Source organism: Arabidopsis lyrata (genome assembly GCF_000004255.2).
Source record: "Arabidopsis lyrata subsp. lyrata unplaced genomic scaffold ARALYscaffold_5, whole genome shotgun sequence".
Lineage (NCBI taxonomy): Eukaryota > Viridiplantae > Streptophyta > Magnoliopsida > Brassicales > Brassicaceae > Arabidopsis > Arabidopsis lyrata.
This window is the reverse complement of record NW_003302551.1, coordinates 9783597-9923474: the sequence shown is the minus strand read 5'-3', so window position 1 is coordinate 9923474 and position 139878 is coordinate 9783597. Positions and strand designations below refer to the sequence as shown.

The 139878-nt window shown below is 35.2% G+C and overlaps 7 protein-coding genes and 4 long non-coding RNA genes across 60 annotated transcripts; 7 read left to right on the top strand and 4 right to left on the bottom strand.

Moving 5' to 3' along the window:
• The first annotated feature begins 26 nt into the window (after positions 1–26).
• Positions 27–982, top strand: LOC9313335. Its single transcript, XM_002877221.2, has one exon. The coding sequence runs from the start codon at positions 240–242 to the stop codon at positions 807–809; it is 570 nt and encodes a 189-aa protein (XP_002877267.1). The 5' UTR covers positions 27–239; the 3' UTR covers positions 810–982.
• A 21589-nt stretch (positions 983–22571) lies between these two features.
• Positions 22572–49371, top strand: LOC9313332 (protein BIG GRAIN 1-like C). Of its 2 annotated transcripts, none has more exons than XM_021024753.1 (33): positions 22572–22809; positions 22906–22989; positions 23069–23116; positions 23440–23574; positions 23648–24343; positions 24417–24485; positions 24552–24670; positions 24766–24858; positions 24939–25029; positions 26364–26463; positions 27233–28501; positions 28635–28754; positions 28875–28950; positions 29030–29262; positions 29391–29631; positions 29985–30095; positions 30187–30228; positions 30298–30449; positions 30546–30617; positions 30704–31130; positions 31253–31440; positions 31515–31645; positions 31764–32182; positions 32278–33481; positions 33574–33841; positions 34119–34339; positions 40288–40396; positions 40493–40566; positions 40651–40779; positions 40935–41032; positions 41120–41173; positions 41295–41335; positions 48211–49371. In XM_021024753.1, the coding sequence occupies exon 33, from the start codon at positions 48220–48222 to the stop codon at positions 49246–49248; it is 1029 nt and encodes a 342-aa protein (XP_020880412.1). In that variant the 5' UTR covers positions 22572–22809; positions 22906–22989; positions 23069–23116; positions 23440–23574; positions 23648–24343; positions 24417–24485; positions 24552–24670; positions 24766–24858; positions 24939–25029; positions 26364–26463; positions 27233–28501; positions 28635–28754; positions 28875–28950; positions 29030–29262; positions 29391–29631; positions 29985–30095; positions 30187–30228; positions 30298–30449; positions 30546–30617; positions 30704–31130; positions 31253–31440; positions 31515–31645; positions 31764–32182; positions 32278–33481; positions 33574–33841; positions 34119–34339; positions 40288–40396; positions 40493–40566; positions 40651–40779; positions 40935–41032; positions 41120–41173; positions 41295–41335; positions 48211–48219; the 3' UTR covers positions 49249–49371. The 2 variants fall into 2 exon arrangements, with proteins under 2 accessions (XP_020880412.1, XP_020880411.1); XM_021024752.1 differs by having other exon boundaries at positions 41271–41335.
• A 2022-nt stretch (positions 49372–51393) lies between these two features.
• Positions 51394–52385, bottom strand: LOC110228648. The gene is made up of 2 exons (XR_002332120.1): positions 51709–52385; positions 51394–51622 (listed from the first exon to the last, which is right to left on the bottom strand). It is a non-coding gene; the product is annotated as an uncharacterized LOC110228648 (long non-coding RNA).
• Positions 52386–54412: 2027 nt separating this feature from the next.
• Positions 54413–60332, bottom strand: LOC9311664 (L-arabinokinase). 2 transcript variants are annotated; one of them, XM_021025350.1, is made up of 29 exons: positions 59948–60332; positions 59682–59834; positions 59499–59606; positions 59335–59403; positions 59175–59258; positions 59006–59082; positions 58856–58922; positions 58732–58789; positions 58584–58651; positions 58418–58480; positions 58279–58332; positions 58089–58191; positions 57904–58013; positions 57701–57820; positions 57531–57587; positions 57246–57397; positions 57020–57170; positions 56834–56917; positions 56633–56749; positions 56437–56570; positions 56273–56354; positions 56101–56188; positions 55897–56036; positions 55744–55820; positions 55469–55645; positions 55223–55388; positions 55063–55134; positions 54770–54973; positions 54413–54682 (listed from the first exon to the last, which is right to left on the bottom strand). In XM_021025350.1, exons 2-29 carry the CDS (start codon positions 59778–59780, stop codon positions 54569–54571), a joined length of 2895 nt encoding a protein of 964 aa, XP_020881009.1. In that variant the 5' UTR covers positions 59781–59834; positions 59948–60332; the 3' UTR covers positions 54413–54568. The 2 variants fall into 2 exon arrangements, with proteins under 2 accessions (XP_020881009.1, XP_002875596.1); XM_002875550.2 differs by having other exon boundaries at positions 59682–60332.
• A 91-nt stretch (positions 60333–60423) lies between these two features.
• On the bottom strand, positions 60424–62287 carry LOC9313331 (DNA topoisomerase 3-alpha). Its single transcript, XM_002875549.2, has 3 exons — positions 61851–62287; positions 61569–61766; positions 60424–61106 (listed from the first exon to the last, which is right to left on the bottom strand). The coding sequence occupies exons 1-3, from the start codon at positions 62220–62222 to the stop codon at positions 60663–60665; spliced, it is 1014 nt and encodes a 337-aa protein (XP_002875595.1). The 5' UTR covers positions 62223–62287; the 3' UTR covers positions 60424–60662.
• Positions 62288–62363: 76 nt separating this feature from the next.
• LOC9313330 lies at positions 62364–63921 on the top strand. Of its 2 annotated transcripts, XR_002331613.1 has the most exons (3): positions 62364–62759; positions 63333–63382; positions 63530–63921. It is a non-coding gene; the product is annotated as an uncharacterized LOC9313330 (long non-coding RNA). The 2 variants fall into 2 exon arrangements; XR_002331612.1 differs by having other exon boundaries at positions 63333–63921.
• A 1094-nt stretch (positions 63922–65015) lies between these two features.
• Positions 65016–68050, top strand: LOC9311663 (pollen receptor-like kinase 3). 2 transcript variants are annotated; one of them, XR_002331647.1, is made up of 3 exons: positions 65016–66978; positions 67075–67730; positions 67843–68050. XR_002331647.1 is itself a non-coding variant. In XM_002877215.2 (2 exons), the coding sequence occupies exons 1-2, from the start codon at positions 65646–65648 to the stop codon at positions 67641–67643; spliced, it is 1902 nt and encodes a 633-aa protein (XP_002877261.1). In that variant the 5' UTR covers positions 65016–65645; the 3' UTR covers positions 67644–68050. The 2 variants fall into 2 exon arrangements, 1 of the variants encoding a protein (XP_002877261.1); XM_002877215.2 differs by having other exon boundaries at positions 67075–68050.
• An 11212-nt stretch (positions 68051–79262) lies between these two features.
• On the top strand, positions 79263–97841 carry LOC9311662. Of its 41 annotated transcripts, none has more exons than XR_002332208.1 (34): positions 79263–79853; positions 79973–80046; positions 80160–80600; positions 80677–80727; positions 81070–81231; positions 81309–82163; positions 82230–82357; positions 82528–83559; positions 83645–83830; positions 84014–84137; positions 84315–84990; positions 85147–85208; positions 85320–85405; positions 85500–86676; positions 87758–87991; positions 88343–88389; positions 88525–88890; positions 89172–89315; positions 89393–89452; positions 89656–90200; positions 90303–90495; positions 90571–90640; positions 92900–92998; positions 93130–93202; positions 94410–94527; positions 94648–94678; positions 94771–94917; positions 95006–95210; positions 95334–95384; positions 95479–95506; positions 95682–95791; positions 95933–97021; positions 97111–97250; positions 97500–97841. It is a non-coding gene; the product is annotated as an uncharacterized LOC9311662 (long non-coding RNA). The 41 variants fall into 41 exon arrangements; XR_002332206.1 differs by having other exon boundaries at positions 95654–95791; XR_002332204.1 differs by having other exon boundaries at positions 95479–95554.
• Positions 97842–116477: 18636 nt separating this feature from the next.
• LOC110228676 lies at positions 116478–119313 on the top strand. 5 transcript variants are annotated; one of them, XR_002332144.1, is made up of 4 exons: positions 116478–116693; positions 117267–117307; positions 117401–117730; positions 118763–119313. It is a non-coding gene; the product is annotated as an uncharacterized LOC110228676 (long non-coding RNA). The 5 variants fall into 5 exon arrangements; XR_002332143.1 differs by having other exon boundaries at positions 116478–116697; XR_002332142.1 differs by having other exon boundaries at positions 116479–116633.
• A 4789-nt stretch (positions 119314–124102) lies between these two features.
• LOC9311661 (probable polygalacturonase) lies at positions 124103–127800 on the top strand. Of its 2 annotated transcripts, none has more exons than XM_021025753.1 (5): positions 124103–124737; positions 125000–125120; positions 125581–125829; positions 126269–126422; positions 127534–127800. In XM_021025753.1, the coding sequence occupies exons 1-5, from the start codon at positions 124324–124326 to the stop codon at positions 127553–127555; spliced, it is 960 nt and encodes a 319-aa protein (XP_020881412.1). In that variant the 5' UTR covers positions 124103–124323; the 3' UTR covers positions 127556–127800. The 2 variants fall into 2 exon arrangements, with proteins under 2 accessions (XP_020881412.1, XP_002877258.1); XM_002877212.2 differs by lacking the exon at positions 127534–127800 and adding an exon at positions 126499–127325.
• A 391-nt stretch (positions 127801–128191) lies between these two features.
• Positions 128192–129622, bottom strand: LOC9311660 (short-chain dehydrogenase reductase ATA1). The gene is made up of 2 exons (XM_002875546.2): positions 129083–129622; positions 128192–128735 (listed from the first exon to the last, which is right to left on the bottom strand). Exons 1-2 carry the CDS (start codon positions 129474–129476, stop codon positions 128311–128313), a joined length of 819 nt encoding a protein of 272 aa, XP_002875592.1. The 5' UTR covers positions 129477–129622; the 3' UTR covers positions 128192–128310.
• Positions 129623–139878: the final 10256 nt, after the last annotated feature.

Genomic DNA, 139878 nt, shown 5'->3' with positions numbered 1-139878 from the left:
AAAAGTCCTGGGTCCATTTTGGGCCTTGGCATCTTTCTTCACTACAAGCATCTTCGGTCTTGATCCTTAGCATCTATGAAAGATCCACCGTTCAACTTGCAAGATCCAATGGCTCACCATCTATCTCTCTTCAGATCAATCCAACGGCTCAGATTCAATCTCTCCCCATACTAATCCGCTATATAACCAACCACTGACTCAATCTTCTTCCTTAAAATATAACAAAAACATTTTCAGAAATGGCGACTTTGGATTCTCCGTTGGAGGTTTTGGCTTTCGACTACGTTAACTTCGTCTTTAACAATCTTTGGACATGGATTGCCGTCGTGACGGCCGCCGTTAGTTTCTGGCGTATCCGAGCTACCACCACCAGCGGGGGCGGCGGTAGGGACGACGGTTTCATAGATGAATCTCCTCGTGAGCCACCAAAACCACAAGCCACGAAGGCTGCTCTTGTTGTGGAGACGAAACCTCCTAGTGTTAAGGTAACGGAGACGGAAGATTGGAGTTTGTTGTTGTGTAATGACGGAGTAACGAAGGGGAAGCTAACCGTGTACTACGAGGAAATGATTGACGGAGAGAGAGAAGAAGATGACGGAGAGACAACGGTCGTTAAGTATGGAGGAGGTGCGAGTGGAGAGTGGTGGGAGAGATGGGAGAGAGTGGTGAAGATGAGAAATGGAGATGAAGGTTGGTACCGTTACGTGGATTTAACGGTGATTAACGGAAATGTTGTGAGGTTGTGGGATGCTAACGGAGTCCGTAACGGTGGTTGGGTTAGTGTGCAGCGTAAGGAGTGTTATGGTTGAGTCGTTGAGACATGTTGGGGAAAATTATAATTTTCTAATTTGAGCATGATTATTCATTGAACCTTTTTGGTTTAAAGACTATTTTTTGTTGAATTAAAAATGTAATTTGTATATATAGTTTAGAGACATAACTACGATTGTTGAATAAAGAAGAACAAATTCACACTTTCATAGTTCTCAATTGAAGAATAATCGAATTGGCATGCCATGCACTTTCATGTAATGAACTTACATATGTCAAATCAACATTTTTTTTTTTTGTATTTTCATAGTCTTAACATTACAAAGCATATAAGGGGAAAAAAAGAGAGAATGAAATCATTAAACAAGAATCTCTAAGAGTGCATAATCAACCAATCCAATTCAGAGGATGAAAAGTGCACAAGTTTGCTATGGGCTATGCAATCGGAGACTCGAGTATCGTGAAGTCATATTCGAAGAAGATTTTTTCTATCATTAATTCAAACCAGTCATCAAATACTTGTAAATCTTAGACTAAGAAGGTACTAGGATTAAATATATCATCGGATTCCGGTGACTTTGCCGGTTTTCTTCTCTTTTTGTGACCGTATTTCCCCTGTTATTGGTTTTCCGATTTACCCTTTTACGGAATTTAGTTAATATAATCTATACTATATAAAAGTCGAGGCTATAAGCTCCTTAGACCGTCCACATGGGATTTTAAACGACCAATCGCGAATAGCCACTTCGTCGGTTAACATTTTTATATAGCATGTTAATTAACATTTTTAAATTCTTATATTTTCTATACTTAAATATTAATAAAAAGAAAAAAAAAACAATATATGGAAAGAAGAAAAATGTAAATTTTGAAATAACAAAATATAGAAATAAGAACAATGTAAAGTATAGACTTCAATAATATTATGCAGCAAATATACTTTTATATGGAAATTTTCTAATTAAAAAATGTAAAATTACAGAAGGTAATTATGACGGTTTGCCCTGGACATTAAACTATAAATATTGAACCTCGACCACACAATTAATATTCAGTTTCAAACGAATTTACTATTATGCGGTTGGTTTTGATTTTTTTTTCTCGTGCTACATATTTTATTTATTTATTTCTCTATGAACTATAAACAAATATTTTTTAATTTTGCTGATTTTAGCCGGTTTGATCTTGTACTAACAGGTAAAGAAGAAAAATGTGAATTTTTGAAATAAAAAATATAGGAATAAGAAAAATGTAAAGTATAGATTTCAATATTATTATGCAGCGAATATATTTCTTTGGAAATTTTCTAAATAAAAAATGTAAAATTACAGAAGGTAATTATGAGGGTTCACCCTAGACATTAAACTATAAATATTGAACCTCGACCACACAATTGGTTTTCAGATTCAAACGAATTTACTATTATGCGGCTTCGATTTTACTCTCGTGCTACATATTTTTTGATTTATTTCTCTATGAACTATAAACAAATATTGTTTAATTTTCTGATTTTAGACTGTTTGATTTGCATTTCAGGTTACACTACTGAATCGAGTCTAGGTTCATTCAATTGTGACTTTTAAAGCAATTACAAGGTATTATCGATCCTAAAATTTATGTAGCTTTCAAATTGTTTTCTTGTGTGGATATTGTTCATTTCTTTATGTTAATATATGCATGAAAAATGGTTCGCATGTGGAAAGCAAAGAAATCAAATTAAAAAAAAAGTGAAAAGAATTATATATTGAAGAAGAAGAACAAGAGAAGCAAAAAGGGTAATTCTTAAAAGAAAAAGAAAAAAAAGTAATTATATATAGAGTTCTATATATTATAATCGTTTGATTAATTTGAGTTCTCTAATTATCTTTTTAACCGTTTCTTCAGAAACCAAAATTTGGCGTGTTTATTTGCCAAATCTAACTGATTATGATGACACTTAAATTAAATATGGCAGGTGACTCTTTTTTTGTATTTGTCCGTATTATTTTCGAGTATTTTTTTATCATCAATAAGAGGACAAGTATGAAGGAATAGATTTAAATATTATGAAGATTTTATTGTAATTCAATTTAAGATTTTTCAAAACTCTATCAAAGTTTGATGTTATTTTTTAAATGTATTTGTAAATAGTAATAATCTTCATAAATATGGAGTTATTAGAGACCATAATCTTAGAAATTTGAAGTTCTAAAAGCTATAAAAATTTCATAGCTTAAGTAGAAACTACTAGCTTCTATACTACAAAAAAGTCGAAGCTATAAGCTTCAGAAACTGTCCACAAAATTTTGAAAGACTATTCACGATTAGCCATCTAGGTAATTAGCAATTTTGGATTCCAATAATTTTCTATATTAAGATACTTATAAAAAAAGAATATATATATATATATATATAGAAACAAGAAAAATGTAAACTTTTTTAAAAAAATATATGGGAAAACAAAAAATGTAAAATTTTGTTATTAGAATATATAAAATAATATCAATAGAAAATTAAGATACTTAGAAAAAAGTAAAGAAAATAATATATATGGAAACGAGAAAAATGTAAACTTAAAAAAAACATATGCAAAAAAAAAACTGTAAAATTTTTGTTATTAGAATATTTAAAACAATCTTATTATTTGTCTCACCAAATTTTCCAATATCCCTTCTTAATTACAATTAAGGGTCGATATTTTATTTTGATGTCGAGTTAAATTTGATTCAGTTATTTCAATTTAATAAAACATCAAGTCTCTAATCAAACTCATTTTTGTTCATTTTAATTCGGTTAGGATTAATTTGGTTTGGTTTAATTCGCTTTGTTATTCAAAATAAATTATTTATAAAATTGAAAGAATGACAATAAATTGAAGCAAGAAAAACAGAAATTTTATAATTGGGATAAATAAATAAAAAATTTGAATAGAATAATCAATCAAGAGGTATGTGAAAAAATAAAATAGAAAAGGTATACAATATATACATGTAACACTTTATTCATTTAAATATTGATTGGTAATTTTTAATGTTTTAAGTTTGATGTTCGAATATTAGATCATTTTAATTACTAAAATTTTGAAATCCATTTTATATACTTGAGTAAAATATGACACATAATATTTGTAAACATTTTATATACTTGAAGCCTTCCACATAGGATTTTAAACATTCAATCGCGATTAGCCACCTCACTAATTAACATTTTTTCTATTATGTTAATTAAAATTTTTAAATTCATATATTTTCTATACTAAAACATTAATTAAAATGAAAAAAAATATATATGGAAAAAAAAGAAAAATGTGAATTTTTGAAACAACAACATATAGAAATAAGAAAAATATAAAGTATAGATTACAATATTATTTTTCTATGCTATATAAAAGTCGAAACTATAAGCTCATGAGGCTGTCCACGTAGGATGTTGAACGACCAATCGCATGTAGTCATCTCGCCAATTAACAATTTTTGTCATTCCGTTAGTTAACAATTTTAAATTCAGATATTTTCTATACAAAAATAATAACTAAAGGAAACAAAAAAATATATAAATAAGACATATGTAAGGTATTTACAATATTATTTTTGGTTATATTTTACCAAAATTAATTTTTTAATAAATGGTGATACAATATTTTCCAAATTAAAAGTTCATATAAAAAATCGATTAATATCTTTTAAGAAATTTTTCTTAAAAGTTTACGAAGATAGTGATTAAAAATATTAAAAATGTTTATTTATTTATTTTTACTTAAATTTCGTCGAAAATATTAATCCCTAAATCTTTGACGCCCTATTTGTTTTCTAGCTATATCTTTCACAAAATTTAGGAAATGTTTTATAAAAACTAAGCTGATAGTGAAGTATGTATATAGAAAAAAAAATTATTATTCTTCTATAGATGTTGTTGAGTTAAAATATAAATCCTAAAATTTTCATCGCCTCTTAGTTCCCTATAATTACCTTGATGAGGTTTTCATTTAGCCCATATCATGCGGTAAGTTTGTAAAACCATGCATGTGTTGCCTGGGCAAAAGAACCACGCACAACTTTTAAGTAGAAGTTGTAAATAAGAAAAGAGACGACATTTATTTTATTAGAGCAGAGAAATAGTTCTTTCGTAGGTTGGATGAGAAGAGAATGTGCATAACAGTGTTTTTTGTGGCAATTGCATCCGCCTTTTTTATTCTTCTTAAAAGTGATGAAGATCACAACATATAAAATCGGATCAAAAGTTGTGAATTTTGATGATTCATGATTGTAATGTGCATGATGACGTTTGTATAAATTTTCAAGAGCGACGGAGATGTTGTGTTAGTGGGAAGGGGGAGAGACAGATAAATGCTTTTGTCGCTCATAATTCATAACCATCATCAATTGTTACGATTGCTTTTCTTGTGTGTGGCTCATTCGGCATTACACCCACACCTAATGGATCTAACTTTTCTCCATCCCAGATGTTACTTGGAGGTCTACACCACCACTTATTATATTATGGTTCTGTTTATTAGATTGTTTTTCATGTGAAACTGAAAGTAGTTTTTATTGTTTTGGTGAGAGTAGTTTTTATATTACACTTCTAAAAGAGTCTGGTTGAGTTTGTGAGTGGTAGATGTGCTAATTAGAATCGAGAATGTAACAAAGACATTGATTGCTTGCAAAATAATAGAGAGAGTGATACCTAACGAAAAAAATTGTAAAGACGGAAATTCATATAAAAAGAATGTGAAAACAATACGAGTTGTTTTAAAGAAAGTATAGATAAGCTTATGAGTATATTTTTGTATAGGATCTTATATTTAGAAGAGCTATACTAACTAATGCAATGAATATAGACAAAAAACAATAGTGAATTTGTATATACAAAAATGAGAAATTCGTCGAAGTTAAACCCTATAAAACAGTTTATTTATTCCCTGAGAAAATCTAGTCATCCAAAATATCTAAAACTAAAGAGAGAGCTATTAAACAAAAAAAGATATACTTTTGATAATTTTTGTAAAAACCTATAAGTTTTATTAGAGTTTTTTAAAGTTGTATATTTTAATTGAACTATTTGTCATGGTAATTTTAAAATTCAAAGAATTTAAACTATTAAAAATAACAATAAGTAGAAATATAAAAACATATATTTCAAAAATTTTAATAAACATTGCCCATCACACAAAAATTTATTAAAAATTCTAAAAAATAGACCCACGAGTAGCGTGGGTTCAGAACTACAATAAGTCCCCTTCTCCACGACCACGACATAAAAATGTTGTTATTAGAATATTTAAAACAATATCATTATTAGTCTCACCAAATTTGCCAATATCCCTTCTTAATCACAATTTGGGGTCGACATTTTATTTTGATGTCAAGTTAAATTTGATTCAGTTATTTCGATTTAATAAAACATCGAGTCTCTAATAAAACTCATTTTTGTTCATTTTAATTCGGTTGGATTAATTTGGTTTGGTTTGATTCGTTTGTTATTTAAAATAAATTATTTATAAAATTGAAAAAAGGGCAATAAATTGAAGCAAGAACAATATAAATTTTATAATTGAAATAAATAAATAAAAATTTGAATAGAATAATCAATCAAGAGGTATGTGAAAAAATATGTACATGTGATGTAACATGTGTAAGTTTATTCATTTGTTTCTTTTCATTTAAATGTTGATTGGTAATTTTTAATGTTTCAAGTTTGATGTTCGGATATTAGATCATTTTAATTACTAAAATTTTGAAGGCTTTTTTATATACTTGAGTAAAATTTGACACATAATTTTTTTAATATGTTTTATACCAACTTTTATCCTATAACTTTTCCTTTACTAAAACAAATTTAACCAACACAAATTATACTAAAATATAAATAAAACAACATTTATGCTAAAAAGAATTTTAAAAATAAAATATTATTGTAATTAATTGATTAATAAATCCAAAAATATATTAAAACAATCAATAAAAGTAAACCCCCGCGTAGCGGGGGTTTATAACCTAGTATAATTAAAAGAAAAGGGTTATCAATTTTAATTTTACGGTTTACCTAAAGAGAAAAATGAATGTGTTAACTTGCAAATAAACAAAGAAGACGCCCACCTCGTGTTAAAAAAGATAAGGTTCGCCTTTGAAAAAAGAGGTCAACCTAAAACATAATTAAATAAACCTAATCGCCTTGATGACAACTAACTTGAAACGCACAAGAGTGAAACAATATATAGCAAGGTTAATTATTTTTACTAACATAATGGATAGAAGTCCTCCTAGACAACTCATTTACATATTCATCTATGTATATTTTTACGCCAAACGCTAAATAATATTTTTATAATTCTAATAATTTATAAATAAATTTAGACTCAATATTAGTTGATAAAAAAGACTCAATTTTAAAAATTGAATATTGGAAAAAATTGAAAACTACTAAATAATTTTAAAAACATTATACATATTGGAGACCTAGTTTTAATTTTGTTTAAATTTTTTTTTTATATATTTTTCATTATTCATATATTTGTTATGCATTTTATCTCACATTTTTACCACGCTGAGCATATCACCCGGTTAATCCATATATTGCTTGCTTAACAAGAGTAAAATATATGAAATTACGAACACATCATTGATCCAACCATGGTGTGTACTATTTGAACTTTCATAACTTCATCGATCCGAAACTTTAGAGTTTTGTAAATCTTTCTCCAGGATTAGGATTCACTTAACCGACCTTCTTATCAGTTGCGCTTTTAGAAAACAAAAATTTAACTTTTCATTCTACCTTTTAATTGGTCTATGCTAAATGAGAAATTTTATTTAGTTTTTATCTTAACGAGAAAGAATATGATGTGCATATAAAATATGCTTCATCATATTTTTTAGTCTACATGCAGTAGAACCTTCATAAATTAACTCGATAAATTAATAAATACTATAAATTAATAAAATTGTCCGGTTCCAAGTCGGACTAATGTTAAATTTGACAAAATTCGATAAGATAATAAGATAATAATTTTTTTAGAATCTCTATGTAAATATATGCACTACAAAAAAAAGGTCATTTTGCATCATATAAATTATATCACAAAACTAAATGATGCTATTTTAAATCAATTATTGATAAGTGAAACAAATAGATATGGTTTTGCATCAATTGTAATAATTGATGTTGTAATTAACTAGTTTGGCATCAATTCTATAAAACTGATACAGTTTTCAGAAGTTTGTATCACTTTTACAAAATTGATATTAAAGTATAAATTTACATCGATTACCAAATTGATGTATTTATTATTTTTTGTTGACATTACTTATAAAAGCGTTGCAAAATTTACATCAGTAAAAACTGATGCTAATAAAAATTATATTAACAATATAAATATAATTATGCAAATTAGCTTCACTTATTAAAACCGATGTAACAATGTTCGTCTTCAACATCAATTTAATAAAATGATATTGTTGTTTTTTAGTTTGCATCAGTTAATACATTTGACACTAAACAATAAACAAACATATTTGCTGTAGAAAAAAAAAAGAAACCTAATTCCTAAAAACAAACGTACGGCACTCGTGAAGAGCCGAACGTCGTCTACACAGTTCCTCCTTCTTCTTCTTTTTTATGAGCTTTTGATCAATCTTAGCTCTCCCATAGACCTCTCTCCTCTTTACCTAAAAGCTTAAATAGTTTTTATAGATTTGGTGAGGCAAATTACATTTGAAGATTGATTTGACAAATCAAATACTCTCGGATCCAAAAGTAAGGTGACATGATTCTCTATTGTTCTCTGTATTACTTTATTGTTGAAACTTTATACTATTTTGTAAATTTTTAAATCTTTCAAATTGTGAAAATCTTTTTTTAGGTTTTGAAAATGGATAAATCATGGATTGACAAACCACGTTCATCTCAAGAGTATATATTAGGAGTGAAAAATTTCTTGGATTTTGCATTTGGTAAATCAAATGCACAAATGATGAAATGTCCATGTAATCGTTGTTCTGTAACAAAATTGAAGTCAAGAGAAGATATTGAAGGTGACTTGATGTGCTATGGTTTTTTAAGCTCTTACGCAACTTGGGTACTACACGGAGAGGATATATGTGTCACAGAAAATGCAAGAGTACCTTCTAATATTGATCGAGCTGATTTAGACTCAACTTTGAAATTAGTTTAGTATACTGATATTAACGTATACTATTTATGCATTTATCTCTTATGAAGAAAATCAAGACCGAAAAAAATCCATGCCGAGCAGAACTTTTCATTGAGACTCGCATGAAATCTGATGGAAACTTTGTATGTGAGGAGGCTAAAACACGCGCGGTTAGTTTTATATAAACTCACCTATAATTTTTATTATTCTTAAAACTGAAGAAAGTTGTGATTTTCCGTCAATAGATATTAAGACGAATATTTATTTATATTTTTCTTGCTTTTTATAGGAAGCACTTAGAACTTTGATGAGTCAAAATCCACACAGCACAAACAATGTTACAGCTAGCTTGGATGATGAATTTGCTCAAGTGTTTGGTCCAGAGCGTCTGGGACGAGTACGTTGTGTTGGTCATGGACCCACACCTTCAAAACTAGTGAAACGCTCAACTACATCTAGCGCAGAGATAGAAAATTCTGAAATGGTCGTTGAGCTGAAAACACAAGTGAAGCAATTATCAGATCAAGTTAACGGATTGACTACCTTCGTCCAACAAATAATTGGTACTTCAACCGCTGATCAGGTATTAATATATTGATAGTTTCTAAGTTAAATTGCATAATTATACTTTGATATATATAACTAATATGTAGGCAAGAGCATGGGCTACAAGTTTTGCTGCGCCTTTTGCAAACATACCAAATCCAACTTTCTCAAACACCGTTAATCCGACTAATGCTAATCAGGTCAGTGGTTCTTATATATTAATTTCATAGACAATAAAAAAATCGTATAAGCCAAATGAGACTATGTTCGACACTGTGTCATTAGCTTGGCTTTTGTAGCAAATTCTATTGGTTCTTAATAAACTAATCAGTTTTTTTTTTCTTTTCTCAGACAATAAATGTTGATGCCAATACAAATTCAAACGCTGGAAACAGTTCTGGTGATCATGATCAACATTAGTTTAGCAATATTTCTTAGCAACTTTGCTTTATTTAAATTTTATGAATTTGCACTATGGATGTAATTTATTTTCTAATTTATGTATTGGATATGGTTTCTATTATTTAATTAGTTTTGTTTTAGTTTCTAAAAAAATCAACAAAATATCTCTTTTTAAAATTGAAATTCAATTAAAAATATGTGAATAAAAATAACATTCTCATAAGTTTTTATAACTGAAACAATTATTAGAATCACTTAAGTACAAGTGATAAGAAAATATTAAATCGGTAGCTTAAATGATATAATTACTCCCTCCGTTTCATAAAGAGTGTCGTTTTAAGGTTTTATTTTTGTTTTACAAAGAGTGTCGTTTTAGGTTTTCAATGTAAAATTTAATAATTTTTTATGTTTTATGACTATTAGTATTCTGCATATTGTTTTACTATTGGGCAGATTATGTTTAGGTATATAGTTAATGATGTTTTTGTTTAGAAAAATCAAAAAATTTAATGTTTTCTTAATCTGTGTGCAAAACTCTAAAATGACACTCTTTGTGAAACAGAGGAAGTATTATAATCACATGAAAATTGACACTAATTTTACATTAGTAATATACAAATGATGATAATACTTTCAATCGGTTATTGTAAATGATATAATAGTTTAAATCACTTCTAAAGATTGACACTAATATAACATCAATTATGTACAAGTGATAGTAATTTGTTAAATCGGTACTTGTAAATGATACAATTATTAAAATCACTTCTGAAAATAGACACTAATTTTACATCAATTACGTACAAGTGATAGTAATATGTTATATTGGTACTTGTAAATGATACAATTATTAAAGTCACTTATAAAAATTGACACTAATTTTACATCAGTTTAAGTGAGTGATATAAAAACTAACATCAGTTAAATTAATTGATGAAAATGTTAGCATCATTGTTTTACAAATGATACATGTTGCAATCGATTACAATAATCGATGTAAATATTATAGAAATTAGCATCGGTTAATAATAAATCGATGCGAATTATTTACATCACCACTTTCGGAGTCACTTTTTTAAGTGATGCAAAAGTAGTTTACATCATTTATAAATAATACAAATATTAAAAATAAATGATGTAAAATGACCCTTTTTTGTAATGATGGTCCCATAATATCCTAAATTAATAATCATGTAAATTTATATATATATATATACTAGATAAGGCCCGCCTAAATAGGTGGGTGTATAAAATAAATGTAAATTTTAAATAATAATCAACAAAATTTTCAAATATTTTATTTAGTAATTTTTTTTTATTTTTTGTGAATTTCAAACTTACACATTCAATTTTACGATACATTTCAACTATCTATGTCATCATACTAAACTAAATTTTCATTTTACACACTCTTCATAATAATAGATACGTGCTTAAAAATTTATATCAAAATAATATGTATATCATTTCAAATTTATCTTAGTTAATATCAGAAATAAATAATAATAAAAAACCATAACTAATACTAAAAAAAATTGCACAAATTATTTTGGAAACAAACATTGTTAAAATATATTTTTTTTTATGTTTTAATCTCATAAGTTAATTTTACCTCATGTCAAACTAATTTTACATGAATTAAAAAAAAAACAAAATATATAATAATTAGCATCTCATCAAATATCGAAAATTCATTCCTATAGGCCATTTTTACCCAAATTTGATGTTTTCACTAATAACTGCTTGCGTTAAAATTCTTAGAATAAAACATAAGTATAACTATACTAACATTCTTATCAAGCATTCAAATTTTCATTCTTATTAGCTCATTACTTTTTTTTCAATTTTTTTTTATTTAGCGAATAAAAACACTATATTATAGTGATAAATACTGTCCAACTAAATTAATTTTAAATAACTTATATTTTATTGAACTTCCACAGTCATTGTTTATTATCTAATATTCATGTTAAATTATTATTTCTAAATAATGTATGCCAAATTTCCATGTTAATTTATTATTTCTAAATAATCTATGCCAAATTTAATTGACCAAAAAAATTGTTAATTTTATTTTTTGGTTCAGGAAAATAAAAGTTAATTTTTAGATATAGACATATATAATTAAGTATATGTAAATATGCTTCTTTTATTAGTTTTCTTATTTCTTTAAGGAAAAAAAAAAAGTAAAATATTTTTTGACACATTTCAACATCTGATCGATAGAATTGACACATGTCGCGATCACGTGCGTTACTAGCTTTGAAAACTATACTTTATATAAGTTGTTATACTAAGGTATGCTTTTGGTTGTTTTTTTTTATTAAATTGAATTTTTGTTAGAACATATGTCTAACTTTTATTGAATAAAACAATTGGTGTAATGTGGTTTTAAATTACAGTGGTGTAGTATACTCTATAACTGTATAATATAATAGTCAAGATTTCTATAAGTTTTTCATTTTTGAATATGCATCATTTTCATTACGATAATCTTATAGCTGTTAAAATACGACAATTGAGGTCATTAATCATAAATTTGAATTTACATATATCGTTTGTACAAATAAATTCATCTATAGTCTTTGTAATTTTATTTTCTAATTTATTTTCGAAATTTTTGTTTTCAAACTATTAAAATTTCAAGTTCAAAACTACAAAATTTATAAATTCATTTCTTTCTAAAATTTTAAGAATTAAAGTATCTATTTATTAATTTATAGTCTAAATTAATAAATATTAATTTATAGATAAATTACTATTACTATAAATTAATAAAATATTATAGTCCCAATAATATTAATTTATAGAGGTTTCACTGTATGCTTCATCATATGGTCCGTAGCGATAAACATATATCCTAGCTAATTTAGGAGTCTACTTTCTTATATATAGATTATTTTCTTTCCATATGTTTGGAAAAAAGAATTAATAATAAAAATAACTCGTATAATATATTGAATATATTACTTATATTCTTATTTTTATTTTGTTAGTCTTCTTATTTTCCAACAAAAAGAAAATAATATTAACAAAAAAAACTAAGTAATTCACTACTAAAAAGATTATTAAGCCCAAAAATATATTAAAACAATCGATAACAACAAACCTCCGTTTAGCGGGGATAATAACCTAGTATATTCTAAAAAAATGAAAGGAAAAAAAATAGGAAGCAGTTATTTATTAATTAAATGATAATCTATACTATTAATTAGGAAGCATTCTCTGAAAAATAACCTTAAAAAGTGTAAAAAATTACAAAGATTGCCATTAGGATAATTACATTATAAGAGAACACATCAAAAATCGTTAAAGGGTAAACTGGATAATTTGCATGTAAAAAGACGCGGATCTTGGGTATTTGGGTCGGACCTTCACCAATACAATTCAAAAAAACACGCGGACCTTGGTAAGCATAGAGTAAGAGGATCTGATGGCCTTAGCGGATCTATTCTTATTGGGCTTCGTGGATCCTGGTCCATTGTGTTTACTTGCCGTTTCCTCGCAAATGTAAGAACAATTGGGCTTCGCTGATTTTGATTCAGCCTAAGCTTCTCGAAGGTTTTATGCTTCTGAAATTAATGCTATAACCAAATCTGTTAGTTATCATTTAAACAGATTTCTATAACAAAAAAAAATCCAAAGAATTTCGCTAACTAAATAGAGATAAATCTCTTTAAACACGATCAAAGTTATTCTATTTACTAAATATAACAATAACTAGATATTGATATACTAACAAATCGAGCATATACCTTTAAAATCCATATTCGTAAATATCTGGATGTTGATATGATTCTTAAAACCCTAAAATAATATAACCGACCTCTTTTCATATAAATACCTAATGTCTAATGCCATTTAAGATACACACTAACCTTTCATACGATCACTTTGCAATTGCTACTCCTTTGAAACAATGGCTGCAAATCTTGGTATCACCGCTGCATACAGATGTAAGTATACAATCAATTTTCACTAGATCTTAAACTCTTTATAGTCTTAAAATTATCATTAACAGATATGCTTATTAACACGAGTTTTATTGTCTTCTATATAGGGTACTTTGATTCATGCTACTATAAAGAAACAACAATTTTCAAAGGTTCATCAAATCTTGAGTGAAGAATTGTGTAAAATTTTACACTCTCCAAATCTATGGGGAAGTACAGAGCGACCAAGCATGGCTTCAAAACGTCCCTCATGAACACGACTATTATAAGTCGTATTCCAGCTATTATTCTCTCAGAATTGATTGTTATATCTCTGCAATACTATGAAAACAATCAAATTTTTTTTTTGTGTGCTTACAGGTACAAGCTGGTTTAAAAACTTGCACTTGGCAAGCAATGGTGTTACTGAAGAGCGGAGCAGAGAACACATGATGTTGTTTAGAATCGCAGATCTGTTATTTTCAATTTTCATTTTTTAAGAATCTCAAATAATCAAATCAAAATACCTAAACTTTGTTTTCAAAAGTTTACAGTGTTTGTAACTTCTTATTAGGCTATATGAAGGTATCGTTTACATGTGCATAATCAGTAAGGGTGATTAAGTATTATCAAACAATAGCAGAAATCGGTGTATTGCTAATAGCTATTATAGTTAACTCATTTTAACATAGAATGCCAAAAATAAAATGACTATAACAATACTACTAATTCTAAATGTATAAGAGCAGCTTTCTATTCATAACAATTAAAAATAAATAGTCAATCTTTATCATCTCACTAACCTTTTGACATTATATAGGGCTGTCCTATCTTCTCCAAAGACGACATCAAATGAAGCCACTCCATAAGAATGATTATGCTTAGCCTGTATACATTTAACATTTAGAAACTCTAATTTAGTAAAATCATTTAACATACAATGAAAAAATTGTATTCTAAAAGTTTGTATAATTCAGATTTTCCGATTAAGAGATGATAAACGGAGACGTAGTATCTTCATTATCATACATCTTTGCAATCGGTTCCTTTTAAGAACAATCGTCAGACAATTTTAGGGTGTGTTGTAGAGACGATAAAACAAGAGTTCTTCTAAAACAATTATCTGTCAGAAAAACAAAAAAGACATATATTTAATACAAAAGCCCAATCGAATATATGTAACGATCTGGGTTCTTGACAATCATTGTTAAAGAACTGTTCAAACAGAGAATTTCAAAGAGTGGGAATCGAATTAATTTTTTTTTAAAATTAGTAGTTGCCTAAATCTGAATCAATAAAAAGCTTACCTCTTTGTAGTAATCCGAATTTGAGATGAAAAGATGATAAACGGAGACGTAATAGCTTGATTAGCAGACAATTTTGGAATTGATTCGTAGATCAAACAATTAAATTGTGATAAAGTTATGGGCCACTTTATTTAAATTTGGGTCAACAGTTTTTTTTTTTGACGTCTAGATTTATTATTTATTGCAAATTTGGGTCAACAGTTTTTATTAATTACCATTGCATATAAAGTTATAAACAATAATTTTGGATTACTAAAGAAATCGTTTTACGTTTTATTAAAATCTAATACTCTATAAAAAATCATAAACAATATTATAACTAAAAAACACCAAATCTGAAACTTTCCAAATTATGTATAGATTATTTACCAAAACCATGCAAACATATCCAATCATTCACCAAAAAAAATTTACTAATTTTTTACTTTTATTTCTATTCAAACATTATAACTAATCAAATAGAAAAAAAAATTGTGTACCAAATTTTATTTAAACACACAGAATATAAATATCCATTTAATTTCTAATATTATGGTATCTATTCTATCATCTAATTCCCAAAACAGAAACAAAAAACAATTTCTTAAATACTTCTGAAAAAACAAATAAATTGATTAAATATTTTATACAACACATATCTTAAAATATGAAACCCGCACGTACGTGCGGATCCGGATCTAGTAACCTACTTAAATGATACTCCTAATTGGGCAACCAATCAAGGAGTTATTTATTAATTAATGTGTGGTTGAAAAAAAAAATAGGAAGCAGAGATATGACCTTGTAAAACAAAACGCAAACAAAATGGAAACAAAAATGCTTGTGATCAAATTTATCTTAGAGAAGAAAGCCAATAAAGAGACAAAATAAAAGCAAATTGGGTAAACGTGAAATGCCAGAACTTTTAATTGTAATTGTTTCAAATGTCTGCACTGTTTACAATGTTAAGATAAAGCATTTAGTCAAAAATTAACAGGAAAAATGTCGAAAAATGCGCCAACTTTCAAATTTGAGACGATTAAAGCATGAACTCTCGAAATATCACTTTAATCACAAACTTCTGAAAATAACTAAGTTTTCGTTAACCTGGCCAAATTAGGCATCACGTTAAATCCCCGTTAGAACGATGCTTACGTTGTTAACTTGCCGTTTACAGTCTCCGTTTAACCAAAACGACATCGTCTCTCTAAAACGAAAACGTCGTCGTTTTAGTTAGAGAATGAATGTCAAACCCCCAAATTGATTTCATTCTATCCCTAACCCTATAAACAAAAAAAAATCAAATTATCTCGATCTCTTGCTTATTGATCCCAATGGCGAAGACGCGTGGAGGAAATTTGAATCCTCGTCGGTCGCGGAGGCTGCTGGCTATAGTAGAGGAAGAAGGCAAAGCAAACGATCGAGAACCTGAGAAGATTGAGATCCCAGAATAATCGAAGACAATTCCAGTTCCGTCGGAGAGTGAGGCAGTGTGGATACCCTCGGAGAAGAGCACAACAAAAGCAGAGAATGAGACGGTTCCCCAACGTCGTCGTTTTGGTTAAACGGAGAGTGTAAACGGCAAGTTAACAGCGTCAGCTTCGTTCTAACGGAGACTTAACGCGATGCCTTCTTTGGCCAGGTCAACGAAAACTTAGCTATTTTCAGAAAAGTCAACAAAAATTTTGTGATTAAAGTGACATTTCGAGAGTTCATGCTTTAATCGTACCAAATTTGAAAGTTGGCGCATTTTTCGATATTTTTCCCAAAAATTAACCAAGAAAGTAGGTTCAATTCAGTAGCAATTTACTCAAGTGCGTACCGCACCAAACTTGTAGCGTGTCTTCACAACGGCTCTGATACATCAAAGGCCCACCAGCCCATTACCCTGACCGGTTATACCGTGTCATTCATATCTAAACCAATAATAGATCCAGTTTCATCAATTCTACATCAAGTTAGGGTTTGAACCTATAAAACCGTATTCCCTAAATGAGACTGTCAGTTAGGGTTCACAAGATGGAACTTATAAGGATCGTACATACTCAACTTGATATGAGCATCTTTCTCAGTCTTGGCTACATATTTCTTGACCTTCAAGTAACTTGTTCTCCTTGATTTTCCAGGCGGAAGGCTCTGCTTCTCTAGATGAACCTTAACGAAGGAGTTGTTAGCTAGCCCGTCAATATCCATGTCTAGATGAAACGATAAGAAATGATCATGGACAACTCCTATAACGGTTTCTGAGATCAAAGGTCCAGAATCAGCTTCTTTCTCCCTCAAGTCTTGTACGTTTGTGTATGATGTTCCTTTCACCATCAACATCCACGAGGTTGCGACCTAATTTATAACGTTTTTCATGATGAGAACTTTTATGAGAAAGTTTAAAAGGATAAACATATATATTGTATGCAATCATACTATAACGCGATTCAAACCATCCATTTGAAACTCCCAATCAAACGTATAATCATAGTTCCCAATCGAACACGCCATTCTAGCCACCAATTTCACCTTTGCCCTTGACTCTCTAATCTGTCGATATCCAAATTACATTTTCATATGCACCGCTTCTCGTATCATATTATATATAAGAACTAATAATCGTGTTGTGTTATGGAAATTGACGGTGAAACATTGGATCTTTGTGACTCTTAGCCCTTCTTCGTCCGATCTAAACCATCCAGAGGAATGAGTTAGACTATGTACAATGGTTGATTTATTCAACACCCTCTTTTCAAATTTTAACACTCCACATTATATTTTTTGCTACACCTGATAATTTAACATTCATTTCAATTTTAACCTCTACAATAGTTTTGTTTAATGTTATTATTGTTATATTTACAAAATCTTGGAATTAGTTAATTTTAGGTTCATATTAAATTTAATGAAAACATATGTTAGTTTTTTTCAAATCGCACAATATGGGTGTTTAAGATAGGAATATATTTAAATTTTATGAAATATGTTAGTTTGTTTTTCAAATAACTATTTTTAAATCATATTTTTAAGATATAATTTGTATGTTTAAATTTTAAATTAATATAAAATTGGAAATTAATAGATGCTATCAAAATTTAAAATTTAAATTAGTTGGAGCTATCAAAATTTCAAATCAATTAATTTATAATTTAAATAAATATCAAACCAAAAAGGTGATTTTATTTTTAAATGTTTAAACAATTTGTATTTAAACATGATTTTTTATATTTTAATTATCGAATAATATTTATTATTTAAATATACAAAAATATTTAATAGATAAATTTAGTTCAAAAAATATAATGCTCATATATTATAGGGAATAATATGTAAACTTGATATCTTTTCTTAATTACATATATTAAATTACGGTGTATTTAATTTCCTTAAATCTTGTTTCGAATTGATTTGGAAATAACGATAGATGAATGGCCAAAAATAGAAGTTAAGATCCGAATTTAAAGAAACGGGTTATAAAACCCTCGTCCTTTTAAAAGGGTCTTTTTTTATTTCAACGAATTTTTTAATCCAAGGGCATTATGTCGTAAATACTTTGAAAAACTAAGGAATTTCAAGTACTTCTCAATTAATAGTAGGGAATATTGCTCTATGAGACACTTTATTGAAACTCAATCTCCTGCTGGAGCACATTAGGGGTAGTGGACACATTTTTAAGTTTTTTTACCATAACACCCTCAACTCATCCTAACTAATCATGGTCCCAATATTTACTTTCTCTTTATCCAAATATATCATTCATCTTTCTCTCTCCTTCGTCTCATCTCTATCTCTCTTCTTCATTCATCTCTCTTTCTCTCTCTTTTTTTTTTCGAATGAATGTTAAATTTATTCACACCAAAAAAATACCATTGTTTACATTAAATGCATCCTTGTTTTGAAATAAATTGAAAGATTTTAAAGTTGAAAAATTGAAAACTAAAAGGGTGCCAGGGAGTTGGGTTGTATCCCAAACCAAACCCGGAGTGTGTCCTCGAACTGTGAGTTACCACGAAGCTTGAGAGTGCTTAATCTGTTTAGGACGAGGCGGTCAATGAATTTGAACAGCTGGTCAGGAGAAGACGGATGCTCACCATGCCTATGTTGGTTCCGTTCTCTCCATATAGTGTGAATAGACGCTTGAAAGACATATCGTAGAATAAAACGAGTGGAAGCAGTGAGTGTTGAGTCCATAGCAAGCTGCAACAGAGCAGGAAAGCTAGATGTGTAGTGTTGGAGCAGGAGACCCTTAGTTAACACAGCCCATATTTTTGAAGAATACGAACATGTGAACAAGAGGTGATCCCACGACTCCGCTGAGCAACAACATAGCACACAAGCAGAGGAGATGCCTTTGTTCCAAGAGACCATTCTATCACCAGTGGATAAACAGTTGTGAGCTGCAAGCCAAGCCATGAAAGCATATTTTGGAGTGGCACCTGAGAACCAAACTCCCTTATGCCATTCTTTTTCTAAGCCTCTTTGGCGAATCTGATGCCAAGTCTCGCGAGAGGAGAACTTTGCCTTGATTTTACCCCCCTTCCCTTTCCAAAGAGCCTTGTCTTCCTCAAAACAAGCGCCCCTACTCCTTATTTTATTCAGCTCCTCCTCTACTTTATTCAAAAATTCTGTTCTAATCATGTCGTATCCTTCGATGAATAGATAGAGCTACAACAACTGTGGAGTTAGACGATATGCCCATATCAATAACCCCCCCCCCCCGATCACCAAGAGCAGCATGGAGTTGTCCCAAAGAACACCATTTATCATACCAAAAAGATGTTTGAAGACCACTCCGAATCTCAATTGTATAGAACTCCATTGCTTAAGCCCGATATTTGAGAAGCTTCTTCCACATCCATGAGCCTTTAGTGGAACTTTCGTGCAGCGACCAAAAGGACGGAGCTCGTATTATCTCCCTCTTCACCCAACTGACCCATAGGGAGTGTTTCGACGATATAATTCTTCATATCAACTTGAAACAGCTAACTTTATTAGCTTCAACCACTGACATCAATCCTAAGCCTCCTTCTCTTTTCGGCTTACATACATCTCTCCAAGCCAACTTAGCTTTTTTTCAATTTAGTTCTGCTCCCGACCAAAGAAAAGCAGCACTTATCTTTTCTATTTCCCGAAATGCAAGCACTTGGTAGGCGAAAGGCGGAGATCCAGAAGTTAGTGAGACTTGCAATTACTGAACTCAGGAGTTGTAACCTTCGAGCATATGATAGAAACCGATTCTTCCAGGAACTTATACGAGATCGAATTTTCTCTAGAAGGGGTGAGCAATCAGCCAGAGTCATCATCTTTCTCTCTTTCTCTTCATCTCACCCAAACATCATTTATCTCTCTCTACCCAAACATCCTTTATCCCTCTCTCTTCTTCGTTATCTCTATCTCTCTTATTCCTTTTTTTTTTCCTTTCATCTCTCTTCTTCGTCTTTTTCCCTCACCTTGTACCAAGGATAGTAGTAGTGATCTGTGATAAATTAATTTGCCGCTGGAATTCGAGAGAGATGACTCCTCAATGAATTTCAATTTTCATGGTCTTTCATAATCGTATCTTTTACTTTTCGCTTTGATTTGTCTGCACTACGTTTTAGATTCGTATCCATCAGATCTGTGATTTGAATTTCAGAAACCCAATTTTCTTCTCTTTAAGAACCTCAAGAAGCTTCCCAAATCCCAGAGCAACTTCGTCTTACTCATCTAAATCTCCATGGACGACATAAACGAATGCTCAAAGTCTCTTCTTGTTTGAGTCTTACCCAAACAGATCCGGGTATTTTATCTTCTTCTTGTAATTTTAGATTTTACTGCATAATTAATAAAGATATATTTAGAAACTCAATTTCTATGACATCTTGGGGTTTCATTTATTAATGATATAAGGAAATAGGTTTTTTTGAAAGCATGAATCCTAGATTGAATCGTACAAGAAGAAGAAGCTTCATGAGAAGGAAAAGATGAAGAGAACATTGAGCCATTTAAGGAAATATTAGGTTTGAATGTTGTGTGATTAATATATTAAAAACTCGAAGAATCAGTCATCTAAGACTTGTAAGTCGTTTCAACTTTGAACCAAATCAAGCATGAACAACGTGGAGTCACCAACGTTGGATTTCCTTATGAAATATTAAATAAACTAAGCCATGTTATATGATTTGCGATGATCTTTGCGTGACTCTTGAAACAAAAAAAAATCATTATAGCAGATAAGTGGCCAATTTGCCCTATTTTGTCTCAAGTTTCGCTAGGGAAGAAAATATGTTTTTGGAGAGTGAGAAATAAATTAGACCTAGATTGAAATGACCACGTGGTCAGAGTTTGGTGGATGTGCATAGATGGTCGATAATTTGAAATGATTGCGTAAATTTTGATGTAAAATTAAAAACAAGTATCATGTGTCAAGCATCTATGGATAGTTTATATTTTGTTCTTTAAAAATATTTTTGTGTCAATGACTTCCTACACTTATCTCTACCAATCACCACTATTATGTATAGAAAAAGCATTATGGAAGCCAATATTTTGTTATGTTACGAATCTGACGTGATTTTTGTGTAATGTTGTCCACAAAATAGAGATAAGATCCTGTGATTAATTTTCATTTTGTTGGCGATTTGGCACATGTAATTGTAGTTTACGTACACAAAATAAAATATATATATTGGATGAAAAGAAAGCATTATGGACCAAATACGGGCCGAGATATTGGTGTGTGGTATCTGAAGGTGGGGTCAAAAATATATTACTCACAATTATATGGTTTGTCATGCAAGTAATCAGGATTGTGTCTATAGAATAACTTGATGAACATTTCATATGATCTATTTTCATCTTTTAAAAGGTATATTTAATGTTTTTTGGTATTGTAACTTTGATGATCCATTTTTCACAAAATTTTTAAAAGATGTTTTTCTTTTTATTTCCAAAATTTAAATAATCTCACAAAAGTGTAAGTCCAAAAGAATTTTTAAGCCCAATTAAGTCAAGTTGACGGGGATTTGACTTAATGGAAGTGTAATCGCATGGTTGAGATCATTCTAATCAAGTTTGACGAGTAATCGGACGGCTCAGATTATTTGAATTCATACACATTTAGTGAAAAGTTTATGACCGTTTTTTTTTTTGATAATAAAGTTTATGACCGTTAATCTAGACATATCCTTTTTGTCTTGCGATCTTTCATTTTTTTTCAAAATTTGAAATGTCTATATAACTGAACCAAATATTACCGTTTGAAGAAAGAATAACGTTACGTCTTTCTAATTTTTCTCATTAATTTTGAAACCCTAAATTCTTTAGTTTTGCAAAACCTCTGAAGAAGTTTGATCACCGGCGATTGTTCTCTCCGGCGACCACCGCCGATCATGATCTAGGAAGGTTATCGAGTCTAAGGTCAAGTTAGATGAGATACCAGACTCTCGAATCCCTAATTCATAGGGATTTGTTCCGATTTTGTGTTTTTTTTCCTCTTATTTGATTCGATTACTATTACGATGTCTCTCTCTCGTTCTGAGTCTGGAGGTTGATCGATTTTGTATTTCATCTGATGGATAGTTCTGATTTGTGATTTTTTTTTTCAATTTGGTTTTGATAGATCATTAACGATCGCGAGACTGTACGATTAAAGGGATTTTGTTTTGATGGTCGTATCATCACCTACAGTGGTGATTGGCGGTGATGATGGTGGCTTGCCGTGAGTGATGAAGTTACGCCGGAGGAAGCGGTGGTCGTGGCTGGTAATTGAAATAAAGTGGGTTTTGTGGCTCTGTTCTCTAGTGACTTGTTGTTGTTGGAGGATACTCTTGTTACATGAACTCTCTCTTGTATGTTCATGTGTTTCGTTCAGTTTTGGGAACCTCAGTTGTTACATGAACTCTCTCTTGTATGCTCAAGTGATCCAGGATCATATGATACCTTCGGAGCAGCTCCGGTATGTAATATGAGTTGTGGATCATCTTACTATTGAGGTAGTATCAAGTATGTCCCTGACTAACTTGTTTTTGTAGCAGCTGAGGAGGATAAGTCATCTAACTATCTGAGCCTAGTCTTGAGTATTGGTACTCGTCTCTTCCCTTCTTCTCTTCCGCCATTTTGTCCTTTCGCTGCTTAGCTCACAATATCTCACTCTAAATCTATAGTTCACAGTATGTCACTCTAAACATTTTGTCTTGATGAAACAATAATGTCTACCAGAGATTTTGAATTCACTATCCATTATTTCATGAACATAGAATACATAGTGATCTGTTGCTCGTTTCCATTCATCATATGATATGATGGCTCACTGGTATGCTCATCTATCTCCCATGGATGTTAAACACATCATCTTGGCAGCTTTGTGTTTTTTTCCCCTTGATATTGATTTAAACCACGTTTGCAGGTTCAAGTCCATATATAGACCTAGCTGGAGATCACTCTGAACGGAATGCAGCTTTTTTCACTCTTTGAAGATATCCTTTGTCAAATATTCGACATGATTAAACCAGTGGCAAGACTTCTTTCAAATCATACCATGGTATTTTCATATCCTTGGCTCTTCTGTTTTTTTTTCTTATTCGAAACATCAATTTGTTGAATGACTCTTTCAGAAGGAGCACTGCATCTTTTTTCTTTCTTTATGCTGGATATGTTTTCAATATACTCTTCAACCTGAACAAATTCATGGCGTCTCAAACTCATGACCCTTTCCGCATTCGACAGGTAAGTCTAGCTTTTCTATAGAGTTTCCCTCCCTTTGGTTATTCAATACTTGGTTTAATAGCTGTTGAAACTTATTACTAGTGTATATTTATTTGGTTGCAACATGAGCTGAATTCATTTGACAACAGGAAGCAGTATTTTGACATGGGTCACTTGGTTAACGCATTCAAATAAGTTCCTTTTGAACCCTTTTTGTTGAATTAGTTTTTGTTCCTTTCACCTTTATCCCGTCGCTGCAATTGTTCATTATTGTTTCTTTTTAACAGGTTCTCTAAATACTTGATTGATCAATACTTCTTTATAATGTGTGCCTTGGAGTTGCCGAATTAATATCCTTTTGTAATGTTACATTTTCTGAGTATACCTGATTGATCAATTCTTCTTAATTGGCTTTTGTTTTCTCATTTTCTCACAACCATTTTTAGTCGGTTGTGTAAGTGGTTTGGCTACTTCTTTCTTAAGGATTATGTCATTGATTTTGTTAGCAGGCTCTGTTTTTTTTCTCCCAAGTTTAGGAGGATCAAGAAACAGCAGTTCGTCTAGCGAAAACAATGAAATATTCGTTGAAGGGAAGACCAGTGCAGGTACCTTGTTTTGTTATTGTGAGTAATAGCCACTAGCACTGAAAGATTGTTGAATAACTTGATCTTCTTGCAGGCTCCTATATTTGAGGGTAAAGAACCTCCACAATTTGTTGCAGTTTTTCAACATATGGTGGTCCTTAAGGTATTTCTTTTGATTGTTGCTGCAAGAAAATCTATTCCTAATTGATATAGTTACATTAACTTATAGGGTGGTTTGAGTTCTGGTTACAAAAATAGAATGACAGAGTTCATCAGACGGAATCAGTTGCACTTATTCAAGTATCTGGAACTGGAGTTCACAATAGTAAGGCACTACAAGTTGAAGCGGTACTGTTCTACCCTACTTTTCTCTCTTGCTAAGTACATTTTCTAATTTAGAATGTTCAAAACTTGGCTACCTATTTGTGATCGTGTAATGTTAGTATCTGAAAAAGATGCCTGGATGCCTGGATCTTCTTTTTTCTTGCAAAAGAGGGAATATAGAGCTCATCCTTTTGGTTTGCACCAGCAAGAAGGTGTTCCTCCGAGACTGTCAGGGATTCCCACTTGTTCTCAATTTTGCACCAGGAATATGATATCAATTTTGTTCTGGCAGCAAGCTGGTGTTGGTACATTAACATTGCTCAAAACTGGGGTTCCAGCAATAGCCAACAGATGATCCTTTTGAATAATGTTTGTGGTTACAGGTTTGTCATTTTTTATTTGGATAACTCCAGTGTTGCATCTAAATTGTTATTATTTTGTTGTAGAAAGAAAGAAGCTAGTGCGTATAGTGTTAAGGATCTTGCTTCAAATAAATCTTTCTATGTGCAATCACCTTGCCAGATTTTGCTCTGCATATTGGCCATCTCTCTAGTGAAGCTGGAAAGTTTTTTTTTGTTTGGGTGTGCTATTGGTCTTAGCACTGCCTCAAAGAGACGTGGTTTTTTTCATGTTCTTGGTAAATGTAAATCAGGGTATATATATACAAATCAGTTTTCGAAAAGGTTTAAAAATGAGAGAGTAATTAGTATATGGTCGGAATCAATATTGTGATTTGATAGCATGTAGGGTGCGCTAGTAATTGTTTTGGTATCATGTTACATCTGCTAACAATCTTGTAGTAATTCTTTCACTAGTTTTTAAGCGACTGTCTTTGGATCAGTTTCTTTGTTTGATATCGAAGCTGCTTTAATTGGTTAATTTATGTGTTACATCTCTAGGTAATAGGTTGTCGATGATTCTAGATACGTATAGATTTTGATGTTCCAAGATATGGATTTTCAGGTTCCTTCTGTTCTTCAGAGAGATAATATTTTTTTAATTAGTTGGCCAAAGTGATTGTATTCTTTGGCTCTTGTTTATGTGGGTTCACTTCTTTGTGTTAGGTTCTCTTTATTATAGAGCGTTCATGTTTTGGCTCTTGCTTTAGTCGCTTAGGAGGATGGTTTTCTATCAGTAGTTTCCTGAATCTCTAGGGTTGTTTATGTCATTTGACTAAACGTTTTCTTAGAGTCTAAATCATAGTCACATATTCTTGTTGGAGGCTTAACTTTTTATTGAACTTACTTATTATTATCAAAACTATGTGGAAGACGCAAAGAAGTTTCTTTTAGATCGTTCCCCATTATTCCTTAGTGCTAACAGTCTTTCTGTTTATTCAAAACTCTTAAGTTCTTGCTAGAGATCACATTGGGGTTCCTGGCTTAGGCTCGTGAGTTGGCTTTATCATCTCAGCCTTGGTTTTTTGGACCAAAGTTAACATGCTTTTTCTGCAAGTTTGTGTGGGTTTAACTTAGAATCAATTCATGATGGAGGTGAGACCTGTATGATACTTTTTGATTCCTAATTGGTTGAGTCGAGAGGCGGCTTTCTTTAGATGGTCTTCAGGTTTTGTCTGTTTTTTATTCAATGGTGGTCTTCAGATTTAATTGCTTGGGCTTACTGCTTTTCAGCTATTACTAGCTCTTTTTACTATGACAGCTACTAGTGTCCCATGTTCTTGATCTGTTGACTTACACGCTCTTTGCTTTAACTGCAGAGCCGAGACAGTTCAAGGGGAGGTCTAGGTGCTGAAGCTTTATGTCATCAAAATCACCCGCGCGAACACCAGAATTAACAAGTTAGGCATCACAAAGAGGGTAAGTTCTTTACCAGTACTGGTCTATTGCAGCATATGGGATGAACGACCTGTGTCCCCCCACGAAATTTCATATAGTACCATAACAACACAGATTTCGGGTCTCGTCTCCAGTTCACACAAAACGAAAGTTAAACTCCAGTTTCCCCCTAAATTGAAAGTTCGAGACCTCAGTCTCCATAAATTTAATTTTCGTGGTTTATCATTGGTTTACTGTGCCGAACTCGATGCCAAACCAAAACCCAGAATAATAAACCGATTTGAAACCCAATTTGAGTTATCCCAACCCGAAATAAATAAACCACTCTTAAATCATCTCTCTCGCCGAAATAAATACTTGGTCGGTTCAGTCACCGGCGGCGACCGACGAAGCTGTCGGGTTTGGGTTCGTCGTCGCCTTCAACCCAACGAGATTAAACCAACGAATCATCAAAATTTCCTAGTAATGAAGAAAATTTATGCGAATCATGTAAGACTAACAAGAAAAAAGGAAGACTTTGTTAAACTCAAATCTGTTTACAAGAGAAAAAATACTATCTTTTTGAAGACGAGATGATTAATAAACCTTAGCACAGCTCTCAATCTTAAACTCAATCGTTTGTCTCACAATGTAATAGTTTGGTTGATTTTGGTCAACGATGTTATCAATCTCGTTTAGAAAAGCAAATCGGCTTCTTGGCGTTGACCATATTCCTTTCTCTTTCTTTAGCTATGGTTGCTCTGCGTTTCTTCTTCTCCTCGTCTCTTCTTATTCTTCTTCTTCTTATCAGGCTTACCTCGACGTTTGCTATCCAAGAAGCCACCATTGAAGACATCAGACTTGCTTTTAAGGAGAAACGACTAACATCAAAGCAGCTTGTTGAGTTGTATCTCGAAGCAATCTCCAAACTTAATCCAATACTCCACGCAGTCATCGAGACGAATCCTGATGCGTTGATTCTAAATACTTATTTCAAGAATCCCCAAATTGAGAACTCACTGATAATTTCTTCTCCGGTGAACTTCCGACAACGATCCGTCGATGTTCTCGATCAGATTTACCTCTCAAACAACTGGTTTTCTGGCGAGATTCCACCTGCGATCGGTAATTTCCCCAATTTACAGACTCTGTTCTTAGATCGGAACCGATTTCGCGGGAATTTACCGAGGGAAATCTTCGAATTGAAGCATTTATCGAAGATCAACACAAGTGCGAACAATATCACCGGTTCAATCCCTACCAGAATCGGAAACATGACGAGTTTAACAACTCTCGATCTCTCTTTCAAAGATCTCTCCGGAAGAGTACCACTCGGTGGTCAATTCATGGTTTCACGATTTGTGGGAATATCGGGGTTAATGGGTCAACTAATTGGGTTGGTTTCTGGGTAAATCCGGTTTACTTTCGATGTGAAGCGGTTAATTGGGTTTTCGGCACAGTAAACCGAAGATAAACCACGAAATTTGAAATTATGGAGACTGAGGTCTCAAACTTTCAATTTAGGGGGAAACTGGAGTTTAACTTTCGTTTTGTGTGGACCGGAGACGAGACCCGAAATCTGTGTTGTTATGGTACTATATGAAACTTCGTAGGGGGACACAGGTCGTTCACCCCAGCATATGAGTGAAAAGGTGTATATCCGTAAGTACAAACAAGGGTAAGAATCATAGTGTAATTGTGATTATTACAAAGACGGGCCTTTTCAAAAATCCTTTTCAACATACTGTTTGAGTTCACTTCAAGTGCCTCAATGCATAGATAAACTTGCCCAAGCTGGTCTCAAGATATGGGGTTTGACAGGAGATAACTTGGAGACAGCGATAAACATAGGGTTTCTTGCCCTTGTAGTTGACTGTGCATCAGTGATCTGTTGTCGTGTCTCTCCCAAACAGAAAGCACTTGTATGAATAACTCCACAACTCTAAAAATATACTTTTATAGGTAACACGGCTAGCCAAAGAAGGAACAGGAAAAACGACTTTGGCAATCGGTGATGGTGAAAATGATGTTGGAATGATTCAAGAAGCTGCTATTGGTGTTGGCATAAGTGGCGTTGAAGGTATGCAAGTGCTTGAAAAAGTATTCTTCAGCACAATGAGATATGGTCAAGTTTTGGAGAAACAAAAGTAAAAATGTAGAATTGCAATTTTACATGTTCTTACTGATGCGTGTGAGACTTTTTTGTGTGCAAGATATCTAACAATTACAAAATCAGAGAATTGGAGTTTTGGCTTGTGTCTTGTTGTGAGTTTCAGATCACTCACTTCACTTGGTCTCTTGGATCAGGATCGAAGAAATACCGGTATTGTAAGGTAAGAAGTCTCAGATTGCTTGTTTTTTTAAGCTTTAAAGTTAATATTATCAAATTTTCTTTGTTGTCTCTTTTTTTTTTCAAAAAATATAGTGTATTGTTCTGTCTGAGCTCTGAACAGGGTTTTCGGTTTTCCAAGTGAACTGATGAGTAAAGGAAAGCATTTCATATTGATACAAAATCCTCTTAAAAAACTGGTCAGACTTTCTAATCAAACACTGGTTCTCAACTTTAGCCAATGTTTCATCTAATGGTCTTCTCTGTTTCTCGAATTAGGCTTGGGAGGAATTAGTGTCGATATACAGTGATCTCTGTCACATGGGAACACCACCATCAGTCATCAATGCGGATGAGCTTCAGCGAGATCCCGAGGTTTTGTTTATGTAATAGGTAAATTTTAACTAAGATGTCTTTTTCTATTACATGTTATGCCATCCATATATACATGCAGACTACACTACACGGTCTTTGTGATGATTTGAAACTCGTGAACTTTTTTCATTCGCCAAGTAAGTCGAGCTTTTCTATAGAGTTTCCTCCATTTTGTTATTCAATCCTTGGATTAATAGCTGTTGAAACTTATTACTACTGGATATTTATTTGGTTGCAACATGAGCTGAAATTCTTTTGAAAACAGGAAGGAGTACTATGACATGAGTCACTTGGTTAACTCATTCAAATAAGTTCCTTGAACCTTTCTTACTCAATTAGTTTGTGTTCCTTTCACCTTTATCACGTCTCTGATGTTCACTATTGTTTCTTTTACCAGGTTTTATTATTTTTTCATCTCTCTAAAAATGGTTCAGTTAAGGACTTAAACATTTTGGAGATGGATGCAGTAGACAAGCTAAATACTGACCAATGTTCTCCATGATCAGGTAACTAATATATGATATTGTGTTAAGATTTTACAGGACACGATAAGCAGTTGTCCTTTTGTCTGTTTAGAAATGGTTTTGTCTGATGGTCTTCCAGTTTCGTCTGTTTTTTGCTGATAATTCTTTAGACTTTAGAGTAACTTTAACTTGATTTAGATTTTAGATAGTTTCTCAGTGTGAAAAATACTGTAAAGAGGTACTATATTATATTTTTTCTTCTTCTTATCACAATTTTCTTACATAGTAGATGGTTGACTTCATTATTTCAACCAAATATAATTTCTCCTCATGTCTTGTTGCGTGTTTTTCCTATTTTTTATATCAGTCACTTCACTTTGATTCTCTTGTTTCAGTTGATGGCTGGAGAGATTGGATTGGTGGTTCGTTTATTGTTTCAGCAAAGCCGAGAGAGAAACAGAGTAAAGATCATAGAGTGCCATGTGCCAAGCCAAATTTGTTCCAACGTTTCTCTCTCCCTTTACTTTGTTTTTTTACACTAAACATAAATTACAGTTATCTATGTACAAATATTTTGACACCATTTTTGTTTCGCAGAAAGGTGGTGTTACTACATCAAAACGGGCGTGTCAGCAACATGTGATTTCTTTGTCCTATTTATCTTGATAACTCAGATGTTGAATCTAAACCGTTATTCTTTTGTTGTAGAAAGAAAGAAGCTAGTGCCTAATAGTGTTAATGATCTTGCTTCAAAACAAGTCTTTTTATGAGCAAGCACCTTGCCGGATTTTGCTCTGCATATTCACCATCTCTCTAGTGAAACTGGAGATGTATCAACGGGGGATAAAGTGACCTGCAAGGTAAACATTTTACCTTATATAGGGGTTTCTCTCTTTTGGATTTTACTTATATAACTTTTTTTCTTTTTTTTTTTTTATCTTGTCTAATGTGTGCAGCTTAACTATGAGAGACGTAAACTCATCGCTAACAATCAGACATGCACACATATGTCGAATTTTTCCCTGAAGGTATGTATCTTTTATGTTTGCTTTCATTTATACTACGAAACCTTAAAATTATGTCTTTCTAAAGGCTTAGGTATCATATTTAGCAGAACATATCAATTTGATTTTCCCATGGCAAGCTGGTTGATCCTGAATATTAGAGAAATATCGATTAGGACGATCTGGATGTGTTTTTCAAGAGTGAAGGGTCTAAGAGAAAGGCTTGCTGAATCCAAACGCTAAGAGAATCATAAGGGGAAGTAAACTGTTAAATTCATTCTCTTATTAGCCATTATTAGCTTGATTTCTACTAAATTATACATGTTTTCTGTTTAATGCTTATTACTTATGTTTTTTTTGTAATAGATTATTGATATTTGCAAAGAGGAAGAACCAAAGAAGTGAGTTCTAGCCTCTGTCCTGCAGGTGTCTGTGTGATCAGTTGTATAATTCAGCGAGATGAAGGATGAACACCAGTGAGACACTATTTCCGTCGGTCAATGGAGAAACATTATAATGGAGAAGAGCCGTTGCAGGGTAATCTTGAACCTCCTATGTCCATATACCTTTAGTTGGTTTGATTTTGATGATGACAGGTAAATTATAGTTTTATAAAATCTCATATTTTTTAATGATTCTTTATTATTTGTGTTATGAAGGATAGGTTGAAAGGATGAGTTTATGTTGCAGCAAAGTGTGTTTTTGTGATTATCCTTCTCACACCAGTTTTTCTTGTCTTCATAACTATGTCTTTGGAATGGTATGCTCATTATATTCGTCTTTTCCGGGCATAAAAACAAAAACAAACTTGTTCTCCGACTTATGGAGCAGCTTGTTTACCGTTGAGGTAGGTTTGGTTATTTTTTGTTTTATGATATTCTTGTTGACATTTGGCAGCTGATGATCAATATGTGCTTGTAGTTGACGCTCAAGGCAAGTCCCAAGAGGAAGAGTGTCATTAATAAAAGGATTAGATCTTGTGAGCTCGTCTTTAGCTGTTGAAGATGATCATGGTTATATTTGACCACAGTGATCACACACTTCAAATACGGGTTGGTGAAACTTATATTCACAGATTACACACTTCAAGTACTTGTAAGAGTTCATTCTCTTGCAATTTATTCAACACTGAAAAAGTTGACTTTATTTTGAATTGACTCATGCCTTTAGCGTCAATAAGAAAAAACCCATGAGGATGCATTGACACTGTTCTGGTCTTATTTCTTCTTGGAAGTTCCTAGAGGATGACAGAATGTAAAAACATTGGCTAAGACAAGCACGAGACGAGATCTGAAAAAGGAGGGGTTGAGAAGCATAGTAAGAGAAATCACAAAAACTATGAATATGATAGAGATCTTGTATTTGGCAATATGATGAACATTGCTATTGTGGGAATCAACAATTAAATGACTCCGTTTCAAGAAAGGTTCTTGACAATTGACACAACATGACTGTTTAAAACAGGTTATCTAAGATGTTGTCACGTCTACTTAATCCGTTTTCATTTCTAGCTTGTTTGTTTATGTGGGGATGAGGACCAAGCTCAGGAAAGAGTAAACAAGCTGGCCAAAATTCTGTAAAGGGATAAAGTGAGATTATAAACAAACATTCACTATCATTTTATAACCAGCAACAATTTCTTACGCATAAATGAGCATTCTCTTACTTTCATCTTATATGACAGGTTTAACATATTTGTATATGGAGATGGAGTTTTCAAGTACTACAATGTTAATGACACTAGAATATCTTGATATTTGCAAAGTGATCGTCTGATACAAGGATCTTCCTGGAGGTATAATCTCCTTGAGGGATTTGGAGATTGGTTTAGCTCAAGCAAAGGATAAAGAGAATGACTAAGTCAGATAGTGTTTGACCTCCCTACATTTGCTTTGGGTAATAACGAAAATGCTGTTATAGGATGTGAAAGACGAATGCAGGGGACTAAATTGGATGCTTGTGTTACATACTCGAGTTTATCATTTAAATGGAGAATTTTCTTTATAGGTTGCTTTCACTATGGATGTCCTATCGTTAGAGGAAACCGATGAACCTGATCTAAAAAAGTACATTAGTGCCTGGAAAGTTGCATCAGGTTACACATTTTCATTAGTACCCTCATTTTTCTGGTGGCCAAGTCCTGGTACGAACGACATTCTCAGGGAAAGATATGGGTGATGTCATTCTTGCAATTCATATCTACAACAAGTAGACGATGCATGTTAAATACTGCTATAGCGGGTTCCAAAAAAGGGTGCTATGAAGATCTTCAGTAGCCTTTTACCTCTAAGAATGGGTAGGGAGTGAAGTATATCTGGAGGAAAGCTTGCATGGTCTGATTTGGTGGCCCATTTCTTAGTGAAAGTGTCAGAAAAAAGTGGTGTAAGCATGTCGAGGAAACCTCAACTTGCAAAGTCCTAAAACCATGCATACTTCAAGTAAGTAGTTCTGCTTTATAACAATCTTCTTGGAGGAAACACTATTACATTTTCCATGTCTTATGTACTCTTCTTTTTGTCTCTTAAAACACTTAAAACAGTGAACACTCTAGATGAAAAACTTGACAGTCTACACTAACATTTGATTTATATCTTGTTCACAACTCTACCTTGTGGTTTGTTTATTATGGTTGCAGCTTGAGGAAAATATCTACAGTATTGCTTTATAAGCGATTGGTTTAAACTGATGGATGATTGATTAATAGAACATTATGTTTTCCAAAGTGGTTCAGTTATTGTTGGGGTTACACAGAAACGTGGACCACGCTGAAGTTATAGTTGAAGGTTTCGGCGATGATAGGTTTACTTGGTGGCGAGGGGTGACGTTATATCAAAGTTATACTATTGAAAGCAGTTTTGTCACAACCAGCGATAAGGAAAGAAAACTTGGTAATATGTGGTGCATTTATTTTGGTTTTCTGATCCATATGAAAAATTAGTTTTGTAGAAATTTATTAACCCATCTATTTTTTTCTTGACAGGCTGGTGAACTTATATCCAAGCTTGACCTTGTTTATCTTTCTGTTGTAAGAAAGGAAGCTTCCAAAGATAATTGCCGGCTATGAACATAACTTAGATGAGATAAATGCAATTTTTGTTTTTATAATTAGAAATTTTGACTTTGAAACATATCTTCCGGGTTGTTCAAGATAGACGTAATCACCTTGATGCCCTAAACCCCCATTTTTCAGTGGCAAGAGTACTTTGAAAGTTCTGGTGGCCCGACTCCCTAATGATCTCAGGAACATGGTAAACACTCGTATATTATTTATAATCCCTTTTCCTTTTCTGCGTTATTTGTTTCGATTTTCAAGTTTTTAAAGCCTTTTTTTATAAAATTCTTTATCAGCTAGAATATCTTTACAAAATTTAAGATACAAATAACAAATTTTGATAATTAGATGTTTGAGCTCTAGAAAAGTTGGTAGAGCTTCAATAAACCTAGACAGAACAGAGACTGCTCCACAACCAGAATATGCTTTTGCCAATCAACTAACTTCATGTCATTTAACTGTCATATGGACAGATGGAGGAAATGGTACAGAAGTTTTTGGATTTCATTTCGACAAAGAGTTTTAAAGACGCAGCGATGAACCCGATATAAGACTACTCAAAGTTAGACACACCCTTGAAATGGCCAGTGGAGTTCAACAGGCAAAAGAGGGAGATGATAGAGCTTTTGCATATGTAACGTCCCTATGAATATGGCTCATAGCAAGCATCGACCGCCCTGACGCTATTCTCCAGGTAAAGTTCACATAGTAAACTTAAGTACATTATGATGTATGCGCTCTTAATTTCACATTAGTATAATTTCAAAATATTTGATTTGAAGTTTTACGCGGACTACAACTCATGATCAAAGCTTCTTGAATCAAGTAATTATATAACTACACGGCATGCTATTAATATTTGTTGTTGCTGCTACTTTTAAGGTACCAAAATACTGCAAAAAAAACAAAAAAAATTTGCATTTTATTTGCTTTAGATCTTATCTGCTTTGACACTATTTAGTGTCAAACATGCAATCATACTTGCAACCCTGTAATTTATTTTTACAGGAACTGTTGCCAAGTTTCTCACCAATGATTAAGACTGCGTAAGTTTTGTTATAAAATAAGGGATTCATAAGTCATAACCAAAGTTTGTTAACGTTGGAAGTTGGAACTGTGATACATAAGCTAAGGTAATGTAGGCACTTAGCTTGCACAAATATTTTCGGTTTTGGGCCACCTTAGTTTAATAATGTTGTTGAGCACCCAATTTTTGTACTTGAAAGTCGAGTTCTCTGGCTTAATTATCATAGGGCTTACACATGCTATCATTTTTTTACCATGGTTATGTTCGTTTGTTGTATTGTTCTTCATTTACCTCTAGTTAGTTTCTATGAACAAGACTCGTTTTTTCTATTACTAGTTTATGTGGTTTACTTCATGTAGTTAAGGAAACAATGGGTGTTAGAGTAAAATTCTTTTAGAGGTAATGGAGAAAGTGTTTAAGTGTTTGAGAGAGAGTTTTAGGAAATAGAACTTTTATTACTTTGATTTTAACTTGAAGACAACTTCATAATCTTACAACAAAATGAGAGAGGGAGAAGGTATTTATAGCCTCCAAACTACAAAATATCTAAAATATTTTAATCCTAAATCTAGAGAGTTCTTAACATAATATCTAGATTACAATATTCTAATTATCTAGATTATTCTATAAGAATATCTAGATTTTTATGTTTAAGGAGGTGGAAGATGATTCTAGAAAATTTCTAGAACATTTTAAGGAGGTGGTAATTATGATATTTCTAGAGAAAACTCTAGAACTTGGATTTGGCCCATCAAATGATTATTGGGTAATTGACCCAATAATTAAACTTGATTCAAAATCAAGTTTAACTTTCAACACCCCCTCTTAAACTTGATTTTGCTACTCCAAGCAAACTCCTCATCTTGATAAAATCTTCGCGCTTGAGAGGCTTGGTGAAAATATCGGCTACTTGATCATGTGTTTTCACATACTCCAATTGCACGTCCTTCTTGTTAACACACTCTCTAATGTAGTGATAACGTGTGTCAATGTGTTTACTTCGATCATGGAAGACCGGGTTCTTCGCCAATGCTATTGCCGACTTGTTATCCACAAATATCTTCGTTGGTTCATCTTGTGGCAAGCTTAACTCCTTTAAAAGATTTCTTAACCAAATAGCATGGCACACACATGAAGTAGCCGCTACATACTCCGCTTCACAAGTGGATAGAGTGACAATCGGTTGCTTCTTCGACATCCATGTGAAAGCCGTATCTCCAATATAAAACACGAAACCACTTGTGCTTTTTCGGTCATCTATGTCTCCACCCCAATCGCTATCGCTATATCCAACAAGCTTGTAATCATTAGAAGTAGAATAGTGTAAGCCAAAGTTTATGGTACCTTTGATATAGCGAAGAATCCTCTTGGCCACCTTGAAATGAGTTGTTGTTGGATGCTCCATGTAACGACTAACAACTCCGACCGCATATAAAATATCGGGCCTTGTGCATGTTAAGTATCTCAAGCTTCCAACCAAGCTCTTAAAGGTTGTTGGATCCACTCCTTCTCCTTCTTCATTCTTTGATAATTTGATTCCGCATTCCATTGGTGTGGTCACCGGGTTTGAGTCATCCATCTTAAACTTTTTAAGTACCTCCTTAGCATAGCCTTCTTGAGTAATGAAGATTCCATTGTCTTCTTGTTTTACTTCAATTCCGAGGTAGTAAGACATCAATCCAATATCCGTCATCTCGAACTCCTGCGTCATCTCTTTCTTGAATTCTTCGAACATGCTTGGATTGTTACCCGTGAATATCAAGTCATCTACATATAAGCATGCAATCAATATATCGTCTTTTTGAATTTTGATATAGAGTGCATGCTCATATGGACACTTGATGAAGTCTTTCTCCTTGAAGTACTTGTCAATTCGAGTATTCCAAGCTCTTGGGGCTTGTTTTAATCCGTAAAGCGCCTTCTTTAGCCTCAAGACTTTGTTTTCTTCTCCTTTGACTATGTAGCCTTGTGGTTGCTCAATGTAAACTTCTTCTTCAAGGTCACCATTTAAGAAGGCCGACTTGACATCCATTTGATGTATCTTCCACTTGTTTTGAGCCGCTAGTGAAATGATTAGTCTAACCGTTTCTAGACGAGCAACGGGAGCAAATACTTCGTCATAGTCGATTCTGGCTCTTTGACTATAACCTTTGGCCACTAATCTTGCTTTGTATCTTTCCACTTCTCCTTTAGAATTTTTCTTTGCTTTATACACCCACTTCACACCTATCGCCTTGTGTCCATTTGGAAGTGAAGCTAGCTCCCATGTATCATTCTTTTTAATCGCCTTTATCTCTTCATCCATGGCATTTCTCCAAGTCTTCCTTTCAATGGCTTCTTGGAAGTCCATGGGTTCGCACTCCGCAAATAGACAAAATAAAGTAAGATTGTCTTGATTTTCCGTTACCTCGTAGAGCTCTTGTAAACTTCGAAAATGAGGAGTCCTCTCACTTGAGCTTTCTTCTGCTTGAGAACTTGTTGGTGTAGTAGGTTCTTCTCTTGGTGGCTCTTCTCTTGTTAGCTCCGAGTCATCTTCTTCAAAGTGTGGAAAGAAGTTATAATCTTCTTCAATTGATTTCCAATCCCATTCTCCTTCTTCATCGAAAACGACATTTCGACTAATTATTGTTTTCTTCGTATCGGGATTATAGAGCTTGTAGCCTTTGGAGTTGTTATCATAACCAATAAAGATATACTTCTCACATTTGTCATCTAGTTTACTCCGCTTCTCATCCGGTACATGAGCATGAGCAATGCTTCCAAAGACTCTTAAATGAGAAACACCGGGCTTCCTTCCGCTCCATGCTTCTTGTGGTGTTTTTCCCGAAACACTTTTTGTTGGAGATCGGTTTAATAGATAAACCGCACACGCGACCGCTTCCGCCCACAACTCTTTTGGTAGTCTCTTACTTTTAAGCATGCTCCTTGCCATCTCAAGAATTGTTCTATTCTTTCTTTCCGCTACACCGTTTTGTTGAGGGGATCTTGGCACCGTTAGTTGTCTTCGAATGTCGTTATCTTCACAATACTTTAAAAACTCCTTCGATGTAAACTCTCCTCCACGGTCGGATCTCATGGCTTTGATTGCAAGACCACTTTCCTTCTCAACATGGGCCTTAAACTTTTTGAAGTTCTCAAACACCTCGGATTTTTCTTTCAAAAAGTAAACCCATGTTTTTCTTGAAAAATCATCAATAAAGAGAAGGAAGTAGTTACTTTTACCAAGTGATTTGGGCTTGATTGGACCACACACATCCGTGTGTATTAGCTCCAACGGTTTTTGAGCTCTTGTACTTGACTCTTTCGGAAAGCTCATTTTGAATTGCTTTCCAAGTAGACATCCTTCACACACTTGATTTGGATGATTGATGCAAGGTAGTCCTCTCACCATTTCTTTCTTCGAAAGCAACTCCAATCCTCCAAAATTTAGATGCCCAAATCGAAGATGCCAAAGCCAAGACTCCTCCTTGTAGCACATCTTGAGACATTGTGCGATGTCATTTCGAATGTTAAGGACAAACATTCTATTTTTCGACATTGGCACCTTGGTAATGAGATTGCTTTCTTGGTCTCTTATAGAAAGGTTATTATCTTTTAGTCGAATATCATAACCTTTCTCTAAGAGTTGTCCAAGACTCAAGATGTTCGTCTTCATGCTCGAAATATAGTAAACGTTGGAAATAAATTGATGATCTCCATTCTTCAATCGGATGAGAATGTTTCCTTTGCCTTTTACCTCCATCTTCGATTCATCTCCTAAAGCCACATTTCCTCTCACCGATTCATCAAGCTCCGCGAACATACTTTTGCTCCCACACATGTGATTACTTGCACCACTATCAAGGTACCACTTATGATTCTCTTCATGTTCACCTTTCTTGTAACTAGCCATTAATAACATGTCTTCTTGGACTTGTTCTTCAACGTAGTTGGCCTTCTCCTCGACTTTTTTGTTGCTAGGAGCTTTACATTCGGAAGCATAATGTCCAAACTTCCCACAATTGTAGCATTTGACACTTGACTTATCATATCTTGATTTTGGACTTCCTCTCCCACGACCTCTTGATGAGTTTTCTCCTCTTTGGTTTGTGTTGTCTTCATATGGCCTCCAACCTCGTCCGTTTCCATATCCACGACCTCGTCCTCGTACTTGACCGCCGCCTCGTCTTTGGTAATTTTGGCCATTTTCTTCTTTAGTAATCCGCATCTTGAGGACTTGTTCGACGATATCTTCTTTCTTCTTCTTCTTTTCTTCATAAGCTTGTAATGACCCAAGAAGTTGCTCTATTGACATAGCCTCTAAATCTTTTGTTTCTTCAATGACGGTGACAATATGCTCAAATTTTGGATCCAACGATCTCAGAACTTTCTCCATGATTCTCACATCATCTAGCTTCTCTCCGTTTCTTTTAAGGTTATTAGTAACCGTCAACACTCTGGAGAAGTAATCCGAGACGAGTTCACCTTCCTTCATTTGCAATGCTTCAAATTCTCCTCTTAGAGTTTGAAGACGTACCTTCTTGACTTGATCGGCACCTTTGTAAGAGGTTCGAAGCTTCTCCCATGCTTCTTTGGCCGACGTAGCTTCAACGACCTTTTCGAACGTATCTTCATCTAATCCTTGATAGATTAGACAGAGAGCTTTCTTGTCTCTCTTTCTTGAGTCTCTCAAACCATCCTTTTGAGTTTGAGAAAGACTACCTTCATTCTCCGGTTCAATGAAACCTTTCTCGACTATCTCCCACACGTCATGTGCTCCTAGGATAGCCCTCATTCGTAGACTCCAATCATCGTAGTTGCTCTTTGTGAGCATTGGAACTTGGAAGGGAACATTGTTACTCGCCATCTTTAGGATCTTCAAGCTCTGATACCACTTTGTTAGAGTAAAATTCTTTTAGAGGTAATGGAGAAAGTGTTTAAGTGTTTGAGAGAGAGTTTTAGGAAATAGAACTTTTATTACTTTGATTTTAACTTGAAGACAACTTCATAATCTTACAACAAAATGAGAGAGGGAGAAGGTATTTATAGCCTCCAAACTACAAAATATCTAAAATATTTTAATCCTAAATCTAGAGAGTTCTTAACATAATATCTAGATTACAATATTCTAATTATCTAGATTATTCTATAAGAATATCTAGATTTTTATGTTTAAGGAGGTGGAAGATGATTCTAGAAAATTTCTAGAACATTTTAAGGAGGTGGTAATTATGATATTTCTAGAGAAAACTCTAGAACTTGGATTTGGCCCATCAAATGATTATTGGGTAATTGACCCAATAATTAAACTTGATTCAAAATCAAGTTTAACTTTCAACAATGGGCACATTCCATTCAGAGATCTCTTGCATTACTCAGTCTTCCATGAGAGGAAATGAAAGAATTGATTGTGAGTCCTGTACGAATCCATGTTGAGCAATCAAGAACCACAGATGCACAAATTAAATGTTTTTGTGGCTGATAAAGCACTTTAGTGAAACACTTTCATTATTTGCACTTTGTTTAGGAAGCTGAACAGGACAACATCTAAAATTAAACTACTTCCTAGTATTTCACTTGAGAACTGTTTTGATAGTAATAATAAACAAGAAAAGTGACTGCATTCTCGTTTGTAGGAAGCTAAAAGATCTCTTGAAGCGTAAACAACCCTCATCATATCTGCCTACTTAATATGCAAATGAGAGGAGAGCTGCTTTATGAGAAGATAACAAGAGCTTTTTGGAGGTAAGAAAATTCAAATTCAATTTCTATATATATAGTCTATTTTCTTCTGTTATTTGAACTCTTGAAGCTCATTTTGCGGAAGAATGGTAAGTATAGGTTACGAAGAATCGAAGATAACCGCAGAGGAGTGGAAGAACTTTTGTGCGGAACAGCAGGCTCCCCAGAAATAGGTCTGGTCCCATATAAATTGTATTAAGCAAGAGAAGTTAAGAAATAGTTTCTAATTTGAATGCATATTCTTGAAATTTTAATAGATGTCAAAGAAGAAGGATATATATACATGAAATGGAAGGATATAAAGGATGAGGATAGAGGAAGCCATGAGCCAAACGAAAGCAATTTCTCTGTAGATCTGACGAAGACTTTGCTGATTTTATAACGAGGTAACACATGATTCCATGTGAAAGTATGTGGCTATATGCACACCAATATAATGTATATGGTTTCGGATAATTAAGGAAAACATAATATATGAACAAGAGTAACTTGATGATCAATTAAGATTCTAATAAAAATGAAAGATTTTTGTGTTTTCTAGATTCTTCACTAAGGAGAGTAGGAGACTGAAAGGAATATGACTTTGTGAAGTCAAGTCTTTCAGCAGAATTGGCTTCAAAGTTGTTTATGATATCAAAAGTAACAAATAGTCTCTTTACTCTGCGTGTAAATTCAAGAATATACAGTATTTTTGCCTTGACATCTTCTCTGATATTTTTTCTCAAGGAAAAAGGCCGAAGAAGTTGACACCATAATAGACGCATTGCCTAAACTGGAGCAGTAAGTTATACAGAACATCTACCTAGGCGTAGCTAGTTCATTTGGTTTATAGCTCTCCAGAAATAGTCAAAATTGTAATCTTTTGTTAATGTTATAGGTAAATCGACTGTTTCTTTTTCAGCTGGCATTTATCGGAAATCTGATATCATGTAACATTGTGAGGTATGTAATACTTACTCTTATTCTTGGAAACTTTGAAATCGTAGAGACGTGAATGCAGTTCTATTTAATGGAAGCATACAAAAAAAAAAAAGAAATGGAAGCCATAGAAGTTTTTTGAAGGTGGTCAAAAGCAGAATACTATAAGAAGTGAAGACTCAACAAATGGGCCTAAAGTCGAAGCCCATCAGAGAACAGAGGCTGCAATGCTGATTCAAAAGAAGCCCAGCAACATGGTCTCTGCTTCAGTCAAAAGCAGAGTATCACGCCATTGTCGTGAAGCGAGTACGAACGAGCAACGTCACAAAATCAACCTGAGAAACAGTTTTGGCGTTCTCGGATCGTGTGCTGTCATGTGCAACTAGCCTGACACGCGTCATCTTTTCTATGATTACTTTCTTCTTTATATATCAAAACCCTTGTATGAGATAATTAAGTTGAATAAGAAAGTTTATCTTCTTCCATCTTCTTCAAGCTTTCCTTAGGGTTTTGTGAAAGCGTTCATGGTATCAGAGCCATGGATGGCTCTATTACTCCTTTTTCTCATTCCGCTATGAACATCTCTCATTGTGTCACTCTTAAGCTCTCTGAAACAAACTACTTGCTATGGAAAACGCAGTTCGAGTCTTTTCTCTCAAGTCAGATGCTTTTGGGCTATGTAACCGGAGCTACTCCTCGACCTTCTCCTACAACGGCGGTGAGGGACGGTGAAACGGTGACAGAGTCTCCAAATCCTGAGTTTCTCAAGTGGGTAAGAAACGACCAAAATGTTCTTACCTGGCTCTTTGGATCTCTCTCAGAGGAAGCTCTCCGCTCTGTTTACGGTCTTCACACGTCTCAGGAGGTATGGCTTACCCTTGGTAAGAAGTTTAATCGTGTGTCTGCAACTAGAAAGTTAGATCTGCAACGTCGTTTGAACAATCTGTCTAAGCAAGGGAAAACAATGACTCAATACTTGTCTGATGCTAAAGTTATTTGTGACCAACTTGATTCAATCGGGTGTCCTCTCACTGATCAAGAGAAAATTTATGGGGTCTTACACGGGTTAGGTCAGGAATATGAAACTATATCTACCTATCTTGAAAACTCCATGGATCAGTTTCCTGGACCAAATTTTGAAGAGGCTGGTTACCGCTTGATTAACTTTGATGATAAGATCCAAGGCTATAACTCTGCTGCTGTAACTCCTCATCTTGCGTTTGCTACTGAAAGCCACTCTTACAACCAAGGAAGAGGTCAGGGTTATGGTCGCTCTGGCTCTCGAGGGAAAGGTCGTGGTTACTCTACTAGGGGCAGAGGGTTTCATCAGCAGATCAACCAGTCCTCTGATTCAAGTTCTGAAAGACCAACTTGTCAAATATGTGGTAAATACGGTCATTCAGCCTTCAAATGTTACAAGAGATTTGATCATGCTTACCAGATGGATGACTTTCATCAAGCCATGGCTACAATGAAGATCTCTGATCAGTCTTCAGGGCATGAATGGGTGCCAGACTCTGCTGCAACAGCTCATATTACCAATTCAACTGCTCAACTTCAGAACACCCAACATTACAGAGGAGATGATGCTGTTGTTGTTGGTAATGGTGACTTCCTTCCGATTACACACATTGGTTCTATAGCTCTTCCCACCATGCAAGGTACTACCTTACCTTTAAACGATGTCCTAGTTTGTCCTGAAATAACAAAGTCCCTGCTGTCTGTCTCAAAACTCACGGCTGACTATCCTTGTTCTTTCACCTTTGATTCTGATGGTGTCATTGTCAAGGACAAACGGATCAAACAGCTCCTCACGCGAGGAAGCAGAACTAAGGACCTATATGTGTTAGAGAATCCTCAGTTTGCTGCATACTACTCATCAAGACAACAATCAACAACAGATGGGATTTGGCATCAGCGGCTGGGGCATCCTCACCAGAATGTTTTGCAGCAACTAGCTATCAATAAAGCTATAATAATGAATAAGACAAGTTCTTCTCTTTGTGATGCTTGTCAGTTGGGAAAAACTTGTAAACTTCCTTTTTCTGCATCAGACTTTGTCTCCAGTAGGCCTTTAGAACGCATCCACTGTGATTTATGGGGGCCAGCTCCTGTTGTTTCTTCACAGGGTTTTCGATACTATGTCATTTTTATTGACAATTTTTCAAGGTTTACTTGGTTTTATCCATTAAAGCTCAAGTCTGATTTCTACTCTACTTTCATTTTGTTTCAACAAATGGTGGAGAACCTTTTTATGCAGAAAATTGCTAACTTTCAGTGTGATGGAGGAGGTGAATTCATTAGCACAAAGTTTCAGAGTCATCTCTCACAATGTGGCATCAAACAGCTCATCTCCTGTCCTCATACTCCACAGCAGAACGGTCTTGCTGAAAGAAAGCATCGCCATATCACTGAACTTGGTCTTTCAATGATGTTTCAGAGTAAAGTTCCTCAATACTTGTGGGTAGAGGCTTTCTTTACTGCATCATTCTTGGGAAATCTCTTACCTTCCTCAGTCTTACCAAACAACAAGAGTCCTTATGAACTTCTAATGGGTAAAGCTCCTACTTATACCTCTTTAAGAGTTTTTGGCTCAGCTTGCTATCCTTACTTAAGGCCATACTCAGCTAACAAATTTGATCCAAGATCTCTGTTATGTGTCTTCTTGGGATACAATGAGAAATATAAGGGGTATAGGTGTCTCTATCCTCCAACTGGCAGGGTCTATATATGCAGACATGCTCTCTTTGATGAACTTCACTTCCCTTTTCAAAAAGAGTATGCTTCCTTTATTTCACCAACAACTTCTTCTCCTCTCTTGACTGCTTGGCAACAAAGTTTTCTGCAGTCTTCTCAACACAGTACTATCACTCCTCCTCAAAACTCAAATGTAAGTGCTCCGGTGACTGCAGTGGTACAGGAATGTCCTGAGCGTACGACAGCCTTTGATGCTGCTTCTATTGGCGACAGCGTTTCTATACCTACTGCTAGTTCTCCTCAGCACATACCATCAGAGACTCCTAGCTCTCCGACTACACCTCACTCAACATCATCCTCAGCTACACCTGCAATAACTCCATCATCAATATTTTTAGAAGAAGACTTCCCTCCTCTGGTTAGTTCTCCAAGTGTTCAAGCTTCTCCTAATGTTCAAGTTTCTGCATCAGAAAACAGTCACTCTATGGTTACTAGAGCTAAGGATGGGATTCGCAAACCTAATCCTAGATATGCTCTACATACTGTCAAGAGTAATTATCCAGAACCAAAGACAGTAAAAACTGCTCTCAAGGATCCCGGATGGAAAGGTGCTATGACAGAAGAAGTAGACACTATGCATGAGACAGAAACATGGGATCTTGTTCCACCAGAAGAAGAAATTCAACCATTGGGTTGTAAATGGGTCTTTAAGACTAAGTTGTGTGCAGATGGTGCCCTGGATAAACTCAAGGCTCGCTTAGTAGCAAAGGGATATGAACAAGAAGAGGGTGTTGATTTCATTGAGACTTATAGCCCTGTGGTTAGAACAGCTACAATCAGAACAATTCTACACAGAGCAACAATAAATAAGTGGGACATTAAGCAACTTGATGTCAAGAATGCTTTTTTACATGGGGATTTAAAAGAAACAGTTTACATGGTGCAGCCTCCAGGCTTTGAGGATCCAAGCAAGCCTGATTACATATGCAAGCTAAAGAAAGCTATTTACGGTCTTAAGCAAGCTCCACGCGCCTGGTTTGACAAGTTTAGCTCTTTTCTTATAGAGTTTGGCTTCACCTGCAGTTATCCAGATCCCTCCTTATTCGTGTATATCAAAGGAAGTGATGTGATGTACTTACTCCTCTATGTTGACGATATGCTACTCACTGGAAACAACACAAAGCTTATCAGTCAACTTTTGGCCAGTCTAAGTACCATCTTCAGAATGAAGGATATGGGTCCCTTACACTACTTTCTGGGAGTCCAGGCTCATTTTCATGACAAAGGTCTGTTTCTCAACCAAGAAAAATATGCTACAGATCTTCTTATATCAGCAGGAATGGCGGATTGTGCTCCTATGCCAACTCCCTTACCTCTGCAACCCGGGAAATTCTCAGAACAGTCTAAACCCTTCTCAGACCCGACTTACTTTAGAAGTTTGGCAGGTAAACTTCAATACCTTACTCTGACAAGGCCTGACATTCAATTCTCTGTCAATTTCGTGTGTCAAAAGATGCATGCTCCATCAGAGGATGATTTCAACTTGCTCAAGCGGATACTTCGCTATGTTAAAGGGACTCTGCAAATGGGAATAAATCTCTCCAATTCCACGGATTCAGTTCTCCGTGTGTATAGTGATAGTGACTGGTCGGGATGCAAGGATACTAGTCGCAGCACAGGAGGATTCTGTACCTTTCTCGGAGAAAATATCATCTCTTGGTCATCAAAACGCCACTCCACAGTATCTCACTCATCAACAGAAGCAGAATACCGCACCATGTCGCTTGCTTCTCGAGAAATCATGTGGCTCAACTCTCTTCTTCGGGAAACTGGAGTTGCACAACCTGTTACTCCAGAGATGTATTGTGACAACCTGTCTGCAGTCCATCTTACCGCAAACCCTGCTCTCCACTCAAAATCAAAACATTTTGCAAGAGATTTTCATCATGTGCGAGAACAGGTTGCTCTAGGTGCTCTTATTGTGAAGCACATTCCGGCGCCTCTCCAGCTTGCTGATATTTTCACCAAATCCCTACCACAACAGGCATTCTTCGACCTTCGTTTCAAACTTGGACTTTGCTTACCACCGACGCCAAGTTTGCGGGGGAGTATAAGAAGTGAAGACTCAACAAATGGGCCTAAAGTCGAAGCCCATCAGAGAACAGAGGCTGCAATGCTGATTCAAAAGAAGCCCAGCAACATGGTCTCTGCTTCAGTCAAAAGCAGAGTATCACGCCATTGTCGTGAAGCGAGTACGAACGAGCAACGTCACAAAATCAACCTGAGAAACAGTTTTGGCGTTCTCGGATCGTGTGCTGTCATGTGCAACTAGCCTGACACGCGTCATCTTTTCTATGATTACTTTCTTCTTTATATATCAAAACCCTTGTATGAGATAATTAAGTTGAATAAGAAAGTTTATCTTCTTCCATCTTCTTCAAGCTTTCCTTAGGGTTTTGTGAAAGCGTTCAAATACCGCAATGGAACTAGCTAAAGCTAAGTAATTAATATATTTCTAAACAATTAAAGGGAAAGATGACTACACTTTTTAATCAACAACTAATTTTATAGGAATGTATTATGGCTGGATAGTAATAATCAGCAAGAAAAGTGACTGCATTCACGTTTTGTAGTCAACTCAGGATCGTGTGAAGCCGGAACAGCTCATTTCTCTCTTTATTTTTACCATTCCCTCGTGATAATATATATATATATATATATATATATAAAATTTTTTTAACTAATTTCATTCTCTCTTTATTTATATATATATACTAGATCATGACACGTACTATAGTACGGGTTAATTTTGTTTAGTACAATATTTTATATATTATATATTTTACAATAAAGTTTTGATATATTATAGTAGTAAGTGAAAAAGATATTTCTTTTTTTAAGTACATATATATAATTTTTATAATAAATATATTTTCCTTTTTATATAATACTCAATTATGGATAATTTTTCTTAAGATATGAAAACGGAAAGTAATATTCTTTTAAGAAATTAATATTATTTGAAAATGAGTTAATTTATATTAACAACCACAAAATGAGATTGCATATAATTCAGTTAGATCAAAAATCAAAATATCATAAATGAGTCGCATCTAAAACGTAGATTATTTTGAGTTAATTAAGGAAGTTAACTATGATTTTGAATTAATTTAGGAAGTTCATTTTTCTATTTGTAATTTTTTGATTGTTGAAATAGAGTTTTTTTTTTTTAGCTAATTACGGAATTTAGCAATTATTCGCATAATCGAATATATTATGAACATGTTTTTAGTATATAATAATATCAAATTCAACCCGAGCGTGAAGTATATTTTCATTTTAGAATCTCAATGAAAAAATTGCGTCCACAATCCATCATTCGTTATTTTCAAAATTATTTGCAGAATCAAATTTCAAATATTTAGAAGTATCAAACCTTATTTAACCATCTCATCATATAATCTTAACATGTCGTCTGTTATAAGGATCATAACACTTTTTATCATATAATACATTATATTTAACCCATTGCCTGCTATAAATATTTTAAATAACGTAAATTCGTAATTTGTCCGCCAAAAAATATTCATAATTTTTAACCAAAAAAAATCTCCAATTTTATTTAGTTATGAAATAATATTTAAGATTACAAAATAAAATAAGATTACACTTTTCAGTGGATTTAATAAACAAATGGTTTGAACTAAAACAAGAAATATGAGATCTATAAAAGAAAAACTGGAAGTAGTCATAGAGCATAGTTTACAAGATATTATTGATTTACAAAAGTCATTGCACTATTTTTTACAAGTAATTTTGGCAAATTAAAAATATAAAAAAGAGTGTAAAGATAGTAGCACCACACTTCCAGATGCATCTAATAATTACCCGCACGCATTAGCATATCTCTCACAGGTGTCTAATGAGGAAGTCTATTAGAAACAAAACACCCAAAGCATGTCTCATCACTTGACCAGCTTTTGTCTTCTTCCCACAGACATCTCCACTCTCCTTTGTCTTCTCTCCACAAACCCTAATCACTCTTAGCACATAAATCACATCTTTTTCAAAACTATATTAATTTATTCTTTTACTAATTCTAATCAATATGTCTTGGCAGCTTTTGATATTTTCTTAGCAGACAAACACACTTGAGCTGTTTTCTTTCTATAAATACTCTGTTTTCTATTGATACCTTGTAGATCTCTCTCATGGCATTTCCTCAGAAAAAACGAACACCTTCTTTCTCTTCCTCTGTTCTTGACTCTGTTTACCGTTCTATCGACGAATCCGACGGTCTCCAAAGTGACCTAAGAGGATCCATCAACGAAAATGTATCTTCATCATCATCTTCACCTTCACCAAACAAGAAAGACGACAAGCTTACAACTCTCCGGCGAGCAATCATTGACGAAGAACACTGGCTTTACGCCCGAAGCAGCACCACTACCACTAATTCCTCGGATTCCTCTGCTTTTTCCTCTTCCGAGGCAGAGTCATATCGAACAAAGAGAAGGTTGAGAAAGCTTGCGGAACAAGGTAATAGATCAGGTGATGAGAGACAGAGAACAAAGAGAACGTCGGTACTAGATAATGATAGATTCATCTCCAAGTCGGATAATGATAAAAAGCTTAAAGCCATGACGATGATCGAGGAGATAAAGAGACCGAAGCAGCCAGTGTCTCCTGGAGCGCGTCTCACCAGCTTCCTCAACTCCATCTTTCAATCTAACGCCAAGAAAGTGAAGCTTTGTTCTGTCGGTAAGACCACAGACGTCAAGTCCTCTTCCTCATCAAAGTCTTGCTTCAGTCGAACAAGATATAAAACCGACAACAACAACAACAACTGCCAGAAGTTGGAAAGATCTATCAGATTCTATCCCGTTAGAGTAACTATCGATGGAGACTACAGAGACTCTGTTCACAAAAGCATTACTCGCGAGAGAAAACCAATTCCAGAATTTACTGCCAAGAAGAGTATCAAAGAGGAGATTAAAACCAAAGATCATCACACTGAGTTTACTTGCATCACAAGAAAGATCGGTTTGAAGGATTTTGTGAGAAGTAACAAATATGAAGGTAAAGAAGATGAGGATGATGTTTGGAGTTACTCGAGTTCTGATCTGTTCGAGCTCGATAGTTACCGGATCGATATGGGGCGGTACTTAAAAGAACTTCCGGTCTATGAAACTACTGATTTCAAGATAAATCAAGCTATCGCTAAAGGCTTGGTTTTGTAGTCTTTTTATTACTTTTTTTTTCGTTATCACTGAAACCAGTTTACTAATTACCCCAAAAGAAGAGATCAATTTACTAATTCTATATTTTGTTGCATCAATGTCACGTGCCCGGTTTTGCGATTACTAGCAGCAGGTCTGGCTCATTAAAACATTGGACCCTGCAAAAATCTGTTTAAAAAAAAAAAAAAATCTAATTCTCAAAATTGTAGCAAAATGTGGACCCTTAAATATAAAAATATTTCATCCTGCCAAAAATATATATATATTAAAATATTTGGTTAAAATATTGTAGATCTTGTGCATTTCCTCTTAGGTACATTCCAAGAAAATGTGCTTAACTAGGAGTACCAAACGAAACGAATTTATAATTTGTATCATCCACATTCGTACGTGGTCATCTAAATTGTTATCACTTATCACCTAGCTACGAATTGCGAAATATTAAAAAAAGATATGGTCATGTATGCTTATTATGTGGCTATATAACAATTTTTTGAACAATTTCTAACCAATCTTTATAAACTGCGATACATCCACGTTGTGCTTGTATAATTGAGAATCCAAAGTCTTAATATTGTCTTGTTTGCGATATATTCTAATGGTGATTCCATTGTCGATCGGTTGCGTCTGATGAAACTATATATATTCAAGAGTGGCTTACGGCTGAGGTCATCTTATTCATCGGAAGAAAACTGATTAGAAATTTTGATTAGATATTTTAGAAAAAAAAACAAGAAGAAAAATTATGTTTTTGAAAAGAAAAATTAGCTAGGTAACCTTTTGATTTTCTCTTATTATATCACCATGATGTGTTTGATGAGAGATAATATATATATATCATCAATAAAATCTTACAAGCCAACGATGCATTTTAAATTTGTGGTACGTATTGTACAAGAACAGATACATGTAATTCTTTTTTTTTATTAATTTATGTAATCAATGACCCATAAGTATTATTACATGGACAGATGCATGTGCATTAAAACAAGTTCTCTTATCCCCCAAAGAGAACTCTTCACAATACAGCTTATTTTGGTTGTGTTATTGGTTACATCCACTTTCTATTTCTTTCTTGTTTCTGTAAGTTATATGTTTTGTCTTTGTCTTAAAAAAAGTCCACGATTCCATGTAGTCTAATCTGACTCCTACAAACGACATTACTTTAATGATGCACAAATTGTTATATTAAGTTTTTCATTCAAAAAATAAAGTTAAATTAAATTTTTCTTGCAGCGAAAAAAAAAAAAAAACACAAAATTTGCGGAAAGATGATATACAAAATAAGATCAACTGGGAAATTAAACTGCGCCATGCATGATGAATAATTGAATATCATCTTTTTGTTAACCGTGAGAATTTTATACCTAAGTCCAAAACTTATATTTTGATTCTCCAAGGTCCATAGAAATTTTTTGTGAATGAAAGCGTCTACGAGTGGCCAAAGATGATTGAATCACAGTGGAAGGACTCGAACTCTTCAACAATTGGACCACCACAATTTGGTTATAATATAGTATCATATAGTATAATATATGTATGAATTTAAATTATTTATCTATTATAACTCATGATATATATATCAAATTCATATAATCTCTTTTAAATTTATTTTAAAATTTCATGAACATCTAACTCAATATAATTGGCAATGGATAGATTGATTCATATCTCTTATAATTTTTTTTAGAACACATCAAATTTTTGATATGAAATTCCAAACTTTTGTACTCGATATTATTCGTTCATTATAATAAAGTCATGTATTTGTCATCAATAGTTTTCATATGTTTCAAACAACTACTACCTGCAAACAATAACTACAACTATTTTTTGCTTTTGCAGAACCATGGTGAATTATGCAAAATCAGTAGCAAGAAAATGTATTATTCAGGCTTAAAAGTTTTTAGCTCGGTCCTACGCCCAAGCCACTGGCCCAAAAACATGGATATTGTTCAAGAGAAGACGTTTTACTTCCTCAAGAAATCTACACGCTTCGTTTTGTTAACAAAGTAATAAGCTAAGTCAATCTGGATTTGTAGGCATATTCTCTGTTATTGTATGTCGCATTAACCGAGAATCACGAAATGTCGATAAGGAGATCATGCTTGGAGGCAAACGAATAGGGTTTCATGCATTTAATAATTGAAACTTATGTTCGGGTCAGAGATGGTCTTATAACAACAAAGGTTTTGATTAAGCACACAATTGTTTAATCTGCGGTCAAAGACATCCTAAGAGAAGAGCCACAACAGGTCAGATGAATTTAAGAGAAAACTGCGAGTCTTAGAATCATTTACGGTAATCGAAGGAACCCAATGATGCGGTGTGTAGCTTTAGTGACCATATTTCTGGAATTCCCACTCCCTGCTATCTGTTGAAAACGGAACAAGAAGCAAAAACAATGAGAAGAGAAAACGGAAAAGAAGAAAGAAGCTAGTTGATCAGAAGAAAACATACCAAGTGGACACTTTTGTTGATTCTTGAGCCATCTGCTGATACAGTGGAAGTGAAAAGCGTGGTTGCAAATCCCTACAATTCAACAATGGCATGTTTCTTTAGCAGTCTCGGATATTAAACATTAAACCTAGAGATGTTGACTTTTCTAGTGTATCAATTACACAAAAGATACATATATATTTGCTCTATTATTGGCAAACGAGGATTCATCCTAAGAGGCTACAAATATTTGAAGTTTGACTGATGATTGATATCTAAAGACAATACATGAATCCAGAGTCATAAGACACATCAAATATAGTCACAATCTGAGTTATGGTCCCAATGCAAAACTTAAAAAATATGCAAAAATATTTCTAGAGATTTATCTACTACATGTATTTGAAACTCAGCAATGGCCTAGAAGTGTCCTATTATAAAGATGTGATACAGAGGTAAAAAGGGTAAAAAAAAACTATATCTATCTCAATTTCAGGCTTGTAATCGAGACATAGGCTACGAATGATCAAAAACTGTTACCATAAAAGAACACAGCAAGCACAAATGTTCTCATCTGCTAATCTTTCCTTTGTTGGCCAAAACAATAACTAAGTTTGCACAAGTAGACTCTCTTACAAGCAGCCACAAACCAAAACACAAAGGGACAAATACTAGTATCTTATAAACACCAACTGATAAATATTCATGACGAGTTCCACATGGTTCAAGTAAATACATATCATACACATTACACACATTCTCATAGCATTGAAAATAAACAAGGACTCCAAACTAGATGATGAATCAGTGCATTCTTAAGATAAGAGAACATTCAATCAGCAGATTACATAGCTCAATGGAGAAAGAGAACTACAAACAAGGATATGCGACACCAAGAAGCAAAGAAGCTAACCTAACTCTAGCCAGAAAAACGTTTTGCCACTCTTCTTGATTTACTCAACTTGTTATTGTAATCTCAAAGACAAGTAACTCAATAAATGTCCAGAATCAACAAATCAACACAAAGAAACAGAGGAAGTTGCGTGTTATACAAGTTTGCAAACAGAGCCAATATTGAAATTTTTGTTTCAATTGTGAAAACTTATTTTTTAAAATACGAGATAAAGCAATGAGATCTAAATAAAATTAATGTTCTGGATGTTATAAATTTTATAGTTTTAGCCTTAAACACTTGATATTTCGAAGAGAAAATAATTTATTTTGACAATAAATAACAACGATTATAGAATTCACATATACCAACGATATACAGAAATTAAAATTCACAAATAGTGACATCTATTGTTGTATTTTAAAAACCTATACGACTATTAAAACCAAAATTATGCATATTCAAAATTTGAAAACTTACAAAACTTTTGACTATTTTTATGAAAAACACTAAAATTATTATTATATATATATATATATATATGTGTGTGTGCAAATTTATATGATTATTAATTTATGATATTATTGGGACTATATTTTTATATAGGGATTTCAAAAAACTTATTATCTTATTATCTTATCGAATTTGGTTAATTTTTACACTGGCCCGACTCGGGACCGGCCAAATTTATTAATTTATCGTGTTTATTAATTTATCGAGTATTAATTTATAGAGGTTCTACTGTACTATGATATATATTTAAAATATTCTATGTAAAACATTTAATAAAATATGACTCTATTATTCGAAAAAAGTTTGTGTTGTTTTTTTAAACTTAATAATTGCTTCTCTACTTGTAATAAGTTCTAAAAGATATTACTTATAAAGAAAAAAATTATTAGATAGAAATATTTTTAAGAAATTACATAATTAGTAAAATCTCTCTATAAATTAATAATTATTAATTTATCGATAAATTAATAACTCTCTAAATTAATATAATTTGCTAGTCCCAACAATATTAATTTATAGAGGTTTTACTGTATTAATTTGCCTCAATTGCCATATATTCATTAGATATGAATATCACATGCTATTTTTAGAAAAACATCGTGATTCGAAATATTTTTTTTATAATTGATATGATATAACATCGTTAAGAAATTAGTTTGCTTGATGAGAAAATATGAGACGATCTATTTGTTTATTTAAAGGTGACTATTTACAATCTTTTTTGTTATAGGATTATTAATTGATTGTATAATTTTCTTAATTTTTTTCTATTTTTAAATCTCTCAATTTTTTTTCCAATTAGAAATATGTGATGATTTAATTAAACTAATCCTCATATTATTTATTTGAGTTTATTTTTCAATTAGTAATATGTGAGATCAATTTTTTTTTACTTAACTGTTTTTTTTGTTTGTCTCAATTATGATTGTAGTATAGTTAGATTATTTATTTCAATTTCTTTTTTCATATTTAAATTATCAAAGATTCATATATCATCGTGTCTATAATTTTATTGCTAGATGGAAAAAACACTTATGAAAATATATGTACAATTTCTTTATAATTAGCTTTTTACATTTTAAAACGGTTTAAATTTATAATTTTTTATAATTATCTTTTTACTTTTTTTTTCTTTTTAAAAGGAAAAATTATTTGACACATGTCAAAATCTTAGATCGAAAAATTTGACACATGTCACGATCTCGTGAGTTATTAACTTTGAAAACTATACTTTATATAATAAGATATATATATATTAGTCTATAAAATTAATTTTTCAATTGTTTAAATATTACGATGATTTTTTGGGGTCTCAATAAGTGTCACGAATTCAGGTGGACATCGTTTAGCCATCTTCAGTTCACATCTTATGATATGAGATCTATAATTATTGTTAGACATCAACAATAGAGTTTGAGTTCACATCATTCATTACTAGTGAGTGACACACATAATAAGTCTTTAAAGCATAAATATTTAAGTAGCAGAGTTCTTGCGAATCTTCAAATATCCAAACTTGCCAGCTCCTGGAGATGATCCTTCAAACACATACGGCATAAACCCTGTTGCTTCCTTGTACTTTTTCTGAATCTGCAAATTCATAAAAAAATCTTAAATTAACCTTTTGGTTCTATCTCCAATAATCATGTGATCAATCAAAGTTGTGATTCTTTTGACCTGAAGAATCTGTTCACTGCTTCTCAAACTAGCCTTTCCAATAACGCAAACCGTACCGCCGCTTCCACCTCCAGTAATCTTGGCCCCGTAAAGAGTCCCGTTCTCGGTTTTAGAACTCTTCAAGTTCTCCATATTCTGCACTAATCTCACTAATCTGTCTGTTCCATCAGAGCCAATCCCACACGCACTGTAGCTATCGTGGCACTGCCAAGTAAACATACGATTAACGGTTAACTAAATAGCAGAACCTCGATTATAAGAGCCGTGTTTGGTTTGTAAAACTATATATTTACCTGGTACATAAGCTCCCCAAGACCAATGACTTGTTCTTCTGAAGGAGTTGCTGTCAACAATGCTTTGAAAGCCTGAGAATGAGATCATTTTTCTTACATGTCCACAACTAAAACTTAATATCATCAAAATGATTCTATATATACAATTAGATTAGTTCACCTGGACACGGAAATTTTCATAAATTGGATGTCTAGTCGGCGCCATTATGGCGTATGTACCATTTCTGTCAATGGTTGTGACAGAATCCCCGTGATCACCATACTTCTCAATGAATTCTTCTCCCGTGATAGACTGTGGGAGCTTACTTGCGTAAAGAGCTTGAAATCTGCGAAAGATTGAAAAAAAAAATCGATATAGTCTAATTGTGTAACACTGATGTTATATAAATAGCGGGATTCATAGTACCTATGAGGTGAAAGGTTGCATAAGTAATCCAAAGAAGCATCGGATTCAATTAACTCCGAGCTCTCCTCTTCAGCCTCTTCTGAGTTGGTGTCAATAAAAGAAGATGCAAAAGATCTTATCATTGTCTTACCAATAAAAGCTCCTATCCTCACTGAACCATAGTCTGAACCACCAACACTGCATAGTAAAAAAATGTGTTCAGAACAAATGTAAACTTTAACTCTCTTGTATTTTCTTGGGATGCTGCACATCTAAAGGAAGAATATACACAGCACCTGTGTCGTATTCCAGAATCGATACCCCAGAATCGAATGTGGGAAGGAATTTCAACAAGTCCTAGTATTTCAGCCGGCTGCAACGAGTACAATCACCGGTTATTACTCTTCTAAAAGAATCAAGTTTTTGTAGGAAACGAAGAGAGAAAGTACCTGACAGATCATTGCCAAAAGCTTGTTAGCTTCTCCACAAGCAGAAGCCATCTGATCCATCACTCCACAAGGTGCTCCAACAACATAATTCTCCACTTTTTGGCAAAGCAAAGCTACATCTCGTGGAGATATTACAAGACCTGCACATTCAGCTCAATGAATCATTTACTCGTTAATTAGTTATTGTGGAGAAGTTGTACTAACCATGAGCAGCAGCAACAGCTGACATGGTAGCAACTTCAACTGAAGCAGAGGAAGATACTCCTTTGCCTTCAGGAACCGTTGAAGATACCTGAAACGTGGATGTAACTGATTAGCTCTGAGTTAGACTCGTATATACAATGCTGATCATGAAAGTCAGAAAAAGTTCTGTTACCAGTATGCTAATGCTGTCTTCAAATCGAACGCCCATCTCTCTCATTAGTACCAGAATTGTACCTGCAACATATGCCGCCCACCTAGAAATGGACTCAACGTTATAATATATCAAAAACTTTACGATGAAGTATCAAAAAAATGGGGTGAAATAGATGAACCAACTTCTGAGACGGATCCCGTGAAAAGTAATGGTAGGCTTTCTCATAGGATATTGGTTTCCCATCCTCATCCATTAAATCAGACAAGTCCATGTCAAAAGTTGGCCCTCTGTTGCTCAGCTCAGATCCAAATGAAACCTGAAGTTTCAAAAAAGTTTTAGAAAAAGGCAACGTAGATCAGAAAGTAGAAAAGAACATACAATTTCAAGTATGGGAGTGTCTCTTGAATGATGTCGTGCTTCAGCGTGCTTCCAGAGTTTCTGTTTACTTGGATGATTCCTCTGTACAGCAGCATGACATGCCTCTCTCGTAGGCATCTAACCAATAACAAATAAAAACACTCTTCTGTTAAAGATAAATAATTAACACCATTAAAGATGAATCTTGGAGAGGGAGTTAACCAGCAAGACAAGACTTCCAGAGTAATCAGCAATGCCTCCCATTACATCAAGTCTTCCGGGTGCTCTCGCCACAACAATATCCTCCTAAATGGCCACACAAACTTCATTAGTTTCTCAAAACACACACAAACTTCATTAGTTCCTCAAAACACACAAACTTCATTGAATCCAAGAAATGGAACAAACCTCCCAGTTGAAAAGTGCGGCAGCCGCCAAATGCTCCCTTTCTTGATGATGGCCTCCTATTTTAGCTAATGTTGCCAAACTATCCAAGAAACCGATTGTATCTGAAAGACCAAGGTGATCTCCATGAAGAATTTCAAAGCCTTCTACAAACCTGTGAATAAAACACATAAGAGGTGAGTCCAATTTAGTCACATTTGAAAAATTACAAGTCCACAAGGAAACAAACTTGGAAGATTTCTGCGTCTGATCAACTGAAGGAATCCCAGCTTCGTTTCCAGCGACTTGATACCATTCCGGAACTGAAAGATCTCTTCCTGGAGCTCTTTGTAGCTGGAAGCCTAATATTATTGCATCTCGGAGTCTCCTCGCCCCGCTAAGCTACATTATCAAGGTGAGTACCATTGGATTGGCATTACAAATGACTCACTTTCTTAGATGACTCCATAAATTTGAATCTCTCAACATAATTTAAAGTATCATCAATTAACATTTTCTTCCTTGTATCACTCACATTGAGTTTGGAACGCTTCTTCCCCATTGCTGTGTCATGCAGTATTTTAGCTGCGACCTGAATTTAGAGACAAGCAGGAGCAATGACATCATCAACCGGGAAAATTGAGAACTATCATATTACAGTACAAGAACAATTGGCTGGTAATATGAAGAGTTTTCACAGTCTACCTCGCCACCATCAATGCCTCCATCGTAACACGGTTTCAATGTAACTGCACGCTCAAGATAAGGAGCCCAGCATCCAGCTAGAAGATCCCTTCTGATCATTTCAACTCCACCTTGGTAATACTTTTAATGCAAAAAAAAAAGAAGAATTTTCAAGAAATGCAAAACATTTAAATAAACATAAATGCAGACTTTGTGTATATAACCTCAAGCATCTTTCTCAAGAATGGTTCTTCATTAAAGTAATCCCTTCGCACAAATATGAACCGTAACTTGTATGCAAGTGCTTCACTCACGGTTCCATATCCAATTTTTCCTGAAATTACCACCATTGTTAGCCGTGAATTAGTTAATCAGCGCAATGTTATGGTCAAAAACTCATATATGATACCTAGCATGCAGTCTGAAGCAGCAATCACATCAGGAGTATAAGCATCTTTTGGAAGTGCTATGAAATTTGGGGGAAGCTCCTGTTTAGCAGAAGCTCCACAGACCTATATATGGCATGGAATTTTCATTTGTTATCTTATTTAAAAATCAACCAACAATACCAAAACCACATAACGGAATCTTGATATTACCAGGCATAACCAACCAGCTGGTAGATATTCCTCCTTCAGTGTCCAACCAGTTGGCTGAAAATTCACAGCAGCAATATATTTTAAACAAATAACTCAAATTTGAATTTTAAGATTAAAAGCTATAAGAGAATTTGCTTACTTGCCCACCAAAGTTGAAGATGAGTAGTTTCACATTGTCTGGAACTCCAAGCTCTCTCCTAACCTGAAATGAATCTGAATTTGGTTAAATCTGACAAAAGACATGTCCATTATTAAGCACTGAAAGTGGACTCTGGTCAGATCTGACAAAAGACAAAAAAACTAACCTCTTGTCTAGATTTATGCACTGGCCTCACAACAAGGGGAATATCAATAACATCATGAAACGCAGGCACTGCAGAAGAACAAGAGATGGGGTTTGTTTTGGTATGTTATACAGAAAAAAAAAACAATGGAAATATGTGTATAACTTACTAGGACAGTATCCAGGGAGGCGTATCAGAAACTCGCAGTGCGAATAATCCTCGGCTATCTGAAGAAATTACCATTGATGAATAGAGAAATCCGATTTAGGCTTATCGTATCAATTGAGAGTTACCTGCCAAACAATGGATCGGTGATGATGTCCCGCTGCCATTACATATTCTGCATATATGAAGTCCCAACTGCAATGATCACAATTCACAATTATGAGAAAACAAACTTTCTTGAGAACTGAAGGCATCTACCGATAAATCAGCCCACTGACCTGAAGTTGGTGACGCAGACAGAGCGGATTCCGGCATTTGCTGCAGCACGACAAGCAATGGGGACAACATCTGAGACCTGATGGGATCAATATCTTCTTAGTTAATTAAGAAGCCGCACACACGATAAAAAAAATATACAAGATTATATTGAAAACATTTCTATAGTACCACAAGGTTGGCTTTGATGGACTTTAGCCACTCAACCTCTGTGGCTAAAATAGAGTCTCGAGGTTCAACTGCAATCTCGCAATACTGCAAATTGACGGAAAAAGATTGATTCAGCTAAGCACCTAATGGTCTAGAGGAGAAAGAGGAAACTGGAAGGGACCTTCTCCAAGGAAGCACGACGATCTACGGTTAAAGCATCAGCTTGTACAGATCCACAATCCAACAGTACCTAACATCATCTCCATACATTATAAAAAAAAAATTGGAGATCCATCTTTGGATGTATCAGAGTGAAACTCAGAACAAATATTTCTATGAAATTACCTTCCGGATAAAGAGATTTGGTGAATGAATCTCCATGGTGAAAACAAACTCCGGAGCAGCAGAGACAACATGAACTCGATGTCCAGACGATATCAGATGCCGGACCACCTAAGGCCATTACATGAAGAAATTAAAGGGATCAAGAATGTTATGATCTCAGGCAATAACATCAAGAATACTAACCTCCACGACACGAGTGGCGTGACCAAATCCATGGCCAGTAACGTAGTAGGCAAAAACCAAAGACGACCGTGATGAAGCAGCAGATTCAGACTCAGACATTGTGGAGATGTTTGAAGCAGAAGGTGGGCCTCACACAATGTTAAATCGACGAATCTTTACAGGTTTTTGATTTGTTGGTTAGCCATAAATGGGAGAAATCAGAAGATGATAAGATAAAAGCAAAATAGATATGAGTAAGCGTTACATAAGCTAAATATGGAGTCTACCGATTTTTTCTAACAACTTAAATCTTCTCTGGCCCTTTTCTTACGTGTTGCAGAGGAAAGCTGTCATTTTTTTTTGTTCTTCAACAAACCAAAAAGCATTAGCTTCCAAATTCTTTTCTAACTTCTATTCTTTTTTCCTCTTTAGTTTTTTTACCTGCAACTTTTTTTAGAATCAAATGATATGAATGATCAAAAAGAAATATGACATTGAGTAAACGTGAAAATAAATTTCATATATTATTGCATAAGTTATTGGAGAGAAATGTTACGAGAATTTAAGGCGTTTTTTTATCTGTTGATATTTTTAAGATTTTGTTTTGCTATATATACATGTTGACAGGGTGTTTTTTAAAAATTCAGAAATAGCACGGCAAAATTTGTTAAAAAATAAGTTTGTCACAATTGGAATAATGGACACATTTCAACCCAAAAAAATAATAGAACGGCCCATTATGATTTGTTTATATCAAAACATCAGAACACAAATCAAATGTTTTTTAATAATCAAACACCAGTATGTTTAAGTTTAAACAGACCAGTCTTCTTTAATTCACAAGCTTCTAGAAAAGGTAACAAAAGAAAGATTCATAAAATGGAAGATAAAGCTAGGTTTCAAAGTTAGGCACAACCATTGGCCATGACAGTGGTGTGGTTAACTATTTTAAGAGAGACCCTAAGATTTTGTATAAGACAGATCAGAACTAGAAAGCCTGACCTAGTACTGCCTCTGTCTTTTGCCTGGAGTGTTTGTAGTTTGAGCCGCCGAAGTGCAATCTCTTGCCCAATGTCCTGGTTTTCCGCATTTGTAACAATCTCCACCTGAGGTTGTGGACTTTGCTTGCCTTGATTGAAACTGTGGATCACCAGATTGACCGGTGCAGTCTTTCGCCCAATGTCCTTGCTTCCCGCATTTGTAACATTCTCCACTTGAAGAGGATGACTTCACTTGGCCTGCTTCATACGTCGGATTGCCAGATTGAGCGGTGCAGTCTCTCGCCCAGTGTCCTTCTTTACCACATTTATAACAGGGCGCGCCTGTCTTTGCAGTTTGATATCCTCTGGTATCTGAGTCACCTAAGTTGCTGTTTTTGGTAACACTATACGATGTAGGAGAGCTAACTGCATTGTCATTGCACCATTTGAAGAAACCACAAGAGCCCTGCAATTAAGAGAAAGCCATGCCATTACACATACACTCAGAGCTAAGTAATACTACATTCACCATTCAATCATCGTGCAAAATAATGACTCGGGATTCATTTTCTCACTTATTCCAGTGATGTTCATGGCACTAGTTGTATGCAAAAAAATCAACAAACTGTGTATGCCAAAGTGTCACTCAATTTCCGTCATTTAAACGAGGAAAAATCTCCTGAACTAGGCTAATTTAATAAACTAATGAAGTGTAGAGAGTTTACTTGTTCGAAATAAATAAGTAAGCTGAGTATACTTGGTCATACAATCAGAGATGGCATACGACGAAAGACAAGACTCAGCACTTAATCAGAGCTCTATCAGAAACGTAGCCAAGGCCTCACTAAACCACAAAATGTATAAAACATTGCAACGTTGATTATAGATAACAACACAACCAACCATATAAACAAATTGATATATACACCTCAAAAACAGGACAGCGATAAAACTGCCGGCCAACATTTTCCCCTGTTTTCGCAGTCAAAACACGGCACAATCCCGCACCACACGGACATTGATGATCCGGGAACTTAGAATCATTAGTGTTGCCATAACTATGAGTAGTAGTTCCAGAAGACTGAACCGCATCACACCATTGGAAAAATCCACAACCTCCGTTTTCCTAATTGAACATGTAGCTTAATTCATTATTGTCTCATAGGCTTTTCATCGAACACTTAGAAAGCAAAATAAACATTTTAAGAACCTCTCTATTGGGACATTTGTAGAATTTGCGTCCTGGATTCTTCGGTGTAGTTGAAGTAAGAACCAAACAAAGACCTACTCCACAGGGACAACTCTTCTCCGGAAAATCCTGTTCACCGGCGACGCCTCCTCCGTCTGATCTTTGAAAACCGCCGGTGGTAACAGCAACACTGCGAGATTTAGAGGCCGGATTTAACGGACTTTGCTGCCATTGTTCGCTTTTGCTTCCCTTAAGAGCCGCCATGTATGGTCCTTCCGGTATAGAAGAAACCCTAGGGCGTTTCGCTGCCGCTTCAGCTTCAATTGCGGCGAGTTCTAGTAGGAAATCATCTTCTCCGTCAAGAGATTCGACCTCAATCGTGTTTCTCTCCATAGTTTTTGTGCTCTCGATCTACGCTAGTTTGTGAAATTTTGTTTCGCTTTGGAGATTTTTGATTTTTAGGTTTGGTTTAGTGCTTAGGAAGCTTTCCCGGTTTTACGTGGCCACGTGGCAATACTTACTCATCCATAAGACCATGAACACTGGTGATATTATTTCAGTATCATTGGCCCAAATATAATTTAATAATAGACCAAACCATAATATTGGGCCTGATACGTATCAGTGGACTGATACTTGTGATACTCAGATTTGTGTGACGTGGCTTCCGGTGATTGGTCTATGAAAACAGAGAAGAAAAAGAAAAAAACCATTTCTCTCTTTCGTCAGCTTCTCACTTTCTCTCTCTCTTTCGAGATCATCAAACACAATCAAAACGAAGAATCACTTGAAGAGGAAGAAGAAGAAGATCGAGAAGCTTAATGGGTTGGATCCCGTGTTCTGGGAAATCGAGCGGGAGGACTAAGACAAGGAGGAACGCTGACCAAAAACTCAACAGGAAGTCTTCTGATTGTTCTGTCTCTACTTCAGGTAATTGCTCTTTAGAGGTTTCTTAATTTCCATCCTTTGATTCTGATTTTAAGCTTCTGCAACTACAATTTTGCAAATTTGTAAGCTTTCTGATTCCTGTGAGCCATCGTTTGCTAATAATGCTGATTAGGGTTTTTGACTTTTTGTTTAAAGATTGCTTTTTTTCCTTCCATTTCACTAGCTTTAGACTTCTCCGATTTTACTCTTAGTAGTAAATTTTGACCTAAATGATGTGTTATTTCAATGTCTCTTTCCGGTTAATTTGTTACTTCAGAGATTGTTCTCTAGTGGAAGTTGTGGATTAATCTAATTCTGATTCATATTATTTGATTGACATCTGAAATCCAAAAGTTTGATTTGTTGATCATTGATCGTTATTAAATTACAATCGAAGTATGTTTTGTACTTTATTGTTAAAACTAGTATAAGGATTTAAACTCAGATAAGCAATCAATTTGCTGGTCCAGTTGCAAAGTAGTTTATAAACGGCTAGTTTCAAGAAACAACATTGGATCTTCTAATGATTTGTTTCTTCACAATTAAGCTGTCTCATCTTGTGTCTATTTTGAACAGGATTCCGAGAGCGAGGAATGTGAAGAAACAGAGGAAGAGTTTCTAGAAAGGTATGCTAAAGCTGCAGCAGAATTGGAGGATAGTGAAGTAATTAAAGCTGTCTTATTGCAAAGTTCAAGCTAAAGTCCCAATAGTTTCTCCATACTTCCAGTCATCAACTATTTCACAATGTGATTCTGACATTGTTCTTCTCAAAGTGGAAAGAATTATAGGAGAGGAAGCAGCAAACGTCAAGCTAAAGTCCGAAGAGTTTCGCCATATTTCCAGGAATCAACTGTTTCAAAACAGCCAAGCCAGGCTCCTCCTAGAGATTTGCGTCAGTATTTTAAAGTTGTTGTCTCAAGCTTCTGTAATCAAGCAGACTCTACTGAGAAAGTTACCTCTGCAATGTTCCCATTTCTCTTAATTCAACCGAAGGTTCTTTCTTGTTCTCTTCATTTTATACAACTATGGTGAAAGTCTTTATTACTTCTGCTAGTTGTTGTAATCATATCTTTCAATAGACCTGGAATTTGTTTCATTATGATTAAGAATTGTAATTTGTTATGATTATGGATGGATTTCTAAAATTTTATATATTTATTTTTTATTTTGCAAATAAATTTTTTTTTTTATGATACTTAAACCGGTCTCACCAATGCAAACATATTTAGTACCAATATCATAAAAAATCTCAAACAATAAACAAACATTAAAATTAATATTAAAAAATTGTTAATGATACTCACAAAATATCACCTATGTGCATGCTCTAACTAAAGTTTTGATTGCAACGATTTACTTTGAATTATGGGTATATGGAAAGTTTAATGGCGTCTCTAAAGTGCTAGCTGTTGCGATCGATGATTGTCTTTTGTTTGGTTCTTATAAAATATTATTTCACATAGAGATTACTAGAAATTCTTAAATTAATTAATTATGGTTAAGACGTTCGGGTCCCAAACGCTAAAACGGTCACGTTGGCATTCGTGTAAGTTAGCTACAAAAATTCCACATAAATCTGCTTGATAAGGTGGAGAAATAGAGCCTCTAGATTGGTGAGAAAACGATGAGACTCGTTAACAAAAACATTCGACAAAATGAGTATGGGAAATCGGAGAGTTCTACCTACATTTGATTTTGAGGACACATCATCACTTGCTTAATGCATACACATGGTGTGATTAAAGATAGGACAAATCACTTATCAATAATTAATGCTTATGTTGTGATTAGAGATTCTGATTCTTAGGAAGATTCTATTGAGTTTTTAAGTCTACATTTTTTTTTTTTTTTTAAATCTTAGCTTTTTTCATGATCCGGGCAAACACTTAAGTTCCTCCATTTTGGCGACGCAAGGAGATCATGTCCATGATTAAATCTAAGTTATACCTTAGTAGGAAGTAGGAACCATAACTGGAGTGGTGGTGCATTGCTTTGACTAGAAAATAAATGGAGATAAAGTCAACATGGAAAAAGTTTCAAAATTCAGAATTTTCTGGTTTTCGTTCATCTCCTTAAGTGCACTCCTCTTCCTCGAATCATAAACTATTAACCTTATGATACTTGTTATATTTAACTTACCATAAATTTTATTAGTGAAAGACCAGCTTGAACATTGTATATGTTAATTGTTCTTTAAATATAATGTCTAGTTAGTTTTTCTCTTTTTTCTAGAAAAGAAACATCTAATTAATACAAAAATTCAATATGAATTAAATGATCGTAATGTCTTGTTCATGTTCTTTTTCGGGAAAAGAAATGTCTAGTAAATTCAAATCAAACTAAACATTAAAAAATGTAGCAAAGAAAGAGAATATATACATTCATGTTTTCCAGAGAACTCAATGTGATTATGTGATATCTACGCTTTGTATTAAAGAAAGTTGACAATAATAAAAGAAAAATTATATGCAAAGTGTTACTTGACGCACAAAAAACCCCGAAAATTGTGGTGAGAACAAGATCAAAACCTTTAAAAAAACCATGGTCGTAAGAAATTCTCCAGGAAATTCTCTGAGCTCTCAATTCCTTTCAATTAAAAAGAAAATCTTTAATTTAGGAAAATCATAATAAGCTATTTTTGGTAAGTGGAAGCCTAAACTTTACCAGCTAACTCCCTCAAAGACAAGAAAATATGTCTCTCTTTCCTTGCGGATCCTCAAAAACAATGTCCAAACTTTTGAACCATAAACAAAATCTAAACAAAACAACATTCCTAGACGAAGAGACAACGCCATACATCAATATTTTTAACATTATCTTGGTAATTAGATTGTTAGGAGAGATCAAAACAACAACAAGAACAGCAGTTCCTCTACTTCTCCTTAACCCATGACTGCTGTTCTATTTCTCTGCTTCCTTCTCCTCTGTTTCTCCTTCACCCCTTCTTTGCAAAACGTCAGTGAATCCGAACCGCTCGTGCGGTTCAAGAGCTCGGTGAATATAACTAAAGGAGATTTGAATTCATGGAGAACAGGAACCGATCCTTGCAATGGAAAATGGTTTGGGATCTATTGCCAAAAGGGCCAAACAGTCTCGGGCATTCACGTCACCCGGCTTGGTCTCTCCGGGACCATCAACATCGAGGATTTAAAGGATCTTCCAAATCTAAGGACGATCAGGCTTGACAACAATCTTCTCTCAGGCCCACTCCCTCCTTTTTACAAGCTTCCAGGCTTGAAATCTCTTTTGCTCTCAAACAATAGCTTTTCCGGCGAGATTGCTGATGATTTCTTCAAGGAAACGCCACAACTCAAGCGGGTTTTTCTCGATAACAACCGGTTATCCGGAAAAATCCCCGCTTCTTTGATGCAACTCGCAGGTCTCGAGGAGCTTCACATGCAAGGCAACCAGTTCTCTGGTGAGATACCTTCTCTTACAGATGGCAACAAGGTTTTGAAATCCCTCGACCTCTCCAACAATGACCTGGAGGGAGAGATCCCAATAAGCATTTCCGAGAGGAAGAATCTAGAGATGAAATTTGAAGGAAATCAAAAGCTTTGCGGGTCACCTCTGAATATAGTATGCGATGAGAAACCTTCATCTACAGGGTCAGGGAATGAGAAGAATAACACTGCAAAAGCTATCTTTATGGTCATCTTGTTTCTTTTGATATTCTTGTTTGTGGTAGCGATTATTACTAGATGGAAGAAGAAGAGGCAACCCGAGTTCCGGATGCTCGGTAAAGACCACCTAAGCGACCAAGAGAGCGTGGAAGTCCGTGTACCAGACTCGATAAAGAAGCCTATCGAGTCGAGCAAGAAGCGTAGCAACGCAGAAGGTTCCTCAAAAAAAGGTTCATCACATAACGGAAAAGGTGGAGGTGGTGGTCCAGGAAGCGGCATGGGAGACATTATAATGGTGAACAGCGAGAAAGGCTCCTTTGGTTTACCCGATCTCATGAAGGCTGCAGCCGAGGTGTTAGGAAATGGTAGCCTTGGATCTGCCTATAAGGCGGTGATGGCCAACGGATTATCCGTGGTTGTGAAAAGGATTAGGGATATGAATAAACTTGCACGTGATGCATTCGATACTGAGATGCAACGATTCGGGAAACTCCGACACCCTAACGTTCTTACCCCTTTAGCTTATCACTATCGCCGTGAAGAGAAACTTGTTGTCTCTGAATACATGCCTAAAAGCAGTCTACTCTACGTTTTGCACGGTACTATACAACGTTTTTGCTTTTTTCCATTGATTTAGAGCATATTTGACGTTTACCTTGGGATATATTTGAACCTTTTTTTATATGAAATTCCAGGAGATCGTGGGGTTTATCATGCGGAGCTAACTTGGGCAACAAGGTTAAAGATCATCCAAGGAGTGGCACGTGGAATGGACTTCTTGCACGAGGAGTTTGCGTCCTACGAGCTCCCACATGGAAATCTCAAATCCAGCAATGTTCTATTAAGTGAAACCTATGAGCCATTGATTAGCGATTACGCGTTCCTCCCGCTTCTTCAGCCTAACAACGCCTCACATGCTTTATTCGCGTTCAAATCCCCTGAGTTCGTACAAAACCAGCAGATTTCACCAAAATCAGACGTCTATTGCCTTGGAATTATCGTTCTTGAGGTCATGACGGGGAAGTTCCCATCTCAATACCTAAATAATGGTAAAGGGGGGACGGATATAGTTGAATGGGTGCAATCTTCAATCGCACAACATAAAGAAGAAGAGCTGATAGATCCAGAGATAGCGAGTAATACTGATTCGACAAAACAAATGGTGGAATTGTTGCGGATCGGGGCTTCTTGTATCGCAAGTAACCCTAATGAAAGACAAAACATGAAGGAAATTGTTAGAAGGATAGAAAAAGTAACACTTTGAGGAGATTCAAAAATGTAAACGCATGGAAAACGTTAGAGAGAAAGAAGCTTTTGGAGTCTGTAGATAAACAAACAAATCAGGAAAATGGTACGTTGCGCAAATAGGAATGAAACATTATTTTCCTCTGGCTTCACTGAAACAACGAGATGGTATTTTGTGATAACGATTTTTTTTTTTTTTTTTTTTTTTTGTTCATTAGGAAGATGTGAGGAGCAAACCATTTTTTGTTGTTGTTTTATAGATTTTTTTTCTTTATTTGTTTTTGACATTTTCCATTTTTCTTTGTCAAGAGACGTGATGTGAAATCATATTAGTAGTTTTATTTTATTTTCTTCAAGAAACTTCTGATGTAAATAAGTCCATGTTTTGTGTTATATCAGATGGATTTTTACGTAAAAGAGCCATGAAAACGTTTTAACAATTTCCCTTTTTTTTTTTTTTGGGCTTTTGCAAAAATGCCACTTTTCAAAAATACCCATTTTTTAAAACCTTATAAAAAATGCTCTTAAAAATATAAGATTTACCCAAATATGTATGTAATATTATTAAAACATACACAAACTACATTTCTATGTATCTAAAATCTTATAAATACTTTATAAATACCTTATAAATGCATTTTAAATACCTTTAAAATATCTTGTAAAACCTTTGAAAAACCTTAAAAATCCTTCAAAATAACTTGTAAAACCTTTAAAAACACCTTATAAAACCTTATAAATACTTGGATCGAGTCTTCAAGTAGTAGTTACAATCCATAAGTACCTTATAAACCTAATAAAACTTTATAAAAATTTCAGATTTAAAAAGGGGCATTTTTGAAAATGGACATCTAAAAGGGGCATTTTTTAAAAGGGGCACACCAAAAGGGGTATTTTTAACAATTTCCCTTTTTTTTTGGTAGGCAACATATTAATAATAATAATAAAAAAACGTATTAACCTTTTTTAAAGAGTAGTTATCGATACAAAAATGAAAACACTTAAGCTAAATAGAATTTTTGCGTAATAACTATAAAATGTGAAAACACTATTTTAAGTTAATTAATGATGTTTGATGAAAAAAAGAAAAAAAAAAAGATGCAAAAAAAGTAGTTAATTAATGATGTTTCACTTTTTTAGTCATACTTTAAGTTTGTTTTAGGATTGGTTTGTGATTTAAATAGAGTTTTAATGACTTTAATTGTTGTGTAGAATCTGTTGTTATTCAATCAAGATTTTGTTAAACTCTTTTAAAGTTTGGTGTTATTAGTTTGTGATTTGTAAAAAGCCATTTAAAATCTTAATGAATATTGTGTTATTGGATTAAGAGTTTTATAAAGTCATTAAAAGTTTTGTGTTATTCAACTAAAACAAAACAATCTATGACAATCTATGATTGTTAATGAATTCAATTATTGTGTTATTGGTTTATGATTTTAAACACTTTTCTTTACAAAATAAAGTCATGGAAAGTATGCTGAAATATTGAGATTGTTTGGGAGACTCTACAAGATTATAGAAAAACTAATCAACAAGACTATAGAAAACTCTCTAACAATTCTTCTAAATCATTCACTTATTCACTTTCTATGATTTTATTAAAGTCATCAAAACTCTATTTAAATCACAAACCAATAACACCCCCTTACGCTGTAATATCATCTGTATTAGTGTTTTTACATTTGAAAAATAAACTTTTATTGAGGTAAAAGACTACAAAAAATACTAGTTACAAGGTAAAATAAGTAAGCATAATATGGGTATATATGGAATAAAATAAATACTTATATTCATGTATGCAAACAACTATTACAATTAATTTTCTACTATATATATAACCAAACACAATGACAAAACACAAAACGCAAAACGCAAAGTCGAGCTGCGTCTTCTGCAATGAACCCATATAAACAAGAGATCATCTGTTCTTCAAATGCCTGTACTCCAAAAGTGTGTGGAAAGAACTGGTCATGAGAATTATTATTTTTTTTTTATTGATGAAATGTGAAATTGATTAAGAAATATAAACTATATACAAATGAGTTTAATCAAAGACTATTTGCCTAAGAATCGACCAAAAGTAGAGCAAAAACAGAGGACCTACAACAGTCCAAAACATAGCCAAAACGATCAAAAACAGGGCATGACACTTAAAGGCTTATCCTTGTTCTGAACCAAGCTTGCAGCAGGCCTTATAACTTCGTAGATTCAAAATAACGTAGAGACACTATACGGGCTTTGATTGTTTTCTCAATGAGTCGAGCAAGTTGGTCATGAGAGCGATAGCGTAGATTGTGCTTCCTCTCATTACGTTCCTTCCAGAGATAATATATTGTTGCCTGGAAAGTTAGCCTTAGAAGGATATCCGTATTACCTTCCGATGAGTGCGTCGTAAGGTAGTTTAGCGTTGCAGTCCAATCCGGGTCAGGCACCGGTTCAATCAAGCTGCCGGTAACCTTTATCCATACCATGAATGAGTAAGGACAAGCAAAGAACAGATGGTCGCGCGACTCAACGGGCTCCGCGCAGAATAGACAAGGCTGAGCGTGTCCCCATTGTCCTGTCCGAGCTCCTGTTGATAGCCTATCTTTTATGGCCAGCCATGAGATGAATGCAAACCGGGGAACTCGTTGTGAAAACCAGACTACTTTGCTCCATGCCTTGGTATCACTACGGGTGCGAATCTGTTCCCATGTATGTGGTGCTGAAAACGTTGAACGTCATGAGAATTATTTCGGACAAGTACTCGGCAAGTTGGAGAGAAATAATGAAACTTCTTGCACGTAAGGCTCTTGAAAAGACGAAGGGATTCTTGCTAAAGTATACTCTTCAGAAATTCATTCACTTAATTTGGAGCGAAAGGAACAAGAGATGACATGGGGAACAACCCTCCCCGAAGGAGATACTGGGTAAGACGATTGATAAAAACGTCCGCAACCGATTGAGAACTATCAAAGGTGGAGAAGCTTCGAACATCGGCGGTATCCAAGTTTGGTTTTCATCAAGATCATAGACAAGACACTTTTTCCCTCATAAAGTGTCCCAAAATGTTTTGCATTAATTCGTAGAAGAGGTTTATTTTTCTTTTGAATATAATTTAACATTAAATTCAAAAAAAAAGAAAAAAAAACACAATGACAAAATTTTAATATTAATTATAAAATTAGAAATATCTATTTAATGTTCCACAAATAATAATATAGATATTTATAATATTTTTTGTTAAGATTTAAAATTATTATTGTCCTATCACCTTTATTTTATTTATTCAAATTGCTTTACATCATCATATAATACATAAACTTAGTAGTAATCTAAATTTGTTTTGGCATATATTGTGTTCGAATTTAAAAAAACGGACATATATTACTTATTTAATGCAAAAATGTGTGTTCAACGTCATACATCGGATAAAATGTTAGACAATTATTCATAGTTAAATTAGGAATAAGATTATGAATGTAAAAGCATCTCTTTTTCCACTTTCCTTAAACAAGTCAAATCCGGAAAAACCTCACACAAAGAATCCTAAAGGGACATTACACCATGGACTGGGATGGACTCACTTCTGATGTGATCCTAAAAAGCACAAAGGAATTAGAACGTGATAAAGAGCTTGATGCTGCGGCTAAGGAGAAGGAGCTCGAGCTTGTACCTAAGGAGCACGAAGCAAGGAAGCAGCTTGAACCAGAGGACCAGCATGAACCTGAGGATGAGCTTGTAGCTGCGGATGTTCGATTGAAGAAGCTGATCAAACCACCTTGGCTTGGAGAAAGAGATAAGCCAATTGGATTCAACAATGGGAGAGTGATCCAATTGTACTCTTTTTCCCTTGTTGAGTTTGTCCCAATGGGTTTTCTCAACAAGGTTTTTAATGAGGCAATTGTGTCACTCTACCATGGCCCATCTGTTGAATTCGAGGCCCAACTCCTCTTATGTCTCAAGCCCACGTCCAAACCAAGAGGAGGAGCCTCATTTTCGAATTCAAACCTTCATTTATTCTCTTTTCATTTTCGAGATGGCATTGTAACTTGTGTTTCTCTTCTGATCTTTTCCCCTTCTTTCTCTACTTAAACTCTCTGTATCTCTGTGAGACATTTCATCTATCTTTTTAATCAAAAACCTTTTAAGTTAGATCATCTCTCTCAGGTGTGTAATATCCTGGAGAAATCCTGTTCTTTCTTTGGTGCGTCATATCCAAAGAAGGTTCAGTCGGTATATCAGAGGCTTTCCGCATCCTCTGTGTGACCACTCGATCCACCAGTTCATCACTCGACCTACTCGAGTATACCACTCGAGTAGACCACTCGAACAGACCCGATACGACCATCTGAGATCACATACTCGAGCATCTATCACTTCACTTGATTTCATCATCTGACCGTTCATCTTCCTACTCGATCTATCAAACCAACCGATCTACTCGAGTAGAGTACTCGATCTACACCCGAGACAACCTTCCAAGACACTTACTGGAGCACCACCTGACTAATCCAGCCACTCAACCAGTTTCAGAGTTATCGATTCAAGGTAATTCGTATTAAGTGGTATCAGAGCAAAACTATGAAAGTTGAGTTTTCTAATCCTCTATCTAGTCTGTTTAATCTTGTACTCGAGTAGGTTGCTCGAGCACTTTGGTAGAGTAGAAATAATTTTTTCTTTTCATCTTCTGCGAATCTAGAATAGGGTTTTTATGAAACTGATGAGTTTTAGGGTTGTTATGCTACGAATTGATCTTTAAAACATTCTCTAGGACTTGTTACTGGTGATTTGTGTCTTTATTTGTTTCAGGAATGATGTCTCACCATGGAGGAAAAACCAGCAGCAACAACAACCAGCTCTTGGTTGAAGCTATGACAGAGCTTATGGATACCAAATTGAATGCTTTGTTCAACAATCTTCATCAGATGTCAAGATCTCCAAGGAGAAACAAAAAGCAACAGCAGCAGATCCCACAACCAAGGAGACCCCAGGAGAAACCAAATTGGAGAAGCGGATTAGCCAGAGACGATTCCAAGTATGACTATCATCATCGCAGCGAACAGAGAAGTATTGAGCAAGATAAGCATCTTCATGACAAGATACAAAGACAAAGGCGTATTGAGGAATTGGAGAAGGAGATGCTCGAAACACTTAATGCCTTTACGAATAGCCAAAAGAAGAGTCCAGCCAATCGCCAACCTATTGGTACTGAAGGAACGAAGAAGAGACCAAGTTGTCCTGAGGAGAAGCTAGCTGTTCAAGAGCCAGAATCAAATCAATCCTTACCAATCTGCAATGAACCTGAGATGCTACAAGAAAAAGCTGAGAGCAATATCAAGCAGAATATCGAGACTCAACCAGACACATCAGTTCAAGAGCAAACGAAGAACAAACCTGAGGAGCATCTTACCTTTCCCAGGGAGTCATTGGTAGCTAACTTTGATTTTTCTTTTATTCAAACTTCTCTTTTGTCTGAAAATAAACAGGCTTGTGAAAAACTAACCCAATTACAACCGGTGCAACCGAGTAGTATCGTTTCTTTTTCACAGAACCTAGAAGAAAATTCAACAAGAGGAGAACAAAGGAGCTTGCCATTGGCTAATGATATGGAGCAACTGCCTAACTCTGTGCCGGAACCAGTCCTTGTGCCTTTTCCTTCTTACTACTCAAGAAAGCACTGTAAGGAAATTGTTTTTGCTAGGACAGAGCCTAATTTGTTTGTGTTGGTTTTTGCTGAAGAAGAAAAGCGTTTTGGTTTAGAAAAAGTAAAAGAATTTAGAGTTTCAGATTCCGTTCTTAGAAGCATGTTTAATAGTTTTGAAAGACTCACACCTGAAATGTTTTTAAATTCAAAAAGTCTTTCAACTGATCAATGGCATGAAATACATTCTTCTCTGAATGTTTCTAAGTTTAGTGACATATCTAAGTTGCTTGGAGCTAGATCTGAATCTAGGATGTCTAAAACGTTTTCTACTGTGAAAACGCCACTTAAAACTGCTTTGATTGTTTCAGAATCATTCTATGAAGGTAGAAATCATCTCGAATTTGAATCAAGCGTTTTAGGCTGTGAAAACTTGTTTAAGCATCATCATAAGGAGCTATATGATTCCTCACGCACATTTGATATGTTTTCTTTAGTGTTTGTGAAAGGTCATGAAAAACAGGTTAAGGATGCTATTCCAAACACTAGGAGGAGTAATCCTTTTGAATATGGATCAAAAGAGCACATGGATCAGGCTTGGTCCCAAATGAAAGCAATCAAAGAGAGTGAAGCAAGGACTCATCTCTTTGGAGTTTGGAACTGGAAGTACCTCAGGAAAACAACTGTCATTGCAAAAGGATGCTCTACTCTTAAATATTACTTCCCTAATGTTTACTTTTGTTCTATCCTGTTCTTTGTGTCTACACTATTTCCTTTTGATGTAGGAGACTTGTATTTGAGGTCAAATCCCTTTCAAGCGGAGTGGGATGATATGATCACGCACGAGCAAGGAGCCAGGAAGAGGTATAGGTCCTTCACAGAAGTGATATCAAGGAAAGACATAGTCAAGGTTCCATTCCATAACCAAGACGGCTTGAGAAGAGCTGCAGATGCAATTCACACATTGGCAATCAAGGAGAAACCACCAGATGCAACATTCAAGCCGAATCTGAGCTCAAATAGATTTAGAGGCAAAGAAGATCAGAAGGAGAATGTGGCTATGCAGCACTATATGCTTCCAAGATCTGAGCTATCATTGTCTACTAAATTAAGAAGAGCCACCGGATTAAGAAGATCTCTCATCTAATATCTTTGTGAGGACTGGAATCAGAGTTTTCATGATGCAGGATAAGAAACCCATTGCTTATTTCAGGATGATCTTTGAAGTTGGAGAACAACATTGGGTTTGGTTGAAGAAGAAACGATTTCCAGCTGAAAAGACGTCCAAGCGGATTGATAGTACATTCGATAAAACAAGACGAGTTAACCACAATGCTTATCAGCTTGGGCTGCAAGGTAAGTATAATGTGAGTTCTATTTTTGAAGTTTCTGACTTGGTTCTTTCTAATGCAGACAAATCGGATTTGAGGTCAAATCCTTTTCAAGTGGGAGAGGATGATGTGATCCTAAAAAGCACAAAGGAATTAGAATGTGATAAAGAGCTTGATGCTGCGGCTAAGGAGAAGGAGCTCGAGCTTGTACCTAAGGAGCACGAAGCAAGGAAGCAGCTTGAACCAGAGGACCAACATGAACCTGAGGATGAGCTTGTAGCTGCGGATGTTTTATTGAAGAAGCTGATCAAACCACCTTGGCTTGGAGAAAGAGATAAGCCAATTGGATTCAACAATGGGAGAGTGATCCAATTGTACTCTTTTTCCCTTGTTGAGTTTTGTCCCAATGGGTTTTCTCAACAAGGTTTTTAATGAGGCAATTATGTCACTCCATCATGGCCCATCTGTTGAATTCGAGGCCCAACTCCTCTTATGTCTCAAGCCCACGTCCAAACCAAAAGGAGGAGCCTCATTTTCGAATTCAAACCTTCATTTATTCTCTTTTCATTTTCGAGATGACATTGTAACTTGTGTTTCTCTTCTGATCTTTTCCCCTTCTTTCTCTACTTAAACTCTCTGTATCTCTGTGAGACATTTCATCTATCTTTTTAATCAAAAACCTTTTAAGTTAGATCTTCTCTCTCAGGTGTGTAATATCCTGGAGAAATCCTGTTCTTTCTTTGGTGCGTCATATCCAAAGAAGGTTCAGTCGGTATAGCAGAGGCTTTCCGCATCCTCTGTGCGACCACTCGATCCACCAGTTCATCACTCGACCTACTCAAGTATACCACTCGAGTAGACCACTCGAACAGACCCGATACGACCATCTGAGATCACATACTCGAGCATCTATCACTTCACTTGATTTCATCATCTGACCGTTCATCTTCCTACTCGATCTATCAAACCAACCGATCTACTCGAGTAGAGTACTCGATCTACACCCGAGACAACCTTCCAAGACACTTGCTGGAGCACCACCTGACTATTCCAGCCACTCAACCAGTTTCAGAGTTATCGATTCAAGGGAATTCGTATTAACTTCCATCCTAGTAAGAACAACAGTTGACTCCAAATCACTTCTGCTTTTCAGATATGCTTTCCAAATTACAGTCCACACTATATGGAGGGAAGGGAATAGTCGTCGACATGGATAGGACCCATCACCAGCGTCGAGACTTGGAAAAATCGTCGATAGAACCATTTGCAACCGGATCACTCTACTTAAAAAATAAGGAAACAAAAAGTATGAAGATCTTTTCATGCTTTGGCTCGCCACTAGAACTTGATTTGTAATTTTTTTGTGGATCTATTTTCGGAAACGATGCACTTGATGTAACAGTGATTTTTTTAAATGAATAAGTTTTAGATACATTCAAAAATAAATGTAAAAGCATCCAAATATAAAAGATTGGATCTGGTTTAATTAATTTCTTGAGTTGATCTGTTTAATTTTACGGTAAAGAATCTTAAATACTTTTTTTGATATATTTAAACTTAATAAAAAATTAATATACTATGAATATTTAAACATATAAAAATTTGAAGAAACATGGGACATATTATATGGCAGTACAAGTTTGAATCGACGTTATAAAAATAATAAATATTACTAACTTGGCTCTACAACACGGGTTAAATCACGATTTTATTATTTTTGTTAACAATATCAATATTAGAATATTAGACATATCAAATCAGCTTGATATAATTAAGATTATGTGAAATAAAAATTATTCCGCGGTATACTATGGGTTAAATTCTAGTGATATAAATGTTTAGTGGCTGTCGAACTTTTAGAAGAGAAGTAGTTAAGTAGAGTAATACTTTAATGATACAAATTGGAACTCTAAAGAGTTGTTCAATTAATACTTCAATGATACTAATTTCATAACAAAAATAAAATTCAATTTTTACCTTTACAATTTGAATTAACTATTAATTTTTAAATGAATTTACAATTTGAATTATCTATTAACTACAATTATTTTATGTATAAATTTCAAAAAAATAAATAAATAAATAAAAATATGGAGTAAAAAAATTTAAATATAAATTACTTTTTTTTTGTAGTATAAATATAAATAATTGTAGTAAAACAAAATATAAAGAAAAATTAAATTTTATTCAAATCAAATGAAAAATGATCGCGAAGTCATTTAAAAATTAATAGTTGATTCAAATGTTAAGGGTAAAATTAGAAGTTTATTGTTGTTATGAAATCGTGCGTATGAAAATAATAATATTTTATTTTTGTGCACACTTTAATTACTATGTGTAGTTTTCTTCCAACCAAAAACAATTGAGCATTAAACGCCCAAATAAAAATTAAACGGGCATTTTTTGGTTTTTACCCTATACGCTAATACATCATGTAGTTCCTTATTTCTGAAAACATGAGTGTCTTGTGGACATTTCAAACACTCAACGTTTAACTTTAGTACAATACAACTGCTGTCATCAGTAGTGGCCTCAGTAACAACTAACAAGCGCATACAAAGTTGAATATAAAGCAGCAATTGTAACTCTACGCTTTACATGTGTGCACCATTTAACCACCAACAACAAGCTCATGCTTTAATTTCATACCTATCGACCTAGTTTGGCTACCTTCAAGTTTTAGATTCTCCCTATCTTCACTTACGTTTGTTACTTTGTGTCTACTTTTTGCAACTCTATATATGCTCCACTTGCATATGGATTTAATTTTAATTTACTTTATGGTTTTTTCTTTCTTACTTAAGTGACTGTTCAAGTTGTAAACTCCAAATAGTATCTCCTGTAAAATAAAAAGAACACATACAAGGAATTTTATTTTGTAAACCGAAACATTAAAAACTTTTGATAATGTACGCAAAAAGATCTAGTCATACCATCATTGAGAACTAGTTTTAGTGTTTGTTCCCTGTCTTAGTTAAAGAAATATTTTTAAATGAACAAAATTAGGTGAAAAATATATTCAAAATTTTACCGTTTGGATTGAAAGTACAAAATATTAGTATTCATCTTTTTCATGTTAGTAAGATGAGCAAACAAGAGAAAAAAAAAAATTCATCCACTAAAAAGGAACTATTCATCTTTTCTTTTTATATCGATATCTTTTCATCTGGTTCTTTTGATGGGTTGACCATTTGCAAAAAAAAATTGACCATTTCTATAATTTTTGGTTAGAAGACTCAAAAAAAAAAAAAAAATAATTCTTATACTACTCATAATAAAATAAATTATTTTCACTACATGATACAAAATATGATTTATTGATAACTGAAAGAAAGTTATGCAAATATATACTTAAGAAAATTATCGAACACAGAATTTTTTAAGTTTGCAAAATATTTTGTATTATACAAAATGAAAAAGCTACTATTAAATGATTTAAATTTTTATTTGGTGGACTCGGTTTGAAACCAAATCAAAAGAAATGTATATAACGAAAAGAATCAGTTATTGAATTTGGTTTTTTTTTTTTTTTTTTTGGTAAAAAGTGAAATTTTATACCGATTTTAGATTTGTGACAGAGATTACAGAGAAAACAAGGAAGACAGAAAGACCGAAAACTACAATGAAAAATAAAATAAAACATAAAACACAACAAGGAAAACACAAGCGAAAACCATCAGCGGAGGCCCAAGGAAGAAACACCGATTCCAAACCGAGAAGCTTGGACATTTGCGCGATTGCCTCAGTTCAAAAGAAATCGAGTTCTCATAGTTGTTGCCACGAGCAGACCCTATCCGAAGCAGTCCTCAAACCTCAGAACAAAGGGCCACTTACAGCTTCTCCGAGAACTAACGCAAAAACGGAACCGCTAGAGAGGATATAATCAAACCCGGCGGCACGGGAGCACCAACGGGCAGCCAGAGAAGCCGCCTCTGGCCACTTTTCCCGAGCATGAAACATCAAGAAACAACTCCCACGGACTTGAGAACACCATCTAGACCGAACCGCCGCCTCTATTCAACCTAAAAACCATTACCAAGCTTCTCGCGATCTTCACCAAGCTGCAACACAACAAAGAACACAACAACAACCGCCAAAAACCCAATCAGCGGAGGCCCAAGGAAGAAACACCGATTCCAAACCGCGAAGCTTGGACATTTGCGCGATTGCCTCAGTTCAAAAGAACTCGAGTTCTCATCGTTGTTACCACGAGCAGACCCTATCCGAAGCAGTCCTTAAACCTCAGAACAAAGGCCCACTTACAGCTTCTCCGAGAACTAACGCAAAAACGGAACCGCTAGGGAGGATATAATCAAACCCGGCGGCACGAGAGCACCAAAGGGCAGCCAGAGAAGCCGCCTCTGGCCACTTTTCCCGAGCATGACGCTTCAAGAAACAACTCCCACGGACTTGAGAACACCATCTAGACTGAACCGCCGCCTCTATTCAACCTCAAAACCCTTACCAAGCTTCTCGCATCTTCAGCAAGCTGCATCACAACAAAGAACACAACAAAAACAGCCAAAAACCCAATCCAGCCAATGCACAAAGCATCGAAGGACCACAAACCAAGGAGAGAACTTCTCAGAATGAACATAAAATCCATTGCCACACCGGAGAAGAACCAAGCCGCCACACTCCGAATCGAACTGCAGCACCGACGACCCACACTTGGAGCCATGACCCAAACTTGAGACACGGAGGCGAGGAGGACCACGTCGGCAACCACCACAGAGAATCAGCCTCAGCCTGTGCCGCCAAACACCCTTCGAGCTCCACCACGACCCGAGCAGCCAGAAAACGCGACCACCATGAACCGGCAAAAACAGATCAAGAAAATCTGCAGCGGAGCACCACTGAGAATCCCGATCTGAGAACACAAACCCGCCGTTAAGGAGAAGAGCAAACCTAACCAGCCACCTCAACAAAGCCAAAACCCTTGCCGGAGAAGAGGACTGTTGCGTGAAAGAGATCCGACCAAAAGGAGCTGTCGGAAACAAGCCGGTTACAAAGCCGTCCCCAAGCAAAGAACCTAGACGAATCCGACCAGCAAGCCGAGAGCCTCCAAGCGACACGCAACAGCTTCTATCCGACAACCACCACCAGGAGACGCCGGAAAAGGCGGAGAATCGCATCCAAAATCAGCCAAACCCGACGGAAAGCAGAGACGAAGGAGGGAGAAAAGGAATCTGTGAGCTTTCAATTACGAAATAGATATTGTGACCATTTGCTCTCCAAAACCCAGAAACCGACTTAGAGAAAATCCTCAATTAAAGTAAGAAAGAAGTCTCTCTTCTCTGCCTTAAGAAGCAATGGCCCGATTTTGTTTCTTGAAATTCAAACTAAGGCTTATTTTTCTGATTTTTGTGCTTCTCTCTGGATTGATCGATCTAGAAGATGATGACGGAACCGATCGTCGATGAAGCAGGCGAAGCCAAATCCTAAAGGAATCGAAGCATAACATATTCGTAATTTTACTGTTTGATCGATCACTTGAACAATCGTTTTGATTTCCAATTCAAGCTTTGACATGAACTGATTATCTATCTCATATCGGATTTTGTTTTTTCTTTTGGTAAAGACATCACAAGTCCAAAAAATCTTCACCAAGTTATCATCTCCTGCCACACGATGGGAGTGTCTCTTAAACCTTTAAAGTTTTCATATACTCTCAATACAGTGCTATATGTTTATTTAGGGTGCTTCTGTGAATGCAGCAAAATCTCTATAGAGATTTTTCTTTTACTTGGACTAATGGCCTTCTGTGTGACTAGTTGATAGGGCTGAATATAAGATGCATTGACTGGTTGTACTAAAAATTTTGATGTTTGGCTTTTCCAATTACTAACCGAAATTTCAATTTTGACTTTTTTTAGGAGTTGCAAACATTATGGGAGAAAGAGGAGTCCAAGAAAATTTCCTCCGTTTTTCATTTTGATGGTCCTCAGGTTCTCTGTTGACTTGATGTTGTTGGAGGATACTCTTGTTACATGAACTCTCTCTTGTATGCTCATGTGATCCGGTATGTAATATAAGTAGTGGATCATCTTACTATTGAGGTAGTATCATGTATGTACCTGACTAACTTGTTTTTGTAGCAGCTGAGGAGGATAAGTCATCTAACTTTCTGAGCCTAATCTTGAGTATTGGTAATCGTCTCTTCCCTTCTTCTCTTCCGCCATTTTGTCCTTTCGCTGCTTAGCTCACAGTATCTCACTCTAAATGTATAGTTCACAGTATGTCACTCTAAACATTCTGTCTTGATGAAACAATAATGTCTACCTGAGATTTTGAATTCACTATCCATTATTTCATGAACATAGAATACCCGTATTGAAACTAAGGCATAGTGATCCGTTGCTCGTTTCCATTCATCATATGATATGACGCCTCATTGGTATGCTCATCTATCTCCCATGGATGTTAAACACATGATCTTGGCAACTTTGTGTTATTTTTTCCCTTGATATTGATTAAAACCACGTTTGCAGGTTCATGCCCATATATAGACGCTGGAGATCACTCCGAATAGAATGTAGTTTTTTTTACGAAGAGAAGCTGCATCGCATGGAAGGAACATTTACTCTTTGAAGATATCCTCTGTCAAATATTCGACATGATTAAACCAGTGGCAAGAGTTCAATCATAACATGGTATTTTTCATAGCCCTAGTTGTTCTGTATTTTTTTTTCTTTATTCGAAACATCAATTTGTTGAATGACTCTTTCAGACGGAGAACTGCATATCATTCCAGGATCTGAAAGCATCTAAACTTTCTGGATATGTTCTCAATATACTCTTCAACCTGAACAAATTCATGGCGTCTCAAACTCATGACCCTTTTTGCATACACCAGGTAAGTCTAGCTTTTCTATAGAGTTTCCCTCCCTTTGGTTATTCAATACTTGGTTTAATAGCTGTTGAAACTTATTACTACTGTATATTTATTTGGTTGCAACATGAGCTGAAATTCATTTGACCAGGAAGAAGTACTTACATGGGTGGTCACTTGGTTAACGCATTCAAATAAGTTCCTTTTGAACCCTTTTTCTGAATTAGTTTGTGTTCCTTTCACCTTTATCACATCTCTGCAATTGTTCATTATTGTTTCTTTTTAACAGGTTTTCTAAATACCTGATTGATCAATATATACTTCTTTATAATGTGTGCCTTGGAGTTGCCCGAATTAATATCCTTTTGTAATGTTTCATTTTCTGAGTATACCTGATTGATCAATACTTCTTAATTGGCTTTTATTTTCTCATTTTCTCACAACCATTTTTAGTCGGGTGTGTAAGTGGTTTCGCCACTTCTTTCTTAAGGATTATGTCAATGATTTTGTTAGCAGGCTCTGTTTTTTTTTTCTCCAAGTTTAGGAGGATCAAGAAACAGCAGTTCGTCTAGCGAACACAATGAAAAATTCGTTGAAGGGAAGACCAGTGCCGATACCTTTTTTGTTATTGTAAGTAATAGCCACTAGCACTGAAAGATTGTTGAATAACTTGATCTTCTTGCAGGCTCCTATATTTGAGGGTAAAGAACCTCCACAATTTGTTGCACTTTCCAACCTATGGTTGTCCTTAAGGTATTTCTTTTGATTGTTGCTGCAAGAAAATCTATTCGTAATTGATATAGTTACATTAACTTTTAGGGTGGTTTGAGTTCTGGTTACAAAAGTACTGTAGAATGACAAAGAAGGGTTCATCAGACGGAATCAGTTGCACTTATTCAATATCTGGAACTGGAGTTCACAATAATAAGGCACTACAAGTTGAAGCGGTACTGTTCTACCTCACTTTTCTCTCTTGCTAAATACATTTTCTAATTTAGACTGTTCAAAACTTGGCTACCTATTTGTGATCGTGTAATGTTTGAATTTGAAAAGGATGCCTGAATGTTGTTTTATTTGGATTAAGAACCTGCTATCATCTTTTTTCTTGCTAAGTCAGCTCATGATTACTGTCAAGCACGCAAAAGAGGGAACATAGAGCTCATCCTTTTGGTTTGCACTTGGGGGAAAACAGAACTTCACCAACAAGAAGGTTTCCTCCAAGACTGTCAGGGATTCTCACTTGTTCTCCTTTTCCTCCAACAGCGGTAATTGAAATTAGGCAATCAATTATGAGAGTCAAAGCATCTCTCTTAGGGTCATATTTTCTTTTGATAAACTTGCATATTATAACTTTGTGTTCTTCTTTTCAATGTGTATACATGGATCCTAGAGAAAATCTCAGGTGAGAATTTAGGAAAAATATATATCCAACGTTTTCTTATCAGTTATCAAGATGTGTGCATGCTTTAACATTATCCTTCATGATGTGACTTGGAGGGTAGCAAGCTGGCCCTATAAATATCTTGTTTATGTTGATTACGCATTTTTGTTATTATACACTGTCATGGATGGAGGAGATTGAAGTTTTTGGTTTCTAATTGGAAGCCACTTGCCTCTTCAATTAATAGTTTTTTATTCATGGTTTCTGGTATCATAATTTATTTCTTATGTTACTGAGAGTATTTTCTGTTTGTTTTAGATCGTAGAGGAGTCAAGAGGGTTTCCCATTCATTTCACTTTTTCTTAAGCAACACGTGAAGCTCTTTTGTTGGCATTTACATGATTGCTCATTTTATCTTTGCGTAACTTCAATTTTCTTTTAAGAGAGAAGCATTGTGAGGAGAAGGAGTCAAAGATATTGCGTTTGACCAATCATAATTCCTTATGTGCGTTATTTATTTTCTAATATTTGGTTCTTGATAGTTGATTTCATTAGGTAAGTTGGTTAATTTTTCATTTGTTTCTCAGTCTATGTTTACCACTGTCTTTCTTGGGGTTATAGTGCATAGACATGCTCGAAGTTGTTACATTTTTTGGTGCCATAGAACCAGAGTAGAGGTTTGTTTTGATAGAGTTATGTGCTTTTACGGGGAAGAAGATGTGGAAGATTACTGAGAGCAAGTCTGGATTAGAAGAAGCTGATGTCTTGGTATTAACAATTAACTTGCTTAATATTTATACCGTTCTGTTCTAGTTTTTAAACTCAATAAATGCTTCTGTGTTTTGTTTTGTAGATTTGGAAAGTGGATCTCGAGGCTAGAAGTTTGCAGCTGAGTGCTAAAGCTTTGTATCTTTCTAAACTAAAAGAGTGTACATCTAATTGAACCAATTGAAGAAGGAATTGAAACGATTTTTGTCCTCAGATACTAAGCAGTCTCGTCTGTGGCGAATTGATGAAATATGGAATTGCGGATCTGCATGTAGTAATCTCCTAACTCCTAAATAGAAACTCTTGTCTTCTCACTATCTTAGTTGTCTTAATTGACTCGCATCAGTTAAGCTTATGTGTCCTGAGGGCAGTACCCTTCTTTATCTGTCATCTTCGCACAAACTTTTAGATGTCAGAGGCGTTTTTGCGATTGACATTATTGTCCTCATTCCAGGTATCTGCTGATCAAAGAGGAAGATTGGCAATGTCAGTGAAGAGGCTTGACCAATCAAGAAATAGAGTCAGGGAGAGTAGAAGACCTGAGTCAGCAACGCCAAACACTTCATGTGCACACAAAGGTACCGCAATTACTCGAGTTGCTTTTGGTATCTATCAGTGCCAGTGATTTAGTTTAATTATGGGAGAAGAGTCGAAGAAAATTTCCACAAATCACATTGGTCGGGTTATTTTTCTACTGTTTGATTCCTTATTGCATTGGTTACCTTTATTGACACGTTGACTTACTTCTTATGCAGATACAGGGGATATCACGTTTTGGGCTCTTTCTTTTAATGGTCCTCACCTATATTACTTACTTGATTTAGGTTGTAGAGCTTCTCAAAACGAGAAACGCTTCTACTCATTTTAAATCGCATATGTGGATTTCTTCGGTCGATGCAGTGGTTTGTATTGTTTGGTGGCTGCTTGAGCGTTGATTGGAATCTTGCGGCTATTTATGGTTTCAGGGTTTTTGTTCGTTTCCTAATTTTGTATACCTACTTTACTTTATTTTTGGATGTCATTGGATGATCTCGTTATTGACTGTTTTTTTCAAAATATTATGACAGCATTTGACAACCCCATGTCATCAATCTCATATTGAGTCAGGTATATTTCAGGTGTATCCAATCTCATTTTGAAAGCATTTGTTCTCTTTCTATTAATGGTCCTTAGGTTTCGTCAGACCACCTTGGTCCCTTGAACAAATTCATATACATTCCTTAACCCTTTCAACGTGGATATGTCTATCGAAGCGGTTTTTTTGGGTCAAACGTCTCAAACTTTGCTTTGTACCTTTTCTGGTTATTTATTGTCTGGCATTCGTGTTCATTGTTGTTTGTTCTACCGATTATATATATGTATATGATCAACACTTCTTCAGTTGTGCCTTGGAGGATGGCAAGGTGGCCCAATAAATATCCTTTTTACACCGTAAGTTTATGAGTATATGAAATGTTTTTCTTTCTTTGTCTCGTTTTCCCTATTACTTTTGTGGGCTTTTCTATTCTCACTTTAAAGATTGTACCTTTCCATGGATATAAGGTGATACTAAAGGTTCTCTTTTGTACTGTTTTTTTTTTTGTTTAGGGGAAGTCCTTATGATGCATTTTTTGCTGCTTCTGCGATAATATTGATCAGTCTAATGCTAAGTAACTCCTAAAACTGTTTGCTTAGATGTTTTTGGGGAAACTCTTGCACTGTCTTGAGAACCTTCATGTTTATGTTGATTACTCATTTTGTGTTATTTTACACTGTCGTAGATGCAGGAGACTGAAGATTCTGGTTTCTAATTGGTAGCCACGGGCCTCTTCAGTTGATAGTTTTTATTGGTGGTTTCTGTATCAAGGTTTTCGTCTTTTGATTGTTATTTATTCTTATATTAAACTTGAGATGTTGACTTTCCTTCCCAATTACTAAGAGTAACTTCTGTTTTTTTTTAGATCGTAGAGCTTGTAGGAGAGTCAAGATGGTTTGCGCTCTATCTGGACAGCAAGGATGCATAGTGCTTGTAATTCCGGTTTTCTGATTACTTCTTATCTATAAACCTTTTTCTTCTATCAGGTATGATTTGACTTTGTGTATATTTGCCATTCATTTCACTTTTTCTTAAGCGGTATATTCACATTCACAGGAAAGTGGTAGAAATTACAACAACTTAGACCACGTATGTTTATTTGAGTAAACATGATAACTATCGCCGGTGGCAACCAAAAATCCATAATGTTGAGTTAGGGAAGAAATTGCTTTTAGGATGCCATATCTATAAATCATATATAAATCATCTAGATCGGTAAGAACAGTCAAATCTAGAAACCAAGAAGCAAATAAAAGAGTTTTCTAAGCAATATTGTTCTATATTTTGAAATGTTGGTTAAGGCTGTTTGATTCAGCAAAAGCTCTTGCTTTCAAAAATGTTCCGGCGCGTGAAGAGGTAAGCATCTGTCAATACTACTCTACCACAACTTTTTTATTGTAAATACACATAACTTTCGATGTCTTGGAGGAAAGCAAGCTGGCCCAGTAAATATCTTTTCATATTGTAAGTTTATAATTATATAAAACGTTTTTATTTCCTTGTTTCGTTTTCCTTGTTGCCTCTATTGGCTTTTCTATTCTTACTTTAGAGATTGTGCCTTTCCAAAGATATAAGGTTATACCAAAGGTTCTCTTTAGTTTAATTTTTTGTTGTGGCAAAGTTCTTATTTTGTAACATTGGCCTCTTTTTGAATTGTGATTTCCATTAGATTTGACTTGGCTATTTAATTTATCTGTCGCTCTTTTCTAAAAGCTCTGTGTTCTTTCTTAATTTTCATTCTCTTGTTTCAGTTAATAGCTAAAGAGATAGGATTGGTGGTTAACGTTGACTGTTTCAGAAAAGCAAGCAAAGTAAAACGATCAAAGAGTGCACAAAGAAATGAGGTCCAATGTTTCGCTCTCCCTGTACTTTTTATTTTTACGGTTAATTGATGCTACACTGACTTAGACGATGGTTTAAGTTTGAAATTACAGTATCTATTTACAAATATGCTGGCATCAATTTTTTCTGGCAGCAAGCTGGTATTGGTACCTTAATATTGGTATTGGTTCAACAACATCCAACAGATGATCCTTTTGAATGTATGTTGTTACAGATTTGTCTTTTTCTTTTTTTTTTTGAATATCTCAAATGTTGCATCGAAATTCTTATTCATTTGTTGAAGAAAGAAAGAAGCTAGTGCGTATAGTGTTAAGGATCTTGCTTCAAATAAATATTCTGCTATGCATATTGGCCATCTCTCTAGTGAAACTGGAAGGTTGTTTTTGTTTGGTTGTGCTTTTGGTCTTAGCACTGCCACGAAGAGACGGGCATGTAGGTTTTTTTGCATGTTAATGGTAAATGATAGTCAAGGTGTATATATATGAATTAGTTTGGAAGATGTTTAAAAGGTAAACTTTTTTCATTTCATGCCTTTATCAGTATTTGATCAATATTGTGATTTGATAGCATTTAGGGTGTGCTAGTAATCAATATTGTTACATTTGCTAACAATCTCGCTGTAATTCTTTCACTGGGTTTTTAAACGATGGTCTTTGGATCAGTTTCATTGTTTTATATCTTATCTGCTTTGGTTACAATCTCTTGGTTATAGGTTGTCGATGATTCTAGATACATATAGATTTTGATGTTCCAAGATTTGGATTTTCACGTTCCTTCCGTTCTTCAGAGAGTTAATGTTATGTTGGAAGTTCATTGTGATTAGTTGACCAAAGTGATTGTTTAGATCAGTTGTTTCGGCTCTTGATTATGTGGGTTCACTTCTTTGTGTTAGGTTCTCTTTATTATAGAGCGTTCATGTTTTCACGCTTGCTTTAGGTCGCTTAGGAGGATGGTTTTGCATTAGTTGTTTACTGAACTCTGTTTAGTTGTTTATGTTCTTTGACAAAACGTTTTCTTAGAGTCTAAACCATATGAGAAGGGGGGTATGTTTTTAAGTATGGTGCTAGTTAATGTGATTGTGTTAGAGAGGGAACATACTCATTTAAAAGCAATTAAATTATGTAGTTTCGGCACATGCCAACTCTGTTTTCAGCACACTTATACATAATGAAGTTAGAGATTATATCTCATTTTTAAAATGACCAGTAGACTAATTAAAACCGAGGAAGCTCTGCATTTATAAAATGACCAGTATCCCTTGTTCTTGATATGTTGACTTAGGCGCTCTTTGCTTTAATTGAGGCGAGAAAGTTCAAATGGAACCCAAGGGGGTCCAAGACAAGAGGATAAAGCTTTATATCTGCATTCAATTGTACACCATCATCAAAATCACCTCCATGAAGACCAGAATAAACAAGTCAGGCGTCACAAAGAGCAGCAGCAGTGGCTGCCCTCTCGCAATTCAAAGTCACCTCCATGAAGACCAGAAGTAACAAGTTAGGCATCACAATGAGGGTAAGTTCTTTACCACTATTGATCTATTGCTGATGAGTGAAAAATGTATACTTCCGTAAGTACAAACTACACAAGACACATGATATTTGGAAAAACAAAAGTAAAAATGTTGAATTGCAATTCTACATTTTTTACACTGATGCGTGTGAGATTTTTTTGTGTGTCAAACTTTGCTATGTAACTTTTCCGTTTATTTCCAGCGATCACCTTGTTTAAGTTTTTGTATTATATGGGGCAACTCTTGCACTGTCTTGAAGAACTTTCTTGATTCATGGGTGTTTTCTTTCTACTGTTTTATTCCTTTTTGCATTGGTTACCTTTATTGACTTGTTGAAATTACTTCTTATGCAGATACAGGGGATATCACGTTTTGGTCTCTCTTTTTTAATGGTCCTCAGGTTTTGCCTCTTTTATTTTTTATACCAATATTACTTACTTGGTTTAGGTTGTAGAGTTTTTTCAAAGTGAGAAACGCTTGTATACTAGGCTTTGACTCATAAATTGCCAAATGTGGCTTTCTTCTGTCGATGCAGTGGTTTGTTGTGTTTGGTGGCTGCTTGAGCAGTGATTGGACATTGCACGTTATCTTGTGGCTGTTTATGGTTTCAGGGGTTTTACTTGTTTCCTAATTTTGTATTCATACTTTACTTTGATTTTTGGATTTCATTGGATGATCTGGTTATTAACTATACTATTCTTAAAACATTATGACAGGATTTGGCAACCCGTGGTATCAATCTCATCTTGAGTGAGGTATATTTCAGGTGTGTACAATTAACCCTTCTGCTGCGGGATCAGTCTAGTAGTGGGATGTGTTTCATTCTCTCTTGATTGAAAGATTTTGCATACTTTATTCTCGCTGAGGAGGATAAGTCATCTGAGCCTAGTCTTAAATATTGGTACACGTCTCTTCCCTCCTTGTGGCATATGTGGCCTTCTTGATGAAACAAAATGTCTACTTGAGATTTTGAATTCACTATCCATTAGTTCATGAACATAGAATACTCGTATTGAAACTAAGACATACGTCTAGGTACAAGTGAGCTGTTGCTCGTTACCATTCATTATATAATATGATGCCTCATTGGTATGCTCATCTATCTCCTATGAATGTTAACATATGATCTTGGCAGCTTTGTGTTTTTTTTTCCCTTGATATTGAAGAAAACCACATTTGCAGGTTCAAGTGCATATATATACCTGGCTGGAGAATGGAGATTGGGTGGTGATCACTCCCAATGAACATGTACTCTTTGAAGATATCCTATGTCTAATATTCTACATGATTAAACCAGAGGCGAGAGTTCTTTCAAATCATAACATGGTCTTTTCATATCCTTGGCTGTTCTGTTTTTTTTTTTTTCTTATTCGAAACATCAATTTGTTGAATGACTCTTTCAGAAGGAGAACTGAAAGCATCTAAACGTTTAATGTACTCTTCAACCTGAGGAAATTCGCCAGGTAAGTGTAGCTTTTCTATAGAGTTTTCCTCCAATTGGTATTCAATCCTTGGTTTAATAGCTGTTGAAAATTATTACTACTGAATATTTATTTGGTTGCAACATGAGCTGAAATTCATTGAGATGTTGGGTTTTTACTGAATTAGTTTGTGTTCCTTTCATCTTTATCACGTCTCTGATGTTCATTATTGTTTCTTTTAACAGGTTTTCTATGCCTGATTGATCAATACTTCTGTATGCTGTGTCAATATCCTTTTGAAATGCTTCCTTCGAGCATACCTGATTGATCATTACTTCTTTATTGGCTTTTCTTTTGTCATTAAAAAAAAAACAAAATAAGTGAGTTATTATCTTCAAGCTCTGTTAGAGGTTAGACCTGTATGATAATTTTGGTTCCTAATTGGTTGACTCTTGCGACAATTTCCTTATCTCTTTCTTTTGATGGTCTTCCGGTTTCTGTTTTTAGACGTTAGATTAATTTTTACTTGATTTAGATTTTAGATGGTTTCTCAGACTGAAAAACACTGTCAAGAATGTACTTATTTTTCTTTTTCTTCTGGTTACACCTTTTTCTTACATAGTAGTTCATTATTTCAATCAAATATAATTTGTCCTCGTGTATGGTTGTGTGCTTTTCAGATTTTCTTCGTCACTCACATCACTTTGATTCTCTTGTTTCAGTTGATGGCTGAAAAGATAGGATTGATGGTTAAAGTTGACTGTTTCAGAAAAGCTGAAAGAGAAACAAAGTAAAGATCATAGAGTGCCCAGCCAAATTTGTTCCAACGTTTCTCTCTAACATAAATTACAGTTCTCTATTTACAAATGCTGACACCATTTTTGTTTGGCAGCAAGTTGGTATTGCTACATCAAAACAGGCGTTTCAGCAACAGGTGATTTCTTTGAATACATATAGTTATAGCCTTACTAGTTTTTCCTGTTTATCTCAGATGTTGAATCACCTTGCCGGATATTGCTCTGCATATACGTCATCTCTCTAATGAAATGGGAGATCTATCAATGTGGGACAAAGTGACCTGCAAGGTAAACATTTTTCCTTATATGGTTCTTTCTCTCATTTGGATTTTAATTGTATAACTTTTTGTCTAATGTGTGCAGGTTAACTATGAGAGACGTAAACTAATCGCTAATAATCATACATGCGCATATGTTGAATATTTCCCTGAAGGTATATATATATATATATATATATTTATTTATTTTTTTTCTGTTTGCTTTAATTGATATCACCAAACCTTAAAATTGTCTTTCTATCAAGAATCTAAAATGGGCTTAGGTATCCTATTTAGCAGAGCAGATCAATATTTTTATCCTATCAAGATTTGATTTTTTCCCTTGGCAAGATGGTTGATCCTGAATATTGAGAAAGATAGATTCTATAGTGGATAAAAAGATCAAGGACGAACTGAATAGATTTTCCAAGAATGAAAGGTCTAAGAGAAGTGCTTGTTCAATTCAAACGTATCAAGGGGCTAAGAGAATCATAAGGGGAAGTAAACTTTTAAATTCATTCTATTATTTGCCATTTTTTTAGCTTGATTTCTATGAGATGATACAACTATTTTATGTTCAATGCTTATTACTCATGTTTTTGTAATACATAAAGAGTTTTACATCGCAGAGAGGAAAGCATTGGTCCTCTTAGGGTATGTCTTTAGGCGTTCCTAGTTTATTAAGCGTCATCATTTCCTAGGATTAAGTTCTTATGAGATATATGTGCGTTTTCATTTGTACCGTTTTTTTTTTTTTGTTAGATTCAAATAGGTTCCTACTTCTCTACATAATATTCTATATACATGTGATCAATACTTGTGCTAAAGGGCTTTACTCGTTTCCTATGTTTATACCTACTTTAATTGATTTTATCTTTTCCGAATAGGGGAGCTAGTAACTTCTAGTAAATGTTTGCTTACTCAATTCTCCTTTTTACTATAGGCTTATATGTTTTTCAGATTGTAGCAAGATATGTTTCAAACCTTGACAAGACTCAACATTTCTACCAAATCTTTTTATGTCAGTTCTTTTGGGATTGCTAAGTCAGGTCAAGAGCCCTAGTCTTCAAGTTCTTAGCCGGTTCAAATACCTCTAGGAATGGTTTCAATTCTAACAGATCATCAGTGATAGTTAGCGTCATAAGATGTTAAATTATATTCTTAACTTGGTTTGATTTGGATAATTTCAGTTTTGATGCAGCTCAGTTTATAAGAACCTTACTTGTTTCATGGGTGATTTCTTTTCCAGGGTCTATATTGCATTTGTACTTTTCATGACCTTTTTACTCGCTTGTCTAATATGTACTTTTCATGACCTTTTTACTCGCTTGTGATTTCTTTTCCAAGATCCATATTGCATCTGTGGTTTTCATGTTTATGTAGAAGCTCTTTGCTTTAACTGCATAGCTGAAAAGAGAGGAAGCTGGCCCAATAAATATCCTTTATTCCTATCTACGTATTCTATTTGTTGAAGGTTACAGCTGGAGTGACATTAATGTTGGTTTGATTCCTTTAATATTCTTTTTGGCTTCGTGATTGTTTTGTTTCTGTTTATATGAGAAGTACTTCTTGTTGCCACCATGGAGTCGAGAGTGCAAGCTCTGCCATGTTCTGTTCGTTTCCCAATGGAAAATGGTTTCTTCTTGATCCTTCTTTTTTAAAGCGAATGTAAAAACTCCATGAAGCTATTTTCTTCTTCTGATTACATTGCGTCTTATCACCTTTTTCTTAATAGTAGATGGTTGACTTCATTATTTCAACCAAATCTACCATTGTTTTTTTTTTCTTTCTGGTATGGGAGAATTTTGCCTTATATGGTGGTGTCTCTCATTTGGATTCTACTACTTGTTTCTTTTTTATATAGTCTAAAGCGTGCAGGTTGAATTTTTCTCTAAAGGTATGCATGTTTGCTGCTTGCTGTTTGCTTTAACTTATATTACTAACCCAGCCTTGAAATTAGTTTTCCAAATGGTTTTAGTCTTTCTCATTAACTCAAATGTCTGTGAGAGTGAAAGTTCTTCTCTGCTCTATAATATGTCTGAGATTTGCTATGGAGAGTGAAAGCTCTTCTCTGATCTACGATATGTCTGTGATTTGCTATGTTTATTCTCTTCTCGATTTTGTGTGTTTGGAAATTGTTGAAGTTCCAAGAAAAACATTCTTTGTTGCGTCTGTTGGCTTATTTATTCTCACTTTGGAGATTGTGCCTTTCCAAAGATATTAGGTGATACCAAAGGTTCTCATTAGTTTCTCTTGTTTTTTGTTTTTTTTTGTTTTTTTTCCTGTTGTGGCGAAGTCTTTATTCTGTAACATTAGCCTCTCTTTGAACACATCCTACATGTGGTTTTCATTAGATTTGACTCGGCTATGTACTTTATGGGTCGTTCTTTTCTAAAAGTTATGTGTTCTTTCTTAATTTCATTCTCTTGTTTCAGTTGGTGGCTGAAGAGATAGGATTGGTGGTTAAAGTTGACTGTTTCAGAAAAGCTAAAAGAGAAGCAAAGTAAAGATCAAAGAGTGCACAAAGAAATGAGGTCCATATTTCGCTCTCCCTTTACTTTTTATTTTTACGGTTGATTGATGCTACACTGACATGAGACGATGGTCTAAGTTTGAAATTACAATATCTATTTACAAATATGTTGATATCAATTTTTTCTGGCAGCAAGCTGGTGTTGGTACATTAACATTGCTCAAAACTGCAGTTCCGCAACAGCCAACAGATGATCCTTTTGAATGTATGTTGTTACTGGTTTGTCTTATTTTTTATTGGATAACTCAGATGTTGCATCTAAATTATTATTCTTTTATTGAAGAAAGAAAGAAGCTATTGCGTATAGTGTTAAGGATCTTGCTTCCAGAAAATCTTTTGCTCTGCATATTAGCCATCTCTCTAGTGAATTGGAAAGTTTTTTCTGTTTGGTTGTGCTTTTGGTCTTAGCACTGTAATGAGTCTAGACATGTGAATAGATTTTTTGCATGTTCTTGGTAAATGTAAGTCAGGATGTATATATATGAATTAGTTTTCGAAGAGTTTAAAAGGTCATCTTATTTCATGCCTTTATCAGTATTTGGTCGGTATCAATATTGTGATTTGATAGCATGTAGGGTGTGCTAGTAATTGTTTTGGTATCAGTTACATTTGCTATGACAATCTTGCAGTAATTCTTTCACTGGTTTTTAAGCAATTATCTTTGGATGTGTTTATTTGTTTGATATCTAAGCTGCTTGAATTTTTTAATTTATGTGGTATATCTCTTGCTTATAGGTCGTCGATGATTCTAGATACGTATAGATTTTGATGTTCCAAGATTTGGATTTCACGTTCCTTCTATTCTTTAGAGAGCTAATGTTATGTTGGAAGTTCTTTGTGATTAGTTGGCCAAAGTGATTGTATAGATCAGTTTTTTTCGGCTATTGATTATGTGGGGTTCAGTTCTTTGTGTTAGGTTCTCTTTATTATTGAGCGTTCATGTTTTCACGCTTGCTTTAGGTCGCTTAGGAGGATGGTTTTGTATTAGTTGTTTCCTGAATTATGTTTAGTTGTTTAAGTTCTTTGACAAAACGTTTTCTTAGAGTCTAAACCATATGAGAAGGGGGTCAATTTTTAAGTATGGTGCTAGCTAATGTGATTGTGTTAGAGAGGGTTTGGGAACATACTCATTTAAAAGCAATTAAATTATGTAGTGTCGGCATATGTCAACTCTGTTTTCAGCACACTTATACATAATAAAGTTAGGGATTGAATCTCATTTGTTAAAATGACCAGTAGACTAATTAAAACTGAGGAAGCTCTGCATTTATAGAGGAGGATTGATTTACATTTAAACTGAGGGGAAGCTGCCAGAACGCACGAAATTAAACCTGATTGTCATCGACTTTTCTGTTAACTGCCACTTCTTTTTCTCATTAAATTTAGCTTTGGTATGTTTATCTGTAACACAGGTGCAAGGGAATTCCTTCCAGAAGAAGGCATCGTTATCAAAACCTCTGACTTGCCATCAAATAATATATATGGCTGGAAACTGGTTGTGCTAACTGCTTTTCATCTTAGGCACAAAACGTATTAGAAACTGGATTTTGCGAGTTGCTTATTACTAATACATGTTTAGCAAATTACAGCTATTAATATTCCATGTTCTTGATATGTTGACTTAGATGCTCTTTTACTTCTTGTTGACAGGAATAGAAGAAAGCAAAACAGAGACTTGAAGGTAAAACGTTTATTCAAAAAGTCAAATCTTTAGGTTAAAACTATTTTCTCGAGAGTTTTAACTTTAAACACCCTTTTGCTTTATTGCTTTAGGATCAAGCAAAGATGTGGAAGACCATTAAACTACAGAGGCACAATTATTGCAACTTGACTTTGACACTATAAGATTAGCAACTAATGACTTCTCTCCAAACAACCATCTTGGTGCTTGGTGAAGGTGGATCTGGTGCAGTTTATAAGGTTGATAAGTGTTTCTTATGTTTATGATCTTAGTTAGACGTTTTTTTGGATGATTCAATCTCATAACATGTGTTTCAATAATCACCAGGGTATTCTTGATTCTGGGGAAGAGAGCTGTGAAAAGATTGTCAATGAAATCAGGACAAGGAGACAATGAGTTCGTAAACGAAGTCTCGTGGGTTGAGAAACTTCAACATCATAATCTTGTGAGGCTTTTAGGTTTTTACTTAAGAGGGAGAAGAACGACTTCATCATCTATGAGTTCTTCAGGAATATAAACCATTTTTGGTCAGGTATTTAAGGGTTTCGCTACTTCTTTCTCAAGGTTTATGTCATTGATTTTGTTACCGTTATAAGATGTTATAATATTCTATTTTTTACTTGGTTTGATTTGGATAATTCTAAATTTGATGCAGCTCAGTTTCGAGGAAGCATATTTGTTCTTTGAGTACCTTTCTTGTTTCATGGTGATTCTTTTCCAGGATCTATACTGCATCTGTGGTTTTCATGTTTATGTTGATTACTAATTTTGTGTTACTTTACACTTCCTTGTGGACGCAGGAGACTGAAGTTTCTGGTTACTTCTGCGGTATGTTCACATTCCCATTGAAGTTTTTCATTATCTTCCTTGTTTAAGGTATTGGTTCCCATCGAAATGTAGCACATGTTTATAGATTGGCTGATCTGTGTGGTTGCAGTTCTATTCATAATTGTTATAGTTACATTAACGTTTAAGGTCGCTTGAGTTCTGGTTACAAAAATAGAATGACAGAGAAAAGGTTCATCAGACGAAACCGACACGATGGAATCAGTTGAACTTATTCAAGTATCTGGAACTGGAGTTCACAATAATAAAGCACTACAAGTTGAAGCGGTACTTTTCTACCTTACTTTCTCTCTTGCTAAATACATTTTCTAATTTAGAGTGTTCAAAACTTGTCTACCTATTCGTGATCGTGTAATATTAGAATTTGAAAAGGATGCAAGTTGATCATCTTTTTTCTTGCTAAGTCAGCCCAGGATTACTGTCAAGCACGCACAAGAAGATTTCTACCGATACTGTCAGGGATTCTCACTTGTTCTCATTTTACTTCAACATAGGTAATTGAAATTCGGACATCAATTATGAGAGTCAAAGCATCTCTAATAGGGTCATATTTGTTTTTGATAAAAACTTGCATATTATAACTTTGTCTACTTTTTTTCAAAGTGTCTACGTGGATCCTCAAGAAAATCTCAGGTGAGAATTCAGGAAAAATATATATCCAACGTTATTGTTAGAGTCCCACATCGGAAAGAAATAAAATCCTTGGGCAATATATATAGTATGAGGCAAACCTCCTCCCTTGAGCTAGCTTTTGGGTGTTGAGTTAGGCCCATTACTAATATGGTATCAGGGCCAAGGTTCAACTTTCTTGAAAGTGGGCTACCATCCGTGGATGTCCAGTCCCACAAACTTCACGCTTCAGATGTCCAGTCCTGAGCGTGAGGGGGGTGTGTTAGAGTCCCACATCGGAAAGAAATAAAATCCTTGGGCAATATATATAGTATGAGGCAAACCTCCTCCCTTGAGCTAGCTTTTGGGTGTTGAGTTAGGCCCATTACTAATAGTTACCAAGATGTGTGCATGTTTTAACATTATCCTTCATGTTTTGCCTTGGAGAATAGCAAGGTCGCCCAATAAATATCCTTTTATACCGTATGGTTTATGATTATATCAAATGTTCTTCTTTCTTTGTCTCGTTTTCTTTGTTGCTTTTATGGGCTTTTCTATTCTCACTATCAACTAATTCTCTTCCTTTCAAGCTTATAATGATCTGTTATTCTTCTGGAGTGTACTCATATGGAATTTACGAACACCTTAAGGATTGGCTTATTTGAACTTGGAGAAACAAGAATCACGTTCAAGCTCAGAAAAGATAAGTAGTATCGTCACTATCAAAGAAGAAAACAGAACTTGGTATTAAATGGAAGAATCGTACTGCAGATTAAAGAAGCTTACCTCTAGGTTGTTGTACAGAAGAACCGCTAGCGGAAAACCCTGAAACTAATGGAAGATAAGCAAAAGCAGAAAACTGCAACAGAGCAGTACTTTGTGCAGGAAGTAATACTAAACTACAACCCACTATTTCACTCGATTTTTTATTTATTGTAATAATAGTTGAGAAACCTGACTGCATGGTCGTTTTTCAGGAAGCTAAGGATCCCTTAAGCCTAAGAAGCCCATATCTAATCCTACCTAATCTATTTAAACGAGTGGTGAGCATCTTTACGACAAAGAGAAGGAACTCGAGACGCTTAAGGTGGAGTACAAAAAACTGCAAAAGATGAAGGTATTTAAGCCTAACATGGTATCATTTCTAGATCTAGCTCTGGTTTTCCACTTATTTGCAAATCAGGTTCTGTGTAAATGATTCAAGATTATTTTTAGAATTTGTGTTATGAATCTTGTTGATGGTAGGCTCGCTTTATACAAATTGCTTGATGGAAGTTTCAGCTTAGATTTAAGACTAGCCTTTCGCAAAAATGTTAGATTACTACCGAAGTTGATCCATGATTTGTTCTTTTAATTTACCTTTCAGCTATAATTTGACACGAGACTTGGTAATATTACTGTGGCGGATCACCTCCTTGTTATTCCCAAGGAGAGGTTTGAGAAACTAGAAGGATTCGTAATGGATATTTACAATCAGTTAGGTGTGACCAAGGAAAAAGACTGTGGATGCTTGATGATCCTGATACAAATATGACATTGTGACATTTTTAAGTTCAATAGCCCTCAGATCTACTCACAACTTAACTAGCTTACATGTAGTATGTTGTTAATATTCCTTTGATAAGCTAGTTAGAAATTACTAGATTTTAACCCGCGGTGTACCGCGGGGTGATTTAATTTTAAAGTTAGTATAAAAATATTTTGTAAATTGTATCTCCTTATAACATATTTATTTATATTATAGTTTACAATTGTTATTAAGTAACGGTATACCACGAGTCTAGGAAACAATTATTAATAAACTGAAAATTTAACCCGTATTAAAACGGTATATAAATATTGATTCAAATTCGTCCGCCATATAAATCCTTTCCGAAATATAACCCGTTCCGTAATTTCTTAACCCGTCCCGTGATTTGTTTTTATTTTAAAATTTAATGATTATTTATTATATATAAAAGTTTATAAATCATATCATTCTCTAAGACATTTATATTTTAATAAACTGAAGATTTAATATGTAATAAACGGCATGTTAATGATATTTTGAAGTTTTAAAATATTGTTATTAAGTAACATTATACCAACTGACAATTTTTGGTTTTATACAATCTTTTCTAAATGAGACTGATTTAAAATGTCTAATATTGGTGGTATTAAAAAAAAGAAGGATTTAATCCATATTGAAGTGGCAGATTAATGATATTTAATCTTTTTATTATTGTTGATTCAAAAACCCGTCCCGCCAAACCCGTTCTGCAAAAAAACTCATTTATTTTATTAATGTTGATCTTATGTATGATATGATTCTGAATCATTGTCTAAATATTTTAATCGATGTAGAACGTTGAACACACATTTTTGTCAATTGGATAATATATGTCCGTTTTTAAAATTTTGAATCACAGTATATGCAGAAAAAAATAGATTTTTTTTTACTTTATGTATTATTTGATGATTCAAAATAGTTAAAAACAAATCAAACAAAGATGATAGGAGAATCATAATTCTAAATCTTAATCAAATCTTCTAAATATCTAAATTATTAAATATGGGATATCCGCTGTATGAGTTGGGTTAAATATAATCCGACCCAACAAATTTTTTTGTGAAGGAATTTAAAAAACGGGTCGGATATCCGATTAACCCAGAAGCATTTTTACCCACCCGTCACCAAAGTGTTGCGAAAATACTAGTATAGATGTGGTATAAACTGTAGACTGATATAGTAATTTGCTGTAGAAATATGAGTTATCCGTCTAATCAATACAAGTGACTGGTAACTCTTGTGATTTAAAAGTTGCAGTATATAATATTAAAACTAATTAAATTAAATATCAATAATAATAATAATATTTCTTAAAAATTAAATAATAAAATAAAATAATACTAAAAATAGTTAATTTGAAAAATATATTTTTTAACATAATAGTTATAAAACAAATGACATATTCACTATTCACGATAGAATGTCAAACAAAATAGTGGCTCTCTCTCTTTTCTCTCTCAAATCTTTTAGAGAGAGAGAGCGACTTGGTCTTCTTTTTGGCCGTCCGATTTGTATTCCGGCATCTATCTGTTAGCTATCGGCTCATATAGCGGTGGTTGGATAGCTTTTCGTCTAGTATCGATCGGTTCTCGCGACGATAGCTAGCTTTAGTTTTTCTCCGGCATTGTCCGGTTTTCTCGTCATTTCTTGTTTTCTATCACGGTACCTTTACCGTTGATTGTTTCTCAGTTTCTCTTCGGATCTGTGATGGTGGAGTGGTAGCAGCTTACGCCCAACAATGTCTATTCTGGCTCATACTTTGAGTTTTCGGTTTACAGAAATCATCTATGCGCTTTGCGATTTCAGTTGAAGATATGAAGCACTTTCATCAGCATATTTAAATTGCCTTTAGCTGTTAATTGTGTTTAGAGATTCGATTGGTTTTAATCAACAGTTTCTGGAATAATTGGATTTTATTCTCTTGTTGAGTTTAATTATTCCGAAGTATCTCCATGTTGCTGTTTTGCTATTGCTGGTGAAAACAGATGATCTACCGTCGATTTAATTACGACGGTGGTTTCTTCACCGGAAAATCGATATCTCCGATGGCGAAGGATGAAGATGGGAATCTTACTTTTGCTCATCTTACACGTGTATAATTACGTGTCTTTGGGTGATCTTCCTTTGTCCAATCTTCTTCCGTAGACGGTGCATTATTGGGCTCTTCTTGGGCTTACTTTTGTTTTGTAATCCGTTAATGTGTGTTGGCTTAGCTTAGCCTTGTAACAATTGGTATATTGAATAAAGTCCACCATTGGGAAAAAAAATGAATGACTTACATTTCATAGCATATTTAAATTTCATCTGTATTAAATCTAGTCCTAGAAATAGTTTTTGATAATTAAATACAAATAAAAAACATAAATTTAAAAATTTAAAGATGTTAAGAAAATTAAGAAATTTAATTACCTATTTTTATGAAATGTTATGAATAAAAGTAAGATACTAATAACAATTTTTTCTCATTATTCAAATTAATTTAAGACATTTTATTATAATTTAAAAATATTTTTTGTTTTTTTTTAAAGTAAAAATTATAACTCAACTTACCACATCCTAACTCATGAGATTTTTCATGTTTTTGAGTTAAGTTTTGATTTAGCAATTTTACAAAGAAGATAACTCAAAAATGTAATTCATTCATAACTTAACAAACTTCAACCTCTAATGCAAAATTTTATAAACATATCATGATTGGTAACATTTTTGAGTTATCTTCCTAAATCAATGATACTACATAATAACACATGTCACCAATCACACCCAAAATTTAATTACACTTTCTGATTAACAAATGAAATTTTCATTCTATAGTTTTTATAATTTAATTATAGTTTTCTTGTTGGTTATACAATACAATTTCTCTTTTTTTTAAAAAAAAGCAATTAAAAAAGGGGTAATTGACAAAATTGCACTAAAATATATTTTTTTTCCATTTATAACATCACATTTACAAAGTTCCAAAAATAGCACCCTAAATTTTAATTAAACCTTAAATGTAAATTATTAATCTAACTAAATTAATAAATAAAAAGTAAAATTTTCCTGCCAAAAGTTTTTCACGAAATTCAGGAAATTCAGGAAATATTCTACGAAATTCAAAAAGAATTCCTAGAACTTCCGAAAAGATTTATGAATACGGTTGAATCCTTCCTAAATTTAGGAAGATCTTCATAAACATTTATGAAAGCCATCCTGAATACTATTGAATCTTTCCTAAATACTGTTGAATCCTTCCTACATTTAAAGAAATGTGTTTCTAAATTTTTTTGTTGGTGTTTTGTCTAATATGTCAAAGATTAATCATTAATAGTTGCCTCATTATGTCAAAATTTAATCATTAATGGTAATAATTTCATTTTTGTGCACATCCTAGTGTTAACCAATAGGGAATCTTGCAAAATGTACCACTTTTTGGAAATAGTTCTTAAAATCTACTACATTTCATTGCCACATGCAAATTTGTGGACAAAATTGCCTTTGATGGTGACAGACTGCTGTGTCACGAAGAAGCAGGCTGCAATAAATGTTGCACGTTTACAATTGGATATAATTTTATTTAAATAATATGTTATATCGGGGACAAGTTCAGATCGAATGAGTAATAGAATTATATCGGGGACAAATTCAGATCGAATGGGTAATAGAATTAGATCGACGACAAGTTCAGATCGAATGGGTAATAGAATTAGATCGAAAACAAGTTCAGATCGAATAAGTCATAGAATTAGATCGGTCACAAGTTCATATCGACTGAGTAATAGAATTTGATCAGAGACAAGTTCAGATTGAATGAGTAATAAAATTAGATCGGGGACAAGTCAAATCGAATGAGTAATTGATATATCTATAATTTGCATGATTTAAGCATTCATTCTTCATCACTTTGTCATTGTTTCAATCACATTTCATCTCATTAGTAGTCGTTTTAGTGTGTTTTGCATATTTAGGACGTTTTTGCATTAGGATTGCATGTGCATCGCATATTTGGTTGTTTTCAGGTACTTTGGATGCTTTTGGAGTTCAAACAGAGGAGAAACAGAACAGAAATTCAGAACGCTCAATCACTCCCTCAGCCAAAGCACTCGATCGCAACCTCGGAGCCCTGACAGAGCAAAGCACTCGATCACAACCCCAGAAACTGTCATGAAGGGCAAAACCACTCGATCACAACCCCAGAAACTGTCATGAAGGACATATCACTCGATCACCACCTCACATCATCTACTCGATCGCACCACTCGATCGCAAGGTCGCTGGACCATTCCATCTCGTCTTCACTACAGACCACTCGATCGCAAGACGGAGTTCCCGAAGCCCAGTTTGATCAGTTTCACTCGATCACAGGGAAGCCCATTTCAGCCCATCAGATGCTTGATCGCAAAGTCTCGTTGTGAAGACCACTATCCCGAACTTTCCTTATTTAACCTTTTTTTCGCTTATATAAGCAGCCTCTAAGGGTTTTCCCGAAGGCATCCAGTCTTTATTTTCAGTTTTTACCTAGACTTGTTTTCATAGCCGCAGTGTGTTCTTCCTGCGACTTTGTATTCGCTTTCAAGTATTTTATAATTCAGTTTTTGTTTTAGTCTTTATCATTTCCTGTTATCATGTTTTCAATCGTTTCATTGCTATTGTTTTTGATTATGTCTGAGTAGTGAATTGTATTTCTGAGGATGGGATAGAGTAGTCGTGGTTGCCCTAGTCGCTTTAGATGGTTGAGTTTAGATTGTTTGAATCCCTTCTGGATTAGTTGCGCTTATTGCTTGTTCCTTTCTGATCAACTGGAAAATGAATCCAGACATTCCCGCACCCAAAAGGTGTTTGATGGAATGTCTGATCCACTAATTCCAGAGATACTCGTCTCTATCCCAAGGTATTGGCCGTTTAGAGCGGGTATTGGCTTTAACAAGTTGATTCGATATTGCCTGCTTAGTTAGAGATCGCTAATGGTGATTAGGTCTGTGTCTAGCTCTGCTTGAGAATTTCTATCACGGTAGTGAATTGATTTGCTTTTGAACTTGTTGTCAAGGGATAGCTTCTATGAAGTTTTGTCAACCGTCTAAATAGATTAAGGAGACCACGCTATTCGATTACCCTGTCCTTAGGAATCTCTCATCCATTTGATTGCCTGTTATCTTACCTGCTTTGTTATTCAACTGCCTGCTATTGCTAGTTTGCATTTCAGTTTCATTTCATTTATGTTATTTCGCATTAGGACTGTTAGAAAACAACAACTCTCTGCTTGGCTTGACTTAGCAAATTCTGATCACATCTCATCTGTTTGCATCACACTAGATTGGATTGACACCCTAAAATACTACAACGACACGATAGTGTTTTAGGATTAATTGAGTGAAAAAATCTATTATCAATTTGGCGTCGTTGCCAGTTTAGTGTTTGTTTGCTATATTTGAGATCATTAGAATCGTTAAGATCAAGTTCGTTTTTGTTACACAGGATACTGACATTGTGTTTTTCTGTCTGTGTTTCAGGTACTCACAGCAACCAGCTTTACAGACTCATCTTTGATTGGTCTGCTAAAGCCTTGTTGTTACCTGTTATATGCATACACGGTCAAGAGGAAATCAAAATCTCCTTTTCAACGATAACATCGACCGTATCGCTCGCCAACTAAGAGAACAAACAGCAACAGACATAATGGCTGATATTGTAGATGACCAAGACCAACCAACAACATTGGTGCTGGTGACTTCCCACACAATCACAACCAGCGTTATGGAATTGTTCCTCCACCAGTCCAGAACAACAACTTTGAGATCAAGAGCGGTCTCATTACAATGGTTCAGGGGAACAAGTTTCACGGCTTGCCAATGGAGGATCCGCTTGATCATCTTGACGAGTTTGAAAGGCTCTGTGGCCTTACTAAAATCAATGGAGTAAGTGAAGATGGTTTCAAGCTTCGCTTGTTTCCATTCTCACTTGGAGACAAAGCCCATCTGTGGGAAAAGACGCTACCCCGGGGTTCAATCACGACCTGGGATGACTGCAAAAAAGCTTTCTTGGCTAAATTCTTCTCCAACTCCAGAACAGCAAGACTCCAGAATGAGATATCCGGATTCACTCAGAAGAATGCTGAAACCTTCTGTGAAGCATGGGAGCGCTTCAAAGGTTATCAGACCAAATGCCCTCATCACGGCTTTGGAAAAGCTTCTCTTCTCAGCACACTCTACAGAGGCGTCCTTCCCAAGATAAGGATGCTGCTTGATACCGCTTCCAATGGGAACTTCCTCAACAAAGACGTTGGAGAAGGGTGGGAGCTCGTTGAAAACTTAGCTCAGTCGGATGGCAATTACAACGAGGAATATGACAGAAGCATCCGCACCAGTACTGACACTGATGACAAGCACCACAAAGAGATGAAAGCTCTCAATGAAAAACTTGACAAGCTCCTGCAAGTGCAACAGACGCATGTTCACTTCGTCCCTGAAGATGAACAATTCCAAGTCCAAGAGGGGGAGAATGATCAGTCTGCTGAAATCAGTTACATTCAGAACCAAGGTGGCTACAACAAGGGCTACAACTACTATAAGCAGAACAATCCCAATCTGTCTTACAGGAGTACCAATGTTGCAAACCCGCAGGATCAAGTCTACCCTCAACAACAGCAGACCCAACCCAAACCATTCGTACCATACAACCAAGGACAAGGGTTCGTTCCTAAGCAACAGTTTCAGGGAGGTTATCAAACACAGCATCCACCACCTGGGTTTGTACCACATCAACTACAAACCTCTAGCACTCCTGACTCAGACCTGAAGCAAATGCTCCAACAGCTTCTTCAAGGACAAGCAACAGGCTCAATAGAGATCGCTAAGAAGCTGGCCGAATTGAACAACAAGATAGACTGCAGTTATAACGATCTCAACATCAAGGTAGAAGCACTGACCTCAAAGGTCAGATACATGGAAGGCCAAACTACGTCAACCTCTGCTCCCAAGATTACTGGACTTCCAGGGAAGTCAATTCAGAATCCCAAGGAGTATACTGCTAACGCCATCACTATCCGCTATGATCGAGAGCTGCCAACTCGACATGACCTTAAATCCATCACTACAGGCATTGTGGTCCAAGAAGGGGAGGATTTCTGTCAAGATGACATTGTACCTGACCAAACACTAGAGGAGCCCATACTTGACAAGCAGTTTACTCGATCACAAGCTTCCCTAGTAGCTACCACAGTTGAACAACCATCTGCTGCAAAGACCGAGGATATAGTATTTGTGCCACCTCCTAAGAAATTGGGAGATCCTGGTTCGTTTTCCTTACCTTGCTCTATAGGTCCTTTAGCCTTCAGTAACTGCCTATGTGATCTAGGTGGTTTCATCAGTCTCATGCCTCTCTCTGTGGCCAAGAGACTAGGTTTCAGCGAGTACAAATCTTTTAACAACACCTTGATCCTGGCTGATGGGTCTGTTAGACAACCTCATGGGTTATTAGAAGATTTGCCTGTTAAGATCGGAAATGTTGAAGTCCCCACAGACTTCATAGTGCTCGAAATGGATGAAGATCCAATAAACCCTTTAATCTTCGGAAGGCCCTTCTTAGCTACAGCCGGAGCAGTCATAGATGTCAAGAAGGGGAAGATTGATCTTAATCTTTGAAACGATTTCAAGATGGAGTTTGACATTAATGACGCTATGAAGCAAGCCACTCTACATGACCAGCACTCAGTCACTGAGGACAGTGAAGTTCAGGAAGGGGAGGCTTCTAAACGGATTGAAGTCTCAGTTATTGAACTAAACCATTCAGCTGAATCCAGCCATCAAACTCAGTCTGCCTTGGAAGAGAAAGCTGCTATAATCGAGAGAATGGTAAAGCGATTCAAGCCAAGTCCTTCACCTTCACTTGCTCTCCCATGGACGTTCAGGAAAACTTGGAAAGACAAATATGAATCTCTTGCAGAGAAACAAATTGACGAGATGGAAGCAGTGATGCCATTAATAGAAGTCCTCAAACTGATTCCGGACCCTCACAGAGATGTGAGAAACTTGATATTGGAAAGGCTCAACATATATCAAGATTCAGGTGATGCATATGATACCAATCCAATTCAAGCCACTGATGAGAGGATTATTCAAGAAAAGTTGGAAGATCCTGGATCTTTCACTCTACCATGTTCCATCAAGCAATCGACTTTCAGCAATTGTCTATGTGATCTAGGAGCTTCAGTCAGTCTAATGCCACTCTCTGTGGCACGGAAGTTGGAATTTGTCCAGTACAGGCCTTGCGACATCACCTTGATTCTTGCTGATAGGACTACAAGGAGACCTTTTAGCCTGCTGGAGGATGTGCCAGTAATGATTAATAGAGTAGAAGTGCCTACTGATTTTGTTGTGCTTGACATGGATGAAGAACCTAAGGATCCTCTGATTTTAGGAAGACCTTTCTTGGCCTCAGTGGGAGCATTAATAGATGTCAGATATGGTAAGATTGATCTCAACCTTGGGAGGCACGTCAAGTTGCAGTTTGACATCAACAAAACTCCAACAAGATCAACAACAGAGGGAAAGACCTTGGAAACTCAGAGAGCGGTTCAGGGAGAAGGAATTGAGGCTGCAAAAGTGAAGGAACCAGTTCTAGTCCAGACTCAACCTTCGAACTCAATCACTCAATCGAGTATACCTTCAGCGCTTGATTGGCGAGAGCTCAAAAGGAAATCTGATCTCCAAGAAAGAACCATTCAGAAGCTGACCCACACTGTTGAAAAGCTTAAAGACATACTAAGTCATATTCAAAGGGGAGTTCAACCTCAGCCCAACATGGACGTTACTTCTACTGGGAAATCCACTTCGGAAAGGTCAGAGAAAAAGGACTATCCACCAGAAGAGGAAGCAGCTTACTTTGAGGAAAGAGGAATTGAGTACTCAGCTGCACAATTGTCAAGAGAGGATGCTGAGTATGACGATGAGTTCAGTGAAGGAGAGGACTTCTCAAGTTCTCTCTCTCACAATTTTTCAGCCTAATAAGTGTGAGGAGTCAAGCTAGAGACTCTAAACAAGCTCACTTGGGAGGAAGTCCCATGATTATCCTTGTATATACTTTTTATTTTCTTGGTATTTTTGATGTGTTTTGGTTCTCAGGGAATAAATAGCATCTGGAGTAATAAACAAGTGTGCGATTGACTGTTGAAATAAAAATTGTTTCAATTTTTACTAAACCACTCGATCGCAACATAGGAGTGGAGAGCTCGGGCATGCGATCTAGCGGTTCTGGATCACATCCTTTTCAACAATGTTTTTAAACCACTTGATCGCAACACACACTTGGTGAGATCGAGTGGTCATTTATTTGGCTAACCCATTTCACTCGATCGCAAGGGTAGGTGAAAGTGTCCGACAAGAACTTCAATAACAGCCCATACTCAATCACAAGGCGCGTAGGTTAAAGCAGACCCATCCTGCCGACATCATAAAGGGTCATTCCATCCCATCCGTCCATTTAAAGGCAACACACCTCCTCCACACATTCAAATCGCCAAAGGGAGATAAGTATCTCTACTCTTCACTTTTCTGCATCACTTGCGATTTCAAAACATCTCTCTAGTTTATCTCTCTACTTCATCATCAAAAACGCTCTCAAATCTTACTTTGCTTCAAGTGTTGTTCTTTAGAATAGAGCGTTAAAATCACTAGATCGCAACTCGCGAAGCCTAGACCACCAAGGCACTCGATCACATCTCTGTCAGATATCACTCGACCGTGCTTTTGGATCCGTCTCTCGCCCCGTAACTCACTCGATCGCAACACTGTCACAACTGGAAGTCACCTCTCTCATTCCCTTTGTTTATTTCTCACTAACCTACTAAGCTTTAGTGGTGAGTTTCAAATCGATTGCAGCTTCAAGATGAGTGCGCACAGCTACGAATCATCCATGGATGCTGACTTCAACGTTGAAGAAGCTGAATCTTGGTCATATAGACCAGAAAGGGAAGCAGAAGAGTATCAGCGGTTCGTGGAAGAAACAGAACTAGCTGTTGCTGAAGACCGAAGACTAAGAGAAATCGCAAGAGGGAAGCGGCCAATGACGGAGCGGTATGAACTCGTCGATGAAGACATGGAGGATGATGCAGAGTATACTCCAGAACCAGTCCGTAAGACAACCAAGTCGCTGATGAAAGAAGATAATCTCACTCCTAAGGATTACTACAACCTCTTCAAGAGAAATCCTTTCTGGGGAACAAGGTATCCCCACCCCGAGACCATGGCGGATCTTGGAATTCTGGAGGACGTTGAGCTGCTGTTCGAAAAGTGTCATATGGCGACACTAATGTCTCACCCTTACCCTGCTTATAAGGAAGAGACCATTCAATTCCTTTCGACTGTTCAAGTGGAGTTGTTTGAAGGGCTATCAGCTGCAGAATTGAGAAAAGAAGGACTGGGATACTTGAGCTTCACCATTGACGGCCGCGATTACGTCATTACCATCAAAATGTTGGAAGAAATGTTCGATTTTCCTAGTGGCACGGGAACGAAACCAAAGTTCCTACGAGATGAGATTAAGGCGTTGTGGAACACAATCGGAGATGACACCACTTTCAGTTCTGCCAGGTCTAAGAGCAACTCCATCCGCAATCCGGCTATCCGCTACTTCCAACGTGCCCTGGCCAATGTCCCCTATGCTAGAAGTATATCCGCCACCTTAACCAACCCAGACATGGAGACGTTGGACTTGGCGTTGAAGAGTTTACTCCGTTACACCAAGAATGGCGAGACGATGAGAGGCGATACAAGCGACACACCTCCGTCCATGTATCTTCTCAACCACCTATGCAGCTACAGAGGGTGGGCTTTATCCAATAGCAAGAAGAGAGTAAAAGGCGCTCTTTGCGTTGGAGGGGTGGTGACACCAATTCTCCAATTTTGTGAAGTACCTTTGACATCGGCTCCAACTGAACCAAGGTGGATGGACATTGCCCATCTTAAGCTTGCCCATGTGATCGAGCACCAAATGCACGATGAGAGATACGCCTACAAGTTTGACCATCCGGCGGTAGGAGCTGCACAATTCCTCATTCCATTCCGCGAGATGACGACCATCACGGTGAGAGACAACATTGACTTCTCACCACCCATCGAAACTCTCCATGCTGTGATTGGAGGCTCTTCATCCAGAAATGTTGCTGAAGAAGTAGAAGAACAGAGCGACAATGAAGAGATTAGCTGGGAGAACTATGACACAAGCAGGTTTCACTTCGAAGAACACAAGCCTCCTTCACGAGAAAGTAAGAGTCTCGCTGAATCACACCAGAAGCTCAGTCTAGTTCAAAAATGGTGCAAGTTTCAGGACAAAATCATCAAAAAGTGCATCAAGGCCCTCAGCTGCACATCATCGACTACTGCCGTCGCAAGAGACAACCCGCCCGAAGACATGCCGTCCAGGCGCCATGACATAGCCCCGCCAAGGCAATCCGCCTATCAACAGAGAGAACGCGCCGCTCCGCAAGAACCCGCAAGGCACTCGTCTCACGAGACCAGAGAACACAAGAGGAGGAAGAATGCGAAGATAGTTCGTTCATCAAGCAAAGGGCGAGTAATGTCAAGGAGGAGATCGCATGATCGCCGAGCTCAACAACCTGCTGGGGTTGCAATTGAGCACAATGATGAAGAGATGGTGGAAGCGCAGCTAGGACCTATCATGCCTACGGATTACACTCAAGCGGAGATGGATGACTACATCGCAAGGCAATTTTCCTGAGGTAACACACCAAAACACAATTGTAAATACCGTTTTTGTTTTTGTTTCTTGTGTTTATCTTGAATTCTTTCACAAATTTTTATTACACAAGGGACTGTGTAATTTAAGTTTGGGGGAGGGTTCAAGACGTATTTGACTTGTTTTTTGTGAATATCATTTGAGTCTACATATCATCTAAAACATAGAAAAAAAACAAAAAAATTTGAAAATTTCTGAAAATGTATTCCACAAAAACAGAGTGCTCATGTAGCTGCATTGCATTTAGGATCGAGTCTAGAGTGTTTCATTTAGGATTGTTGCATATGCATAGGGGATAATGAGGAAATAACCTTGTAAGCATGTTGATTTACTGAATAAACTCAATGCCCTCGTTACTAGTTGTCTGATGCATTTGAATGACTTTGAAGTAAAACCGCACCATGTTCTATAGAAACCACTCGATAGCATGTCATGAAACCTTTCCCTGTCAATTTGAACTTGAATCTGACTTATAATTATCATGTTTGCATCGGTTTTGAACTCGTGGATAGAATACATACTTGGATTTTCTTTCACTTATTCACCACTCTTGTTAATCCAAGTAGCTGCTTCTGTTATTGGAGTAGTTTCCCCACCCTTAACCAACCCTTCTTTCAAGCCATGTTATTTGTGAGAGCATGTGAGGCCTATTTCAGGATTGAGCTTGGTAGAACGTGTTAGGTTTGAGCCGACAAGAGTAGTATCTCATGTAGTTCCAATCCGCGTTTTCGGACTTGGTAGGACTAGGTGGGAACTTATTTGGGATTGAGATTGAGTGTGAAAAGAAAAAGAAAAAAAAACGGGTTAAAGTCTTTAGGAGAAGGAAGCTGAAAATCATACTCAGGTCTAGTGAATGTTTGGGAAGTAAAGAATTGTTAAGTTATGCTCTAAAAAAAAAAAGATGGCAACAAAAACAGAAAAGATTATAAGAGCCATAAGAGTTTAAGAAAAACCAATTCACTAGACTAGACTCATAGAGTATAAGAAAGTTTCTCCTTAAGAACAAGAGCCAAAGAAAAGAAAAGACAGATTGATCCAAGAAAAATATCGAAATATGCCTTTAGTGCAAAAGGGTAGACTTAGGATCATCAATGGGTTTAGAAATAGGACCATCTACTTGTTATTCACAGTTTATATCATTGGGTAGATGGGATGCTATTCTTGTATGCATAGGTTGGCACTTACCTTTAGCATTCTTCTAAAGCTCAGTTTATTCTTATTGAGAGTCCCCTGTTATTAAAATCTGAACCACCTTAAAGGGACCATCTTTGTCTCATAACCTGTCCTTAGCCAAACGAGTTCACTAACGTTGCACAGCTTGATTCATGATTTTGAACTTAATGAATGTTAAAGGGATTGGTTGATTTTGACGCATTATGCAATTGAGTGTGAGTTGGATCTTGACAGAGCATGGCTAAAGTTTTTAAGTAGAAGTCGTTCACCTCGCATCTTAGAACTATTAACTTGGACATTGAGCTTAATTACTTCATCACGTGTTTTGGTTCTGAGTCCCCAACTTCAAACCTCTCCTCCCGCTTATGTTTTCTTGTTTGCTTGAGGGCAAGCAAAGACTAAGTTTGGGGGAGTTGATATGTCTATAATTTGCATGATTTAAGCATTCATTCTTCATCACTTTGTCATTGTTTCAATCACATTTCATCTCATTAGTAGTCGTTTTAGTGTGTTTTGCATATTTAGGACGTTTTTGCATTAGGATTGCATGTGCATCGCATATTTGGTTGTTTTCAGGTACTTTGGATGCTTTTGGAGTTCAAACAGAGGAGAAACAAAACAGAAATTCAGAACGCTCAATCACTCCCTCAGCCAAAGCACTCGATCGCAACCTCGGAGCCCTGACAGAGCAAAGCACTCGATCACAACCCCAGAAACTGTCATGAAGGGCAAAACCACTCGATCACAACCCCAGAAACTGTCATGAAGGACATATCACTCGATCACCACCTCACATCATCTACTCGATCGCACCACTCGATCGCAAGGTCGCTGGACCATTCCATCTCGTCTTCACTACAAACCACTCGATCGCAAGACGGAGTTCCCGAAGCCCAGTTTGATCAGTTTCACTCGATCACAGGGAAGCCCATTTCAGCCCATCAGATGCTTGATCGCAAAGTCTCGTTGTGAAGACCACTATCCCGAACTTTCCTTATTTAACTTTTTTTCTCGCTTATATAAGCAGCCTCTAAGGGTTTTCCCGAGGGCATCCAGTCTTTATTTTCAGTTTTTACCTAGACTTGTTTTCATAGCCGCAGTGTGTTCTTCCTGCGACTTTGTATTCGCTTTCAAGTATTTTATAATTCAGTTTTTGTTTCAGTCTTTATCATTTCCTGTTATCATGTTTTCAATCGTTTCATTGCTATTGTTTTTGATTATGTCTGAGTAGTGAATTGTATTTCTGAGGATGGGATAGAGTAGTCGTGGTTGCCCTAGTCGCTTTAGATGGTTGAGTTTAGATTGTTTGAATCCCTTCTGGATTAGTTGCGCTTATTGCTTGTTCCTTTCTGATCAACTGGAAAATGAATCCAGACATTCCCACACCCAAAAGGTGTTTGATGGAATGTCTGATCCACTAATTCCAGAGATACTCGTCTCTATCCCAAGGTATTGGCCGTTTAGAGCGGGTATTGGCTTTAACAAGTTGATTCGATATTGCCTGCTTAGTTAGAGATCGCTAATGGTGATTAGGTCTGTGTCTAGCTCTGCTTGAGAATTTCTATCACGGTGGTGAATTGATTTGCTTTTGAACTTGTTGTCAAGGGATAGCTTCTGTGAAGTTTTGTCAACCGTCTAAATAGATTAAGGAGACCACGCTATTCGATTACCCTGTCCTTAGGAATCTCTCATCCATTTGATTGCCTGTTATCTTACCTGCTTTGTTATTCAACTGCCTGCTATTGCTAGTTTGCATTTCAGTTTCATTTCATTTCTGTTATTTCGCATTAGGACTGTTAGAAAACAACAACTCTCTGCTTGGCTTGACTTAGCAAATTCTGATCACATCTCATCTGTTTGCATCACACTAGATTGGATTGACACCCTAAAATACTACAACGACACAATAGTGTTTTAGGATTAATTGTGTGAAAAAATCTATTATCAGTAATATAATTAGATCAAAAATTAAGCGTGATGATTTTTATCATCCAATTCTCTTGACTGTCCATCGCCAGATGGTGTAGTTTTGCCCGCCAGAAATCTGGATTTAGTCTAGAACAACAGGATCTTTATGTTATTCTGCAATAGAAGGAAAAAAAAATTCAATAATCCGAGTAGGTGAAGAAAATAATGCTCAACTAATCTGTGGACCAAAATAGATGGTAAAAAATCTAAAAAAAATTCGAAACTCTTAAATGAGAACAATTGGTGGACAAGATGTGGGATTCATGATAATATAGCAAGATGATGAACTTGGGGACAAGATCTAGACGCTACAGAGAATTTCCAATCGGGGACAAGATCTAGAGACAAAAACGAAAGTTAATTGTTTAGTCTCAGGAGATATAATGTTTATCGGTTAAAGCGCACGTGTCTCGAGGGAAGAGAGATAAATAGGGAAGCAAAACGGTGCAGAGACGTTAATTCTGAGGGAAATTGGTAACTTCAAATACTAAATGTTGTAGGAGTTGAAAGGAAGTTACGTACGAATGTGGTAGATTTGAAAGAAATTGAAAAAAAGTGGCATTTGGTGTAGTTATTCCTAACCAATATGCAGCGTTGTGTTTCACCTATATTATTGTTAGACTTCTCTCGAATGAAAAATTTAGCTTACTGGTTAAACATTCTAGTACTATACACAAGAACGAATGTTCAATAATCATGTAGTTTGTATGTACTGTTTTTTTTTTTTATTTATAAAAGAAAATCCAAACTTTTTATGAAGATCATCCTGAAGTTCAAGGAATCATTCTGACTTTTGTGAAAAAATTTTGCTGGAAAATTTTGACGGAAATTTTCTTTGACGGAAAATTTTTGCATGTTGTAGAAATTTTTTACTCGAAAAATAAATTTTGACGAAAATATAATAAATTGTAGAAAAATATAGTTAATAATACCTAATAAAAAAAGAGTCAATTAGCTGCATGCTAATTATTTGAGAAATAATTAGGTGTGGCATACACAAGTTTTTTTTTTTGCAAAACAAGAGAGAGAAAACTTTGGTTTGGTAAAATTCGGACGAAATTGCCCCTCAAATTAAAAACGGAAATTTTCTGTAGAAGATATATGCGTCATGGAACTTACAGTGGGCCATCACTTATTAAATGCTTCCATCGATAATATATTCTACTACATAATTAAATGTCGTGATATCTTGTTTTTTATCGGATACATGGATATATATATCAATACATCGTAATATTCTATTAATATTGTTTACATATGATATATCACTATAGAACATTGTAGTGGTTGTGATAGGTGAGTGAAGTAAATTTAACATTGTAGTGGTTGTGTTGAATTGTATGTTAGTGGCGGAGGAGGTGATGGTGATGTGAATGAAGAATATATTGCGGTTGAAGAGAAGGTGGTGATAGTGAACGGGATATAAATTATATTGGCGATGACATAGGTGAGACTATGACGATAAATGAATTGAGAGACAAAGATGCTTAACTATCACTAGATTTGTTCTTAGCGTCGTTGGTTGACGGTGTCTCAAATCATCTCTAACAGAAGCTCAATAATAACGAACGACACCCAAACATACGACGACTCTATACCGAAATTTTTTTTAAGGTTTATGGAGTACATTTTAATCAGAAAAATGCGACGAGTTTAATGAATTCAAAATATCATAATTTTAGATGCAATCAGTTTCACAATTAAGAAGAATCATTTGTTTGGGGTTTTGATAAAGTAAAGAAAAAAGAAAAAAAATAAATAAATAATAAAAGGAAAGAGAAACGAAGAAGGAATGAAGAAAGAATGAAGTGTTTGATTTTAGGGGTATTTTAATCTTTTTGTCATGTTTTCAAATGATCATTTATTTACAGGTTTGCCACTTCTCCTTTGACTTAAATACTTCTCAGTCTTAGGGTATGTAGTGTAATTACTCATAATAAAACAATTTGTAGAAGTTTAAGGTTTGAGTGCTAATTGTGTCCATAAATTAAGTGTTGTAAGAAACCATTTCTCTTAAAAATATATATATACTAGATAAGGACCCGGGCGTTGCCGGGTTGCCGGTCGATATTATCATTTTCTTTTATTTTTCAAAAATACAGCATAAATAAAAGATTTTGTCCACTGAATATTTTTTCTATACATAAAATATATAATTTTTAATTTTTGAATAGACTTTTCTAATTTATAAATCGAATGTTATATAAGAAGAAAGTAACAATAATTTTTTCTTTTCAAAACAATATGGCATAGTTATTTTTTGATAATATTGTACATGTTTAAATTTTGTAGGAAAAATTTGGCAAGATGCAGTTTTAAACGTATTATTTGAATTATGGAAACCATATACGTAAAACTCTTCATAAAACTGATAGCGATTAATTACCAAATCAAAAAGAGTTCATTCTCATTTAAACAATTAATAACTCAATTATAACTCATTTACAACAACGAAAGAAAGAGACAATAGCCGGGAAAACGGCCATTTTCAACCCCAACTATTTGGGGGCGGGTTTTTCCAACCCAAACTAAGACCCTTTGTCAATTTCTACCCAAACTCAAAACTAATTCAAATTCAAAACCTAAACTAATGAAAATTAGCCGATTTCAACACGACAGAAGACGGTGTTAGCTCGAGATTTAACGGCTCCTGAGTCAGCGATATCGTGGCATTGACGTGGCGGAAAAACGGCCATTTTCAACCCCAACTATTTGGGGGCGGGTTTTTCCAACCCAAACTAAGACCCCCCGTCAATTTCTACCCAAACTCAAAACTAATTTAAATTCAAAACCCAAGCTGCTGCTATATTCATGTAATCTTGTACGTAGTTGGGTCGTGAGAGAAAAACTATTTATATATCGAAGGTGATCTATCATTCGATAGTCCGACTGTGTATTACTTACCATGTGATGGATCTTGGGGTTGTATGATTTCTAAAACAATATGGTATTGTCTCCATTTGTGTCGAGTTGAAATTTTAATGAATGGCAGTGTGGTACCATAGCTTTAGAGTTCATGAATTGTTATGCGGATTGAAATTTTTGTGAATTGTAGTGATGATGATTCAGGTCACGAGACTATAAACACAATTGATTTCAGACAAGTTTCCAGATAGAATGTCTGTACAATGATTCCACTGCAGGAAGAAAGACAAAATCTTTAACTGTGACTTCGACTCCGGACTTATGTCGAGGTGCAGTCACTTCGGACTCTCCTCGTGGTGATAACCACTTCGACTGTTCCTCCGACTCACGGGTCTAATGGGCTTTATCCTTCGTGGGCCGTTACCTTGATTACATGGCAATCTTTGGTTCATCCCGGACTATTGGTGCGGGATCCGACACCAACAGAACACAATTGCTAGACCAAACTATTCAGGAACAAATTTTGCTTTTTCTTGCTATTGCTACATTTCTTTCAGATTCCGTTTACAGTGCCTGTGAATTCATAAAATCGACGAACATTTTTCTGTTTCGAGAGAAAATGAAGAACCCTAATTTTAATTTTTCCCCAAAATTAAAACGACGTCGTTTCGTTGTTTGAAGGGGAAAAAAATAAAACGTCGTCGTTTTCATTGACCAGAAGCCACGTCAGTGAAAACGACGACGTTTTATTTTTTCCCGCCCCCAAATAGTTTGGGTTGGAAAAACCCACCCCCAAATAGTTGGGGTTGAAAATGGCCGCTTTTCCGCCACGTCAATGCCACGATATCGCTGACTCAGCAGCCGTTAAATCCCGAACTAACACCGTCTTCTGTCGTGTTGAAATCGGCTAAATTTCATTAGTTTAGGTTTTGAATTTGAATTAGTTTTGAGTTTGGGTAGAAATTGACGGGGGGTTTTAGTTTGGGTTGGAAAAATCCGCCCCCAAATAGTTGGGGTTGAAAATGGCCGTTTTCCCGACAATAGCCCAATAGGCCCATGTTGTTAATTAAACAACTCGTACAGATTTTCCAAGAAAAGGAAAAATCAAAACGATTCGAAGAAGTAGAATGTAGAAGACGTTTACCCGCTTGAGGTCAGGGCCGGCTATGTTTTGACGCATCATCACCTCCGATTCTCCTACCTGTATCTCAGGTTATTTGTTAGCTCGAATCTCATGAAGGAGATGGTTCTATTCTCTTATCCACATCTCCGGTTGGTATGATTTTTTGCAAAAAAAATGGGATAGTCTCTTAATCTGGTTCTGTTTTGAATTTCATGTGTTGTTGGGAACTCTCGAATGAATTGTAAGTTTGTTTGACCTTTTTCTGTTATAGGGTTTGGTTTGTGTATTGGTTTTGTCGGATTAGATTGCTCTGAATAGGAGAAAGGATTTATATATTTATTTGTAAGTGTTAGAGACTGTAGAGTTTTGTGATAGTAGCCAATTAGAAACCAAGTGGAAGTCGAAAGTATGAGTAGCTGTGAGATCCAGAAGCTACTTCAGGTTTTATTATTGCATATAGTTTATGATGAACTTTTTATTTCGATTGTATTTTATTTCATATTGCAAAGAATGTTATTGATAAATAGCTTGAAGTTAAGAAAATATGTTATTAAAATAAAACATGAAACCCAAAGCAAACATGTAACGTTATTGAAAAGAATTAATGGACAATTGTATAATCGAAACTTTAAATCTGGAAACTAAAACAAACTGTAGATATAACTGTATAAGCTCTGATTTTCATCTCTCTTTAAATATTCTTAATTTCTTTTTATTTGTAGGTGTTATAGAGACTTAAGAGTTTATGTGATAGGAACCAAGGGTAAGTTGAAGATCTGAGTAGCTATGAGATCCAAAAGCTACTTCAGGTTCTTACTAATTATTAGTGGTTTTCTAATGATTTTACGCACTCCAGGGTCCATAATGAATCAGCAACAATGGCTACAGAAGTAGAGTTATAGAAATTGTCAAGGAGAATAGCTCATTCTTGAAGTGGACTTCAAATGGCAAATAAATTGCACAGATGGCTGACGACGTAAGCTGTTTTTTGTTTGTGGAATCTTTCTATTTTTGGTCATTTTTCATACATATATCCGATGAGAACTATCTACTCTTCTAGATTTTAGTCATATAATTAAACTGGCTTCTATGTTTTCGAGGGATCTCTCAATGGAGTTCATATATGAGAAGAGATGTGTAGGCCAACCGCAGAGACGAAATTTTCATCTTTACAGACGTGCCTAAGGTTAGCAATGGATCATATCGTTTTGACTTGCCTTAATTTTTCATAATGCAGTGAGTGTATGTTTAAGAAAATCTTAAATCTAGAGGTGATGATGATTAAAACATGAAACTCAAAGAAAACATGTACAATCGAAATTACAAATCTGGAAACTAAAAGAATTGTAATATTAAAAAACAAACTGTAGATATAACTTTATAGGCTATGATTTTCATCTCTCTATGAGGATCATATGTTGTTGAAAACTTCTTGGTAGACAATATTTTGTAGAACACTGCTATCATAATGTTTTGTCCCAACTTTAAGAATCTGAAGTCTTGCAGTTGTAGTGACTCTTGATAGTGTGACGTATAATTGTCCGTGAGAAAAGACTGGACTTGGCAAATATAAACCTACTTGTTTAAGCTTTGACCTTGGCTCTTGTTAATAGTCATTGCATAGCAAACTCGTACAGGAAATTGGCGTCTTTTTAGTTTAAAAGGCCATTTTGCATCTGTTGGTGTGAGACTTATTCTAGGAAAAAGAACACGTTTTCCCAGATGAGTTCCAGTGAGTATTTCTGCTTCAATAATCCTCTTGCCTAGGCGAGTTATATTAACCTTGTACCATTGCAGAGTCCTTCTCTTTGATTTATATTCCTCAGTAGCATGATCGGTGCATTTATCTTGAGATCTAGTTTGTGATTAGGAATACCAGGAAATTTCAACGAATTTAAAAATTCTGTGGGGTAAAGAATATGTTGATTTGCCACTTCTTTTTTGTCGTCACCAATGGTATCCGAGCTCAAATACTCTTTTTGCTCTCCTTTTAAGCATGATAACATGTAGTTATTCACTTCGTCGACTGTCTCATTTCTTGGAGTAAGAATTGCTCGTTCAATCAGATATTTTTTATCTTTGAAACTTAACTGGAAGTCCTGATATGTAGACTTTGCAATGCATTCAACAGGATCTCCGTTGTTTTGCAAGAGCAGATTGTTGTCTATTTCCACTATGCCAATTTCATCATCTGAGGTTCTGTATTTCTTTGGTTTAGGTGTTGTGCCATCATCGATACCTATTAGCCACTTCGCAAAATCTTTTTCCGCTTGGTCCAGCCTCATATTTTTCTCGAGAGTGAATATAGAGCAATAATTCCATAAATATGAACGGTTGATTGTTGCCATAACAGTTTCTTGTCTGGTGCCTTTTGGTATGACTGGCAGAATTTGTCTAAAATCACCACCAAGAAGCACCGTTTTTCCGCCAAAGGGTTTGCTTGCTGCATCTAGATCAGCTACTGAGAGTACATCTCTCAAACTCTTATCAAGAGCTTCAAACGCAAATCGATGGCACATAGGCGCTTCATCCCAAATGATGAGATCTGTTTTTTACTACCGTTCGACGATAGGAACGCTTTTTGTTAAGCTGATCTATTGTTATGTAATCTTTGTTAGTATGTTGAACTTGTGTCTTCATCTTTTGTTTGATGATAGCTATTCTGAAAATTTTAAAAAGAAGTAAAAAGTAATTTAGTTTAAGTAACAACCAAAACCAATATGTTTGTAACACGTGAAAACATAATATTAGTTACGTAAAGTTAATGTATTGACAACGACTTGGTTAGTAAATATATAAATATAACATTTTTTTTGGTCAAACATATATAAATATAACATATGCATGATACGTATTGACAAAAACTTGGAATATAACGTAGACTTAGGTTTTGTAAACAGATTAATATAACGTTGCCACGGAGGCATCATACCTATTGACAAAACAGAATGATGTTGAAGCAATGCCGCCGTAAAGCAATGGTGTTTTTTTGAAGAGATTTTGGTTTGGTGAAAAAGTAGGAGACTATCTATTTGTTTATATAGTAGTGAGTATTTAGAATAATTATCTTTTTTAGAATTGTTAATTTCCTTATAATTATCTTTTTACTTTTAAAAATTTAGAATTTCTTACAATTATCTTTTTATAGTTTTTTTTTTTTTTTTTTTTTTTTTTTTTTTTTTTTTTTGTCAACCACACATTAATTATTAAAAAAACTCTTTGATTGGTTGCCCAATTAGAAGGAGTAGTGTTTACAAAAGTAACTTCGGAAAATAAAAGTCTAGAAGAACGGACTAAGCAGTCCGCCTTAACATTACATAAACGAGGTATAAGAGAAAACGAGAATAAGGGGAAAGAGTCACGGAACAGTCCAAAAGCATCTAGCAGATTAGAGAAAGCGGGCCATTCTTCAGGTGATTGTACCATCGAGACTAACTCTGAACAATCTGTTTCAAACGCCTGACAATCAATCCGTCTTGAAAAGACATTCTTCACGGCCCAAATTAACGCTTCCATCTCCTAGTGAAGGGGGGAGGGGGATCTCCGGACGCACTTTGCACCAAGTAGTATCGTTTGATCATTTCCTTGAAAACACCACCATCCTATACCCATAGTTGGATCCGAGATTTCCAAGAGCCATCAATCCGACATCTTATAGATTGGATAGGGCTTTCCAAAATTTCCGTATCAATACTAGTTTCGATTGGTTCCAACTGAGCATCTTCCCACATTAATTTCTCGTTCAAAGAGTGATTTAAAATATCTGTGGGATCAGATTGAATTCTTTTGAAAACTTTTTTATTCCTGTCTTTCCAAATGAACCACAAAATCCAAGCAAAACAATTGGTTCTTTCTCCCCCATCTAGAGGAGGTGGTAACTTCCAGTAAAGATAATCTAGATTTGAAAATTCCGAGCTTAGAGGAAAAGAACCTGAAACCATAGTATTGTGGATAATTCCCATATTTTTTTAGAATGAGAACATTCAAATAAAACATGATTTATTGTTTCCTCTGCCGTCTCACACCTTTTACAGATAATATCACAATGAATCCCTCGTTGTGCTAATTTTGAGGTAACTGCCAAGGATCCCGATGCAATTTGCCATAAGAAATGTTTTATTTTTGGTGGAGCTTTGACTTTCCAAGCTTGTGCTTGTAATTTTCTATAATTTGGACCCCATTCGGTCGTTTCTGTCAAACTTCGAGCAAGCCGATATCCTGATTTTACTGTATATTTTCCTGATTTTGTATAATGCCAAATAAGCCTATCTGGTTTATAAACTTGACTAATAGCTAGTCCACTAATAATTTGAATATCCACCGGATCCAAGAATTCTTGTAAAATTGGGAGGTGCCATTCTTTAGTAACCGGATTAATTAAATGGTTAACCATTAGGCTTGGAAGTAACAAATTCCCTCTTCCATTTGCGGGGCGTGGATTAACATCGGGAATCCAAGGATCTCTCCATACCGATATGTTAAAACCCGAACCAAGAGACCATCTTGCACCCATTTCAACGAGTCTTTTAGTAGAAAAAATACTCTTCCATCCAAACGATGGAGAGTTTGGCTTTTTAGCATTTAAAGGATGAACATTCCTGAAATATCTACCTTTTAACACTCGAGCTACTAATGAGTTTGGATACTGGATTAACCTCCAATACTGTTTAGCCAACATGGCATCATTAAATGTATCTAGAGAATGAAAACTCAAACCTCCTTCTTCTTTATCCATACACATTTTTTCCCATGCTATCCAATGAATTCCACGGTCTTTCCCATTAGAACTCCACCAATAATTAGAAATAGCACTTGTTAACTTAGATGTTAACTCTTGAGGAAGTTTAAAACAAGATATAACATATGTTGGGAGAGCCAAAGCAACAGACTTGATCATTGTCTCTTTCCCACCTTTTGACAGATATTTAGCTGACCAACCATTATCCGTTCATTAAGTCTTTCCCAAACGTAATTAAAGATTTTACTTTTTGAGCCCCCTAGGCTCTCTGGTATACCCAAATAAGTACCCATTCCACCTTCCTTAGTAATACCAAGGAAATGTTTTAGTTCATCTTTCTTTTGGTGTGCTACACGCTTACCAAATATGACCGAAGATTTATTGAAATTTATCTCTTGCCCTGAAGCTTTGCCATAATTTCCAATAATATCCATCACCATTTTACACTGCTCCGTATCTGCTTTACAGAAAAAGAGACTATCATCCGCAAAAAGCAAATGTGAGATTGGAGGACTTCTTTTTGCTATTTTAATTCCGGTCAGCTTCTTCTCTCTTTCTGCTTTTTTAATATTAGCAATCAGGACCTCCGTACATAAAATAAATAAATAAGGCGATAGAGGATCATCCTGCCGTAAACCTCTTTTGGGAATTATATTTCCTCTAGGTTCTCCGTTCAATAAAACTTGATACGAAACGGAACTAACACTCCACATGATCCAAGAGATCCAACTAGAGTTGAATCCTATTCGTGACATAACAGCCTCCAAAAATTCCCATTCTATCCTATCATATGCTTTGCTCATATCTGTTTTAATGGCCAAAAAATCTGTCTTGCACATTCTATTCGTCCTGAGTCCATGAAACATTTCCTGAGCTAGCAATATGTTGTCTGTAATAAGTCTACCTGAAACGAAAGCCGACTGTGTTTCAGAGACTAGTCAAGGTAAAATTTTTTTAAGCCTTAAGCAAAGAATTTTTGAAATAATCTTGTAACTCACATTACAAAGACTTATTGGCCTAAACTCGGCCATCCTCTGTGGCCTTTCGGTCTTTGGAATTAAACAAATATTTGTTTCGTTTATTCTCTTATCAAAACATCCTGTTCTGAAAAAATCACTGACCAAACCTACTAAGTCTTCCTTTAAAGAGTGCCAAAACCTTTGATAAAACATGGCCGTCATGCCATCTGGGCCTGGTGTTTTTTCAGGGTGCATGGAAAATAAGGCTTTCCTAACTTCTGCTTATGTAATCCCTATGGTTAGCTCTCTATTCATATCTTCCGTAATAATAGGAGATACTTCATGTACCATCTCAGCGATGCCATTTGTATTGGAAACATTAAATAGATACTTCATGTACTATCTCAGTTGCTATATCTTCCATTCCTGCTTCTAATTCCTCCCAAACATCATTAGGGCCATATAAACCTGAAATCTTATTTCTTGCCTTTCTTTTTTTAGTGGAAGCATGAAAAAATTTGGTATTTTTATCTCCCACTTTTAACCAAAAATTTATGCTCTTTTGCTTCCAATACATCTCCTCCTCCTGATAGGCTTCATTTAATTTATTTTCGATTCTTTTTATCTCCTCTTGCGGAATCGAATCATCATTCTTCGCTTCTTCCAAAGCCAACTTAAGGGAAGAAATATTAGCCTGGCCTGTCGGGATATTATTTTTCCTCCACCATGAAATGGAATTTCTACAATTTTTAATTTTATCCACAAAAACAGGAACTCTAAAATTTCTTGTTCGATTCAACCCCGAATCTATGGCCTCAGTAAGACCATCCTTCCCAACCCATCTCTTATCAAACCGAAATTGGCGTTTTTTCCTCGCCAAAGATTTTTCGCAACTCAATAGAATCGTTCTATGATCAGAACCAATCATATCCAGATATTCCACTTTTGAATAAGGGAACAAATTGTGTCAATCCTCATTTCCCAAAGCCCGATCAAGCCTGCATCTCACAATTTGTTGGTTTCTATTACCTCTCCATGATAATTGTTCACCATAGCACGAAAATTCTAACAATAATTTTCTGTCAGGTCAGCTCCTATTCCCTGACAGTTCCAGCTCAAGGCTTTCACGTATTTGCCGGTGGTTTCAGGAGCGCCACCATCCCTTTCTTCGACAATCGATTTGCACCATCCGTTTTTTCCCCCTCCTTTGGTTTAGATTTACCCGCAGCTTTCTGTTTGTTAACATCACCTGCAGATTTAAGAGTCATAGCCTTAGACAACAGTCTTTTCCCTGGTGAAGCCACAAGCATTGCATAATTCTTACTACCTTTTACCCCTTTGATTCCCTGAGCACTTGAAGCTCTATTTTTCTGATTCTTATTACTAACAAGGCTAAAACATTTAATTCCCTGACTAACCTTATCAACATGTAACTCATTAGAGATTTGAGCAATACCTTTTAAAGCACTTTTTTCCTCCGTAGAAATCTCCTTTTTCCTATCGTCCACAATTTCTTCATCTGCAGCATTAGTGTCGAAATCCTCACTAACATGACATTCTCCATCCTCTAGGAGATCATCGGTGCTTTTCGAAAAATGCAGACCCACGGAGGGATTTATAGTTTTAAAATTAATAAAAGGAAATTTGCGCTTTACACATGTCAAAATCTGAGATCGTTAAAATTGTCACATGTCACGATCCTATGAGTTATTGACTTTGAAAACCATACTTTATATAATAAGATATTTCTGTTCACCTCGGTTTGATTTCAATTTAACTATATTCTATTTTTTCCGGTTTAAGTTTTTTTAACCCGTATCTCTCCGTCTGCGAGAAAAAGAATCATTTGTTTCTCCTCTCATCAACAACACTTGTCTCACTCAATCGTTTTCTCTTAGACGTTAGTTTCAACTTTCAACAAACAAACAATTAAACAAACACACAAAGTTTGTGTTTCCCTTAAGATTCACTCAAATCTCGCAACACACAACAACAAATCCTGATTCATAACATCTCACCAAATCTCTCAAAAGATCTAAAAATCCTCCAAATGTTCTTCTTCTTCCTCTAAATCCAAAAACCATGGTAGATCCTCTCCCTAGACGTTTCCTCTCTTCCCACAAATCTCTCGTCACTGTTTTCTGGATCGCCACTTTCGCTTCCTTATTCATCTGGCAATTCGGCGGCGTTTCTACAAATCTCTACACTGGTTTCTCCGTTTTCTGGTCGTCTTCAACAACAACCACCGCAGCCTCCGGAGAATTCCCGAAGCTCAGACCTGTAGTTTTCAATTTAACAGACTTTGGTGCCGTCGGTGATGGTGTCACAGTCAACACCGAGGCTTTCGAGAGAGCTATTTATAAGATCTCAAAGCTTGCTACGAAAGGAGGTGGTCAGCTTAATGTTCCTCCTGGTCGTTGGCTCACTGCTCCGTTTAATCTCACTAGTTATATGACTCTTTTTCTCGCCGAGAACGCCGAGATTCTCGCTCTTCAGGTTTGTTTGCTCTGATTTCTGAGTTGAATTTTGATCTCTATGTATGGAATGTGTTTAGGGTTTGGAATTGTTGTTGATTATGAAGAGATCTAGTTAAGAATTTGTTCGATTTTCGGAGTTTTCTTTTTTATTGCAGAGTTTGTTATCCGGAAAGGGTTTAATGCAAAATTAGATTTTTTGAGCAGATTCGAAGTAGCTTAACTTGATGCAGTTTATGCTTTTATATTTGTTAAGATTGTAATTTATGTTAAAGCGTTTTTAGGATGAAAAGTATTGGCCTTTACTTCCTCCTTTACCTTCATATGGTTATGGAAGAGAGCATCATGGACCTCGTTATGGAAGTTTCATTCATGGACAGAATCTTAGAGATGTCGTTGTCACAGGTTAGTCGATTGATTTGTGAATTTTGCTTGTGGGGACTGTTTTTGTGGATGCGTGTAATGTTTCTTAATTCGATTATTGTTAAGGGTGTGCTTGCATTGTCCTCGTTAAGCTTTTTGGGGAGTGGCTGAAATGAGGGCTTTTCATGTATTAAGGCTATTTAGATGTTTAAACTCTAGTTGAATTGAGATTATGAGGCACTTCCAGGCAAATCGAAATGTAAAGATGATAACTCTATAAGTTGGTTGAAAGTTGTTATGTCTCTCTTAGCTGGAGTGGACAAGGGCTTTAAGTGTAGGCTCGGGACAAGAATTGACTAAGTTCCTGCATTAGATAATCAAAGCCTTCTTTTCAGTCCACACATATTACTCAGCTTATGTGGCTAATAGTCTTTTCTTTGCCAAATCTGGGCGTTTATTCTGTCAACTGTATGATCGTTGGCTAATTTATGATGAAAAACAGGGAATAATGGTAGCATCAACGGTCAGGGGCAAACGTGGTGGAAGAAGTATCGCCAAAAGCTGCTTAACCACACGAGAGGACCCCTGGTGCAGATAATGTGGTCAAGTGACATTGTTTTTGCCAATATCACTTTGCGTGATTCTCCATTTTGGACGCTTCACCCATATGACTGCAAAAATGTAACAATCACAAATATGACCATTTTGGCACCTGTGTTCGAAGCCCCAAACACTGATGGTATCGATCCGGGTAAGTAATTCTCACTTTGGCAGGACGTTGCAACTCTGATATTTAACAAAGGAATTAGGTACCTGAAGGTCATGTGATACATATAATAACCAAACAGAAACAGTCAAGATGGCTAGAGCTGTGAGATGAGTGTAATTAGTAGTGATACCACTAGGCCTCTAAGCTATAAGATCAATGAAACAAAAGGGCGAAGCAACCTTAGTTCCCTACTTGCAACTAGGATTCTAGCGACTAGTATATGTAGCCTTCAGGAATTTCAGATGTTTAAGAGCGACACAGCTCCTTTCATTGTATCTGACCATTCCATATAACCATATGGTACCTAATGGGACATAACATATAATCTTATTGATAATAATCAGGTCAGAGTATGGGCTTGGGTGATCTGTGTACATTACTTGGCGTCAATGGTGGCTAATATCTTTTTGTTGTGCATCAGATTCGTGTGAGGACATGTTAATCGAGAACTCTTACATCAGCGTTGGGGATGATGGAATCGCAATAAAGAGCGGTTGGGACCAGTATGGAACTACCTATGGACGACCTTCAAAGAACATACTCATCCGCAACCTCATCATCCGCTCCATGGTTAGGTAAGAGAGAATTGCTTTCCCTAATCAATGTTGATCTAATTAGCGATGTGTACCTAAAGCCTCTGTGCAAACACAGCGCTGGTATATCAATAGGAAGTGAGATGTCTGGTGGTGTCTCGAATATCACAGTCGAGAATATTCTGATTTGGAGCTCTCGGCGTGGAGTTAGGATTAAAACCGCACCAGGACGAGGTGGGTATGTCCGGGATATAACATTTCGGAATGTCACATTGGATGAATTGAGAGTTGGCATTGTCATTAAAACGGACTACAACGAGCACCCAGATGGTGGATTCAATCCTCAAGCCTTCCCGATACTCGAGAACATAAACTACACCGGGATTTACGGTCAAGGAGTGCGTGTACCAGTGCGTATCCAAGGAAGCAAAGAGATTCCGGTTAAAAATGTAACCTTTAGGGACATGTCAGTGGGGATAACGTACAAGAAAAAGCACATATTTCAATGTGCGTACGTGGAGGGGCGTGTGATAGGCACCATCTTCCCAGCTCCGTGTGAGAACCTTGATAGGTATGATGAGCAGGAACGGTTGGTGAAACAATCTGATTCCCAGAATGCTACAGATATAGACTACGAGATCTGACCAACAAGAGACATGGGTTTGGCCTCTGCAACAAATTTGTTTCGTTGGAGTTTGTACATATACAGAGGAATTTGGAAACCAAAGCAGATCTCAGTCAGATTAAATTGTATTTGCACTCACAGAGGAATTTTTCCATTGGTCAGTTATGTTATTGGGTTCTTGTCTATCTAGCTTTGTTATACACATAAATGGGAATGGTGAGATTCGAATATATTGCTTTTGCGGCAAGCTGAGATATTACTTTTGTATAGACAGTATCAAAAGTTTGATTTCGTAATCAAAAAGCATTCTTCTACGGAAACAGGACTCTGCAATGACCTGACTGCCAGTCTAGTCGAAACTCAAAACAGTAAAAACCCTCCAAATGTAGAGTTCTACCAATTATTGGGCAGAGAAAGTAATCTAGTTGATCAGATGATGATTTAATGCTGGTAATACTGAAAAAAATGGAAAATATGTGAGATTTGTTGTTGTCGGAGTTAGCTGAGTTTTGGAGGTTGTGGATGCAGGAATGGCGACAACGCTGCTTAAAGCATCACTGGTGACTGTATCAGCTAGGAGCTCGACTTTTGGGACCTTGAAAGTGGGGAAACTTGGACAGAGCCACCTCCATAGACTAGTCGTCGAAGCATCTGTAGTGGTTTCTCCTACGGTACTTCTTCAATTTTGTCATTTTTGATTAATTGGTGAATGTATTGGATTGATATCGTGGCGTTTTTGGTTATTTCGTATGATCACCAACTGGTTTATGGCATGTGGAACATTTAACATCGAAACCGCATGTCTCCCATCTCCAAATGATTTGTCACTTTGTACTCCAATGCGTTGATTTGAGATTATATTTGCTCATTTCCGCTCTTTTACACCTAAGATGTGTTGAAAGTGTCTATGTTCGAATAGATTGAAAACATCTAGATTTGAGCGGATTTAATAATCTTAAACATTGTACAAAACCACATGTAAAAACCGCTAAAATCATCATGTATGAGAACACTGAATTTATGTTGTCGTATCATCGAGACTTTGAGATGATTGAAGTTTAGAATATTCAGCAATTAGGCTCACAACTAAACATCTACTCTTAAACCACAAGAAAGAAGAGGATTACTTGGTTTTCATGTTAAGAAATATAATATAAAACTAGAGACAAATATAGTATCAAGGTAGTTTAGGAAACATTTATTTTAATATACGAATTAAGAAAGATTGATATGTTAGCAATCAAGATAAAAATGATTTTTTCAAAGAAACATCTCCAAGATTTCCGATTAAATCACCAACGAAAACTAGTTGTAGATAAATCTCATGGTACTAGTGGCAGATGTGTAACCACCATCAACAACCAGGTTATGTCCGGTAATGAACCCCGACGATTCTTGGCTTGCGAGAAACAAAGCTGCTTGAGCCACGTCCTCCACAGTACCGGCTCTTCCGGTAAGCAAACTCCCTTTCTCAGCCACAATGTCGGTGACCTCAGCAACGTCGAGTTTGTCATTGTTAAGGTACTTACGGTACGCATTAACCAAGATGTCAGTGGGAACTCCATGAGGAGAGATGCTGTTCACACGGATGCCGTGAGACCCAAGCTCGCATGCCGTTGTCCTCACCAGCCCGTTGATGGCTCCTTTGGAGAGCGTATACGCATGCCCTCCAAGTCCTCCCATTACCCCTGATGAGCTCGATGTGCATATTATTGATCCTCCTCCTCCCCCTTCTCGGTTTTAGATACATCATAATTAACTAAACTTAGTTGTCTTATAATAAAAACATTACGGCTGCACAATCCCATTTAACCGATCTAAATGATATCAATCCAAGAACAAAACAAGAAAACTATAAACAGTAACCAAAAAGGATATACAACCGAAACCTCGTATCACACTAAACCAAAACATACTAATTTGACATATCCGTAATTTTGCAGTAAGAGGCTAGACCAAATTATCTGAATCAAACCCGAAAACGTATCATAGTAAAACAGAAAATCATATTGGGAACCCCTAATTAAAACACTTATATAATGTGGAATTTAATTAGGTAATAATGAAACATATATACCTTTGATCATGGCCTTAGCGGCATGTTTGATGCCATGCAAAACGCCATTGACATTGACCGAAACAAGTTTGTTAACCATGTCCACGTCCATCTCCATGATACTACCTTCGTTAAGCGTCATCCCAGCGTTGTTGAACATCACGTCTAGTCTACCTTTACGTCTCATAGCTAGCTCCACTGCCGCCTCAACGTCAGCCTCCTTCGACACATCACAATGAACGTAACACCCACCGATGGATTCCGCGACATGGATGCCTTCATTCTCAAGGATATCCGCGACTATGACATATGCACCGTTCTCCGTGAACAGTCTCGCCGTGGCTGCTCCGATCCCTCTTGCTCCTCCGGTTATTATAGCTACCTTTTGGAATAATCTCTTGTTTGAGTTCGCCATTTTAGGTTTACTGTCTCTTGACGATCATATTGTTATAAAACCTTTTATGTTTCTTCTTGTTAGACATGCTCTTTACCTTTCCATCAACTACTTTAACTTCTTTCTCTTGTTAGTTCATTCATCATCTTCACGTTAATATATACAAGTTTAATTTATGGACAGTTTTTTTTTTATGAAAAAAGAGAAAGAAGTAGAATTTTAATTATGTAAGAAACTTTTCTTGCTTTATATTGCTGCGATATTGTTGAAGTGTGTGATTTAACCGAACATGATTTTTGCGCTTTAGTTTTTATATTTAGATCAATATATGCGACGCTTCATATTTATTTCAAGGGTGAATCTTATTATATAAAGTATGGTTTTCAAAATTAATAACTCATATGATCGTGACACGTGGCAAATTTATCGATCTTAGATTTTGACACGTGTAAAACAAAAATTTCCTTTTTAAAATAAAAAAGAAGATAATTGAAAATAATTACAAATTTAAATAATTTTAAAAATGTAAAAGATAATTATAAGAAAAATTGTAAATAATTCATATTTCTATAAAAAAAATTTAAAAAATGTCAAAAGATAATAATAAGGAAATTATACGTGTTTTATATTTCAATTAAACAAGAAAAAAATCAGGCAAATTTATTAAAAAAGGAAACATATTAAAAATTTGATATTATTTATCTCAATTTCTTCTCCAATTAGAGATATGTGATAATTTTAATTAAAGTAATCCTCATATTATTTATTTGAGTTTATTTTTTCAATTAGAAATATGTGAGATCAATTTTTTTTTCCTTTTTGCAATATTTTTTTACTTAACTGTTTTTGTTTGTCTTCAATTATGATTGTAGTATAGTTAGATTGTTTATTTCAATTTATTTCATATTTAAATTATCAAAGATTCATATATCATCGTGTTTATAATTTTTTATTTTTAGTTTAACTGTTGTATCTTTGAATTATTTATTTTGGTTTTTACGTTCAGTTTAAATTATATAAGATTTATAATATATCATAGTTCTAATGATTTTAGATAGCGACATGTGTCATGATTTAAATTATTTATATCAATATTATTTTCTAATTAGAAATATGTGATGATTTTAAGTAAAGTGTTATATTGTTTTATTTGAAATTCTTGAATATGTAAGAAATATATATGCTTCTTTTTTGTTTTTTGATATTTTGAATTTAATTATACTATTTCAAAATAGTTTATTTCAATTTTATGTTCATATTTGAATTATATAAGATTCATATATCATCGTTCTTATAAATTTTTGAATTTATTAATTTTTATTGATTGATCATAAAGTTGTTGCAATCGAGTATATAGGAATCGAACCTGTAACGTTAGCTTGGAAGGCAAAAAAAATTAGTCGATTTATCATATTTATCTTTTTAACGTGTCTAATTAAACACCACTGAACAGACAACAACTGAGGATACACATCCTAAGCTATGATGAATATTTTTAATTTTTGTTCTTCATATAAGTATATCATGAATTATTGTTATGTGAATATGTGATATATCTTTCATTCGAAATAATTTTGAATTAATAATTTTCGTGGTTAAAGAAACAAGACAATAGTGAAAAAGTAAATATTGTTTTTACTTTTGAAAGAAAATTTCTACTTACAACGTTGTTAATTAATTTTTTGTTAGATTTGATTTTAATTTTTTAATAAACAAACCCGTCCATCGGACGGGTCCTTATCTAGTTAAATATATATACATGGAGGAGAGAATAATTAAAGATGTATACATTGAGCTTCGTTATTTAGGTGGAAATTTTCTTGCAAATAAAATATGACATAATTGCCCCTACATGACAGAGAATCGTTAGCCTCCTTACACAAAATAACGAGCATTAAATGCTCCGTAAATCTTCGAAGATATTGCGCTGCCGCCCGGGGAAACTAAAAAAAACGTAAAAAGTAATGATTACAGATGATACGATATCGTTGACGCTAACTAATATGTTATTGATGCAAACTTGAGCAGGTGAACAATGGCGTTCGTGGTGAAATTGGTCCCAGAAGAATTGAAAAAGATGAAAACGGCTTTTTCGAATACGTCTCACAGATGGAGGGGTTTAGCTTGGGAGTACGACTGCGAGAGCAAGATGTGTTTGCCAAAGTGCTGAAAACGGTAAAAGAAAAGTTAGGGCTCCGCCCAGAAGACGTATCGAGTTAATGTACCAGCGGCCACAGTGGATGATGGACCCTGATTGGAAACGAGCTAACCCGATCGATTTATTAGACGATGAAGATATGACTTTGTTCATGGCAATAAGAGCCGATCTGGATGAAGTGCATCTGCCGGTGAAGATTATACTAGGTGGGAATGAGCGCAACGTTAATAGTTATCGGAGTAACATCGATCTCAGCGGCCAAAGGTGCCCGATATGGTGATCAAAAGTTAACGCTGTTATCGACATAAACGGTTACCTGATAACTACATTCTTGACTTTACTTGAAAAATTTCAAATAATCGAGACCTCAATAGTATTGAGTCAATACATTGTTTGCTAATTAATGTTATTACAATAATAATTTATCAACTAACGATGATAACGCATGTTATTCCAATATAATCAAGCATGTCTATTCAGCTGAAAGTCAACCTCTCTATGTAGTGATAACAATGTTAGGCGATAATTCAGCTATCTGCTAACTATATAATTAGACAAATTATTACTTGCAACTTTTAAAACATTAATCAAAACAATATTCCTGTTTTGATAACAATAGTATCCCGATAATACGTTATCTGATAACTACGATAATGTTTTCACCTCTAAAGTTGAAAATAATCATCAAACACCAAACAACAAGTTTCGATTGATAACATTATTAGTCGATAATACGACTAGCTGCTAACTAAAATAAGGCAGATATTAAATAATCATCAAACACCAAACACCAAACGAAATTTGTAAATAATCATCAAACACCGAACAACAAGTTTCGATTAATAACATTGTTTGTCGATAATACGACTAGCTGCTAACTAAAATAAGGTAGATATTAACTTAAAGCAACATTTAAAAACATTCAAACAAACAACATTCACGTTTTGCTAACAGTAGTACCCCAATAAGACGTTAGTGGCTAACTATGACCATGTTATTACCTCAAAAATTATAACTATTCAACAAACCCAATACAACAATATCTCTATGTATTGATAACAATGTTAGGCGATAATTCGGCTATTTGCTAACTGTAATAAGACATATATTTACTTGCGACTTTTAAAACATTAATCATAACAACATTCCTGTTTTGATAACAATAGTATACCAATAATACGTTATCTGATAACTACGAATACGATAATGTTTTCACCTTGAAATTTGAAAATAATCATCTAACACTAAACAACAAGTTTTGATTGATAACATTGTTAGTCGATAATACAACTAGTTGCTAACGAAAATAAGGCAAATATTAAATAATCAGGCTGGTTTGTTCAGAAACTCCAACAGGCGACCGAGAGAAGACCGACCGAGAGAAGCCGTCTGTAATACAAATTTTTTTTGCTAGCCGTACCTCTTTTTTTTTTCTTCTTCACAGATGGGTACTTACCGCAAGGAAGAGCAGTGACAAGTTTGAACTCCCGCAGCGAGAATCGAACAGGCGTACCGGCGTATACAACCCAAATCTCATTGGGTTTCGTTACATCCAATTGACGACTCAAAAGAAAAATACCAAAACTCGCGGACCACGACAGCTTGTTAGGAAAATCCAAAATCCGACCAAGCGAAGTACCCACAATATAATGTCGTTCTTCTTCATCCAAAGCGTCGATAATACCACAGAGGGTTTTAATTTTGTGATATACATTAACTCTTTCACCAAGGGGTTCTTCTCCGACGGCAATCAGTCAATTCGGTAGTTCGATCTCTTCCATCTGACACGAAAAATGGAAACTGGAGTCAGAAAATCCTATACCCACCATGTAATCAAAATCCGAAAAACCCTAATTTGAAAAAAAATTAAATAAATTATGAAACTTACTCAGACTTTCCGACATAAACAAATTTTCTACGGCTTATTGGATCAACACAGAGAAAAAATAGAAAGACAATAACCCTTAATTTCTCTCAAAATATTTCTCTTTTAGACTGTGCTTTAGAGAAGAAACGGGATACAACTCTACATATATGAAGCAAAATGATGATGACGATTGGTTTCCCCCAAATATATAAAAAAAAAAAAATTAAAAAATTTAAAAACATTCGCGACTCCCCGAGAAAATCATAAAAATATATTAATGTTAGCCGTTTGACATAATATATTTTATACAGTAACAAAAGATCGTCCTCAGATGTAGGGGTACAAGGGAAATTTCCACTCAAACAGTAGCAGCTAAACAGTTGCTTTTTTGGACACCTAATTAACGACTCCTCTGAGTATAGATCGTGCAATTTCCCTTATTTCAAAATATAACCATAATATAATATATCATTCTTTCAATAATTAAATTCATATTTTCTTACTAAGTATCTTTTTCTTACATATAATCAATAGATTATTTGAAGTTCTTTATATTTTATTTATTTGTAAACTCTTAAGATTGTATTTCGCCACTTCCATTTGGATCAGGAAAATTTATATCATGCACTAGACTCATAAAAACATTTGGTGAGTAGACTATTTGATGGCTATACTCACCCGAAAAGATTAGTTAGGTGTAAAAATTTGGATCAATCCTTATATATATATATATATATATATATATTGCAAAATTTGTTTTATCTAATACTAGGTTTGAATAGTGAAAGAATGGTAGTAGATAACACAGTGAATTAAAAATGAATTTGGTGGGACAAGCACAACAATTATAGTTAGTGAAAATTAGGTGGTATAAGTGGAACAAATAGTGCGAAAAAGCGAAACATAAGCTTAACGACAACCATAGTATGTCGGTGTGGTGAAGCAGTTAAAATTATATTTTAATTTATTTATTTTTGAGTTGCGAATACTCGGATATATTTTTAAAATAGAATCACATTTATAAATAGTTATGGCATTATGGGTGGTTACGATATTTTGGAAAGTTATGGCCTTATGGGTAGTTTAGGATATTTTGGAAATTATGTGATAATTCTAATAAAGTTTTAAATCACAGGATCATATTTAGAGGCGGAAGCGCAAGCTTTACTCTCATCAATGCAACAAACTTGGACCCGTGGGTTCACCAAAGTCTTCTTTGAGGGTGACTGCAAGATATTGATCGACAATGTCAATGGTGGTCTAACCGATACATCGATTGCAGGCTTTTATCGAGACATCAAGTTTTGGGCATCTAAATTCAAAGAGATTTCTTTTTTTCATGTAAACCGTGGTTGTAACCAAGTTGCTCATAATCTTGCCCAATTTGGGTGTAGTTCTATTTGTTTTTATTCTGCTAACAATGATCCCCCTCCTTGGTTGGTGAACATTTTGTATGATGATATTTCAAGTTAATACAATTTGCTTTGATGAAAAAAAAAAATCATACTAAAAAGAAAATTTTTTGATAGGAATATACATAAATTGCATATTGTTGTAAAAGTCATCGAAAGAAGCAAACGTATATGTCAAAATACGCGGTGAACGCAAAAAACATTAATGGTAAAACATTTCGTTGTTTATTAATTTATATGGAGTCCACTGTCATTATGCACGCATAGTAATTTATTTTTTTACGCTTATATAAACAAACGAATTCGTTCGTTGTAAAATCACAATTCATACTTCAATTATAAGAGAAGTAATAAGCATCTCTTTCTCTCTCGTCTTTTACTTTTCAATATCCCGATTCTTCTACGGATATAAATTCTTTCTCTATTATTTATATTTATATACACCATAAAATAAAGTAATTAATTGTAACACGTTATCAGCACGATCACTCTATGTTCGCCGAAAAAAAATACGGTATTATACTGGGCGGTATGTCGCCTCGTTAAAAAGAAAAAATATGAGTAAAAGAAAAAATAAAAAGAATAAAAAAAAGAAAAAGAAAAAAGAAAAAATATATTTATATAGATACATGTATATTATTTTCTAGTGGTTGTTCGGATACCATTATTTATTCGTTACTATAGTGGGAGGAATGTCGCCCCTATAAGTAATCGTTGTAATGGATGTTTTATACACCATAGCAATGGACGGCTAAGCCGCCTATAATGTGGATGACTCCGTCACCATAATTTATTTACTGTTATAACGTGGATGACTCTGTCACCACAATAATACCGTTAAAATTTATTTTCGTTATACATATATTTTGGTTAACATATAAGGAGGCTCGGCCACCTGTATAAAAACCTATTATCTGAATTTGGTAAATTTAACTGATTGGCTATTAAAATTTACACATTGATTTTCTGTTTAATTATTTTCACCAACGGTCATGAAGAAAAATTTCAAAAATTTATCACTTTTCAAACGGCTATGAACAGTAATTTTCAATCTATAAATACACTCATTTTCACTCATTCATTCACTCAATCTCTCCTCATATATTCTTCTAAGAAATTTGTTTAAGTTTTCATTTTGGAAAATGATTCGCTTGTTTTTAGTTCTTTGTTTAATCGCAATCGTTGCATGTACTTATTGTCTTTTCGTTGGGGAATTTACTCTCGAAGAATTTACCATAAGTATCGCTTTACTTTTCTATGCAATTATGTTCTTTGTAATCGCTTGCATCATTAATATAAATGGTTCAATATAAAATAAATTATATTATTTTACTAATAATATTTATTCGATTTTTGTGTTTAGATTATGAATGGCAAACATTGAGAAGTTTAAATTTCCGGCTCTCAAAATTACTGGCGCAAACTACATAGCATGGACCACTGATGTGGAACTAAATTTTGAGTCGCAAGAATGATCCGAGACTTTAAAACCGGAAAATTTATCCCCTCCAAAAGATAAGGCAAAAGCGATAATATTTCTAAGAAAGCATCTCGATGAAAATATGACGCATGACTATGCTCACATAAAAGACCCAACAGAGCTTTGGCAAGCTTTAAAAGCACGGTTTGACAACCAGAGAGAAATAACTCTCCCTCATGCATTAGAGGACTGGAAGAACTTGAGGTTCCAAGACTTTGAGAAAGTGGAGGAATATAATTCCGCTATGCTGAGGATAGTATCATAGTTAAAGTATTGTAGTAAGCCTATTACTGAAGCTGAAATGCTCGAGAAGACTTACCTTAATTTTCATAAAGAACATCGTGCCCTGCAAGAGATGTATAGAAATTACGGATACAAAAAGTTTTCTGAGTTAATTGTGACTCTCATACTGGCGGAGAAGAATAATGAACTTCTTCTTAAAAACCACAACTCTCGACCTACGGGGGCAAAGGCATTTCCTGAAGTCATTGTCACGGATGTGAAAAATCCGGAGAGGGGAAGTCAAACCTATCGAGGTCGTGGCCGTCGATTCAATCGTGGACGTGGAAGATCCTTTAACCCACAAAGTAGAAAGTCTTATACATGGGTTCGACCTGATCAAAGTTCAAAAGGAAAATAAACCCAAGGACGTAACGCTCAAAAGCGTGAAAGCATCTGTTACAGATGTGGATCAAAGGCCATTGGGCTCATATATGTCGAACCCCTGAACAACTTTGTAAGGTGTACAAAGAGTCCCAAAAGGGAAAAGGGAAGGAAGTAAATCTTACTAAGTACCTTGAGGGTACATCATACCTCGATGCTTCCGACTTTGTAAACGATTTCGACGAGACCGCTCATGCGGTGAGACTACTAGTCTCCAATAATACTATTATATAATTATTATGTATTTCAGTTGTTCTAAAATAATGTTGTTTCTGACAAATGAACTGATGTATAATTATTGTTTCTGAAAAATGAACTAATGTATAATTATTATATGTTTTCATTATCAATAATATTTACTTATATTTGTTAATGTATATCTTAATTACAGAGATGGATCAAGATTCAAACAAAACAATAGCAAGGGAAAATATCAAAGAAATTTGTATACCAGATAGTGGAACAACGCACACTATTCTGAGACATCAGAGATTTTTTTCTGAATTAAAACCGACAAAAATTATTGTCAATACAATATCGTGTCCTACGGACTTGATTGAAGGAAGTGGCAAAGCAAATTTTAAATTGCCTAATGGAACAAAGTTTTCCATAAATAATGCTTTATATTCTCCGAATTCTAAGAGGATTTTGTTGAGTTTCAAAGACATATACCTTGAAGGATATGAAACTAAGTCTGCATCTGAGAATGGAAAGAAGTATATGTATATAACTTCTAATAAATCTGGCAAAGGATATGTCTTGGAAAGATTTCCGAAATTTCCTTCTGGTTTGCATCATACCTATATAGATGCCATAGAATCACACCTTGTACTATGGCATGATCGCCTTGGTCACCTAGGCACCACAATGATGCGAAAAATCATAGAGAGCTCACATGGTCACTCATTGAAAAATTATGAGTTGAATCATGGAAATAAGATGACATGTGCAACATGTTCTCTCGGAAAACTGATCATAAGGCCATCGCCAACCAAAATTGATAAAGAATCACCAAAGTTCCTTGAACGAATTCAAGGCGATATTTGTGGACCGATACATCCACCATGTGGACTATTCCACTATTTTATGGTAATGATTGACGCATCTAGCAGATAGTCACATGTTTGTCTATTGTCATCTCGAAATTTGGCATTCGCGAGATTTATAACTTAGATAATCAAATTAAGAGCCCAGTTCTCTGATTATTCCATTAAGAGAGTTAGACTAGACAACGCTAATGAATTCATGATATGAGTCAAATTAAGACCTAAGACTACTCTCTCAAATAAGAGATCGTTGTGTAGTACTTTAGGGTCGAATTCCACAAAGCTCTCGTGTTCACACAATAGACTAACATGTTTTGAATTAAGCTAAACAGAAAATATTAATATTAAAAATAAAAGAAAACAAATAAATCGGGGTTTAAATCAGATGGGGAAAACGTCACGCTTAGGGATTTCTCAGAAAATAAACTAATAGTAAATCTAGCAAATTAATTAGGATTATTTAATGAACCGTTCTTGAACTCAAATCACTAATGAATAGCTAACCACCTCTCGATGCGATAACTAACAAGCCTAATATCAGTAATTCCAGCACTCGATGTGAATTTCTAGATCTAGACTAGCATTAAATTCAGGTTTGATATGTTCACCTTAGTAGATATGCCGATTCTTATTACACACCTATAAACCAGGCCCATCTAAGGTAGTTCCAGTAACAGGTGCCCTCTCGGATCAAATACCTATTATCCTATGATCAAATTCTAGGTGATCAAGCTAGAATTAGCATTAAGAAAACCCTAGATGAAGAACTCTATGGATTAATCCTAACATGTAATCAATTTACTAGTTCATCTAAATCCCTAATGAGAATCCCTAAACCTAACAGGGTGATTACTCAGACATGATGAATGAAATAAACAACATGATTGAATAGAAATCAATAATGAATATAACAAAAGAAAGAGTTAGAAAGATCTTCTCTCAAGGGAGTCTCCACAGTGTGGATGTAGGATTCACACTCGATTATCTTTAAGTATTTCAGTGGAGAAAAACTCTTGTAACTTTAGGAAATGAATATAAGAATTCGAAAATAGAAAATAACCAAGAAACTAAGTAAAGAAATTTGATAAGAATAAGATACGAAAAGCTTTGCGAAGGTGATTAAGAAAATAGGTATGTTGTATTGCTTGATAGTAAATAAAAAAGGTTGCCCCCCCAAACACATGCGTTTGAGGTTGCTTTTATAGAGAAAACATGATTAATGCGGCTATTTACTACTCGTAATCATATTGATCCGCATTAATCACATAAGTTACGTTTTGACCGAAACGGCTCGAATTTGAACTTGTCTTGGGCTTCGCGTGGGCCTTCCGAACTCTTTCTTGTTGACTCCGAACTCCCGCGTCTTGATGCTGCCGCGAGCCTCGAACAATATTCTCCTCGCTTCGGCCTTTCTCTATGCGAACTGTATGCTGAATAAGAGCGAACCCCGTACTGGTAAAGATCGAACTCCTTTGGTAAACTGAATCGAACCCCCAACGGGTTAAGTCCAATAAAGTATCTAGAAATCCGAGATGATTATTGTGTAATAATGACGTGGACAGATCCAAGTGGATCCTACCGAAAGTGTGTGGGATCCGACCCCAACATTTAGCCCCCCAAGTCTTGCGAGCTGAGTGCTCGGCTTGGAATACTTAAGTAAACAGTAATTAATGACTTGAGATTTTTAACATTCTGGAATTATTCCATGTTTTACGCTATTACGCCAACATTTAGCCCCCCAAAGTCAATGGCGGTTGTTGTGAACAACGCTTCTCCCTCCATCCCAGCAGCAGGCAA

Coding starts and splice junctions, on each gene's coding strand:
- LOC9313335 (XM_002877221.2), top strand. CDS start 240: ATGGCGACTTTGGATTCTCCGTTGGAGGTTTTGGCTTTCGACTACGTT.
- LOC9311663 (XM_002877215.2), top strand. CDS start 65,646: ATGACTGCTGTTCTATTTCTCTGCTTCCTTCTCCTCTGTTTCTCCTTC. Junction 66,979..67,074: donor TCTACTCTACGTTTTGCACG/GTACTATACAAC, acceptor ATGAAATTCCAG/GAGATCGTGGGGTTTATCAT.
- LOC9313331 (XM_002875549.2), bottom strand. CDS start 62,222: ATGGAGAGAAACACGATTGAGGTCGAATCTCTTGACGGAGAAGATGAT. Junction 61,767..61,850: donor ACAAATGTCCCAATAGAGAG/GTTCTTAAAATG, acceptor ATGTTCAATTAG/GAAAACGGAGGTTGTGGATT. Junction 61,107..61,568: donor ATCGCTGTCCTGTTTTTGAG/GTGTATATATCA, acceptor TCTTAATTGCAG/GGCTCTTGTGGTTTCTTCAA.
- LOC9313332 (XM_021024753.1), top strand. CDS start 48,220: ATGGCATTTCCTCAGAAAAAACGAACACCTTCTTTCTCTTCCTCTGTT.
- LOC9311660 (XM_002875546.2), bottom strand. CDS start 129,476: ATGGCGAACTCAAACAAGAGATTATTCCAAAAGGTAGCTATAATAACC. Junction 128,736..129,082: donor CGCTAAGGCCATGATCAAAG/GTATATATGTTT, acceptor AAAACCGAGAAG/GGGGAGGAGGAGGATCAATA.
- LOC9311661 (XM_002877212.2), top strand. CDS start 124,324: ATGGTAGATCCTCTCCCTAGACGTTTCCTCTCTTCCCACAAATCTCTC. Junction 125,121..125,580: donor TAGAGATGTCGTTGTCACAG/GTTAGTCGATTG, acceptor GATGAAAAACAG/GGAATAATGGTAGCATCAAC. Junction 125,830..126,268: donor CACTGATGGTATCGATCCGG/GTAAGTAATTCT, acceptor GTTGTGCATCAG/ATTCGTGTGAGGACATGTTA.
- LOC9311664 (XM_002875550.2), bottom strand. CDS start 59,780: ATGTCTGAGTCTGAATCTGCTGCTTCATCACGGTCGTCTTTGGTTTTT. Junction 58,333..58,417: donor TCTTCAACTTTGGTGGGCAA/GTAAGCAAATTC, acceptor GTGAATTTTCAG/CCAACTGGTTGGACACTGAA. Junction 57,398..57,530: donor AGAAGCGTTCCAAACTCAAT/GTGAGTGATACA, acceptor TTGATAATGTAG/CTTAGCGGGGCGAGGAGACT.